The sequence below is a fragment of the Monomorium pharaonis genome, chromosome 5 (genome assembly GCF_013373865.1).
Source record: "Monomorium pharaonis isolate MP-MQ-018 chromosome 5, ASM1337386v2, whole genome shotgun sequence".
Classification (NCBI taxonomy): Eukaryota; Metazoa; Arthropoda; class Insecta; order Hymenoptera; family Formicidae; genus Monomorium; species Monomorium pharaonis.
This window is the reverse complement of record NC_050471.1, coordinates 11,779,233-11,904,250: the sequence shown is the minus strand read 5'-3', so window position 1 is coordinate 11,904,250 and position 125,018 is coordinate 11,779,233. Positions and strand designations below refer to the sequence as shown.

The following is a 125,018-nucleotide window of genomic DNA, read 5'->3' as shown; positions in this document are numbered from 1 at the left end:
ACCGCCTGTGACGTGTCGTTCGCGGAGGTTAGCTCCGGAGCGTTTGGTGGCCGCGAAACGCGAATTTCAAAGATTGGTCGAACTCACTGTGGCACGACCCTCAAAAAGCAATTGGTCCTTTCTTTTGCATTTGGTTTCGAAAAAAGGCGAGTGAAGACCATGTGGCGATTACCGCGCGTTAAACGCAGGGACCGGATTGGTACCCCGTGCGCCATATCGAAAATTTTACGCAAACATTGCAAGGATGTAAAGTTTTCTCAACGATAGATTTAGTGCGCGCGTACCACCAAATACCGGTCGCGGAGAAAGACATACCGAAGACCGCAATCACAACACCGTTCGGGATGTTTGAATTTCTTTTCATGTCGTTTGGTTTGCGTAACACCGCGCAAACATTTCAGCGATTTATCGACGAAGTGTTGCGCGGACTGAATTTTTGTTTTGCATATATCGATGATATTTTAGTTGCGTCGGCATCAGCAGAGGAGCACCGTGAAAATTTAAAGACTTTATTCGAGAGATTACGAAAATATGGAGTGGTCGTTAATCCAGCAAAGTGTACATTCGGTCAACCGGAAGTAAAATTCCTAGGTTATTCTGTTTTGGAAAAAAGGATCCGCTTTTTGCCGGAAAAAGTGAAGGCGATTAAAGAATTCCCGTTACCAAGGTCGACTAAGGAGTTGCGCAGGTACTTGGGTATAATCAATTTTTACAGGAGATTCCTGCCCAAGGCCGCAGAAATACAAGCTCCTTTGAACGAACTCCTCAGGGACAAAAAGAAAGGTAAAGATACGTTAATCTGGGACACACGAGCCCGGCTAGCGTTCACGAGATCCAAAGAAAGTATCGCGCAAGCAACATTGTTAGCACATCCAAGGACAAACGCGGAGCTCGCTGTTTTCGCAGACGCATCTGATCACAGTGTAGGAACCGCGCTGCAGCAACGAGGTCGAGACGGATGGGAACCACTGGCCTTCTTTTCGAAGAAATTGAGCCCGTCCGAAACAAAATACAGCGCATTCGATCGAGAGTTATTGGCAGTATACCTGGCGGTAAAATATTTTAAGCACATGTTGGAAGCGCGTACGTTTATAATTTACACAGACCACAGGCCATTAACGTTCGCATTTAAACAAAAAATCGAGAAGTGTTCGCCGCGACAGTTTAGATATTTAGATTTAATTAGTCAATATACAACGGACATTCGACATGTATCAGGAGCAGAAAACGTGGTAGCGGACGCGTTCTCGAAAATCGACGAAGTGCACGCGCCGATGGATTACGAGGAGTTAGCCAGGTCTCAGCAAACGGACGAGGAGTTGCAGATGTTCATGCAAAAGAATTCTGGATTAATACTAAAAAAAATCAAGATACCAGGAACAGGAGCGACGGTAGTGTGTGACACGTCGCCGCAGACACCACGACCTTTTCTTACAGAGTCGTTCCGCAAAAGAGCATTTCATGCTGTACATGATCTGGCACACCCAGCAGTGAGAGCGACGGTCAAAATCATGTCGCAAAGATATGTGTGACCGTCAATTAAAAAGGACTGTCGAGAGTGGACCCGTGCATGCATGCCTTGTCAACGATCCAAAATATCCCGCCACGTGTCGGCACCCCTCGGAAAATTTGGCACACCGTCAAGGAGATGCATGTGCATCTCGACATTATTGTAATGCCGGTATCGGAAGGCAAACGATACTGGGTGTTTACGATAATGGGTATCCGAGTAATTTTCTCTAGGACCGAAATATATGATAAGCACAACCATCTACTATCATCATGATTCGTGACAACTCAATGCTGTCCGGTATAGCCAAATCATCACGAGCAAGTTGCGAGTTGCGAGTGGTTGCGAGTTTCATGAGTTTGTAGCAGGTAACCTAAAAAGTACGACAATAATTTGATTATTACAATTAAAAATAATCTGTTTTTAATGTATGTTTTTAATGGTAAGATTATTAACTTCATTAAAATAGTAATTATATAACACAATCATGTATTTTTAAAGTATTGTCTAAAGTAATATTAAAGAGATTATTTTATTTACAAATATTTTATTTATTAATTTATCTATCAAGTTTCTATTATAACGTATATCTAACGCATATCTAACGTATATCTATTTACAGTATATCTTAATTTACTATGCACTTGTATTACAAATTAAAAAAATTTATTCTAAACATTATTATTAATTAGTTTCACATTAGAATATATCTTTATGTATAAATCATATATCTTTATGTATAAATATTATGCATGAAATATTCATGCATAATATTTATACATAAAGATATATGATTTTTTAAAATAATGATAACACCATGCAACTTATCATTAACAGTTGTTACAAGAAAGAAAAATATTTATACTTAAATTTTTATTTTACTTGTAATCTAAAAAATATTATTAATAATGATTTATTTAGTAATTTTACATAATTTATCTCATTTGTTTCAAAGTGTTAACACCATCCGTTTAATAAAAGATGACTTTTCTAATATATATGTTAGTTAATAAATAATAACATTTATTGAGAATCAATGTTTAATTAAAATATTATATTAGGTTTTGAAATAATACCGTTATGATAGAAACTTGATAGACAAAATAAATATTTGTAAATAAAATAAACTCTGATATTACTTTAGACAATACTTTAAAAATACATGATTGTGTTACATATAATTACTATTTTAAAGTTAATAATCTTATCATACATTAAAAACAGATTATTTTTAATTGTAATAATCAAATTATTTATGTCGTACTTTTTAGGTTACCTGCTACAAACTCACGGAACTCGCAACTTGCTCGTGATGATTTGGCTATACCGGACAGCATTGAGTTGTCACGAATCATGATGATAGTAGATGGTTGTGCTTATCATATATTTTGGTCCTAGAGAAAATTACTCGGATAGCCATTATCGTAAACACCCACTATAACAGAGATTCGCAGATGTGCCGTCTGGGGTAAAACCGGATATCGGATGACGTTTTCAATGGCGGTTTATTTTGATTGTAAATGCAAGAATACAATATATATTTTTTTTTATTTGTAGTTATTGATATTTAATAATCGTGAACAAAATAAATATTAAAACACAATATATTTAAAAAAAAGGTTTAGGCATATTTCATTAATTTTCCCATGTAAGGTTAAGTAATATAAATTGATTATTAAGAAATTATATACCCAGTGAACACAGTAATATAGCAGCAGTGTAACAGCAATGTAACCGAATATAACAGGTTACGTTACTCTGAAATTACACGTAACTTACATGTAAGTTACAATTTCCGACTCAGCAATATAACATGTTATAATTACATGTTATCTAACCGTTACACAACAGTTACAAAGAAAAATAAAATAAAATTAAAATTTCATTTTTTTGAAATTATTTTTATCAACAGCACATACTACATTTAGGATAAATTTTTATTAATTAATTAAATTTAAATATGTTATTTTTTATTTTATTCTTACTTGCCGCTGCTAGGTTTGAACCCGGGACCTTCCCAGACAGCACCAGATATCGTACGAATATTATACTCTCATACGTAATGTACTGTGATCATACCGAATATACGTAAACATTCATATAACGTCTCAGTAGAATGTCATTTTGATATATCCTCAAGATAAACTTAGAATATAGCGACTGAACTTCGCAACTCCTACTGAATATACTGAGATTATATCTAATATACTCAAAACATCCGTAAAATATCCTATGATATATCTCATGTATATCTATCACATATTTCCAAAATATCCGTGTAATATCGAAAGTGAATCATGTCAACGCTATCTATGATCTGTAACGTTACGCATTTTCGTCTGCCGTGTGATGCAGACACGTGGTGAAGTGTAGGGTGTGAACGTGCGAACACGAACTCACGGACAACGTGGTTTTCTCAGGAATTACGCCCAGATAACTCTGGTATGTACATAAGATATAATATAGTAACGTAAACTATAATAATATATATATATTGTATATATACATATATTATTTAGGTTATAACCTACAATTATCTGAGCATAATTTCCCAAAGCACCCCAGCGTATTCAACAGATATTACGCTTCATTTTTTGCGATAGCTTCCTGATGTGCGAAATGATTAATTCCTCTTCTTATTTCTTTTTGCTAATTCTGTATGTTTAATTCCTTGTTCCTTATTCCTCTCATTATGCATGAGCCCATATAATGTGAACATACTGTAGACATATTGTGAATATACTGAAGATATACTTTAGACATACGTATAACATTCTTAAGATATATTCGGTATATTCTCATAAACTGCCAGCGAAATTCTATGGGATAAGGCAACGCGGACATAGTACGTTATGAGTATATACTCGCCATATCACAGACGTATCTCTAATATTATACGAATATTGCAATATACTTTCGCAATATCCTATTATCGTTCTCATAATCTACATGTGCTGTCTGGGTTAAGATTACGAACCTTGTATTCTACCTGCTACGCCAATTTGACTCATCGATATGGGTACTTGTTATTGTCTACATGTACCTATATGTAAACTGACGCGACTATATTATTTTTTATAAAAGCAATTAAATTTTGCAAAACATATTAAAAATAAATAGCATTAATTTATTTACTTATTAATTTCATTGTTAAATTTATCTTTTTCCATAACCTTAATAATTTGATGGAAATTGCGATCTATTTAGCACTAATCTTTGAAGCGTTCAAATGATTAATTAGATGGTTAACTATATATAGATCATAATTCTAAGAAAAATTGAATAATATTATACGTTTATTATTCTGTTTTTGTTCAGCACATGATGAATTTAGATTTTGTATATTTTTTGTTTGCAGTAATTGTAGACAAACCGTTATTTTTGAAAACATTATTTTTATAATAATTTTTTTTATTATTAAATAGATCTGTCATTCAGGATATGTTATGTCTGATTTTTGAGTCAACTACGACGCATCGTTCCGTAATAACATTGATACAAACGTGTTATGTTACGATTATACAATTTTTGTTGAATAACTGTAACGCCAAAACGATGTATAACAGCTAGATCACTTGCGTATAACAAATATTACGTAACAGGTTATTTCCATGTCATATAGCACCTACATATCACAAGAATAACAATGTTAAATTACATGTAACTTCCATGTTATATTGCCGCTATAAAATGTGTTCACTGGGTATTATTATATATAAATACATATTATGTTTATATACACATTATGTATTATAAATATAATTTAAGCATTGTATTTAGACTCGTAGAAAAATATGTGCAACCTCAGGTTTTTCTCCGATTTTATATTCTATTTGGTAGACACGTAGACACTCTGTTGACACTTCTTTTGACAGGTGACAAGTTAGGTCGACTAGGCTTTCTCTGTCAGTTATATCTATCTTTCCCTCTCATACTTCCGGTTATACCCCAAGCCAATCAGAAATCGTTAACGCATCCGCGAATCTCTGACATAGGTCGGTATTCATAGTCGAATCTTATTTTAAGATCGTCTCAAGTAATGTCTTAAGATGCTAATACGGCTCTGTGATTGGTTGATGGCATCTTAAGACTGTACTTAAGATGATCTTAAATATAAGAATCGACTATGAATACCGGCCATAGTATCTCTACTTCATATATGTGTCTCGCTCCCATTATTTGCAAGCATCAGTTGTAGTGACGTCATGCTCCGTCTATTCATACTATGGCTGCATTTCGATATTCACTGTCAGTTATACTGAAATTCTACAGTGTATGTGACGTAAACTATAGATTTTCAGTACTGGCAGTGAATATCGAAACGCAGCCTATGGGTATTTTCCATTTAATGACACAAGTCGACACAAGTATCGTTCTATCTTTGTTACTCATTGAACATAAAAAAAGATAAAACGATGCTTGTGTCGACTTGTGTTACTAAATGGAAAGCACCCTAAGGGAGCGTTCCCACCGAGCGCGTCACGCGTCGCGTCGTCCTTTGCGTCCAATCAAAACGTCCCATTTTATTATAATAAAATATAATAGATGTTTTGATTGGATGCGAAGGACGACGCGACGCGTGACGCGCACAGTGGGAACGCTCCCTATGACCTAGTTTACACCGAGCACTTGGTACGCGTATCAAATAGTAAATGGCTTAGTTTACATCGTCAAAACCTTAGTACGCGTATTAAGTTTGGTGCGCACCAAAGCCTTAGTACGGGCGCGTTTACATCGAATGTACTAAGCATGTACTGTGAAAAATATAATACAAATTTAATTCATGTTGATGTCTCCTACTAAGACATTTTCACACCGGTTTTTAGATTTTAGCACTGAGGTTATGCTCAATTGCTAAATTCTCTCTAAAATGCGTTTTATGCGTTTACATCGACATTTGTATCACTTGGTACGCGTATCAGTTTAGTACGATACTCCTACTTGATACGCTCGTACCAAATTGATCCGGCAGCGTTTACATCGTGCGTACTAAATATTTAGTACGAATTTGATACGAATATGGTACCTGATACGCGTATCAAATGCTCGGTGTAAACTAGAGCTATGGCTACGGTCCACTTGACGCTACAAACGTTTCAAAGCATTCTTTGATTGGTTAATTCGTAAAAATCTTTGTTTCGATTGGTCAATCAAACGCTTCAAAGCATTTGTAGCGTCAAGTGGACCGCAGCCTATGCTGAACGCAGCCATTCTACTAGTTTAGCACTTGGTACGCGTATCAAGTAGTGAATTTAAGCTGATCAGCCAATGATTAAACACATTCACTAGTTATTTACTATTTGATATGCATACCAAGTGCTCGGTGTAAACTAGGGGTCTGTTCGCGTCACATGCCCCAACATGCTCCTATTCACCCCAACGCACGCCAATACGTTGATTCCGATGACGCCAACCTATTAGAATGCGTTGGAGTGAGTAGGAGCAGAGAGAACCTGAGAGCGGCCACCGCGGCTTTTTTCGTGCGACCAATATTTGACTAGCATCAGCGCCAAACGTGGATGTAAAGCCCGTTCTACATTAATTGCAGTCGCCAGTTGCAATTTGCAACACCCAATAAATGTCGAGCTTTAACTAGAAACTAAGCGCCTATTGGATGTCAAGTCGCAACTAGCTGCTTGCGATTAATGTAAAACAGACTTTACATCCACGTTTGGCGCTGATGCTAGTCAAATATCGGTCGCACGAAAAAGGCCGCGGTGGCCGTTCTCAGGTTCCTCTCTGGTAGGAGCATGTCGGAGCATGGCGACGCGAACAAACCACATATGTCATTGGCTTAGTTTACATCGTGCATTTGATACGCGTATCAGGTACCATATTCGTATCAAATTCGTACTAAATATTTAGTACGCACGATGTAAACGCTGCCGGATCAATTTGGTACGAGCGTATCAAGTAGGAGTATCGTACTAAACTGATACGCGTACCAAGTGATACAAATGTCGATGTAAACGCATAAAACGCATTTTAAAGAGAATTTGGCAATTGAGCATAACCTCAGTGCTAAAATCTAAAAACCGGTGTGAAAATGTCTTAGTAGGAGACATGAATATGAATTAAATTTGTATTATATTTTTCACAGTACATGCTTAGTACATTCGATGTAAACGCGCCCGTACTAAGGCTTTGGTGCGCACCAAACTTAATACGCGTACTAAGGTTTTGACGATGTAAACTAAGCCATTGGTCTAGTTTACATCGTGCATTTGATACGCGTATCAAGTAGTGAATTTAAGCTGATCAGCCAATGATTAAACACATTCACTAGTTATTTACTATTTGATACGCGTATCAAATGCACGATGTAAACTAGGCCATTGGTAATCAATTCTCCATATTAGTAATTTTGGAACGCGGTATAGCAACCAAGGTTGAATTTTGGAACGCAGCCCTGAACGCCATCAAACATCGATGCGTCAAACGGCTGACCAATTCCTTTTGAGAAGAGGTGCACGTTGAAGTTGTCAAGTGTGTTGAGTTTTATACGATATCCGTTTTAATCCTGCTTATTTGTAAAAATTACATAAAAGCAACAAATTCATCAAAATCCATGATCCACAAGAATTTATTCAATCCGATTATATTTTTATTAGCATTGAATTTTTGCGTATTACGTTGAATATTTGCGAATTTGCTGCGTTTATGTTTTATTCGTATTTCTCTTTGATAAAAATACGTTTTTCACAATTTAAAATTATAATTGAAACATAACTTTTAAATATAACTTTTAAAAAAATATTAGTAGTCGTGTACAGTGTCTTGTTAACGATATTTTACTAATGCCATCATAACCTTAATTTATATATATTATATATAGTATTTTATTATTTATAAACCGTTTTAAATAGTATATCTTTTGTTCGTCAAGGCTGTGGGCAGACTAAATACCTTACAAAAGAATCTCCTGTTTGTCATGTGTCTTAAAGTGTCGTAATGTTTATTATGTCAATTAGAATATATTGGATTATTTTCATTACTATTTTCTACTTCACAGAATGTTGATGCCAAAAAAAAATCGTGTGGCTATCTACGAGTACCTTTTTAAGGAGGGGGTTATGGTAGCAAAAAAAGATTATCACGCATCAAAACATCCAGAACTGGAAAATATTCCTAATCTTCAAGTAATTAAAGCTATGCAGGTAAATGTTTCTTGTTGCGCACATGAAATCCTTATATCTTACTATACTCTGGATTATTACCAACGTGTATATCAATGTTTAATTTCCTAGGATGTATATTTTTATTTTTATCCTTCCAGTCTTTGAAGTCTAGAGGGTATGTAAAGGAGCAATTTGCATGGAGACATTTCTATTGGTATCTTACAAACGATGGTATTGAATATTTACGTGGATACCTACACTTGCCCCCTGAAATTGTACCTTCCACCCTTAAAAAACAACCAAGATCCGAAACTACAAGACCAAGACCAGCTACAACTAGGAGCGAAGGGTCGAGACCAACAGAAGATCGCGCGGGATACAGACGAGGACCAGGTGGTCCCCCAGGTACTGGTGATAAGAAGGCTGATGTTGGTGCAGGTACCGGTGATCTTGAGTTCCGTGGTGGCTTTGGTCGTGGAAAAGCTCTTCAATAATTTTTATAATATAAAAATAAATGGGCTCTAAAATACAAAACTAATTTTTCATGTTTTATTTTGACACCTGTGTATACAATGTTGACATGTTTAAAATGAATTTGATTAATAATTTTTTTTATTGCTCATTGTGTATGTATGTGTGCACATATTACATGTGTGCGCATGATTTGTAAAACAAATTGGTTTTTTTTTTTCATTTATTTCTAATTTAAATCATTTTATGAAAGTTCTCAATGTATACTTTATGTGGAAGCAATTACAAAGAGTAGTATTACAATAAAATAAAGCAAGCTTTTTAATACTAACTCATTTTAATGAATGGAGTAAATCTATTTTGCCTAATTGGGATTTTCCAATCAAAATCATTGTAGATTGCAGTTTTATACCAAAAGATGTAAACACAATTTTCGTATGGTTATAAAGTATTAAGCTTTTACTTGAATCTGCATAAAGGTATAATTTTTGCAACTTTGTCTAAGACAAAGTTCTTTAATTTATATTAAAATATTACAAATATAAGATTATATGATAGATGCAGAAAAGTAATTGACCTTATCACATACATGCTTTAAAGATAAATATAAAAGATTTACCGATATAACCTTTAAATTTCACTCCTCACCCGAGGCAGAATCTAAAAACCTCCTCTTGTATTTGTATCTATATTCATGAGTTATATGGATAATAATTTTTAGTTACTATGACTATATTTACATTGGTAATATTACTTATACTAAATTAGATATTACATTAAAAATTATAGGTAGCAAATAAATTTACAATCATAAATTATAGCACAGATCAATTCTTTGAATTTAAATCTGAAAAGCAAATTTATATACTCTATTCTGTGTGTGTGTGTGTGTGTGTGTGTGTGTGTGTGTGTGTGTGTGTGTGTGTGTGTGTGTGTGTGCGCGTGCGTGCGTGCGTGTGTGTGCGCGCGCGCCCGTGTGTGTAGGTGGGTGATTTGTAATAATATAAAAGCAGCAATACAAAAAATATTTTTACATAGTTTTAGCCACTTCTCCCTTTCCTTTAACTTTTTCCTAGTTCTGGCTGCTATATTTTAGCTATCTCAGATTTGACAAGAATTATCACTTGAGAAATTTTGGTCTACTTGATATTCACTTGATAAGTTTTATATTTTATGCTTAAATTTTGATTTCATCATGTTATAGTTGGTATAAATCAATCGCGACATTTTCTACTTATTAACATCAACCAATCAATCAAATAATCATATTACATAATTTGCTGCAATTTTAATGTTAATGAAGTAAATGATAACTTTATGAACAGCTTATCAATATATATTCTTTAATGTATGTTGTGTAAGGAAGAAGTATGGAATCCTGTGAAAAAGTAACTATTTAAAATCATAGAAAAGGTGCAGCTAAAAACTATGAATAAGTATAAAAAAAATATGCTGCATAATTTCCGATTTGTTTTATTGTAACAAGTGTATTTTATTAATATATGAAATTTGCATTTTTCAAGTAAATTTCATTAACAAGCTATATTAAAAGCTATATCACATTATAAATTGGAAATTTAATTGGCTCCAGTCAATGATTGTGGCAATATTTTATAGTTTATGTAATGAATTTCATCAAATACATTGTATCACATGTTTGCTTATTTGGAATTCTGTGATTTGAAGACTATACACAAAAAGTATGTAAATATCCAGTAAAACATTACATCGTAGATAAAGTAAATTTTTTGTAATGTGAATCATGGCTAATCTTGATGCAGCTAGAAACTAAAGACTACTTTAGTACACTATAATTTTTTTCAAAACAGATTAAAAGCTACCTTTGTGTATTATACTGTAGCATGAGAGGAGAAGGAAGGGAGAAGAGGGAGGAAAAAAGAAAAAAAAAGTTAAAAACTCACTCGTATAAATGCACGCAAGTATGTATGCACATAAACGTAATAGAAAACAAACAAGAGGATAAATAATTCTCTGTTAACTCTCAGCGTTTGCGAGTTAAAGATAGTTGACAATCTTAGCCATTGTCACATCTTACTGTGTCGCAATTTGTGCTCCAGAGTAGACAATTGCCTATTCCACTATAGCAAATAAGGAAGACAGCAGCAAGGAACACGAGACTACAGATAGTGCAAGGCTTGCGCTCCAGGAAGAATCCGATGAGATAAAGTGCCATAAACATGACATGGGTTTGCAGCAGAGCTGGGTTCACAGGCTTCGGTATCAGCAGCACAGGGATTAGCCATTGTAGGCAGTACATTATCTCTCTGGCACTGACTTTATGTCGGATGGTTGTGGAATTGTCGCGACGTCTCACGCCTTTTTCACATCAGATGACTGTCTCGCCTACGATAAGACCTTCGAGGAGTAACAACAGTAACATTTAAAACAATAATAACGTCGAGGTACTCAATATCTACCGGCATAAAAATTATTTATTAACCTCATTTGAAAGCATCAATTCGACGTCATTCTTTAACGAGTGTGCAGCATTCTTCGTCAATTGACGTACGATCAGCCGCAATCAACCGATCACGGCCGATGCACCGCAATTTTGCACAATTTCGAGGCTACTTGACAAGCACGAATCAAACGCACACGTGACGTTGCGATCAGCTGTAATGATGAGAGAGATGATGAGCAAAGAAGGTTCTCGACCATAGATATATAAGGTTTGTTTTTTATTCCTGCACTGCTGTACTAGTGCAATAAGTTAGAATGAGAAAAAATATATTTGTCTTATTCTTGGCCTGTTCTTTTTAGCTGCACTATTACACTGGTGCAATAAGTTAAAGTAAGACAAGTATATTTTTTCTCATTCTAACTTATTGCACCAGTGCAACAGTACAGCTAGAAAGAACAGACCATCTATCTTATTGCACCAGTGCAGCAGTGCAGAAATAAAAAACAAACCTATAGATAGGCCGGAATTCATAGTCGAATCTTATTCAAGTTCCAGCTTAAGCACGATCTTGAGACGTCAATGCTGTTATTTCATTGGTTAAGTAAGTCTCAAGTCGGCTCGAAGCTAGACTTAAGACAATGCTTGAGCTTAAGATCGGTCTATGAATCCCGTCCATAGAGCCTTGGGTGCGTTCAGGAAAACGCTATTAGCGCTACCAGCATCAGTCCATGTTCATTACTCATTAAAAGTAGAACAATTAAGGTTAAACTGATGCTGCATGGTAGCCATAGAGATATATAATATAGAACGGGATTCATAGACCGATCTTAAGCTCAAGCATTGTCTTAAGTCTAGCTTCGAGCCGACTTGAGACTTACTTAACCAATGAAATAACAGCATTGACGTCTCAAGATCGTGCTTAAGGGCCACCGCACAAGCTTTTTCGTAACACGTTACGTTACGTTAAGTGCTCCATAAATCTAAGTTCGTACTTAAAATTAAACTTACATCAACGCACAAAGAAACTTTTAACGTAAGTTCTTAAGTTCTTACGTTAAGGACCACCGCACAAACTCTTCCATAACGCGTTACGTTACGTTAAGTACTCCATACGAACTTAAGTTGTACTTAAAATTTAACTTAAATCAACGCACAAAGAAATCCTTAACGTAAGAACTTAAGAACTTACGTTAAAAGTTTCTTTGTGCGTTGATGTAAGTTTAATTTTAAATACGAACTTAGATTTATGGAGCACTTAACGTAACGTAACGTGTTACGAAAAAGCTTGTGCGGTGGCCCTAAGGATTTCTTTGTGCGTTGATTTAAGTTAAATTTTAAGTACAACTTAAGTTCGTATGGAGTACTTAACGTAACGTAACGCGTTAGGGCCACCGCACAAACTTTTCCATAACGCGTTACGTTACGTTAAGTACTCCATACAAATCTAAGTTGTACTTAAAATTTAACTTAAATCAACGCACAAAGAAATCCTTAACGTAAGAACTTAAGAACTTACGTTAAGGATTTCTTTGTGCGTTGATTTAAATTAAATTTTAAGTACAACTTAGGTTCGTATGGAGTACTTAACGTAACGTAACGCGTTATGGAAGAGTTTGTGCGGTGGCCCTTATGGAAGAGTTTGTGCGGTGGCCCTTATGGAAGAGTTTGTGCGGTGGCCCTAAGCTGGAACTTGAATAAGATTCGACTATGAATTCCGGCCACAGAGTCAACCTTCTGTGAGCGGAACTGTCCGCATCTTCTATGGGATAGAACGATATGTAGTAAGGTGTTGTCTTCGTCACTCAGCTAGTCTGGTAGAGAGCGCTCCCCGCTCCCCGTACATCGAAGCGTGCGTGAGGTACAAACGACATCATAAGGTACGGGGAGCGGGGAGCGCGCCTCTGAATCTCCCACCAGACTAGCTGATTGACGAAGACAACACCTTACTACATATCATTCTATCCCATAGAATAGAGATACTATGGACGGGATTCATAGACCGATCTTAAGCTCAAGCATTGTCTTAAGTCTAGCTTCGAGCCGACTTGAGACTTACTTAACCAATGAAATAACAGCATTGACGTCTCAAGATCGTACTTAAGCTGGAACTTGAATAAGATTCGACTATGAATTCCGGCCTATAACAGATGGTTTGTTCGCGTTGCCATGCTCCGACATGCTCCTACTCACTCCAACGCATTCTAATAGGTTGGCGTCATCGGAATCAACGTATTGGAGTGCGTTGGGGTGAATAGGAGCATGTTGGGGCATGTGACGCGAACAGACCTAGAAATTCGCCAATGTGCCGTCTTGAAGTAAAACCGGATATCGGATATGACGTTTTCAATGGCGGTTTATTTTGATTGTAAATGCAAGAATACAATATATATTTTTTTTTATTTGTAGTTATTGATATTTAATAATCGTGAACAAAATAAATATTAAAACACAGTATATTTAAAAAAAAGGTTTAGGCATATTTCATTAATTTTCCCATGTAAAGTTAAGTAATATAAATTGATTATTAAGAAATTATATATTATTATACAGAGTGTTTGGTAAAGATTTATGCAATTTTTATAAGCAGGTAGAGCGCATTAATCTGAACAGAAAAGTCCTCATCGTTTTTCCATTTTGACAATAGTTAACGAGTTATACACTTGTACAATTTTCTGTATTAGCCCGGCCTACCGGCAAATGCAAGCGCGCCGAGCGCCCGGCCGCGACGGCCGCCCCTCCCTAGCGCTTGAATCTTGAGATTGCTAGGCGCGCGGGGGGAATTGTTACAACAAGCGGCAATGGCTACACACAAGCGACGCGTAAAGCTGGATTCTCCCTTTGAGTTACGATAGTTCCTTACTTTTTTAAGGAAAATAAAATTTTCTAACGACAAAAAGTATGTTTGTACGCGTACATACATGTGTACAAAAAAATATCAGTTCTAATGCTTAAAGAAGCAATTACTAAAGTTATTTTTTTAAATAAATAATGATTATTTTTAATAAAAAATATTTTTTTGATAATAGTCTTAAACGTTGTAAACTGTCATTATAAATTTTAAAGAAGCTATTATCATGTGTTCAAAAAAAAATTTATACTTCTTTAAACAACATTAGAAAATTTTATCGATTAAAATGGAAATAACAACCAAATAAAATGTTTGTTTCAACTTTATATTCTTAATTAAAAATTAAATAACGAGGATATTTATATTTTTAATAAAATTAATCCTTGTGATAGACTTATAATACACGGAAAAACTTGTGGAAAAAATTACTATGGTAAGTAGTAAACGCGTGCTAAGAAGGAATTATGAACATTTTTATTATGTTCTTCATCAAATTACGATAATATTTACACTTATATGATATAATTCTCTGAAATTTCTTCTTACAGTTTGTGGTTGCTATCATAAATAATAAATCATATATAATTTTACTATAAAATTTTCTCCGTGTAGATTTACGAATATATAAATTTATTAAATGTTTGAAAACTTATAAACAACATTTATTTAATTCAAGAAAATTTTAGTATGTAATTGTGTGTGTGTGTGTGTGTGTGTGTGTGTGTATGTGTGTGTACATACACAAAAATGTTAAACATTTTTTTTATGTAAAGTGAGGTGTTTATTATCAACAGAATATTTTTTTCAACCATTAAAGATAAGATAATTATTAAAAAAGAATAAAATTAAAAGTGAATAATTGATTTTCTTAAAACTAGAATCATATTTTTTTACGTGTGCGTGTATTGTATATTATAGTAATCAGCATGAATAATAACAGTGATATAAAATCACGAAATAAAGAATAATCATTTTCCTGTCACAAAGTGATTATTCTTTTCTCGCGTAAGTACACACACACACACACACACACACACACACACACACACACACACACACACACACACACACACACACACACACACACACACACATACACACACACATACACACACACACACACACACATTACATACTAAAATTTTCTTGAATTAAATAAATATTGTTTATAAGCTTTCGAACATTTAATAAATTCATATATTCGTAAATCTACACGGAGAAAATTTTATAGTAAAATTATGTATGATTTATTATTTATGGTAGTAACCACGAACTGTAAGAAGAAATTTCAGAGAATTATATCATATAAGTAGTGTAAATATTATCGTAATTTGATGAAGAACATAATAAAAATTTTCATAATTCCTCCTTAGCACGCGTTTACTACTTACCATAGTAATTTTTTCCACAAAGTTTTTTCCGTGCATTATAAGTCTATCACAAGGATTAATTTTATTAAAAATATAAATATCCTCGTTATTTAATTTTTAATTAAGAATATAAAGTTGAAACAAAAATTTTATTTGGTTGTTATTTCCATTTTAATCGATAAAATTTTCTAATGTTGTTTAAAGAAGTACAAATTTTTTTTTTAGCACATGATAATAGCTTCTCTAAAATTTATAATGACAGTTTACGACGTTTAAGACTATCATCAAAAAAATATTTTTTAATAAAAATAATCATAATTTATTAAAAAAAATAAATTTAGTAATTGCTTCTTTAAGCATTAGAACTGATATTTTTTTGTACACATGTATGTACATGTACAAACATACTTTTTGTCGTTAGAAAATTTTATTTTCATTAAAAAAAGTAAGGAACTATCGTAACTCAAAGAGAGAATCCAGCTTTACGCGTCGCTTGTGTGTAGCCATTGCCGCTTGTTGTAACAATTCCCCCCGCGCGCCTAGCAATCTCAAGATTCAAGCGCTAGGGAGGGGCGACCGTCGCGGCCGGGCGCTCGGCGCGCTTGCAGTTGCCGGTAGACCGGGCTAATACAGAAAATTTTACAAGTCTTATAACTCGTTAACTATTGCCAAAATGGAAAAACGATGAGGACTTTTCTGTTCAGCTTAATGCGCTCTACCTGCTTGTAAAAATTGCATAAATCTTTACCAAACACCCTGTATATAAATACATATTATGTTTATATACACATTATGTATTATAAATATAATTTAAGCATTGTATTTAGACTCGTAGAAAAACATGTGCAACCTCAGGTTTCTCTCTGATTTTATATTCTATTTTTGGTAGACACGTAGACGCTCTGTTTTCTTTTGACAGGTTAGGTCGGTTAGGCTTTCTCCAGGCCTGCTCGGTTACGGAGTGGGGGTATAGGCATACGTAGAAAAGGATAAACGTAGACGTTGAAAAGGGACGGACGATGTACCAGGTATTTTCTTCTCTCTCACACGCAGGCGTGTGTAAGAGAGAAGAAAATACCTGTTATATCGTACGTAAGCCTTACCCCCACCCCTGAAATTTGGGACAATCCTTGGTTTAGATATACTATGTCTATGGCTTTCTCTGTCAGTTATATCTATCTTTCTTTCTCATACTTTCGGTTATACCCCAAGCGACGGAAGCCAATCAGAAATCGTTAACGCATCGGCAAATCTCTTGGTTTGTTCGCGTTGCCATGCCCCGACATGATCCTACTCACTCCTAAAGACCTATAATCAAATGGTTTGTTCGCGTCGCCAGGCCCCGACAGTCTCCTACTCACTCCAACGCATTCTAATTAAAGACCTATAATCAAAGATGCGCCAATGGCCCCCCACCATGACTGCTATCCACCATCTTGTACCCATACGGAGACTGGATGGGGGCTGGGGTCGGGGGCTGGGGTCTGGGGCTGGGGTCTGGGGCTGGGTCTGGAGTAGTACAGATAGTAAACAATGCGAGCCTGCTCCAAGTTGTACGCAGCCATATAACAGATGCAAATTTAATTTTTCTTGTTCTTCCTGAGTGTATCGTCAAAATATAGTGACCCTCGAGAGTGCAGAGATTGAATTACCTTATAATTTCTGACACATATTCCTTTAATCTATACTGCTGAACACAGAGCACTCTCCTCTCTTCCTCGCCCAGTGTGGGTACGCAATGGCGGATGAACCATGTGACTTAAGTGACCAATCAAAATTGTGTTCGCCATTGGCGAATCTTTGATTATAGGTCTTTAATTCTAATAGGTTGGCGTCATCGGAATCAACGTATTGGAGTGCGTTGGAGTGAATAGGAGCATGTCGGAGCATGTGACGCGAACAGACCTTCTGTTAGGCCCGGGGTGTTTACGATAATGGCTATCCGAGTAATTTTCTCTAGGACCGAAATATATGATAAGCACAACCATCTACTATCATCATGATTCGTGACAACTCAATGCTGTCCGGTATAGCCAAATCATCACGAGCAAGTTGCGAGCAGTTGCGAGTTGCGAGTTCCATGAGTTTGTAGCAGGTAACCTAAAAAGTACGACATAATAATTTGATTATTACAATTAAAAATAATCTGTTTTTAATGTATGGTAAGATTATTAACTTCATTAAAATAGTAATTATATAACACAATCATGTATTTTTAAAGTATTGTCTAAAGTAATATTAAAAAGATTATTTTATTTACAAATATTTTATTTATTAATTTGTCTATCAAGTTTCTATTATAACGTATATCTAACGCATATCTAACGTATATCTGTTTACAGTATATCTTAATTTACTATGCACTTGTATTACAAATTAAAAAAATTTATTGTAAACATTATTATTAGTTTCACATTAGTGAAATATTCATGCATAATATTTATACATAAAGATATATGATTTTTTAAAATAATGATAACACCATGCAACTTATCATTAACAGTTGTTACAAGAAAGAAAAATATTTATACTTAAATTTTTATTTTACTTGTAATCTAAAAAATATTATTAATAATGATTTATTTAGTAATTTTACATAATTTATCTCATTTGTTTCAAAGTGTTAACACCATTCATTTAATAAAAGATGACTTCTAATATATATGTTAGTTAATAATAAATAATAACATTTATTGAGAATCAATGTTTAATTAAAATATTATATTAGGTTTTGAAATAATACCGTTATGATAGAAACTTGATAGACAAAATAAATATTTGTAAATAAAATAATCTCTGATATTACTTTAGACAATACTTTAAAAATACATGATTGTGTTACATATAATTACTATTTTAAAGTTAATAATCTTATCATACATTAAAAACAGATTATTTTTAATTGTAATAATCAAATTATTTATGTCGTACTTTTTAGGTTACCTGCTACAAACTCACGGAACTCGCAACTCGCAACTTGCTCGTGATGATTTGGCTATACCGGACAGCATTGAGTTGTCACGAATCATGATGATAGTAGATGGTTGTGCTTATCATATATTTCGGTCCTAGAGAAAATTACTCGGATAGCCATTATCGTAAACACCCCCGGTTTCACAACTCACGGTTAAATTAACTGGCCGATCATTCCATTGGAATTGACCAATCGTATTTGTTAATTTTGCTTAACGACAAATACGATTGGTCAATTTCAATGGAATAATCGGCCAGTTAATTTAACCGTGAGTTGTGGAACCGGGCCTTATAGTGGCTTAGTTTACATCGTACATTTGATACGCGTATCAGGTACCATATTCGTATCAAATTCGTACTAAATATTTAGTACGCACGATGTAAACGCTGCCGGATCAATTTGGTACGAGCGTATCAAGTAGGAGTATCGTACTAAACTGATACGCGTACCAAGTGATACAAATGTCGATGTAAACGCATAAAACGCATTTTAGAGAGAATGTAGCAATTGAGCATAACCTCAGTGCTAAAATCTAAAAACCGGTGTGAAAATGTCTTAGTGGCCTAGTTTACATCGTGCATTTGATACGCGTATCAAGTAGTGAATTTAAGCTGATCAGCCAATGATTAAACACATTCACTAGTTATTTACTATTTGATACGCGTATCAAATGCACGATGTAAACTAGGCCAGTAGGAGACATCAACATGAATTAAATTTGTATTATATTTTTCACAGTACATGCTTAGTACATTCGATGTAAACGCGCCCGTACTAAGGCTTTGGTGCGCACCAAACTTAATACGCGTACTAAGGTTTTGACGATGTAAACTAAGCCAGTGGTTGTTTACGATAATGGCTTAGTTTACATCGTCAAAACCTTAGTACGCGTATTAAGTTTGGTGCGCACCAAAGCCTTAGTACGGGCGCGTTTACATCGAATGTACTAAGCATGTACTGTGAAAAATATAATACAAATTTAATTCATGTTGATGTCTCCTACTAAGACATTTTCACACCGGTTTTTAGATTTTAGCACTGAGGTTATGCTCAATTGCTAAATTCTCTCTAAAATGCGTTTTATGCGTTTACATCGACATTTGTATCACTTGGTACGCGTATCAGTTTAGTACGATACTCCTACTTGATACGCTCGTACCAAATTGATCCAGCAGCGTTTACATCGTGCGTACTAAATATTTAGTACGAATTTGATACGAATATGGTACCTGATACGCGTATCAAATGCACGATGTAAACTAAGCCAATGGCTATCTGAGTAATTTTCTCTAGGACCGAAATATATGATAAGCACAACCATCTAATATCATCATGATTCGTGACAACTCAATGCTGTCCGGTATAGCCAAATCATCACGAGCAAGTTGCGAGTTGCGAGTTCCGTGAGTTTGTAGCAGGTAACCTAAAAAGTACGACATAAATAATTTGATTATTACAATTAAAAATAATCTGTTTTTAATGTATGGTAAGATTATTAACTTCATTAAAATAGTAATTATATAACACAATCATGTATTTTTAAAGTATTGTCTAAAGTAATATTAAAGAGATTATTTTATTTACAAATACTTTATTTATTAATTTGTCTATCAAGTTTTTATTATAACGTATATCTAACGCATATCTAACGTATATCTGTTTACAGTATGTCTTAATTTACTATGCACTTGTATTACAAATTAAAAAAATTTATTGTAAACATTATTATTAGTTTCACATTAGTGAAATATTCATGCATAATATTTATACATAAAGATATATGATTGTTTAAAATAATGATAACACCATGCAACTTATCATTAACAGTTGTTACAAGAAAGAAAAATATTTATACTTAAATTTTTATTTTACTTGTAATCTAAAAAATATTATTAATAATGATTTATTTAGTAATTTTACATAATTTATCTTATTTGTTTCAAAGTGTTAACACTATCCGTTTAATAAAAGATGACTTTTCTAATATATATGTTAGTTAATAATAAATAATAACATTTATTGAGAATCAATGTTTAATTAAAATATTATATTAGGTTTTGAAATAATACCGTTATGATAGAAACTTGATAGACAAAATAAATATTTGTAAATAAAATAATCTCTGATATTACTTTAGACAATACTTTAAAAATACATGATTGTGTTACATATAATTACTATTTTAAAGTTAATAATCTTATCATACATTAAAAACAGATTATTTTTAATTGTAATAATTAAATTATTTATGTCGTACTTTTTAGGTTACCTGCTACAAACTCACGGAACTCGCAACTCGCAACTTGCTCGTGATGATTTGGCTATACCGGACAGCATTGAGTTGTCACGAATCATGATGATAGTAGATGGTTGTGCTTATCATATATTTCGGTCCTAGAGAAAATTGCTCGGATAGCCATTATCGTAAACACCCAGGGTGCGTTCCGAAATCTACTGACAGTACTGACAGTACTGCTACTGAAGTTACTGGGTTTGAGCTGTTCCGAAACGCCAGTGAATACTGGCAACACTAAAAAACGGAATGCGTTTACAGTCAAACCAGCAACTGTTGATGCCATCATAAAAACCTAACTTTATACAATCTAATTATGGCAAATGTCAATGCAATTATAATTGCAGTGCAAGGTATTGTGAATGTTATTAATAGTGACAGTGACAGTTCATCAGACGATGAGGAAGAAATTCTAAATGTCTTAAACATGATTACTAAGCGTAGACCATTGGAATTAAGGCCACGCATAAAAAATTATATTGAAAATGTTATTGCTTTACTTTCGGATGAAGGATTCAAAGCACATTTTAGGTAGGAATTATAATAAAAAAATAGAATTTCTCTATTATTTCATTATTGAACAAAATACTGTGTGATATAATCATCGCGTGATTTTCAGAAACACTTCATAAATGTTATTGTCGCCATCAATAAGTTCATATCGAACAGTTTCCATTGTTACAATTAATTTTTTAACAATCTCGTCAATTTTAATTATACACATTAATGTACGGCGGACGGCGGCCATATGCTTTACTGAATTTGCACTACCTCCGGACAATGTGTAAAATTAGCCGGAAGTCAGTAATTCCCTAGGGTCTATTTTTGTAGAATAGATAGTAATTTACAGTTGCTGACAGCACGCTGAAAACGATTTCGGAACGAAAAAACAGTACTGTCAGTACTGGCAGTAGATTTCGGAACGCACTCCCAGTGGCCTAGTTTACATCGTGCATTTGATACGCGTATCAAGTAGTGAATTTAAGCTGATCAGCCAATGATTAAACACATTCACTAGTTATTTACTATTTGATACGCGTATCAAATGCACGATGTAAACTAGGCCAGTATTGCCTAGTCTACAATGAGTCGTTGGTCGTTGGTCGTAAGAAATTTAACCAATCACAGTTGATCTTAGAGAAGAATAACCGAACATAATTGGTTAAATTTCTTACGACCAACGACCAACGACTCATTGTAGACTGGGCATATCTCTACGCGTACCAAGTGCTCGGTGTAAACTAGAGCATTGGTCGGTGGTCTCCACCAATGGCGTGATGGCGGTTGCCATAGTTCTATGCACTACACTGACATCTCTTGAGAAAGAAAAGGCGATACTGATTCATTATTTTTCAAAGTTCATAAAGTATGTGAAGGAAGTGCACGTTGACAATTGGCTGATTACCGTGACAGAATTTTATTTTTCTTAAAAATATCGATTACTACCATAATCATCCAGCCATTAATATATGTGCTATTCCACCTGCTTTTGCTTTCTCAACCATCAATGTTATAAGTAGTTGTGTCTGTGCTATTATTTAACGTTGTATACACATTTTGTTGGATGCATTCGAAATTTTAACGGTCATTTGTAACGTTTTTCATTCGTATGTATTATTTATCTTTATAAATTTATTTTTGTAATAATTGTTTAATCTTCGAACTTCTTTCGATAATTTATTTAATGTTTTTCTATTTGTTTCCCCTTTTTTAGGTTAGACCATTTCCTTACAAATGGCGGATAAAGCTATGATGAAGGTATTGCTTTATATATTTATATATTTGGACCGATTTTTATTTATATTACGTATATTTGCGTATTCTTATAAGTTGTAACCTGTATTTATAGCAAATTGCGGAGCAAAAGCTTAAGGCTTTTTCCATTGGCACAATGGGTAAACGACCATTGAGTAAAAAGGAATTGGAAGAACAACGTAAAAAAGAGCAGGAACAAGCTGCAGCACAGGTAACTAATGCCATATATAACCATTCCTCTTTTTATTTGTCAGATATTTTATAGATTTTATAGATAATTACATATTACATACAGGCATTTGAAGAATTTGTAGCAACGTTTCAAGAAACACCTAGTAAAACAACTAGTAAGGTTTGGGTGAAGGCAGGGACATATGATGCGGGAAAAAGACGTAATTATAGAATTTATATACATTTAAAATGTTTTTTTATTATATAAATTATTAATTATATGCTTTTTATAGAAGAGGACACGAGAGAGAAAGGAAAACTCTATAAACCACAATCAAAAATCTCGGAACTAGTAGATAACAGATCATCGGCTGAACAAGCTCAAGAATATGCAAGATTACTTGGAACAAACGAACGAAAACTAGATAGACCTGGCAAGAAGAAAAAGGAAGGTGAAAAAAAGAAGAGCAATCTTGAATTATTCAAAGAAGAGTTAAAGATGATTCAAGAGGAACGTGAAGAGAGACATAAGTATAAGGGTGTAGTAAAAACTGTAATATCTGCGCAATCTGAGGATCCAATGTTGGCTGCTTTAAAATGTGTGGAAGGTATATATATATATATATATATATATATGTACACACGCATGCACACATACATACATTATGTAATATACATTGGTTGAATTGTTTCATAACTTAATATATACAATTATTTAATTAATATACAAAATTGGCTTTATAAAGAAATATCAGGCAGTTATATTTTTATCACAATATTAAATCTTTAGTATATTTATGACTTTAGTATACTCATAACTTTAGTAGGTAGTAAATCTTCATTTCCGGATCCGCGAAAGGCTAATCTGCATAACTTCATTGATGATCCCCGTCTCTTAGCCCTGATATACGAGGGTAACCATTATCCTTCCCATATCTTTTCCTCTTCACTTTTATCTGTTTTGCAGTTACAGAACATGTCCAAGGTTCTTTTTGTTTTACAGATGGTTCATTTGACAATGGTGATCCAAATACCACAAACTTGTATCTAGGAAATTTAAATCCAAAGGTAAACTATTATCCCATTGCAGTATCATAATTTGTATATAAACGTTATTACTTCTGCACAATTGTAATTTTGTTCCTTTTATCATTATAGATCACAGAACAGCAATTAATGGAGATATTCGGCAAATATGGCCCACTGGCTAGTATAAAAATAATGTGGCCGCGTAGTGACGAAGAAAAAGCTAGACAAAGAAATTGTGGCTTTGTTGCATTCATGAGTCGTAAGGATGGAGAGCGTGCATTGAAAAATCTCAATGGTAGGTTTATAACATGCTATTTATAAAAAATATAAATTATTCCACTATTTCTCATATATATATATACACACGCGCAAAAAAAAAATGAGACAAAAATTTTGACCAATTTTTAGGCAATTTTCAAAGTGATGCAACTTTGCGAAAAATCACCCAAATTACATGTACTTTTGTTTTTAAATTAAAGGGCAAAGACTCTACTTTAAGAATCCCTAGGCGAAAGTTTGATTTGTTAAGTGCGAACCCTTTGTATCGCATGAAAACCAAACATGTTTTTTTTAAATATATATATACTTGTGTGTGGGGGGTGGTGTGTGTGTGTGTGTGTGTGTGTGTGTGTGTGTGTGTGTGTGTGTGTGTGTGTGTGTGTGTGTGTGTGTGTGTGTGTGTGTGTGCATATTGCGCGCGCGCACACACAATCTATTTTCTCTCATCAATGTATGAATAAAATTATTTTTAATATATTATACATTTGTAAGATAAATAATTAGTTTATACAATAGAAATATTAAGTACATAACATTAAAATATGATGCTATAGGTCGTGACATAATGCAGTATGAGATGAAGTTAGGATGGGGGAAAAGTGTTCCAATCCCACCTTATCCTATCTACATTCCATCTGCTTTGATGGAAATCACGCAACCACCACCACCATCTGGTCTTCCATTTAATGCTCAGCCACACCGACGTGACAGACACAAGGTACATGAAATGAACTATTTGAAGAGCGCAATTAATAAATTGCTCAGTTATATATATAAAGATTGTTTAGAATCTAAACAATTTCATATTTTTGTTACTTAATATTATCCTTGCGAATAATATTTTAAGTATTTTTTAATTATTTGCATATTTTTTATACGTGTTGAGTATTATTATAGAATTATAAAAGGACATTATTTAATGTACACATGACTTATTGAATGAGACTTGATAAACTACTAGAGTTATTCAAAAAGTAATATTGTTTTTTATTAGAAATTGTTTATTCAACATAAATAAAATTTACACTCAACAAACATGTTTTAGTTACATATGTTATTTTTCTACCAATTTTCCATTTCTGGTTTTGCGCCTGAACGAGCTCAATATCCTTCTCAAATCTTTATGTTTATCATCTTCAAACTTTGTTCCATACGAAAAAAAAAGTTTGAAGGCAACGAAAGCGTTGTTAGGGTTAAAAAAGGCTATGGAAACAAAGATTTGGCATACATGTCCTCGTTTCATGATGATACAAAGCCTTAGAATTGAACAAAAAATTTATAGAAAAATAGCATATGTTGTTGAACATGTACTTTTACTGAAAGCAAATTTTATTTATATTGAATAAACAATTTTCAATAAAAAATGTGAGACTACCTTGTGAACAAACCTAATATTTATCAAGTTTATTTTTTATTTAATTATTGATTCAATGCTTTTAAGTTCAATTTTATTACATTTTATAGTACATTGTTGTATATATTTATTAAATTAATTTATAATTGAATAAAACAACAAATATATATATGTAAGATTCAAAAACATAATAACACATTTGTTTTTCCATGAGGTTGATAAAATAATTTTATGAAAATTTTGTTGTTAACTTAACATTAGAATGGTATAACTATTTTTGAAACATAATCTCAGATACTACGTATTCGCAACCTCCAGAGCGCGGATCTACAGGAAAAGGAAAACTTTGAAAAGGTAAAATTATTCCTCTATGAACCATTTAACATTTAGTTTGAATGAGATCTTTAATCTTATTTAATCAAATTAGTTTTTTATTTACGCACGCGCGTACACACACACACAACTTAATATATATATTTTTTAATTAAAATTGGTAAGTTTCTTATGCAAATATTTATCTAAAGATGTTACATTTACCTATTTATCTCAAAACTTTATTAAATGAAAAGAAAAAAAAACAAGTTTATATTTTATTTATAATATAGGATTATGAATAATCCTTGTTGATCATGTAAAATAACAATTCTAATTTTGTTTACAATTTGTTTGCTGTATTTATAATTTATGGTTTTATAATAAATTTGTGGTAATTTATTGGTGACTATTTTTGGAATTTGGGTTAACATTTGGATTGGAACGTCCTGTCATCTGTCATTGTTGTACTGTGATCTGGGCTATAAGATTTTGCAGAATGCTGTTGTCAAAGTGGTTATACCAACAGAAAGGTATTTGTTGATTTTAATATTATAACGACATATCTGTAAGTATATAACTAAAAAATGTAAGAAACAGAAGTATGAATATACTTCTATTGAATGAAATGTTTTGTGTCAATTGTAAGCATTGACACAAAATACAAATGCATACTTAATCGAATCATGCATTATAGGAATTTAGTCATGTTAATACATAGAATGGTGGAATTTGTAATTCGAGAAGGACCAATGTTTGAAGCCATGATTATGAACAGAGAATTGAATAATCCAATGTTCAGGTATATATTATATATATATATATATACATAAAAGAAATGAACTTTAAGAATCTGGATTAATATTAGCAAGATTTTAACAAGAAACTTGTGAAAAATTGATAACTTTTACTTTTTCAATTAAAAAAAAAAACATGTTTTTTTCATGCGATACCAAAGGTTCACACTTAACAAATCAAACTTCCGCCTAGGGATTCTCAAAGCAGAATCTTTGCTTTTTAATTTAAAAAAAGTACATGTAATTTGGATGATTTTTCGCAAAGTTGCATCACTTTGAAGATTGCCTAAAAATTCGGTCAAAAATTTTGTCTCTTTTTTTGCGCCAGTGTATAATGTGTAATATATTGTATTTTTATCTTCATATAACTAAACTAACAGAAACATTTTTAATTTTAGATTTTTATTTGAAAATTATTCTCCTGCACATACTTATTACCGCTGGAAACTATATTCCATTCTACAAGGAGATGTGCAGAAGGAATGGCGCACAGAAGATTTTCGAATGTTTAAAAGTGGAAGTGTATGGAGACCACCACCGATCAATCCCTGGACGCAAGGCATGCCAGACGAATTAATAGAAATGGAAGAAAAGCAAGAACCTAGAAGAGGTAGTCTCTCAAACAGGTAACTGCAAAGAATACTAAGAAATTGTAATAATGTATATAAAAATATAATTGAATTAAATTCTCTACATCAAATTTTACTACATTCTGTGAGAAATGTATTTGTTAATCTTTTGAAAAATGTTTTATGTTTTTATAGTCAGCGAGATCGTTTAGAAGATTTGTTGCGAAACATATCACCTGAAAGAATAAAAGTTGCAGAAGCAATGGTATTTTGTATAGAACATGCAGAAGCAGCAGAGGAAATTTGTGATTGTATTTCAGAATCATTGTCAATACTACAAACTCCTGTGAATAAAAAAATTGCAAGATTGTATTTGATATCTGATATATTACATAATTGTGGAGTCAAAGTGACCAATGCCACTATTTATAGAAAGGCGTAAGTGATTTTGGTAATTATTTACATTAGCGATTTCTCACTGATTTTGACGATCTTCAAATATTTTGTCAAGGTCATCATTCTGAACAACTTTTTCCTATACATGTTACCGCCGCTCAGCCTTAGTTTTTATGTTATATACAAAAAATTATCAACAAAAAAATTTAATAAATACGATACTTACGGGTAGCTCCGATAACCTTAACCATAATGTCGTCAAAGTCACCTTCCTGAGTGATCTTGAAAAGATTTTAATCGTCGCTCGTGATTTATTTGAAAGTTTACAACAAAAAAGTTTTATAAATCCGATACATAATATTGGTGTTTTAGATAAACAACCGGTAGCCTATCTCCGTGGCACAGAATAATGTATAAACAAACGATTGTAGCGACTTCTATCCCAGTCTGGTACAGCAGAGAATACGTGGGCGGGGGAGGGGCTCCGCCCCTACCCCTCCCCGTAATTTTTCTTAACCTAACCTAACCTAACCTAACCCAAACGTTTTTACGTCGCTATTTGGTTAATGCAAAAATTTTGGAAACAAATAGTGTGGAAAGTCGTAAACCTATGTGGTATTGTACAAGCGTGGATCGTTTACCTTACGTAAGGCACTGATATCATGTATCGTATTTATGAAACGTAAAGTAAACAACGTCCACACTTGTACAATACCACATTGGTTTACGACTTTCCACGCTGTTCGTTTCCAATGTTTTTGCATTAACCAAATAGCGACTTTAAAATGTTTGGATTAGATCAGGAAAAATTACGGAGAGGGAATGCAGGGGAAGGGTGAAGCCCCTCCTCCGCCCATGCGTTCTCTACATAACCCTTTGCGAATTTCCATGCTTTAAATTTTAAGAATAATATTTATTAAATTTTTTCATCAACTTTAATTGTTATTATTTCCCTTTACGGGGCAGAGCGACGCTTTTTTCTGCCAGATTCATTCATTTTGTGCGGTGAGGAATGAGCTCTTCTTAAGTATTACCAAAACATTCTAGTGCAAATTAAAAAAGTATGGTATTTATTAAACTTTTGTGTTAATAATTTTTTATGTATAACTCGAAAACTAAAGTCGAGCGGCGGTAACATGTATAGGGAAAAGTTCAGAATGATAACCTTGACAACATATTTGAAGATCATCAAAATCGGTAAGAAATCGTTAATGTAAATAATTACCGTGACTTTACGCACGCACGCATGCGTGCGTGCGTGTTTTTATATATCTTTATTTTTCTTAATTTTTCTCTTTATTTAAAAGAAAAGAAACTCACCAATAAGACATGCATGTAATGTTAATTTTATATTTATTTATCTTATAGATTTGAGACGCGTCTTTTGGATATTTTTAGCGAAGTTCACCAAGCATACAAGCAATTTGATAGTAGATTAAAGGCAGAAGGATTCAAAATTCGCGTTATGCGAATGTTTAGAGCATGGGAAGATTGGGCGGTGTATCCAAGAGATTTTCTGGTGAAATTGCAGAATACTTTCCTAGGACTTGTTTTGGTAAATTTTTAATTTACAGTAATAATATCCGTATATTAAACTTTGATATAATGTAATATTTTAATTTCTTTTTTAGATGGACGAACCTGAACCTGAGAATGATGAAGATATTGATGGTGCACCTTTGTCTGATGTTGATGGCGATGGTACTGAAGATTTGGATGGAGTGCCGCTTGATGGTGCAACTTTGTTGAAAGGTGCCATGAAACATGGCCTCACATCTCAAACAACTTCAAATTACGACGATATTGATGGAGTACCCAGTACATATGCGTTCCTGAAATAAATACACTGATATAGTTTTATATATTAATAACAATGTTACATACATACACATATATGTAAATATGTGCATGTATATGTATATATGTATTTGCCGTAGTGGATGAAGATATCGATGGCGTTCCAATGGACGATGACGATAGTGCGAACATGCAAAATAAGGACGATGAAAAAAAATCGACAATGCCAGCTGGATTCGTTCCTTCTCGATGGGAAACTGTCGATCCTGATCAGGTTTCAAAATGTTTCCTTCTCGGTAAATTAAATAATTGATATCTTCTCGTTATGTTTGCAACGCACAATTTTTTTATCAGGTCGAGGCACAGGCAATGACTACCAGTAAATGGGAAGAATTAGGTCAAAATGACGATTCCAATTCTCAAGATGCTAGTATGGATTCTAGGTAAAACTTATGTGACATTTGTTAATAATATTTCTCTAATTATACTAATTATATGATAAAATATATTTGCAAAATTTACTTTAACAATGATAGAGATTATAATGAAGAAAGACGAAATAGATTACGTGAGATTGAGGTAAAAATTATGCAGTATCAAGATGAATTAGAAAGTGGTAGAAGAACATTGAAGTCTGGTATGACAATACAAGCACAAGTAGAACATTATAGAAAGAAACTTATAAGAAAGGTAGAAATGCATTCTTTCATAATAAATTCGACATAATTATAATATCACATACACACATATGTAATGTAACAACTTTGTAGAGCGAGAGAGAAATGAAAGATGTAAAAAGTGAGGAACGAGATGATGAGAAACGAAGAGAGAAGAAACGAAGCCGAAGTACGACACCAGAATCTCCTAGTCACAGCTACAGAGATCGAAGGCGATCATCAAGTCCACCGGCAAAAATTACAAGATATAGGTAAAAATTTTGTCCAAGATTTTCATATACGTTTGTTTATCTATACATTTTCTTTATTATACAATATTCGATACATGCGTTACTTAATCGATATTATTCAACTATTTTATGATGCAATGTTTAATTAATACTTCTACATAGTAACTATATGTAACTTAAAAAATCATACTGTTAAATTTTGTTATTTATTAATATTACTTGTGGAATAATTGCACGTTGTCATTTATTTGTACTTATAATATTTTTAGATCACGCAGTAGATCACCACGTTGCAAGCGCAGATCAAGATCTCCGTATAAAAAGCGCGTACCAGTTACCCCGTCCCCTCCTCGTATTCGACGTACGCCATCACCTTCCTTTTCTTCAGGCAGAGGATCACGCAGATCGCCCACCAATGAACGTTGTGAAAGGAAAAGACGTAGATCACCCTCTTTATCGCCCCCGCCACCTCCACGTACTTCCTCTAAACATAGAGCTTGTAGTCCGCCTTCCCCTTCTCCACGTAAACATAGACATAAGCATAAATATTAAACTATAAATAACACGTCAATATTGCACGAATTATCTTTTCCGAAGGAAAACGTTATTTTTTAGACGTAATTTTTTAACTCTCACATTTATTGTATATCTTTGATGCGTCATATTCATTGATATGCATTGATATGAAACCGAAAATGTCAAAATTCTTATTTCGACAATCGATTCTTAATATAACTAGTTTGCCTATATTTCCAAAAAATGTAAGTTGAATTTCTTGAATATATATTTATCTTCAAGTAAAATTATTTTTACACTGTAAGATATATTTTCTGTTGAGTCATAGAACGGTTAAAATATCGCATCACGCGTTACATGCAGTTTTAAAAACGTGGCATAACGTATACAGGGTCATTCAGAACAACTTTAGGTCCGTAAAATGACGTATTCCTAATACAATTCTAAGACGATTTTTCCTTTACCAAAATTTGATTGGAAGCGTAGTTTTTGAGTTATAAGCGAAAATAGTTAGCGAATCACGCGTTGAGTACAGAAGGCAGGCAGGAGCGGCGCGCCACGAGTGTAACGCGGGCGCGGCTGACTATCCGCGTCAGCTGATGGGTGATTATCACGGCGTAAGTCGCTAACTATTTTATCTTATAACATAAAATTATGCTTAAAATAAAATTTTGGTAAAGAAATTGTTTTGGAATTATGTTAGGAATACGTGTTCCTTAAAATCACTGTAATGATCAAAAGTTGTTCCGGATCGCCGGCCGTCGGACGCTGCAACCAGCTGATTGCTACACGCGATATGTGTGTATGCCGTGTTGTGTAAAAGAGAGGGGGGGAGACGTTCATACACACGCACGCATACACACATTCTCTCTGTCTCTCTCTTTGAGTATGTATACATGGAGTAGGAATTGCTTTGTTTCATGTCGACCGAAAGTGTGTCCAAGATCTGTGCGAGAGAGAAAGGTATATCATGATATTGCTCTCTCTGCGCATGCGTCAATATCATTACCTGCACCGCAGTTTTAACACTTTTTGTGCACTTTTGTACTGTTCTGTACTTAATGTACGAATTGTATGTGTGTGAAAACATACACAATGCCAGCCATTGTAACTTATAGCATCCATAATACATTTGAGCATGCGCAGAGAGGGCAAGTATCATGATATATTTTTCTCTCTCGCACAGATCTTGGACTCACTTTCAGTGCTGGCATTCCTCCTCCATGTATATATACTTAAAGATCTCTCTTTCTCTTTTACATAAACATGGCTGCGCCCGCGTTACGCTCGTGGCGCGTCGCTCCTGCCTGCCTTTTGTACTCGACGCGTGATTCGCTATTTTGGCTTATAATTCAAAAACTACGCTTTTAATCAAATTTTGGTAAAAGAAAAATCGTCTTAGGGTGCAGTCCCATTAAGCACGGATCGGAATGACGGATTGGATTTCTCACTAGAATTGAGCAGTCCGATCCAGTTCCGTAAAAGTTTGCTCTACCGGTTCCATGTAGCAAAAACGGAACGAAATGTCACATCGGTCGCAGGTTAATATGCTTAATTCATTAATATTTCGTTATTTTGATGCGACTGAAGCGATAACATACATAATTTGTGCAATTATCTTGCCGATAACATTGATGTGAGTACTCTGAAATACTGAATTGTAAGAATGAAATATATTTTGTAACCAGATTCCGTTCTGTTTTTGCTACATGGGACGGGTAGAGAAATTTTTTACGGAACGGAACAAACATGCGTGGTTGAGTTGAGAGAAGAAATTGAAAGAAACGTAAACAATACTTTGTAATATTAGACAGGTTTAAATTTAACGTGGGACTGCGCACGTGCTCCTTGGACCCGAGTTTGTGATTTCAACTACGTATTTTTGGCAAAGTCGTATTGTCTGGACAATTCTATATTTATATCTAGACATTGCTGAATATCAGCTTGCTCGAGCTTGTATGAAAATATATTTTGAAACACATAACGATGGATAAAAAAACAATCTTATTAATTATGTTAAAAAAACTGCAAACGGCGAAGAATTTACCCACACAGCACACTTTATCCTGAGGATATCCCCAGGTTATCGAGATATCCTATTGGACATATTGCAATCCCATGGATGTCCTACGGTTATTGCGATATCCCTCGGATATCTGGTGGATATTGCGATATCCTGTGCTGTGTGGGTACCAACTTGGTATGCTGTATCGGTGTTCGAGAGAGTGCGAAAGCTGTATTCAACATAACAATATAACGATACGTATCGTATCGTATCGTATTTGTATCGTCATAACAATATAACGATACTAAACTGTCGTTAAGAGTTACAGAATAAGTCTACTAATGATGTTTTTCCAATACAATGGTGTTTTAAAGGGAGCGTCCCAGATGCGCACAGTAATAAACGGACACAGCAGGCTGAGTGAAACGGACACAGTAACAAACGGACACAGTGCGAAACGGACACAGTAACAAACGAACACAGACCAAATGCGCACACTGCATATGCGAATGGATCAAATGCAATCCATGTACATTGCAAGCAGAGTAAAGTCCACATAGATTAGCGACTTGGACGGGGTGGGTGCGGAAGGAGGGCCGAAGGCCCCCCTTACACCCCCCCGTGTGTGTATGTGTGTGTGTGCGTGCAAAGCATTCACTGTATCACATGGGTTTGCGACTTTCCGTGTGCGCATGTGCAGTGTGCGCATTTGGTCTGTGTCCGTTTGTTACTGTGTCCGTTTATTACTGTGTCCGTTTGGTCTGTGTCCGTTTGTTACTGTGTCCGTTTTAGTCAGCCTGCTGTGTCCGTTTATTACTGTGCGCATCTGGGACTCACTTGTTTTAAAACTTGTGCGGTCAAAAACACCTGTCTGATTCGTCCGGAATTGAGGAAATATACACGTTCCGATGGGACGGAACAGCGGGATCAAGAATTCACTAGAAGTCTCTAGCAGAATCCGTTCCGTCATTCCGATCCGTGATTAATGGGACTGCACCCATAGAATTGTGTCAGGAATACGTCATTTTACGGACCTAAAGTTGTTTTGAATGACCCTGTATATAAAATATTTAATCGATTATTGAAACTCATGTGCATGGTATATAATGATTTATCATTTTTTAAATACATTAAAGATGGAGAGAAAAATATATATGTATATTATAAAACAAAGATAGAAGAAGGTCTACTTTAACTTTATGCAAAAAACATTTGTCTATCAAATACTGAAAATATTTCAAAGTTGAATAAAATAATCTTACATGTATTAAAAAACCACTATTATTTTCATGTATTGTAAACGTTCCAAATAAATCATTTTATATAAAAAAAATTTTATTCATATTTGATAAATCTGTGTTTCAACTTTTTACAAGATAGGAAAATGTTGGGGAGGGAGTCCCGTTTGCCTACAATCCCGATTGCCTACAGTTTCATTTGCATACAAATTTAGCAGAGCTGCTCGATTGCCTACAGCTTCGTTTGCACACACGAAAATAATTAAGATACAAGAGTAGGATTGCATACATAACATTATTGCGGATATACACATTGCACACATAATCCCAGACAGCACAAGACATCCTAATATAGACGTTCATTTTGTGTCCATTTTACGTCTACACGTCCATGGACATAAAATGAACGTCCATCGTATGTCCGATTTCAGACATCCATCAATGGCCAATATTTGGACGGCCATAGGATATCCGGTCTTGGGTCCGTATTCATATTGTCGATTTTTAATTATTAAAACAGTCTTAATTACTATCTTAGTGCACACGATGATTTTCCGGATCCTTATACAATCCCAATAAACACAGAACATAGCAGCGACATTCCAGTGAACACGTTTTATAACAGCAATATAACATGGAAGTTACATGTAATGTAACATTGTTATTCTTGTGTATGTAGATACTATCCCAGATAGCACAACGAATTCAAAAAGAATTCTTTTTGAACACCTAAATTTTGAAATGAAATCTTTTTCTAACCCATTTCTGCACCAAAAGGATTCTTAAGAGTTCAAAAAAAGTTCTTTTGTATGTCACCAATTCTGAGTCCCTTTTGTAATGTATATAAAATTCTGTAGGGGGGAAACTAATTTATCTGGTTGCTAGCTGTAAATAATTCCTGAAATATTATAGAATGTTTTATTACATGAAACAAAATCGAAATTGTAACACAACGAAAAATATTGCTAACAAGTAGTTTGAAATAAAATTGATGAATTCTAATTAATATTCTGCGAGTTCATGCCAGGGCGGGAATCGAGGCGTCGGGAAGGAATCACGTATCTCCGGGAAAGGATGGGGAAAGGTTGCTTCGGTGTAGTGAACGCGTGGCGTCGTCCCTCGCTCTGCGACGTTTTTTAATGGCGATTCGGCAAACTGCAATGTCGGCTGTTGATCCGTTGTTATAATGGTGATGATCTAAATGTAATGAAAGGCCGAACTAGGGCTCTATTCTCGTTCAAAATTCTAAATAAGAGAGTCGAACTGGGACTCTACCATTATGTACAGAAAGAAAAAAGAGTCGAACAAGGACTCTATCACCTTGCGGCAAAGAGAAAAGCCAGAGGAAATGTAAGCGTGGTAGCACGCGCTTACCGTTGGTTAGAGCGAAAAGTGCGTGTGCGCTCTTCGCGTATCCGCGCCTTTCGGCAGGTCCCCGATTAAACCTTAGATGACAGGAAATCTGCCGTGACTCGTTCCCAGTCAGACTTAGCCACACAATTATCGCAGTGAAGTCAAAATGAAATCAGAATATCAAAATTGCAAGGATCGTAAAAACGAAGCGTCAGACAAGCACCAAGCCAACTTGAATTTTGCTCGCAAGACGATCGGCAGACGTCTCGCGCGCTCCGCGCCCGTCCGCGGCGTCGCACTCACGCTCCGACTCGTTTTTTTGAGTGAGGCCGATAATGCAGAGTTTTTTATACAAATTCATTTTATGTTCTATAAGAATTTGCATTAAATTTAAAATTATTTTTTAATAGTATTTTAATGAAACTTTATCGAGATACTTTTTTGCATTTATTATGATTTCTTTTATAGTGCAAAAAGAAATTGCTTTTTGGTGTAAAAAAAGGATAATAAAGGATTTTTTGAAATATAAGAAATGTTAATTTAAAAATATACTGCTACAAAAATAGAGAATTTGGTATATTATTGTTATTATAGATGAGAAATTCTCTTATTGTTACTATACATGTATAAATTATGTATAAAATTTTTCCATCTTTTATTGCAGTATATTATTGAATTAACATTTCCTAATTTTATATAGAAATAGTGTACTTTTTAACAATTTTTTTACAAATTTTTTATTAAACGCGTTATTATATGTTCATTATAATAAAAAAAATATTTATTTAGTTATATATCAAATTTACGATAAATAATATATATATAATAATATAACATATTTATATACTATTTATTTAGATAATAATATTATAATATTTTTGACAAATAACAAAGAAATATATATTTTTATGTTCTTTTTAATAAAATAAAAAAATGTGTTATAAAATTTTTTTGCTTTGTCAAAAAAAAAATAAAGACACTTATATTTTTTATACCTTTCTATGTATAATGTTACGGCTCTTTATAAGAATTTTAATATTGACTAAATTATATAAATTCATAATAAATTTGTATTATATGTGGTATTCTTTTTGAACTAATTTTGAATCAATTATGTGAATTCATAAGGAATTTGAATATTGAATTCTTTTTTAACTTATTTTGACTAAATTACGTGAATTCATAACAAATTTAAATATGGTACTCTTCTTGAACTCATTTCGAACAGATTACGTAAATTCTTAAAGAAATAAAAAAAAAGAATTCTTTTTAAACTTAAAAGGATCATCTGTGCTATCTGGGATATAACATGGAAATAACCTGTTATGTAACATTTGTTACACGCAAGTAATATAACTGTTATACATCGTTTTGGCGTTACAGTTATGCAACAAAAATTGTATAATCGTAACATAACACGCTCGTATCAATGTTATTACGGAACAATGCGTCGTAGTTGACTCAGAAATCAGACAACACTATAACATCCTGAATGAGAGAAAAAAATGCACAAAATCTAAATTCATCATGTATTAAACAAAAACAAGATAATAAATGTACTATTCAATTTTTTTTAGAATATATGATTTATATAGTTATACTAAAGTAAAATTACAAAAAAAAAAGTAATAAAATACAGTATTTGATGTCCGAAAAATTAAAGAAATGACTTCAAGATAGGTGATCGATATATCGACCACCGTGCCGCAAAGGGTTAATTACAAATATTGTAAATAGTAATATCCCAGCAAACACCAAATATAAATGCAATATAACGTGAGAGTAACATGTAATATAACAGACGTTACACTCTATTTATATTATAGTTACGAAACTTTACTACATATATGTGATGTAACAAAGTTATGAAGCTATAATATTACTTCGTTATTTGTATGTTACAATAACCGGACAGTGATGTAACCACAATGTTGCGTGGTTACACAACAATTGTTTTACTTATGTTATATAAATATTATAAAATTTGAATCTTGTGAGACTCTAACCTCAATCGCACAACGTACATCTCGTGCATTAGGCGCGCTAGTGGATGCTATAATGACGAAAGAGAGACGTTGTTTTCTTGCAACTTGACTTTAATCAGGTAATCCTTTATGTTTTTTAAGTCAACATTTATTAAAGATTATATAAAAAGGTGTAGAAAATGTTGCTGCATTTAATTAACATATATTAATTTTCTTATATATAATATACATCATAGATAACTTATTATAATCTTTCCTACATGTTTTGTAGGTTATGTTTAGTCAGCAACAACAATATAGATTTATAAGTTATAACCGCCTTTATATATTTTTTATTTTTGATATTACATGTTAATTCGATGCAACATGTATTGTGGAATTGACGGTACATTGATAATTATACAATTTAGATCCATCATACAATTTCGATAAAATTGTATACGCTGCTTATTCGATGCATTTTTGCACAAAATGAACAAAAAAGTATGGCAGATAAAAGTTCTACTCTATCTTGCAAAGCAATAAATTTATCGTTAAAGTTAAAACTAACAGATATGTATATTATCAAATCTATTATTGACAAAATGTATAGCGATATGTTTCTTGTTTTGATCTGCACAACTACATATTTTTATATTTAAATAATGTATTTCTTAAGTAAATTTAAAGATAATTTATTATTCGGGCTGCTAGTTTTACATACATTTCTGCAAAAGTCACATAGCATATGTGTAAATCATACAATATATAAAGGCAGTTATAAACTTATAAATATAATTTATAAAGACGTATCATATTAAAACTAATTTTATATTACAGGATTCTGCCAATTATTCTTACATCATTCGGACAACTGTTCTTCTTAAAATTTAAAAGAACGTAAAGAATAACTGAAGTTTATAAAAGTTGAAGAAATTTTCACAAGGATTAGAACAGGTAAGAATAAATTATAGCCATTATATGTTTTTAGAATAAAACCCAGCAAATTAGAGATAGGAATAATCAAATGTTCCTTCTCAAGTTCCACTTTTGTGCACATTTCCAGAATAATCATACGCACATTCACTGGTCATTCTTAAATTATTCTATAAATAAAAATATCTTATTTTGTCTTTCGTCTCATATATGCCTATTTTGTAGTCTTTCGTCTTATATATGCCTCAATTTACAAACAATTAAGTTAGAGAATCAAAAATATAAATAAAAATTCTGAATGTGATCATTGTGAATGTATGAAAAGAATTGTATTAATTAGAATAAATTATTTTGGGAACAACAGAGTATTTAAATACTTACTTTTTTAGTTTTTAATGTAACTAAGAGCTTTATCAGTATAATTCTGAGGCGTATATCTGGCTGACACAAAATGCATAACAGTTACTAAATGACTAAGACCTACAGATAATCTTTGACATTCATAAACATATTTCCTATATTACAGCCTGCGACCACATCATCGGCAGGTTAGTTGAGTGACATTAGTCTGTATACTTTGTTGTAATTGTTTCAGATCAGATTTCGCTTTTTATTTATTTCAGTAATCTAAAAAAGATGGTTGTACGATACCTTTAAGAGTCACATAGTTGCAATACAATATTAAAATAAAATTATAACATTTGTCATTATTCTGTTACCTAGCCTGCCATAAGATAATGACATACTTGAAGAACTAGAAGGTACACCTTTGGATAATCCTTTTGATATGAATTGCTCTGCCAATTCTTTATATAATGGTTCGCTAAGCTTAAACAGAGACAAACTTCGGTGAATTTTTTATCAATAGCATACACCAGCTTACAAGAAAGAGAATTTTGGTGTAACAGCCAACAATTTTTTAATAATGTATTAATAAAATTTCTTACTGCTTCTCTTTAAAATTCGAATAATAAATATGATAATAATGATAATCTCATCAAATTGCTTGTTCTTTATTAAATCTTTTGCGAAGGTTTTCTCGAAACAAGTTAGATTGTAATATAGATATTTTCTCACACAAAAAAATAAACTGTTCACTTCATCCTATAACTTTTTTGGTAAAATTATGTTATTTGATACCTTCAAGATCCACATATTCTGTTCGGCACACTGTAAATTCCAAGCTGTGAGGTTAATCTCTCTTTTATATCTTTCTTTCCTTACTCGTCTACTCTTTCTTCTACTTTACGCTCAAATAAAGTGTTTCTTCCTTTCTTGCTTTTAATATAACTAAAAATAAAACATAACACAAAGTATTAATCTTATCTCAGAATACTTACTCCATACAAAAAAATAAAAATTTTGTGAGACTTATCTGATTATACAACCCATTGTGTTAGACTAAACTTCAAATTAAGCACAGTCGTATTTTCCTTCACGATGTAAAATATGCAAATGATACATAAAACTAAAAACTGACTCGCTGCTAACCTCGCGCACGTCATCATGTTGCGGCGTTGCGTCGGTTGCGCGTGCACCAGCGTGCAAAATAGCGAGATGCGTACATGCGCATGACGGTTTATTCGTACCAATCCTCGAATATTCTAAATACGTATTTAATGTTCTATATATGAATTAGTGTATTGGTGAGCGTTATATAATATTATTTATTATTTTCTTTTTACAGAAAACTGAACTCAAATGGAAGCGCTTGCACTCATGTCACTATCATGTCCTGACAATTTCGGATTTTATAAAAGTATAGGAGACGTGATTGACGTTGAGATTGTGATTGACAGCTGGAGCAAAGCTATAATTTAGCTCAACATTACGTGAAGTTTATTTAATGTTTTTCTCTTATTTTCCCTCGTTTTTTATGTTTTTAAAAATTATTTTTAAAATATATTTACTAATAATCATAAAGTATAATATGTATACATTTGTTTAGATATAAGTTTATTTTGTTGATAAATATATGTGTTAAATATATTAAGAAGTTTATTGAAAAGACTATTTTTAATGTTATCTTTTTCCTTTATAATTATATCTATCCTTTATAATTTTAGAACTTACAATTTTCAGGAAGTCAAGTTCTTAAATTAATTTTACATAAAACAACGAAATTGCATTCAAAAGTATTTTTTGTTTTATGTAAACTTAATTTAAGTACTTAACCTCCTGGGAATTATGTGCTAAAATATATACATGTACATATATAACAACACTGTAATTATTTTTTATAACAGCAATATAATAGTTTATATTGCCATTACAAAACATCTCGGTTATAGTTATATAACAGTTCAGTTCTACGCTATATTTATGTTATGTAACTACATCACATGAGTAGGAAATTATAACTAACAGGAATGTTACATGTAACGTTCATGTAATATTACCTGTTACATTCCGTTTTATTGCAGCAATGTAATGGTTATATATTGGTGTTTGCTGGGTATACATATATATATATATAATTTACAATATTTCTTTTAAATTATATAATAAAAATAATAAAGATAAATTATATAAAAGTAAGATCCAAGTGTGGACATAAATCAGATATCCAGCATAGGACGTTCTGAATAGAAAAACATCCGTTTTAATTCCAATAATGGACATCCTATAAATGTCCATTTTATATCCATGGACATGCGGACCTGAATTTGACTTAAAATGGACATCCTTGGAACATCCAGTGCTATTTGGGTAAGGTCCCGGGTACAAAACCTACCAGCGGCAAGAAAGAATAAAATAAAATAATATAATTTAAATTTAATTAATTAATAAAAATTTGTCCTAAATTTAGTATGTACTGTTGATAAAAATAATTAAAAAAAAATAAAATTTTTATTTTATTTTTTTATCTCTAGTTGCAGTTTAAAGATATCCGATTTAAGAAATCTTTTAGATATCAGTTTTATAATATCTTTCTGTTCTCAAAAAACGGCGCATTGGTTAACATTCTGACATTATGTTATCTTTTAGAAGTCTCTTTATGTTATCACTTTCAGAAACAGGATATGCGTATCATGCGTGAAACGGAACGCATGTAACTGTTATGTGACGGTTAGATAACATATTATATAATATGTTATATTGCTGAGTCGGAAATTGTAACTTACATGTAAGTTACGTGTAACATCAGAGCAATGTAACCTGTTATATTCGGTTACATTACATTGCTACTATATTATTGTGTTCACTAGGATTGTAGCAATGTTATACATTGTAGCAATATTACAGCAATATTACAAAATTGCCGCAATGTTGCAGCAATGTTCTGTGTTTGCTGGGTTCGTTCGTGTTCGCCCTTACTTTTTATCATTTCTACAAATATATAGAAATTATTAAATGATTCGTATGTATTATAATATTTTTACATTTTTAGATGGTGTATGATTATATATTAAAAACAAATTGTATATAAATATATATAAATAATTATAGCCGACAATATTCCAAGAATATTCTAAGATATATATGTATATAAATATATATTTATATATGTAATATTTTCAAATTTTATCGGTGTCTATAATTTATATATAATTTTAATTATAATTATAATATTGATCTGTATTATTAATAAATAAATAAATGTACACATATATGTATAATATATATATGTATATATACATATATACATTATATTATACAGAGTGTCCTGTAAACCTTTCGTCAATGTTTACAAGCAGGTAAAGCGCATTAAACTGAACAGAAAAGTCCTTCACCGTTTTGCAATTTTTGCAATAGTTAATAAGTTGTTGATTACACAGGCACACAAAAAAGTGGTTGGTTTGGCAGATCAAACTAGTCAATTCTTATGTATTTTGACTCGCTGAATTTAAATTCAAGGTGAGAATTGCTGAGTTGGCTCATTTTTTCCTAAAAAAAAACTACATTTTTTGTGTATCTGTGTAATCAATAACTCATTAACTATTGCAAAAATTGCAAAACGGACTTTTCTGTTCAGTTTAATGTGCTCTTCTTGCTTGTAAACGTTAACGAAAGGTTTACAGGACATCCTGTATAATATATACATAAATCTCCTAATTACAATAATTAAAAATATTGATTTATTATATGTTGTATTTTGTTTCATGTAATAAATATATAATTTGATTCTGCATTTTAAATTTATTATTGTTCATAAACTTCTCCTTTATATTTTTTAAACATTTATTTTAGCAATAATTACGAATATTAGGACGCTAAAAAATATGTCCATTTGAAGTTTTTTAAGATCCATTTCAGGTCCTTTTGACGCTCATTTTTAGCGTCAAAAGACATCACGTGACTAAAAATGACGAATGGGTATCTTTATTTTTAGTCACGTGATGTCTTTTGACGAAAATGAGCGTCAAGCATCAGCGTGAAAAGACACCTTAATGCTTCGTGATGATCCATGACCCAATCAGCAAAACAATATTAAAAAAATGTTTTCAATAATATTTAAAAAACATTTTAAAAAACATTTCCAAAAACGTTAAAAATAATGAGATAAGTCCCTTTTTTAAATTAGAAAAACGTTTTTTTAAATGTTTGGACAAATATATTTTTAACATTTAATAAATATTTGTTTTAAAATTTAAGAAAATGTTTTTTTAACATTTGGTAAATGATTTTTTTAATATTTACTAAACATATTCACGACAAAAGCAAAAAATTAATTGCATTATTAAATTATTTTGATAAATTTAACGTAACCTCACCAATCTAATAAATTTCTACGATAATTTTATAAAGGGGAGAAGACTATACATGTTTCAGCCAAGCCACAGTACCTGTTAGAACCACCTGTTAGAACATGTTTAATTTCTGCGCCTGAAAAAACGGTCACTCATCCAAGTCCCAACCACTCCTGACGTTGCTTGACTTCGAAGATCGTACGCATTCTAATGCTTCGTGATGATCCATGAATACTTTATGTTAATGCATCCATATTTGTTATAGATTATTTCAACAAATGTTGTTAGAAAGATGAAACGTTCATGAATAGTTTCGCGTTCTCCTTCTACTATTCTAAGTCTATTATTAAATTGATTTAAAAATAAACATGCACATATTGTAATACAGCCTTTGTCTTATGGTCATAAATTGCAACGCTTGGTGCATACATTTAACTTTGGTACGTCTGTCACATTGCAATATAACTCTCATAGCTCTATTTTGCGCTATTTGGAGCCTACTTAACTGTGTATCTCCCATATCTATTAGTAGCGTCGCACAGTACTCAAAGTGAGGTGCTATAATTGTCTTGTATATCGTACATCTAGTGTAAGTCGAGATAAAGTTCCCTATTCTATTTAAAAAACTTATTTTCTTCCCTATTTTCTTTAGCATGTAATCACAGTGACCGCTGAATCTAAGTCTATCATCAATAATTATGCCCAAGTACTTTATTATTTCTACGCGCTCAATCTCATTTCCATCCAAACATCTCACAATAGCATTGCCTCTCAATTCTTTCCTCATACCTCTAACTAACATATATTTTGTTTTCTCCGCATTCATCTTCAGTTTATTAATATTCCTCCATTCCTCCACTACGTTAAATGCAATATTCAATTTTCTCTCTATCTCCGCACTACTCTCACCTGTTACATATATTAACGTATCGTCCGCAAACATTTTTATATTACACACATCCGAGCAAACGTTAACAATATCATTCATATATTATAAACAACAATGGGCCCAATACTGAACCCTGTGGCACTCCGTATTCCGTAGTCAGTATTTTAGACCATCTATCATTAAATTGAACTTGTTGCATTCTATCTTTTAAGTACGACCTAAACCATTCTAGAACTGTTCTTGTAATATCATACTGATATAATTTTTCTAATAATCTTCCTCTATCAATTGTCTCGAAAGCCCGTTTAAGATCTACAAAAATAACTCCTACTATTTGTCTCTCACTAATAATCAATTTCCATTCATCTATAACTGTTTGAATTGCTGTTTCACACGAATAATTTTTCCTAAAGCCCGACTGATGTTCCGTTATGATATTATTACTTTCTAGGTAGATCTCAATTTGCTTTTTAACTATTATCTCTAACACTTTTTCATATATTGGTAATATATTAATAGGCCTATAATCACTTGCCCTCTTAGGTTTTTCTACTTTTGGTATTGGAATTATCGTGGATGTTTTCCACTCTTTCAAAAAACAACCCTCACTCAATGACTTATTTATTATATCACAATATTCCTCTTCTATGACACAAAACACCGTTTTTAATATATCGCTAGTTATTCCTTTTTCTGTACCTTTCTTTTTTGGTAATTCCCTAATGATTTTTCCTACTTGTTCTGTCGTAATTGACTCAAATTTTTCTAACTCTCCCTTCTTTTCAATACAATAAATAGTTCTCTTATTTGTGCTCGTTGTATAATTCTTATCTATAGATTTTATTATGTCTTTAATACTTTGTATATAATATAAGTTAAATTTATCAGTTATATCACACTCTACATTATTGTCTAATATTTCAAAATCTATTTTTCCTACAACTTTCGCGCCTATTGGTCCTCCTCTAATAATTTCTTTTAATGATTTCCACATAGTTGTGGGATTGTTACTATTATGATCAATCACGTTTTCATAATATTCTTTTTTCTTTGTTCTAATTAAATTAACTACTGCATTTCTTTCTATTTTAAATTGTTGCCAGTTTTGTTCCGTGCTATCGTACAGTGCTTTTCTATAAGCCTCATCTCTTCTAGGGGAGCGTCCCAGATGCGCACAGTAATAAACGGACACAGCAGGCTGAGTGAAACGGACACAGTAACAAACGGACACAGACCAAACGGACACAGTAATAAACGGACACAGTAACAAACGGACACAGACCAAATGCGCACAGAGCGAAACGGACACAGTGCGAAACGGACACAGTAACAAACGGACACAGACCAAATGCGCACAGAGCGAAACGGACACAGTGCGAAACGGACACAGACCAAATGCGCACACTGCACATGCGCACACTGCACGTGCGCACGGACCAAATACAATTCATGTACATTGCAAGCAGAGTAAAGTCTACATAGGTTAGCAACTTGGACGGGGTGGGTGCGGGAGGGGGGCCGAAGGCCCCCCTTGCACCCCCCCCGTGTGTGTGTGTGTGTGTGTGTGTGTGCGTGCAAAGCATTCACTGCATCACATGGGTTTGCGACTTTCCTTGTATGCATTTGGTCCGTGCGCATGTGCAGTGTGCGCATTTAGTCTAGTAGAATTAGCTTCAAAAAGGGCCGTTTTGGGAAAAAATTGGTAACTCAAGTTTGACTGTGCGTAAAGCACAATTAATACGCGTAGATTAAGATAGGTATGTTTGCCACTCGCAAAAAGCTGGGGGTTATTACAAAATTTCGGGTTGAAGTGAGGAAAAAGTGGTTTATTGCTTGCGCCTCGTAAACTAAAAGCGGAATCGAAAAAAGTTTCAAATAAAAGTTGTAGGTATTAAGTAAAGCTACAATAATAAATTTGGTACATTAAGATCGGTCGATTATTTTGGTTGTAAAATAGAAAAAACCATGAAAAATGGCCATTTCTTAAATTGTTTATAACTTTTTTAAAAATTAACTCAAGCATTTGAAATTTTAGGAAAATATAGCTTTTATGACGATAAAAAAGTGTACCAAATTTCATCAAAAAATATTAACAACTTTTCGAGTACTGTCAACTGTTTATCCAAAACGCGCTCCACTAAAATTTAATTTCTACATTTTTGAGACCATGCACAAACCCGAACCAAAGTTTTTTCTCCTTTCAAAAAGTTACAGTATTATATACCGGTATCGCGAAATGTGTGCAATGCAATTAAGTGCCTCAAATAAACGTGTAAAAAATAAGCCTAATTAACAATAAAATAATTTTTAAAATATTAACGCTATCAAAATGAGGTAAAATGCATTTAAAAGGTGCGATTTTTCTTTAAATTAAAAAAAAAAGAACTTTGTCCTAGGTTGCTCAGAAGCCGAGATAATTTTTTTTCTTTGAAAAATCACTGTTGCTACAGTTATAAATATTAAGAGCTTAAATTTTGACAGCGTCTTATTAAATAGTTAAAGTAGCCTTTCCAAAAAGTTTGAAGCGATTCATGAAGATTAACTACTGTAAACGTGTTAACAAAAGCAGTATCACTCGAGAGTGGCGGCCGGCGGCATGCGCGCGCGCGCTCGTCGGCTGCTAGCGCGTACAAAATTGATCTGGCGCGTTCAAATTACTTCAATCGGCAATATCTCGGGAACTAAGCGTCCTAGGAAGACGATTTTTTTTTAAACTGGGCTATCTCGACGAGACAAGACTAATGAGCTAAACCATTTTCTTATATCTCCTAAAATAAACGTTCTAATTAATTTTTTTCTTTTTTTAATTAATTATTTCACGCGTTAAATACGTATAAATAATTTATATATCTATGCGGCGTATGCATATGCCCTATGTTATTATAATTTAATTTTTTTATTACTTTTATTGCAAGGAATGTGTATGTTTTTTATTTTTTTTGCATAATTTAGTACTAGATCTATAATTGTTTTACTATTTTCGGTAACTCTCGTTGGTTTATACCTACGGTTCCACATATTGCTTCATACTTAGACTTTGCATAGTCGTCAGTAGTTTATTTGTATAATAAGAGTCTGTCATACAATCTATATTAAAGTCTCCTAATATTATACACTCTTCTTTTATCGTTAATTCTTCTACTATCTCCTCTAAGAATCCTATAAACTCTCTATGTGACGCACTCGGTGAATGATATATTACCATTAACACTTCTTTAAACAATTTCTCTTTTACTTCTATTGCAACGCACCACACAATCCTTTCTAATTTTTTCAATACTACTATTTCATACTTGATATCGTCTCTTACATACAGAGCAACCCCCCCTGTATTTCTATTTTCCGCGTCGCATCTAACCACACTGTGTCCCGGTACACTTATTTCACTGTCTTCAATTTCCGCAATCAGTCTCGACTCCGACAACGCAATAACTGCCGGATTTAATTTCTTCATAATCTGATGCTGTATCTCGTCCTTATGTGCCATTAAACTTTGCGCGTTTGTATATATTATCTGATCCCCTTCTTTCTGTAATTGCTATTTTTTGGCTTCCCATCCACCTCTCCTCTTCTCCTCTTTGATAGCCCTTTTATATGTCGGGCATTCCGGATCCAGAGCATCATGATCGTCTTTTATTTTTAAATTATGTTTTTATTTTAAACATACAATTTACACATTTGTTCTGCTTCTCTCTACATTCACTTGCTTTATGCTTTTCTGTACATTTATGACACGTTTCATCCCTCGTACAGTTTTTTGCAATGTGGTAGAACCCTCAGCACTTGAAACATTTCTTTATGCTGAAGTGATTGAACACAGGACATTTTCTCCAGCCTATATTCAACTTTTCTTTTTTTAACATCAATTCATGTGTTACTTCATCTACTTCAATTATTAAAGATCTACCTTCTTTTCCTTTCCTTCTAGATTGACTATCATCCATATTTTTTCTTTTTGGGATTTTCTTAACTATGCTTATACGAGATTTACCAATACTATTCTGTTTCTTTATTGTATCTATTAGCTCATCGTCATCCAACTCTATTTCTTCCTCGCTAATATTAATAATTTTTATTTTCGGCTTCTTTTGTAGTGATTCTGTAACATTATAATTGTCACCTAGTTTAGACTGTACTACATCTTTTAATTTCTCTATTTCTTCTCCGGTCTCACATCCTAGAATTACTGTTCCTTCTCTTCCTTTTTGTACCTTTATTATCCCCATTGGCATATTCTTAATATCAACCTTTTCTTTTATTATTTTTTTTGTGGTTTCACTTTCTTGCTGAGTCTTTGGTTTGATGATTATGATGTTTTCCTTCTTTTTCTTCGTTGCCTCACTGTAGCTGCCGCGCACATTTTCCGCTGACGCCTGCATTCCTCCTCGTATTATTTTTCGTAGGTCTTCCATTTCTTGTTTAATAGCTTTTATTTCCTCTTGCACTGTTTCCTTAATCAGCATTTTTAGTTCTCGTTTGCATGCCATTTCATCTTTCATCTCTCTCATAGTTCTTACCAGCCAATCAATTTTCGTATCCATGCCCACGTTGACTCCTATCGCTCTGCTTCCGCCACTTCCTGTCGATCCTGTAGAACTTAGTCTTTCTCTTTCGCTTTTCGTCTGTATTGGTGTTTTTTTCACATCTATATCTTTTTCACTGTCTACTGTGAACTTCTCATATGGGCCAGGACAAGACACATATTCTCGATTTCTGTCATACACCTTATGTTTACTTGCACATCCTGGATGGAAAAAAAGTTTGACACATGACTTACATGTTACGACCTGACTTTTTATTTCCTTCTTACATGCGGCACATCTATATTCCGCATATTCATCGACCATATTAGTAGGTATCGGCTGATGCCGATCCTATCGATACGGGCGCCCATTCACGTACGTAACTTTAATCAATATACACGTCACTATAAATGTCTACCTGTCGCGACATGTATGACCCGCATGGAAAATACACTGATTTTCCACATAGATCCACGCACTTTCGCTAGAAAACATTGGTCCTATTTGGTCCTTACGCGTATTTTTACAGCCACCTTTTATAATTTTCTTTTACTTCTTAATCACTTTAAATTAACTGCATTTGCGGAGCGATCTTTGACACGTCCATCACGCAGCGAAGAGAGACCGGGAGAGACAGGGAGAGACCGAAAGAGACGGGGAGAGACTGGGAGAGACAGGGAGACGGGGAGAGACAGGGAGAGACGGGGAGAGACCGGGAGAGATGGAGAGAAACGGGGAGAAACCGGGAGAGACGGGGAGAGACCGGGAGAGACGAGTAGAGACGGGAAGAGATGGGGAGAGACCAGGAGAGACGGGGAGAGACCGGGAGAGGCGAAGAATGTTTCTATTGTGTTTAAATTAAGGTAATAAGAAAAATAAAGATGGCTTTTATTTTATTGAAAAAAAGGAACTTTAAAACAGTCTTTTGAATGGATTTCTAAATCCATGGCAGCTTTTAGAAAAAAAAGTTAGAAGTACGTTAATAAATGAATATTAGATTTATTAAAGATAGATAAATGCTTATTCAAAAATAAAATAAAAAGAGCAACAGTAAAGCAAGGCTCTTGAAAGTTAAACAACAAAAGCAAAGAAAATTTGAAAAAAACGTACCATAAGAATAGAGAACCACAGCAACGCGTAGCAGGGCATAGCTAGTTTTTAATAAAAAATTAATAATTTTTAAATATTAAATAAACGTTAAATAAACGTTTTATAAATATTTTTTTAATCATTATTTAAAATAAATAATTAATATAAAATAAATGTTTAATAAATATTAAATAAATATTATTTCCACAATAAACGCTAATAATGTAAAAATAATCAAAATAAATATTTAAAAAACATTTATAAAATATTGCTTACTGATTGGGAATAATGTGCATGTGCGCAATATTATCATTGCATAATGTCATGTATGCAATGTATACGAGCGTATTAAGGGTGTATCGGACATACAATCTTAGACAAAAGTGCATGAAATTTGAAATACTTAAATATCTATGCCTAACGCATAGTAAATTTAGATGTAAGAAATTTGAACAATAGTTGGAGTCTTATTTTTACTCTTACAAAGATTTGCGATTTTTTTCACTTATGAGTTTAAACTTTTGACAGTGAAAATGCACAATTATCTCAAGTTATATTTTATTTCTTTAAAACGGTGTAGTGAAGACAATTGAAACTTGGCAGATATTTTCATCTATTCATATCTTAAACGTACAAAAAAATTCAAAATATTGCTACTATTTTTTCTATATTTTTTTAGCTGTTTTATCCGTCAAGATCGTTTTTTTCCATAAGATAGAAAAGGATACCATGTAAAATCAGTGAAAATTAAAATAGTTATAACTCAGCAACCGTTTAGTGGATGGGTTTTCAATTTTTTACAGTATATTAGGGAAACTAAAAGAACAATTTCACAAATTTTTAGCAACTTTGTACCATTTTGAACTTCAGTCCGATACATCCTTACCCAATAAGCACACAATATTTTTTAAACGTTTTTTAAATATTTATTTTTAATTATTTTTACATTATTAGCGTTTATTGTACAAATAATATTTATTCAATATTTATTAAATATTTGTTTTATATTAATTATTTATTCCAAATAATAAATTAGAAAAAATATTTATAAAACGTTAATTTAACGTTGATTTAATATTCATAAATTATTAATTTTTCATTAAAAATAATGATTTAAGAAAATTATTTAAGTATATTTATTTAATATTTATATAATATTTATTTTATATTTAAAAAATTAATTTAAATCATATTTTTTAAAATATTTATTTAATATTGATTAATTATTTATAATAAATAAAATAATAAAGATTTATTGTTCCCTTGCGGGGTACAACGAACTCCCGCTTCGTTTACATCAAAATCTTACAACTAACTTATCTCTACTATAGCTCTACAGTTTAATCAACCTACATGCCTCCTATCTCCGCTTCCAAATCACACTCACTCCTTTGAGAGAGAGAGAGACCATTTATTCTTCCACTCTTCCATTCATCCGTGGACCTCCGTTTCCGCTGCACCAAATCTTCTACTTTTCTTTCATTCTCCCACTCATTTCCCGAAACTTTCTCACCTTCATCCACTCTCTCCCATTCATACTCATCGTCATCTTTCCTCTCCCTCCCCTTCCCCCTCGACTCTCCCCTCCCTTTTTCTTCCCTTAGGTTGTCTAACTTTTCCATCCACCATTCTCCCTTTCCTTTTTCTCCTAGAATGCTATCCACTACTTCTTGCCAGCTTTCCCCTACTCCCCAGTCTACACATTCTTCCCACATGTTCCCATGACTCCTCTCCCTATTCACACTACCTGCATCTCCTCCCTTCTTCTTCCTCCCAGTACCTCCCTCCTCTCATACTACCACCTAGCCTATATCTTGCCACCCTTTGCCATCTTTTCTCCTCCCAGCCTCTTTTTAAGTACTCTGGTATCCCCTCTCTCTTCACTTTTCCGTACCATTTGTTATATCTCGAGTCTCTAATCCTTAACCATCTTTCTCTCCTCTGCTTCTCTTTTTCTCTCTTTATCAACTCCTCAGCTCTTAATAACCCGTCTCCTCTTAGTCTCTCTACCTCCTCTATCCCCCACCCTCTCTCCTCAAAGAATTTTTGTCTCTCCTCCTCTCACCCTGATTTTCCTTTCCCTTCTCTCGCTCTTCTCTTAATTTCTTCCCAACACTTCCTAGCCAATTCTCCTCCACCTTCTTCTTCTAACTTCTTTTCGTATCCCCACGCTCTCAGTCCTGCCTTTCCTTCTAAATTATCCCTTTGTAATTCCTGTCCTATCATGTACTCCGGCACACTATTTTCTACCCCCAGCATCCACCTTAGATATCTCCACTGCAGCTTCTCTATTCCCTTTCTTAACTTCCACCCCCATATCTCTACTCCATAACTCATCACTGACCACACCAACCTATTAAATAGCCATATTCTTCTACTCCAATCCCTACCAAATTTTCTCTTCCCGATCCCCCATATCTGCCCTAATATTACCGCCCCTTTTCTCACTCTCTCCTCCACATGACCTTCCTGACTTCCGTTTGCTATTATAGTGTACCCCAGATATTTGTAGCTTTTTACCTCTTCTATTGTCTTCCCTTTCCATCTCCAACTGACTTTTTTCTTTCTCCCACCTCCTCTTTTGGATATCATCCGCGTATGCTAATGAGTATACCTTCATTCCCCCCCTAACTCTATTCCTCCCCAACCCCCTTTTTCTAATTCCTCATCCAAATCTGCCAATAGGACTGTGAATAGGCATAGGCTTAACGGACATCCCTGCCTCACTCCCTTCCCCGTCCAAAATTTTTTCCCCTCCTTTTCTCTTACCTTCACCCTACTCATCGTTTCTCTTAGAACCTCCCCACATCTCCAAACTAGATTCTCCCTTACCCCCCTTTTTCCATCGCCTCTACTAAAATTTCCCTATCTACCGAATCGAACGCTGCTCTCATATCTACAAAAAACAGAACTATTTTTCTCCCCTTCTCTCTATCTGCCTATTAAATAATTAAATTAAAGTATTAAATAATTTAACACGTAAATATTATCTATTGTCCCCTATCCTTTCCTAAATCCAGCCTGACTCGACGGTAAAATTTTCCTATTTTCTATCTCCCTTCTCAATCTTTCCGCTAATACTGCCGTATATACTTTGTACGCCGTTTGCGTCAATGTTACTCCCCTGTACTGTTCTACCATTAACCCCTCCCCCTTCTTTAATATCGGAATCACTACCCCCTCCCTCCACTCCCTTGGCCACTCCTCCCCCTTCCACGCCTTATTGCAGATCTTCCATAAACTATTTACTACTTCCCCCCCCCCATATTTCCATACCTCACCTGGGATCTCGTCCTCACCTGTTGCCTTCCCATCCTTCATCCTTCTCACAATTGCCTCCACTTCTTTCCTTCCTATTTCCTAATCCTCTCCGTCTACCTTTTCACCTATCCCCTCTATTCTTACTCTCTCTTCCTCTCCTTCTAACAGTTTCCTAAAATAGTCGTCCCATTCTTCTATTTCTATCCTATCATTAATCCTCTTTCTCTTTCTCTGTTCCCTATTAATTATTTTCCATACCTGCCCTTCTGTCCTCGCTCTTCCTACCTCTCTCTCCCATTCCTCCTTTTCCCTCTCTTTTTTCTCCTTACATAGTTTATTGTATTTTCCCCTTTCCTTTCTATATTTCTTTCCCTCTCCCCCTTCTCTTTTCCATTTCCTCAATTCCCTCCTAACTCTCTCCTTACCTTCCCTACACTCCTCATCCCACCATCTATTCTTCCCCCCTCCTTCTACCTTTCTTTCCATAACTCCTAGTGCTTCCTCTATTTTTACTTTCAACTCCTTCCACTCCTCTTCTAGCTTCCTATCTCCTATCTCTTCTTCTCCAAATTTCTTTACAAATTTCCTTCTCCCCTCTTCTGTCCACTGCACTTTTCCCGGGTTCCTTCTCGACCCCCCTTCCCTTTTTTCTTCCCTTCTTCCCACAAATGAAATTGAAACATCGAAACATAAAGAAAGTGGAGATTAAAACAATATATATTGCACTTATCAAAACAATATGACATATTAACAATACTCAAAAATAATAAAAAATGACATCTATTTTTTTATTTTTTTTACGAATAGAGCAAAAATAGATTTTTTCATAAATTATTTCACAGCTATTTTATATATGTAAAAATCAGTAAAAAACTGTAAAATTTTATGTTTAATTATAAAAATATAACTTAACTATACATGTTTCATCCTTCTGATAACATCTATTGAAATAATCTATAACAAATATGTATGCATAAACATGTAGTATTTATCAGGTTTGTTTCTTATTCCTGCACTGCTGCACTGGTGCAATAAGTTCTCTAGTAACAAAATACATTGGCAGTATATTGGCCATTATTGGCTAATATTGGTTAAATATTGGTTATATTGGGAATGCATTAGCCAATGTTTTCTCAATGTTTCCCAATGTAACACCAATATTGGTTATAAAATATTGGCTCCAAATTAAAATGAAATTAGTGTCCAATATGAAAAATCGATTGGTTCAATATTGGTCCAATGCTGAACCAATATTGAACCAATATTTCTTTTTAGACAAATTGGCTAAATAAAATGAAGCGTCAACTTTACAATATTGGACCAATATTGGGAATATTGTTTTTATATTACTTTGCAATATTGCGCCAATGTTTTTTGCTACTAAGGTTAGAATAAGACAAATATATGTTTTTCTCATTCTAACTTATTACACCTGTGCAGCAGTGCAGGAATAAAAAACAAACCTATGGATCATCACGAAGTGTTAGGTTGGATACGATCTTCGAAGTCAAGCAACGTCGACAGTGGTTAACAGTTGGATGGGTGACCGTTTTTTCGGGCGTATAAATTAAACATGTTCTAACAGATACGACTGTAACTTAGCTGAAACATGTATAGTCTACTCCTCTAAATTATCGTAGAAATTAAGCGATGCTAGACTGGTAAGTTGAATGTATGAAAATTATTAAATAATGCAACCAATTTTTTGCTCTTAAAACCTTAAGCAAATGTTTAGTAAATATTTTTAAAAAATTTGTTTAAACGTTAAATAAATGTTTATTAAATAATAAAAGAATTTTTTTTAAATGTAAAATAGACATTTTTTTTATGAGAAAAAGGGGACTTATCCTATTATTTAAATGTTTTTTAAAATGTTTTAAAAACTATTTCTCAAACATAAAAAAAATATTTTTCAAACATCATTGTGCTCATTGGGTAATATCATGTGTGCAATGTGCATATGCGCAATAATGTCATGTGTGCAATCCTACTCTTATACCTTAATTATATAGTTTCGTATGTGCAAACGAAGCTATAGGCAATCGGGAATGTAGGCAATCGAGCAGCTCTGCTAAATTTTTGTGCAAACTGTAGGCAATCGGGATTGTAGGCAAACAAAGCCCACTCGAAAATGTTAATATTACTATGCGTCATTATTTCAATTTATTTTATCATATTTGTTTCTAAATAAAAATTTTGTGACATATCTTATAAAGTGTATGTATTCTCTGTTTCTTTAATCAATTTAATATAAACATGTACATTTGTCATATTTGTAAAAATCTAATCTCTTATAAAAATTATTTGTGTGTGCACTTAAGCTTTAACAAAGTTAAGACACATCAAATTAATATACGTGGGTTCCACCTAAGTAAAAATAATTTAAAGATAAATTCAGGATGAAAAAAGGAAGAAAGAAAGTTAAGATTATAATTCTTCTATGTACATGATATTGATTATCATATCTAATATTTTAAAATTGATAAATACATCGCATATTTATATTACAAATACAATACAATACATAATACAATTTATTGAGAGTCGAAGTTCAACTTAAAGAAAAAACATGTTCTTAAAGTTATTTTGCAACAATGCATATTGATTTTCTAATTATAATATTTTTCGACTTGAGATTTTGTAGAATTGATTTCTTCATACGTGATGACATCATCTATATTTGATATATTCTTACTATAATCATAAACTTTTTCTCCACTTGTAGAGTGTCTACTGTCCACTTGCTTAGTCTCCCTTCCTGTCCGTGGAGTAGATCTTGCCTGAGGTCCCACATGTGAGTCCTTTAACTCTTTAATACCTGGTTATAAAAATTTATAAAATAATTTTACAAAAATAATAATGTGTATATTTAAGGTTTTGTGTGTGTGTGTGTGTGTGTGTGTGTGTGTGTGTACACTGGCGCAAAATAACACAAGAGACAAGAATTTTGACCGAATTTTTAGGCAATCTTCAAAGTGATGCAACTTTGCGAAAAATCATCCAAATTACATAAACTTTTTTTTTTAATTAAAGGACAAAGCCTATACTTTAAGAATTCCTAGGTAAAAGTTTAATTTGTTAAGCATGACCCTTTTGTATCACAATAAAAACCAAACATGTTTTTTTTATTAAAAAAAGTAAATTTGTTATTATTTTTCACAAGTTTCTCGTTAAAATCTTGTTAATATTAATTCGGATTCTTAAAGTTCATTCTTTTCTAAGCAATTTAAAAAAAAAGAACATGTCGATACGATGTTTTTTGTTGATTATACGCGAGTTTGCACTGCATTTTAAAGTATTTTAGCGAATAAATATAATATTCTTTGGATACCATGAAACGGTATCAATATAATATTGCACATTGATTTCATTGGTGTTTAACTCATCAATCATACTGCTGTTATCAGAGTGATCTAATGTGCCCTACGTGGACGATCGGATTTTACACATGTGGCTCTGAAATTTATCGGTGGAAATTTGCACTTGCTAATCTGAATATAACGGATAGCTGACGCGCCAATTTTATTAAAGTCAACAGAAGGTTCGTCATTTTAGCAGCTCAGATTAGCCTGCTCAGATCACACATAAATATACACATACTCATACATAAAGAATAATTCGGATTTCATTTAAAAAATCGATCCTTTTCATATGATGTGTAAAATTAGATCATCAACCTCCACGTGGTGCACATTGGGTCACTCTGATGACAGCAGTATGATTGAGTTAAACAATAAAATTAATGTGCAATATCATATTTATATCGTTTCATCCAAAGAATACTGTACTTATTCGCTAAAATGCAGTGCAAACTTCAAACTCGTGTATAATCAACAAAAAATATCGTATCGACATGTTTTTTTTTAAATTACTTAGAAAAGAATGAACTTTAAGAATCCAGATTAATATTAGCAAGATTTTAACAAGAAACTTGTAAAAAATTATAACAAACTTTTACTTTTTTTAATAAAAAAAAAACATTTATGCTTGGTTTTTATGCAATACAAAAGAGTCATACTTAACAAATGAAACTTTCGCCTAGGGATTCTTAAAGTAAAGTCTTTGCCTTTTAATTAAAAAAAAAAGTTCATGTAATTTCGATAATTTTTCGCAAAGTTGCATCACTTTGAAGATTGCCTAAAAATTTGGTAAAAATTTTTGTCTTGTTTTTTTGCGCCAGTATACATACATATATATTTATATGTATATACAGGGCGTCGTGTAAACTTTCCGTCAACGTTTACAAGCAGGTAGAACGCATTAAACTGAACAGAAAAGTCTTTTACCGTTTTGCAATTTTCGCAATAGTTAATGAGTTATTGATTACACAGGTACACAAAAAAGTGGTATTTTTTTTAAATTAAGAAAAAATAAACCAATTCAGCAATTCTGTCCTTGGATATGAATTCAGCGAGTCAAAATACATAAGGATTGATTAGTCCGGACCAACCACTTTTTTGTGTGCCTGTAATCAACAACTTATTAACTATTGCGAAAATTGCAAAACGGTAAAGGACTTTTCTGTTCAGTTTAATGCGCTCTACCTGCTTGTAAACGTTGACGGAAGGTTTACACGACACCCTATATATATATATATATATATATATATATATATATATATACGAAAAACGTTATTAGGCAGTATACGCTCTAGCATAGGGTGCAAAATTTAGAGAGTGCTATGCAGCGATGCCAGTTCAGATGCTCACGCCAGGACCGCTATTCCGTAATCACTTAGCAACAACTATCGATGTCATTAAGTGTCGTTGCGCATATTTTTTCATATATCAAAATACGTGCGCGAAGACACTTAACAACATCGATAGTTGTCGATAAGTGATTACGGAATAGCACCTCAGCAGGGCTGCACGAACGGTGGAAGATCTGTTGTTTCTCTCTTTTTCTGGGTGCTGAAAGCAGGAATTTTTTAGTTTTTTGTCTTTGTATTGGGATGCACGATCGATTTCCAGCGTAGGGGCTAACAAGGGAAGTTATTGAACCCAAAATTTCAGAAAATTCTGAAAAATTATATGGAAGTAGAGCAGTTCGTTCCTAATAGGGAACTATTTTTCATTTCTGCTAACTTTTATTTTGAAGGGGTGAAACACCTCTTCGAAAAAATCGATTTTTTTCTTTTTATGTAAATATCTTTAAAACTATAAAAGATAGAAAAAAATTTTTTAAACAAAAGTCGAACGGTTTTAAGAGTACTTCAAAGTTATAAACAAAAAATTTTTATTTGCTTTTGTTTAACAAAATACCCCCTCTCTTTCCTCCATTTTTTTAATTTTTAAATTTTTGTTAACACTAAATTAAAAGTTTTTTTTTCCGAATTCAACCATATATGATTAATTTATGTTTCAATAAACCATTTTCAAGAAATAATTATAAACGTTTCGGCATATATGCTCTCCATATTTATATGCGTAAGTAATAATCGTTGAAACATTAAAATATAAAAAAATGTTTTTAAGTAAAATTTTTGTAATTTTTATATGTTATTCATGTCTGTAAATATATATATATATACACACTACTAGAAAAAAAATAGGGAACACTTTTTGTATATCGAAAATTTAGGCTATTTTCAAACTGCTGCAACTCAGCGAAAAATCATCGTAGAAACAAAATCCAAAAAGCGTTTTAAAGCTTGAAACTTCTTTTGAATGCTTTTTGGCGATTTTAGTTATCTTTTTTTTACCAACGTGGCACAATATATGTCTCCGGATAATCAATGGGTCGTACCCCATCGATGGGTCCGTAGTTTTCCATTTTCCACTCCGTCCTTTCCTCATTGCCAGTTGGTAGTTTCATCTTTTAAAACAATTAAATTAAAATTTGTTAACAATAATTTTAATTTTAAAAGAAAATACCTTTTCTGGTTCCTTGATAAGGGGATCTGGCGTTCTTTCTCTCGCACTCGCGTTATTTTTTTATTAGAAATAATTTTTGTTTATCCGTTAGAAACTATTAGACACGTATAAATCGGATCCACTTTATATATAAATCGGAAAGTTCGATAAGATTATTGGCGCAACATGTGATTTTGCGTCATTTAACATCAAAATAGAATTCATCATGTAATATCTTATTTATTTATTACACGAAAAATGAGATAAGATTAATGTTATATAAGTGATAAATTAAACTACTTTGCAAAAAAATAAAATAATTCATATAAATATGCTCAAGAAAATATTATTTTCAGTTTTACTTACGGCGGCAATCAATAATTTTAGAAAAGAGTTTGTGATTCATATAATATCCTACTTCATATAATTCTCTTAAAAATGACACCGTTAAATGTAGCAAACATAATAAACATGTTAGCAACTACGTTTCAAATTGCAAGTATAACACAGACACCTATAACGTCGTTTGAAATTGAAGTGCATAATAAAATTCGTGATATTCTACAAAAATGTCGACGTACAATCGGTATCATTATTTGAACATAATTATGTACTTGATTTTGAAGATTTATCAGAACCGCATGAAGCACAAGTTGTAGAACCTATTACGCCTGCAGAAAAAGAAGATAGTTTTGAACCTGAAGAATGCATTGTTGATGATGAAGGTGGAAAGGTCGACTTTAATTATAAGAGAAAAGCTGTGGAGTTTTGGAAAGCCGGAAAGAAAGCAAATCGAACTTTAACTACTGTACAAAACCGTTTTCGCAAGGTTAAATCCATACATCAACTATACAGGTGAGAAGCGAGTATAAAGAAAAGTGGAACAAATGCAGATAAAGTTGCATTTATTACGGAATACGTACTGCAAAAATTCAACGAAGCTCGTGAAAGAAGATCTATCCCACTAAACACCAAGTTACATGTAACGTGCCTGTTAGTTGTAATTTCCCACTCAACAATGTAATTGTAATATAACAAGTGTGTTATATTACAATTATATTATTGAGTGGGAAATTACAACTAACAGGCACGTTACATGTAACTTTGTGTTTGCTGGGATTGTTCATGACATGAATTTAAGATCATGGGCCTTGGAAGCAAAAAGCCAAATAGATCTACTTGAATTTAAGGCAAGTAAATATTGGATTTGGAAATTTAAGCATGTGCATGGAATTGTTTCCCGCAAAATAACAACATTCAGAACGCAATTTATGCTTGAAAATATTAATAATCTACAACAGTGCTTGAGCCTAGTTGCCCTTTTCGAGCCGATTCCCGAACGCGCCGCCTCCTATGCCCCCACTACCGCGCGCGTCCTTGACGGCCGAGCCGCCGATCTCGCCCGTACGCTTTGTCTCAGGAGCAGCTCTGTATAAGAAATGGTGCCCTGCACCACAAAATTCATTAAAATTACTCTAAGTAAATAATTTTTGTTTTTATAAACAAAAAAGTACTAACTTTTTTATTTCTAATTTATTTTATATAGTATAACAATATGTAAAAACATAATATATAAATTAGAATTTTGATAATAGTTTAATTTTTACATCACCCGTGAGGTATTATTATTGATGCTTTTTTTTAAGTGGTTTTCTCAGTAGGCCTAATCTACTAAAAGATGAAATATAATATATAGCTTGGCATTCTTCTAATTTTCCTGTCGTTTTTATATATCTTACAATATATAAAATTTTGTTTTCCTGCCAAGCTGTATATTATATTTCATCTTTTAGTGAATTAGGCCTACTGGGGAAACCACTTAAAAAAAAACGCATCAATAATAGTATCTCACGGGTGATGTGGAAAACTATTGTCAAAATTCTAATTTACATATTATGTTTTTACATATTGTTATACTACATAAAATAAATTAATAATAAAAAAGTTAGTACTTTTGTTTATAAAAACAAAAATTATTTACTTAAAGTAATTTTAATGAATTTTGTGGTGCAGGGCACTATTTTTTATACAGAGCTGCTCCTGAGACAAAGCGTACGGGCGAGATCGGCGGCTCGGCCGTCAAGGCCGCGCGCGGTAGTGGGGGCATAGGAGGCGGCGCGTTCGGAAATCGGCTCGAAAAGGGCAAGTAGGCTCAAGCACTGATCTACAAGATGTCGCAGAATCGTTTGTTTCAAACGTAAGATCTAACATCCCAGCCATCGGAGTTGAAGAAATTTAATGCAGATGAAAGTGGTTTCAACCTTGAAATACATTCTGGACGAACATTAACGCAATTAGATGCAAAAATAGTTAAAGCAACGGTTCAATCGATATCTTCTACGACACATAGTTACACTATAATGCCGATTATTTCGGCAAGCGGACGAGTTCTTTCACCACTCTACATGGTTTTAAAGGAATTCACAGGAACATTTGGTCCAAGAGTGCAAGAAACTCTTTTTCGTCCAATTAATATTTACATCCAAGCTTCAACATCAGGAAAACTTACATCTGAACATTTCAAAACTTGGTTCAGCGACGTGTATTTACCGAATACTAGTCGTAAAAGCATGCTACTACTTGATTCATGGACGGGACACTGCCCGAGTCAGCTACAGCAGTTGATTCCACAAGACAAAGAGGTACAACTTTTAACCATTCCAAAAAAGACGACGGGCTTTATTCAGCCTTTAGATGTGTTTGGATTCCGGATTTGGAAAAATTTTGTGCGAACATTTTCAGATAATATAATTCTTCAAGAGAGAGATGTCAATTTGCACTCCCGTAACGAAATAATTAAATTGCAATCATTAACCCATAATCAGTTTTCTTCGCCTAGATTCAAAAATCTTTTCCAATATGCTTGGTTAAAAAACGGATATGTAGAAATACATTCTGACGAATTTCAAAATCCTGTAGAGTTCTCTTACTTACAAAATGAAAAACATATACCCAAATGTAGTATTTATGGAATGGCCGCTTTTATGCGCTGTGCGTGGTGCGGCGAATATTTTTGTTTTAAACATTTTTATGAAGAATATCATTATTGTACAAATTATAATCCGTAATTTACAAAATAGTTAAACATATCCGCATTATGTAAATCAAAAAGTTAGACAAGGTTATCAGTGCATTATGTAGTTTTACATCATTTAACATTAAAGTAGTTTTAATATCTTGTTTATTGATTTGCAAAATTATTCACTAAAATAAATGTATGAATGTTATTATTACAAAATAATAAATAATGTTTATTGTTATTACAATTTATACGTGTCACTAATTAGTATTAATTTGTTTTAATTTTTATATATTTGTAAGTACATACTGATCGGTTTAAAAGCTATCTGAAATGTATATTAATAATAATATAAATAATTTAAATATTGCTTTGCAAAACTATTTTAATAATTAAAACTGCTAACAATTTTTAAAAAATTACTTTAGATACAATTTTTTCGATTCTTACTTATTGATGGTTATTCCGTAAAAACAAAGTCTATAATTTTTACAGAGTAATTTTTCTTAAATTGTAGTATCGTTGTCGTTTTTGTAAAGAATTGAGTGCTTACACGAATAGCATACAAATTGTCTATATATGGATAGCGTATATGCGGAAACGTTTATAATTATTTCTCGAAAATGGTTTATTGAAACATAAATTAATCATATATGGTTAAATTCGGAAAAAAAACTTTTAATTTAGTGTAAACAAAAATTTCAAAATTTAAAAAATGGAGGGAAGAGAGTGGGTATTTTGTTAAACAAAAGCAAATAAAATTTTTTTTTGTTTATAACTTTAAAGTACTCTTAAAACCGTTCGACTTTTGTTTAAAAATTTTTTTTCTATCTTTTATAGTTTCGAAGATATTTACATGAAAAGGAAAAAACCAATTTTTTTCGAAGGGGTGTTTCACCCCTTCAAAGTGAAAGTTAGTAGAAATGAAAAATAGTTCCCTATTAGGAACGAACTGCTCTACTTGCATATAATTTTTCAGAATTTTCAGAATTTTCGGGTTCGATAACTTCCCTTGTAAGTCAGTTGTAATGGCCCCGTATATATATATATATATATATATATATATACAGGGTGTTACAAAAGCATCGGATTTGCTTAGCACCATGCGATAGAGAATGAAAATCTAAGAAGAAATGTCTAATACTATTTTTCGATGTGGTAAATAGTTTCGCCTTAATTCATCATTGTAATAAGTCAATAAGCGCGAAGGTACAAGAGAAAGTCAGTGACGGAGAATGTGTGAAGTTGACTCCTTGTTATTAAAAATTAAAAAATGCTTCTAATGCTAATAATTATCGATAAATATTAACACTCAAAGCTGTAAGCTGCGGAATAAAAAATTTCTTTAGTTGAAGATACAAATTCGAAAATTTTCTAAGTCCCGTCAAAATCGAAATATTTCTCGGTAACCAACAGTTCTATTGAAAATTTTGGTAGCCTTCTAAAGAATTTTATCGATAATTATTAACATTAGAAGCACTTTTACATTTTTAATAACAAGGAGTCAACTTCACGCATTCTCCGTCACTGACTTTCTCTTGTACCTCCGCGTTTATTGACTTATTACAATGATGAATTAAGGCGAAACTATTTACCGCATCGAAAAATAGTATTAGACATTTTTTCTTAGATTTTCATTCTCTATCGCATGGTGTTAAGCAAATCCAATGCTTTTGTAACACCCTGTATATAATTCATATATATACATATGTAGGTGTTTAAAATTTTTAATAGTTTTATATACTTTAAATTACTTTTTGTAGATTCAATTAAGAATTACATTGATTATAACAAAAATCCTCCATGCTCATTTTAATTAATTTTCACACGTGAAACTTAAATTATTTATAACTAGGAAGTAATAATATTTAAAAAACAAAATATTTTATAACCTTATAATATATACGAATTTCTATTATATAATTAACAAAAGATAACATTAATAATTAACAAAAATTATATTCATTACAAGAATTAGAAAAAATATCAAAATTAATAATTTATTATTTACGCTTCCATTTTGGTATCTTATTATATTCCTCTTTTTCCTCTTCCCCTCCCTCCTCTTCCTCTTCCCCTCCCACGGCTTCTTCTGCCTCTTCAACTTCACTATCTTGTGAGATAGGTGGGGTAGGTAACTTTCCATATTTTGCATCAAGCTTAGCTATTAATTCTGAATCATCAATGTTTTCGATTTCTTCATCTTGTTCATCTTCTTGTTCATCTTCATCTTTCTCCTGTCCTCCATCATACTTTTCTAATCCAGGAATACATTTGCCTTCTGATATTTGTAATTCATAATCTTCATCCTCCTCCTCCTCTTCTTCTTCTTCTTCTTCTTCCTCTTCCTCTTCTTCTTCTTCTTCCTCTTCTTCTTCCTCTTCCTCTTCAGATGATATCTTAGATCGGCTTTGTCTAATATTGATATCTGCATTTAAAATATAAATAAATCTGTTATATAATTTATATAAGATATGCAAACATATTATATAAGATATGTACAACAAGATATGCAAAAAATATTATGAGCATAAGCATAAAACATATTGAGCATAAACATATATGAGGAAAGACAATATGATAGTATTACTTTTGTACCTTCTTTAATTGTGTTTTCAGGTGACCACTTTTCTTTTTCTTTTGCTGGCTCATCTTGTAGAATTAGTTTCGTTAAGTCAGTTAAAGAAATATTTTCTTCTTGCAACTTATTATATTTAGCTCTTAAGTCTTCATAATGTTTTACTTGTTCTTGTAAAGGTGTTTTGTTTTCAATCTTCTCAATAGACTTAATTACTTGCTTAAGGAGAGGAGGTGAAATTATTGTATCACGTCTTGGTAAAGGTATGTTGGTTATATCATGAGGTGAACGAAAAGTACCAATATCAACTAAAAAAATTGAATTTGTATCATTCAATATTGTATCTTATAAACACATACAAGGAAAATATAACCATTATTGTTCTTAAATTTGTTTTTTAAACATATAAAATGTCTTAATTGAATTATAAATTTGTCAACATAAGAATTACTTACCTGCAAAAATTTAATTTAATCTTTCCAATTATAATAATGCTATAATCATATTAACATGATTTACATCTATATAGGGTGTCCCCAAACATGTAGGTTAACGCTCGTAAAGGGGTAGAAGGGATCGAGATGAATAAAAAAGTCATTTTGCGATATTTGTAAAAATTATTAAGTCTTTAAATGTTAAACTCATACTAATAAGAGCGCGCAGAGAGACAGCTTAGACGGCCCGAACCTGCCTTTCTGCGCGCTTTCATTAATATGAGTTTAACATTTAATGACTCCATAATTTTTGCAAATATCGCAAAATGGTGCAAGACTTTTTTTATTCATCTCGATCCCTTCTACCTCTTTACGAGCGTTGACTCACATGTTTCGGGACACCCTATATACATAAATAATTTTTTATGTATACTCTATAACTATAAGAAATGTGTTGACATAAAATAGTATATGAAAAATTTACCATTATTCCATCGTCTAACGAGAACAAAATGCGCAGCAACAATAAGTGCAACACCGACTCCAAACTTCACAGCCACTGCAATCACCATATGTTATTTCTGATTATTATAACTTCCCTTTTACTTATAAGAAAGTATCGTAATTATAAAGCAAAAATATATCTTAATATTTTATTCATACATATTATGATACTGATTGTATTATCTCTTATACATATTATTAAAAATTAAACAAAATAAAAGAGCATGGAGGACCATATATATATATATATATATATATATATATATATATATATATATACACACACACATATATATATATACTGGCGCAAAAAAAATGAGATAAAAGTTTTGACCGAATTTTTAGGCAATCTTCAAAGTGATGCAACTTTGCGAAAAATCATCCAAATTACATGTACTTAAATTAAAGGGCAAAGACTCTACTTTGAGAATTCCTAGGCGAAAGTTTGATTGTTAAGTGTGAACCTTTTGTATCGCATAAAAACCAAACATGGTTTTTTTAATTAAAAAAAGTAAGTTTGTTATCATTTTCCACAAGTTTTTCGTAAAAATCTGGTTAATATTCTTAAGAATCCAGATTCTTAAAGTTTATTCTTTTCTAAGCAATTTTAAAAAATACATATCGATACGATGTTTTTTGTTGATTGCACACGAGTTTGTAATTTGCACTGCATTTTAGAATATTTTAGCGAATAAATACGGTATTTTTTGAATATCATAAATTTTACGTATCAATATGATATTGCACATTGATTTTATTCGTGTTTAATTCAATCATATCGCCGTCATCAAGATGACCCGATGCACGTAGAGAATGATGGTCGAATTTTGCACATCATCTGACTCTGAAATTCATCAGTGCAAATTTCCATTGACACATTTTATTGTTTAACTCAATCATACCGCCGTCATCAGAGTGACCCAATGTGCACCACGTAGAGGTTAACGATCTAATTTTACACATCATATGAAAAGGACCGATTTTTTAAATAAAATTCGAATTATTTTTTTATCTATGAGTATGTGTATATTTATGTGTCTGAGCAAGCTGTTAAAATGCCGAACCTTCTGTTGATTTCAGTAAAATTGGCGCGTCAGCTAATAAGTGCAAATTTCCGATAAATTTCAAAGCCACATGTGCAAAATCCGATCGTCCACATAGGGTACATTGGATCACTCTGATGACAGTATGATTGTTAAACACCAATAAAATCAATGTGCAATATTATATTGATACCGTTTCATGGTATCCACAGAATATTGTATTTATTCGCTAAAATACTCTAAAATGCAGTGCAAACTCGTGTATAATCAACAAAAAACATTGTATCGACATGTTTTGTTTTTAATTGCTTAGAAAAGAATGCTCTTTAAGAATCTGTACTAATATTAACAAGATTTTAACAAGAAACTTGTGAAAAATGATAACAAACTTTTACTTTTTTTAATAAAAAAAAAACATGTTTGATTTTTATGCAATACAAAAGATTTGCACTTAAATCAAACTTTCGCCTAGAAATTTTCAAAGTAGAGTCTTTGCCCTTTAATTTAAAAAAAGTACAAGTAATTTGGATGATTTTTCGCAAAGTTGCATCACTTTGAAGATTGCCTAAAAATTCGATCAAAATTTTTGTCTCGTTTTTTTTTTTGAGCCAGTGTAAATATATATATATATATATATATATATATATATATGTGTGTGTGTGTGTGTGTGTGTGTGTGTGTGTAATTATATAAAAATATCATTAATATATTATTTGTTACAGACTATTAGTTACTACTTACTACTAGTAGGTTCTTCTTCAACTTCTTCTTCTTCGGGTTCACTATCGACATTATTTAAATTTTCTTCTTCAGCCCCTTCACTATCTATCTGATAAAAAGACATTAATAATAAAAAATATTGTTAATATAAATAAAATAATTAATGTCAAAAGATAACCTTGATGGAAATATATTACTAAAATTTTTACTGAAAATCTCTCTTAATTGACCCCTTTTCACTAAGATTCAGTAAGATTCGTTAAATTTAATTGAAATAAATTAAAATTAATTAAGGTTTCTTTAAGATTCATTAAAATTCATATAATTTATTTTTTTGTTTGTTAAATAACAATAAAGTAAATTTAATGAATTTTATAAAATTTTAATGAATTAAATAAGTTTTAATAAATTTTAATAAATTTTATAAATAAGTTTTAATGAATTTTAATGAATTTAATGAATTTTAATGGGTTTAATAAAATTTTAATGAATTAAATGAGTTTTAATAAATTTTAATGAATTTTAATGAATTTAATAAATTCCAATGAAATGGGTCAATTGAAAGAGATTTTCAATAAAATATTTCTATCAGGGAATCTCAGAGAAATACTAGTTACAAATAGAATGATATAAAAATAATAGAATTAATAATGCATACCTCTTCTAGAGGTTCAGCACTATTATTGTCGATCTCATTAACGCCAGGTATACCTCGAAATTCCTCAGATACATCATTATTTTCTTGTGCAGAATTGTCAGCTGTTTCTACACTAAATTCAAATTCCATATCAAAATAATCTATCATATTATTTTTCTCTACATCTTCGTCCTCATTTGCCTCGTCAACTTCTTCCAATGCATGAAATTCTTGTTGCGTATCATCAATATCATTTTCTTCTTCATCGATTTGTTCGGCAATATTTTTATCTTTCTTTTGTCCGCTTCTGTTTTGATCTTCTAAAAATATCATTTAAATAAAAAAAGTACATTTTCAAAATATTTTATTAACAATCGCAATTCACATACCATCTGTTGTTTCTTCGTCTTCGACTTCTGTATTGTTCTCTTCCGCTTCCTCTTTTTCTTCTTCTTGATCTTCCTCTTCTTCTTGTTGTTCTTCCACTTCGATTATCTCTCCCTCTTCCTCTTCTTCCTCTTCCTTCTCTATCTCTTCTTCCTTCTCTTCCTGCTCCTCCTCTTCTTCCTCCAACTTCTCCTCTCCTTCCTCCTCCTCGTCCTCCTTCTCTTTCTCCTCTTCTTTCTCGTTTTCGTCCTTTTCTTTCTCCTTTTCTTCTGTTTCTCCTTCTTGGTCTATTTCTTCCGTACTTTGTTCTATATTTTCATCAACCTTTTTCTCAACTTTTATCGATTTTTCTTTGTTATAGTACTCTTGTTCTTCCTTCTGTTCTTCCTCCTCTTCTTCCTCTACTTCTTCGCTCACTTGCAATTTTTTTTTCGAGTCGTAGGGTACATCGCCATGATTGAACGGTGAATCATCTATCCAGCCTTCAAATATATTTGCCCAGCGTAACGATGTTAGCGTTGTATCGACTTAAAAAATATATAATGTATCATAAGACATGCTTTTAACATTAATCTTTTTTAAAGTTTAGATAGATTATTGTGTCGAAGGATTTTATTCTTTTATTTACCATTCGCAGTTCCTCTATGTTCAAAGATTATTATACCAATTAATCCTGTAAGAACAGCCAATAAAGCAAAAAATATGATTCGTGCACACCAATGTCCGCCTATGCTGCTCTCTTTATAAATATGAATGGTGACATTTTCGACAGAAGTATCAGTCGAGCTAATCAAAGTGGGTGGTGGAGTGCCAGTATCTTCATCATCTAAATATAATAAAGAACTTTTTGAACTATTAATAATATTTTTTCTACACGAGGAAATCAAGCTACGAAGAGATAAAGATAAAAAATATTTTGAAATTTATTAAGAGAAGAAAGGTAAAAAAAATTAAGAAAGGAAGGAATGACGGAAGAAAGGAGAAAGAAAGGAGAAAGACAACAGATATCGATTGTATACAACATGAGATGTATAAAAGATATGCAATAATAGATGTATAAAAAGTGGAGCAGATTTCTGAAATAGTTAAAACAAGAAATGCTTTTGGACTGGATAATACAGTTTAATCTATTTTTGAAAGTTAAAAGAAAGTTGGCTCGGGTGTTATTAGTAAAATCTACATTTTCTAATTCGAATGGCTTTGCCAAATTTTTTTTTGTTTGAACAAGATCTTACATCTAACGAAAATTTGTATATCGATAAACAGTCTAATCCCATATGTCATCTAATGACAAAATGCTAGTTATTGTCATCGCTCAAATATGCTTAGATCAAATATGCATTTGTTTAAATTTAAGGCAGGGGTTCATCATACGAAATAATTATATAACTGTGTCGTAAAATCGCGTGTTTCTTTAAATAGAAGATAAAATTGAAATTATATGATAATAAAGTGTGACCGTCGCCATAAATATATCGGTTATGACAACAAGTCACACATTCAAGAAATGAAGGTAAAATAAAAATTGAAAGAATTAAAAATATACGTCTCGTGCGCATGGCTTGATGGGCGACTGGCTGTCAGTAGTTGTATCAGTGACTGCCAGAGGCTGGCAAGCCACGATGTGCGGATATTTTTGGAACTTGACAGGAGGATCGTAAGAATAAAACTGCACATTATATGTCCTCCTCGTAATATCGAGCCGAAGCGAGGTCGTCCCATCACGGCGCATCGCGCCGTTTCGTTCCAACGACCGCGAATACTGATTACATGTTGGTATCATCAATTACCAAAACGATGTTTTCAACGATAGAAAGAGTTACATCAATAATAACAATAATATGAGATAAAAATAATGGAAACCAACAACAATGTACGACGCTAAAAATATCGTAACCGTATGTTACGAAAGTGCGCGGTGTCAATCGCGTAAGCGTCCGCTCCCATTCTCTTACCTTTTTTACGTCGTTTTTCTTTCCGTTTCCTCGGTTGCACATCCCCGGACATTCTTTAACAAACAAACTTTTCCTCGAATATTGCTAATCGCAAAGAATTTGAATTTTCAAATGTCGAACGACAACCGCAGCACTCTCTATAAAAATTTGATTCGCGGATGGTATATATCGATGCGATCGACGCTGCCGAGCACGAATATCACTAGAGTAACTAGCGTCAGCGCCAGAGAGAGAAGCCGGAGAAGCCTGTCTGAAAGCGGCCACGGCCGCAATTTTATTTTTGGAGCGCCTCTATGTTCATAAAATGTGGACATTCAACTAAGTTTACTAAGTAAACAATGTCTATAACTTTTGTAGATAATGTCTACAATTATGTGATTCTTTTCCGTGCTAAATAAAAATGAGAGATTCATCTCAGGTAGCAAAGTAACGTCCACTGGACGTCAATAATTCATCATTTGAGGTCGTAAACGTCATGTTACCAAATTAAAACATAATAGTAACGTCATTTTTTGACCTATAAATTACGTCAGTCATTTATACATCCTACAACCCAGCAAACCAACACATAACTGATACATAACTGAAGGAGCGCATAGAAAGAACAGTGTTATGTAACATCGTTATATGGATACAAAAAAAACAAAATTGTAATTCTTATTTGTCATATATATAATTCATAACAGTTATTAAAAACGTAATCTTGTAAAATCGTGAAAAATTTTTTGTTTATAAAATTTTTTGCCTCTTTAAATAATATTCCCAGCAAACACAGTAATATTACATATACATCTCATGTACATAATTAAAAGTATCATGAGATAACGCGTTATGTAGCAAGTAACATACATGTACGTATAAAGCTTTCAGTATGAGTTTAATTATATTGCTATGGTTATGTGCTTCGAAAATACTGCTGATACTAAAAAATCTATAAGTTAAATATAAATAAATAAACATAAATTAATAATAAATAAACATTACTTATTACGTATTTAAAATGTACATGTAATCAGTATCGACAGATTTGAGGATTCGTCACCGAGCCGCAGGTATGGAGGAGAAGAAGAATAAAAAGCAAGAATCATATATGAGCGCTCATTGAGTCTGCAACATCGTTTTTGCCTTTAGATCTTCTTCCTCTCCACAGCGACGGTTCGGTACCGAATCATCAAATCTGGCAACATTGCATGTAATTCGAAGTCTACACATCTTCCCTACGTAAAACGTCGGATTAAAAAAAATTAAATAATATTGACATTTTGTCAAAAAGCAGAATTCAGAAGAATTCAGAAGATATTTAAAAGATATTTGAATGCTTCTTATTGCGATTAAATGCAAAGAATTCAGAAGATATTTAAAAAATATTTAATTGAATATCTTCTGAACATCTTCTAAATTTTTCGCATTCAATCGCAATAAAAAGCATTCATAAATGCGAATCTTTGCATTAAAAAAGATTCGCTTCTTCTTCTAATTGTTATCGGATTTAGAGGCATACAAGATTTTTCATGATTCTATTCTCAATATCGCACTGATACGTATTAGCCACAATCCAATCTGAGATTTTTACAAAGCAGAATTTACGATAAAATCTTGTAAATGCAAAACACTATTTTTGAATAAGATATTTTATATATATTTATAAGGGTTATATATATTTGAAGCAGGGTTATATATATTTGAAACATATATATTACATCGTTATATTAGCACATTTACATATCACAAATATAATATTTAAAGCATTCTATTACATATCTTAAGTAGATCAGAGATATAATTTTGTTGCTGACATTCTGTAGTACATGTAACGTACATGTATGTTACACGCTACATAACACGTTACCTCGTGACACTTAATATTATGTATATGAGATATATATGTTACATTACTGTGTTTGGTGGGAACGTATTTTCGACGTCATATTCGTGACTATAATAACGTCGTACGACAATAAAAATTATACCCGATAAAAAATTTTTTATGTAAAAGTTCATGTAAAAATTTATAGAATTATATATCAAAAATGTCCATGCAAAATTTTATATTGGTATATTTTTATGTAATTTTAAATAATTTTATATAATTCTATAGATTTATACGTGGTTTAACATGAAAAATTTTTTATCGGGAAAAAATTAATCATATGTGATCATATGTAATTAAATATAATTATGTATAATTATATATAATTGTAAATAAGTAATTTTTTCCCGGTAAAAAATTTTTCATATGAGAGCATGTATAAATTTATAGAATTATATCTAAATTATATAAAAGTATGTAAAATTATATAAAAATATACAATATAAAATTTTGCATGGACATTTTCGATACTTCTATGGATTTTTATATACTTTTACATGAAAAATTTTTTATCGGGTAGTTTATTATTTTTGCAATTATAAACTAAATAAATAATTATCATTAATGTTAAGTTTATAGTTAACTTTGAAATTGATATATAATAATCAAACAATAACCGATTAACATAAAAATTATTCAAAAAGTTTATGTTGTAGGTATTATTACAGAGAATTATAATTAACGTCAGTAATTAGTTACTAATAAAACCTTATTAATACGTCGTAAAATGATCAATTAACTGACATTATTAATTAGTCAAGAATATGACGTCGGAAATACGTTGTAAAATGGATAAATGACTGACGTAATTACCAGGTATGTAAACATGAAACCGGAATTTTTGTATAGAAAATACACGTTTATTGTATAAAAATGATAAAAAATATTTTATTCGAAGTGTTGCCCATCGTTAGCTATACATTTTTCCCATCTCTCTGACAATTTGTGGATGCCACGCCAAAAAAACTGTTCCTCTTTTGAGGCAAACCAGTCATCGAGCCATTTTCGTACATTTTTGTAAGATGTGAAGCACTGCTCAGCAAGTGCGTGTCCCATCGATGCAAATAAGTAATAATCGGATGGAGCCAAGTCTGGTGAGTAAGCCGCATGCGAAAGTACTTTCCAACTAAACGCCTTAATCGTTTCCTTGACCGGTTTTGCTGTGTGTGATAGTACATTATCATGAAGCAAAATCACTTTGTGTTGCCTTTTTTGATATTCTGATCGTTTTTCGCGCAAAGCTTGATTCAAATCAATCATTTGTTGTCGGTAGCGTTCAGTATTAACGGTTTCGCCAGGTTTTAACAGCTCATAATAGATTGCACCCTTCTTATCTCACCAAACAGAGCATTCTGTCCATAGCGATTTGGCCTTGCAGTCGATGTCGATGGTTTACCTGGAGTTACCCCCCAAGTAGCAAGATGACGTCAAATATTTTTTTAATGCCCAGGAAAAAATGGAAGAGATCTGAATGGATCTTATCAGATCTGATCACTCAGATCTGGTTTGATCAAAATATTGGCCCTATCTGATCAGATCCAATCAGCCATGAGTATATGTGATCCAATCTTAGCGGACATGGTTACCTTTACGAAAAATGTGATCTAATCATATATAACTCTATATAACTATATAAGTTTGTATGTAATATAAATAATATAAAATTTAAAATTTTATTTTTATATTTCCTCCATTCTCGGAAGCTCTCTCCGAGTTGCGGAGGTCCACGAATTCTCTTTGAATAACTTAACAAAAATAATATACACTACAATTTCCTGCTAGTGCTAAATAACTGAATAGTCTTCTTTTATAGGCTTTTTGGAGTAAATTTTCTCATGGGAAAGAGAAGCGCCCTCGCCTACTAGCGATCTTGCGAACTATTTGCTGAGGCATCATATTGTGATCTGATCATATATAACTCTATATGACTATTTAAGTTTGTATGATTCTATATTTTCAGTTAAATTATATAGTACTTTCTTAATCGAATTATAATGTAATTCCAAATATGATATCAAATTAACAATTATTGTCAAATTGGTAGGAACTTATATGTGTGTGCTTGTGTGTTAATTTCTCAAAAATTGAAACAACTATTTTTAATATAAAAAAATCAATTTTTGTCCAAAAATCATTTAAGCTCCTTCTTCATAGAAGTTTCTATATTTGATATAATGTCCAACATTAGGTGTAAAATTTAATAATGATAAAAACAAAATTGTTATAAGTTCTAACTAATAAGATATGCTCAGATCCGGTAAGATTTGACGCACAATGTCCACTCAGTCTTAGGAGACTTTACTTAATCTAATAGTATCAGATTAGATCCGACAAGATCTGATTCGACCAGCTGCTCAACTTCGTAGGCCAAAAATGATCAGATCTAGTGAGATAAACTCATCTGGCTGGATCTGATCAGACCTCGCGAGATCTGGCGCGCAATGTCCGCTTATACTTCAAGAGATCGGATAATGTTCGATTAGATCGGAAGAGATCCGATTGGATTTGCGATTTTATATCAAGCTAAAGCAATGGTCAGATCTGGTAAGATCGAAGTATATAGTTTAACATGTCTGATTGGATCTGATCAGATCTGACGAGGATCAGATCTGGCTGTGCAGACCTGACGAGATAAAATTGTATCCAATCAAATCTGAGTCTACTCTTGAATTTCAAATCTGGTTGTATCTCATTTTATCAAAGCAGACAGTCAGATCTCCATTTTTTCCCGGGTGGCACCATCTTGACGTTGCAAAGTCAGTAAACCGTCTTTAAGATCATATTTGACGTCAGTTTACTACTTGAACCATGATCTTTTACGCTTAGGATTCTCAAAATATATCCACTTTTCAACGCCAGTCACAATTCAGTGGAGAAATGACTTGCTTATGTACATAGAGCAGCATTTCGCAAGTGGTTTTCCTGCTGTCTTTCATTCAGTTCTTGTGAAACCCATTTGACTCAAACGTATGGAGACGCCTTCTCGTGTCACATTTAATTGATCCACGAGTTGTTGTTGCATTTGAGCGTCATCCTCATCTAATAATGCTTGCAATTCGCTGTCTTCAAACTTTTTCGGTGGTCTTCCACGTTCTTCGTTTCTCACGTCAAAATCGCCACTTTTGAATTTTTTAAACCACTTAAAGCACTGTGATTTACCAAGAGCATGTTCACCGTAAGCTTCCACAAGCATTCGATGCGATTCTGCAGCAGTTTTCTTCAAATGGTAACAGAAAATCAATGCTGTCCGCAAATTGTAGTTCCCAGGCACAAAATTCGACATGTTCAGCTATTAAAAACTATGCTGTTGTATGAAACTTGTATTCCCAGATAGCAACCCATATAGACAAAAAGATGTCTTAGATTTCTAAAAGACATCTTGCGATTTCTTGCGATATCTCGCATTTTTTACGAAAAGATATCTTTTCGCGATCTAAAAGATGTCTTATGCAACAGTTTGAGATATCTTTTAGATATCTGGCGATGTCTAAAAGACATCTTAAAGAAATCTAAAAGATATCTTAAAGATATCTAAAAGATGTCTTTTAGAAATCTAAAAAATCTATATGAGACATCTTAAAGATGTCTTTTATACGTCTTGAAGACCTTTTCTAGAATTCTTTTTTGACATTTATAAAGGTTTATACATTTATGCGGAGGCTTAGAGAGCTTTCTCCGAGAAGAGGTGCAAAGACCCGTGGAATTCTCTCCATCAGGATACAAAAAATTTATTACGTAGGCTCTAAGAGGGTTGAGAGCTTACTACGATTGTTATCATAAGTTAATTCATCACCGTAAGTGATCTTCTTATATAGCTCTCAGAATGTAAATTTCATCACGAGAAAGGCAGCATCGCGTCGTCGCCTATAGCGGCGATTCCGCAAACTACATCACGACTGCGGATGCTGCACACGTGTGCACATTGTATTGTGGCGGATGTTTCACCGCTACATGAACTAACTAAATTATGATTTAAAACGTTTTTTTTTAAACGTTGAGTAATAAATATATAAAAACGTTTATAGATATCTTAAAGCAATTCTAGAATTGGTCTACAAGGTATATGTATAAAAGACGTACATCTTTAACCTCTAGAAGATCGACCCATTTTTGGCCAACTTTTTTAATTTTAATACTAAAACATTTTTGTCCTTGTCAGTGAAATAAACTACGAAGAAGATAACATCACTCTAACGCCTAATATTATTAGGCTTTTAATTTGAAAAAAGTGATTTTTGTTTGTTGTATTTGAACTTTATATTACTATTTATGGTTAAAATGATTGTTTAGCGTCATTTGCAATAAAAATGTTGAAAAATATGTATATAAAAATATGATTATGTTGCACTTTATAAAGTATGAGACAGTATATAAAGTGTTATTAAAGTAACATATCAAATTATTTCGAAATAAATGCATATATTTATGTTAAAAGAAGTAATTTTAGCTAAATGAATATATAGTGTTTTCGGTAAATTTAATTATAAGCCTAATATATAAGGCTTTTGGCCAGGAAGAGGTTAAGATATATTGTATAGATCTTTCATTTAGATATCTTTGACATGTCTAATTCGAAAATTTTTAAGACATCTTTTAAGATGTCTTTTAGATGTCTTTTAGATATCTTTTAGAAATTCTATGAAGATATATTTGACAAAATCTTTTTAGATATCTTTTAGATATCTTTTAGAAATGTCTTGAATAAGATGTCTTTTCAATTTCTACAAGATATCAATGTTTACTGGGCACATAATATTTATAATAAATATTTATTAATATTTATTTTTTCAAAATATTATATAAATATTTTATACATATTTTATATACACAAAGAAAAAAATCTTTATTCAACATATTATTAAAATATAGACTAAATATTTTATATAATATTTATGGTAAATAAAAGATAATGATTTGTATAAGTAATATTTTGTAAATATTTATAAATATTTTTATAATATTTATGATAAATCTTTATGATTTGTCAAATCTAAGACCACAAAAATATTTATAAAATATTTGGATAAATATTTATAAAATATTTAAATAAATATTATAAATATTTATAAATATTTTATAAATATTGCTGTCTGTGGTATAATTTAGCTTTATCAAAAGAACAGAGCAAAAACATATTTTTATAAGTTATTCCACATGTTATTTCGCATATGTAAAAATCAGGAAAAAACTGTAAATTTATATTTATTTATAAAAATATTAGTTAATTACAAGTTTCATGTTTCTCGCATCTATTGAACTGATCTATAACAAATATGTATTCATGAGCATTAAGTGTTCATGGATCATCATAAAGTGCTAGGTAGCGTCGTACGATCTTCGAAGTCAAGCAACATCAACGGCGGTTCAGAATTGGATGGGTGACCGCGGAAGTTAGGCAATCCCAAATGTGACTATGGTGTGGGGGGTCACGATGCTTGTTGAGAAACAGCGTAAATTTTTTTTTTTACATTATAATTATGTTATTTCGATATTTTCATAATGCAAGTACTGCATATATAGGACATGTACCCAAAATATTTTCTAAAACGTCAAAATAATGGCTTTTACTACTTGGGATAGTCATAAAATGACGTTAAAATATCGTCTTTATTAGATGTAATCTAAAAACCTATGTTTTGTCATAAAAATAACAATAAAATAACGTCAAATGTACGATACTAGCTCTTGAAAATGACGTCAATAATATGAAAATAATGACGTATTTTTGACGTCAATATATGTCGTTAAGATGAGACAAATGTACGTCAATTTTACGACATTTAGACGTCATTTTATCTCGACATTATGACGTCTGGTTCGTCATAAAATGACCAAAAAATGCCGTCAATTAAACGATACCTTGCTACCTGGATTGTTGTGAGTTAAAAATTTTTATCAGATGTCAAAACAAGAAAATGGCGCCAATGACGCGGTTTGACGGTTACTTGTTGTTAAAAAATAAGTGCGTTAAAGTACATAATATGAACAACACATTCCATACTTTAATTTTTTTATGATGAGTTCCCACATAGCACGGAATATTACAGTAATATCACAGAAATATTGTTCTCCCATTACAATATGACAGTGAAATATAGTATAAATATTGCAGAAATATTACAGAAATATTACTACAATATTAAAATGTCCGCCGAAATGGATCACAGTAATATAATGGTGATATATCACGAATGTATTATTGTAATATTTACGTAGTATTTTTGTAATATTGCGAAATTTAGGTATTCTGAGCTCACATTTATCGCTAAATGTACTTTTAAATCAGCCTAATGTAAGATGACATCTTATTAACTAATTGGCACATTTAGACGTACATTTAGAGATAAATGTGAGTTCAGAATACGGACTTTAGTGTTCTGGATACTCATTCGACATTTATAAAAAAAAAGATTTCAAAGACGAGAAATTTACACTAAAAATTCTACACCATTTTCAAATAAAAACATCTAGATAAAAAATATTTTTACTAGATAGTTTTAACACATTTATAAAATATTTTGACAACTGTTTCATTGAGTAAATAAACAGCAAAGAAATGAATGTATAGTATTAGAATCTAGTCATATTCGTTTACAACTATTAATTCGTTAATTGTCAAGGAAAATTTTAGTTTTTACAGTATTTTACAAGTGTTGAAACTGTCAAAGTGTTTTTTCATCCAAATATCTTTTATTTAAAAATAGCATAGATAAATTTACAGTGTAATTTTTTCGCTTCTGAAGTCATATTTCCAAACTATGTTTAATTTTGTATTTATAGTTAATTTATAATATAACGTGTAAACGTACTGATTAATAACATTTTAACATTAGGTTGAGTTTAAAAATAGCTAGAATAAGCTAGAATAAACTAAGCCGTAAGAAATTAATCAATCACAATCAATTATTTTTGTCATTTTTGTCTGCGATTTATCAATTTCTTACGGCTTAAAGCATACTAACACTTATTATAAACCCTCACTTAATTTAATATGCGTGATATCAATTTTAACGTATTGCTACTTAAAATGTAATATCGTTATAATATAACCTAATATTTTCATATTATTTATAAACATATAATATGTCAATAATATTTCTGTAATATTTTACTGCAATATGTAATATTGTTGATATATTGCAATTTTTCTGTGATATTGCTGTAATATTCCGTGTTATGTGGATTATGGCTGATTATGAGTAACCGGTATATAAAATTGTGCTAAAGAATTTACTAATTAAGCTCATAATATTAGGAATTTGTATATAATTTTGATTATTTATACATGTAATTAATTTTCATGTATTTCACTCACGTATAAAAAAACGAAGCTAACAAGCCCTTCAAATAATAATGTATATTTAATTTCGACGTTTATAACAAATAATCTAGAGAAAAAAAATAATGCTTAGATTAAAATGCTACAGATTAAAATGCTATAGATTAAAATGCTGTCAAAAGAGTACGAATCGATAAAAAATATTAAAAATTGTATCCTGGCAACTTCAAAATATGCACAACATAAGGACGTAATTTATTTCATAAAATTTTAAAGTTGACTTTTGGCCACTTTTTCCGGTCTCCTGGCCCATTGTGCAATATGATGAATATCCGTATCGATTTGAAATTGAGCATCGCTGATGATGTGTTCGATATCAATCGAGGCGAGAAACAAAATAAAAATAAAGGGCTAATGATGGCGAAAATTAAATGCAGATGTGATTTGTGTCCAAGAAATTTGGACAGAAAAACAAAATATTTATGTAACTCGTGTGAACGTTATATGTGCGACCAACACCGCGTAGGTATGTGCCTTGACCGTGTCGGAATAGATTAAACATTTTTATAATTATATTTTATTTCTTTAAGTATTTTGTATTACTAATAATACTATTAAACAATTTTAAAAAATGTTTGTCACAATAATAATAATGTATATGTGTCATTTTTAGATATTAAATTTTTTCCCAAAATTTCCTCCTTCATATGCCAAAATAAATACCTTTTCTTTAGCGTTGGATTCTAAACTAATTTTTTTTTATAATGTAGTATTTTAAGAATATGACCCTAAAAATTGTTTTGATATCATAAATATTACGTGAAATATGATTTTTTAAGTAAAAAAAGATATTTTTCGCGTGCTTCCCAGGTAGCAAGCCCACGTCATTTTGACGTCCCAAAATGGTCATATCTGGTCATATGTCGTCAAAATGACCATTTTTTTACATGACCTAAAATTGACGTCATGATGACGTCATTTCGAAGTCATATTTCAGTCATGATCTGACGATTATTTTCCCAGACAGCACGCATCCAAAATCGGGACATAAAGACGTCATTAGGACGTATTTTAGACACGGTCTAAAGCGGTGTCTATACAATGAGATTTAAAACGTAAGGCATAAGCATATTATATAAGCATATTATATTCAACTTTAAGAGAACTTTTTTAAGAAAACATTTAGATATCTTGAAAATGATGTCAAAATGGCCAAATTAACCATTTGAACGCTTCAAAGTATATTAGTGCTAAATAGATCGCAATTTCCATCAAATTATTAAGGTTATGGAAAAAGTTAAATTTAACAATGAAATTAATAAGTAAATAAGTTAATGCTATTTATTTTTAATGTTTTGCAAAATTTAATTGCTTTTATAAAAAATAATATAATTGCGACAGTTTATAACATATAGGTATATGTAGCCTATCGGCTACAATAACAAGTACCCATATCGATGATTCAAACTGGCGTAGCAGATAGAGTACAAGGTTTGTAATCCTAAGGTCCCGGGTTCAAAACCTACCAGCGGCAAGTAAGAATAAAATAAAATAATATAATTTAAATTTAATTAATTAATAAAAAATTGCCTCAAATTTAGTACGTACTGTACTAATTTTAATTTTATTTTTATATCTCTAGTTGCATTTTAAAGATATCCGATTTAAGAAATCTTTTAGATATTAGTTTCATGATAACTTTCTGTTCTCAAAAAAACGACGCATTGGTTAACATTCTGACATTATATGTTATCTTTTAGAAGTCTCTTTATGTTATTATTTTCAAAAACAGGATATTTTTTAGAGATCTTTTTGACAACATATTGTTCACGTCATTCTATGACGTCAAAATACGGTACATTTCATGACGTCAGGAATTTGTGACATTTGACCGTCATTTTAACGTCATAAGGGCGTCATTTCGTGACGTCAAGAATAGTCAGTAAATGACCATTTTGGGACGTCAAAATGACGTGAGCTTGCTACCTAGGAAGTACCCATATCGATGATTCAAACTGGCGTAGCAGATAGAGTACAAGGTTCGTAATCCTAAGGTCCCGGGTTCAAAATCTACCAGCGGCAAGTAAGAATAAAATAAAATAATATAATTTAAATTTAATTAATTAATAAAAATTTGTCCCAAATTTAGTACGTACTGTTGATAAGAATAATTTTAAAAAATGAAATTTTTATTTTATTTTTTTATCTCTAGTTGCAGTGTAAAGATATCCGATTTAAGAAATCTTTTAGATATTAGTTTCATGATATCTTTCTGTTCTCAAAAAACGACGCATTGGTTAACATTCTGACATTATGTTATCTTTTAGAAGTCTCTTTATGTTATCATTTTCAGAAACAGGATATCTTTTAGAGATCTTTTTGACAACATATTGTTCACGTCATTCTATGACGTCAAAATAGTCAGTAAATGACCATTTTGGGACGTCAAAATGACGTGAGCTTGCTACCTGGGATAGAACAATCACTTTTACATTATTTTTGAAAAGTTACTGTAATATATTTATTTAAACTGTATTGAATATTAATTTTATCTATTTTCACTATTTTAATATTTTAAAATGTTGCTGCATCATTGCTAAAGTAATATTGTAAAATAATGTCTTTGCAATATCTCTGAAACATTACATCGCAATATGCAATGTGGCAACGTTGCAGCAATGTTGCTGCAAGCTTTTGTGCTGTATGGAAAATATGTATGCATTATAAAGTATTCATGGATCATCACGAAGCATTAAAATGTGTACGATCTTCGAAGTGAAGCAACGTCGGGAGTGATTGACACTTGGATGAGTGACCGTTTTTTCAGGCGCAGAAATTAAACATGTTCTAACAGGTACTGTGGCTTGGCTAAAATATGTATAATCTTCTCCTCTTTAGAAAATTATCGTAGAAATTTATTAGATTGCCCAGCTAGCAAAATGACGCAAACTTTGCGCGAAATTTGCCGCAAACTCGAGCAAACCTTTGCAACAAAATTACGACAAGGTGTGTCCGCATTAAGCTTAGCTTTTGTTGGCAAGTCTTGTTGTAAATAGTATGACGCATATTTTATGCAAATAACAGGGTAAAATTTGCTAGTAAAGCATAATAACAAATTTGCAGCAAGAACAAGGCAAACCTTGCTGTACACAAATGATAGCAAATTTGTGGCAAGAACAGGACAAATATTGTCGAAATTTAGATCAACAAAAATGATTATTAGACTGAAATATTAGACTGATTAGTCCAATATCAAATGTGAATGGTGCAATCATACTTGGTTCTCTGTTCTCGATGAGCCCTTTTTATTAATCCAGTAGGTAAATCTTTTTCACGAGAAATGCGCCATCTCGAGATAGATTGTAAAGTCAGAAATAAAGTTTAAAACCCGATAATGCAACCCTGTTATTTGCATAAAATGTGCGTCATACTATTTGCGACAAGCCTTGCCAACAAAAACTAAGCTGTTTACGGACACACCTTGTCGCAATTTTGTTGCGTAAGTATGCTCGGCAAGTTTTATTTTGTTCTTGCTACTAATTTGCCGTTATTATGTGCTTAAGAAGATTTCCTATTTCTGCCATAAATTTATTGTCATGTCGTGTAGCAAGGTTTGCTCTGTTATTTGCTTAAATTTTGCATTTTATCGTGTCGGAACTAATCTTGTAATTTCTATACGTAATATTTATGTACAAGTCTTTCTCTGTTATTTGCAGCATCGTGTGATGAAAACTTTTGCCGTAAATTTGCTCGAAACTTTTAGAAAACAAAGCAACAGACAATTACTTGTCATAAAATTGTTGTCAAAATTGAAACAATCCTTGCTGTAAAGCTTTCACGATATGTGATTTTAACAGGCCTGGCTAGCTGGGTTGGTGAGGTTACGTTGAATTTATCAAAATTATTTAATAATGCAATTAATTTTTTGTTTTTGTTGTAAATATGTTTAGTAAATATTTAAAAAATTATTTACCAAATGTCAAAAAAACATTTTCTTAAATTTTAAAACAAATATTTATTAAATGTTAAAAAAATATTTGTCCAAACATTTAAAAAAACGTTTTTCTAATTTAAAAAAAGGAACTTATCTTATTATTTTTAACGTTTTTAGAAATGTTTTTTAAATATTATTGAAAACATTTTTTAAGTATTGTTTTGCTGATTGGGGAGTCATATATTGACAAATGTACGTCAGTTTTACGACATCTTGCTACTGGGATTACTTTGTGCATGCGCATACATTACATAGATAGTTTGAATCATTTATAAAATAGTATAATTTTTATTAATTATTATTTATATCCGTATCCATGTAAAGAAAGTCTTACATTTTTCTCATATTTAAATATTTCTAGAAAAAGTTCCTTACTTCTTATATCTGTTATGGTCAAAGCTCATAGTGCGGGCATTCTTAGGATTGACTAGTCAATGCACGGAATAACCAAGCGTTTTGGTCAAAGTCCGATATAGTTTCGTATTTCGGCCTTTGACCGATGTTTTTAGTCTATTTTAGGAGTGACTAAGATGGCTGGTCAAAGTTAGAAACTGAAAAAATCACTTCGAACTTTAACTAGTCAATCCTAGGTATGGCTTAATTCAGACTTTAAAAAATAAAGCCAAGATTTTTTAATATTTTTGTTGTTAACATAAAGTAGGTTTTACTTTACCCTTGTAATTGTATAATTTGAAATATAAAGTAGACAAACCTTTGGTCACTTTGACCCATGTTAGTCACTCCTAGGATGCATCTCGTTTTGGATGGAAAGTCGCAAACCCATGTGGTGCAGAAATTGCTTCGCGCGCGCGCACGGTGAAGTGCAAAGGAGACCTTCGGCCCCCCTTCCGCACCCACCCCGTCCAAGTCGCTAACCCATATACATTGTATTGGAAATCTGCAAACACATATGAACTTTACTTTGTTTGCAATGTACAACATGAGTTAGCAACTTCAGCGGGGTGGGTGTGAGAGGGAGGCCAAAAGCCTCCCCTTGCATCCCTCGTGTGTGTGTGTGTGTGTGTGTGTGTGTGTGTGTGTGTGTGTATGTGTGCGCGTGCGAAGCATTCTCTACATCACATGGGTTTGAGCCTTTTCACGTAACTGCTGCTTGCTGGACGCGTAATAACTTGCAACGCATTCGTGCCGAATCGCTCACGGATAACAGACAGATTAGAACACGCGCAAGGCGCATAGCGGACGTTATTGTAATCATACCTAGGATTGATTGGTCAATGCGCGGAACAATCAAGCGTTTTGGTCAAAGGTAATTTTTTCCGAATTAAATTAATTAATTTAATTTGGTCCAAAGTAATTTTTTCAGTTTCTAACTTTGATCAGCCATATTAGTCACTCCTAAGATGGACTAAAAACACATCAGTCAAAAGCCGAAATACAACACTATTTCGGACTTTGACCAAAACGCTTGGTTATTCCGAGCATTGACCAGTCAATCCTAGGAACACCCGCGCAACGGGGTTTGACCATAACATATCCATACAAAAAACTAAACTTGTCTAATCATTACAAAGTATTTGAATATATTAATCAGGAGAAATTGTTATATGACTCTAAACAAATACATGGAGATGAATATGCTATAAATACAAAATATAAAAGACACATTAATTATTGTACATCATGGACATGTTTTATTTATTGCAGGAAAAACTTATGTACAGTATTAAAATACACAATATTATACTACAGAGCATTATCCAATTTTCTCTCATTTCAATAATTAAATAATACATTTTACACACACACACGCACGCACGCACGCACGCACACACACACACCCATCCATACACGCGCACGCACGCACACACGCATGCACGCACATACACACGCACACACACAAATATACATATATATTATATATACCAACCGGAAGCCATCCCGTAATAGAAAGATAGACGGGATCGAGATGAACATAAAATATTGTCTTGTTCAATATTGTCTTGGGTTAGGTCCACCAATAATCGAGATATTAACATATAAAATCGGCAAATAATTTAATTTTTACCGTAATTGTGAACAGTAATTTAATGAAAGCTTATCATACATTTACGATAAATTTTTTCTTCCGTGTTATGGCTCGAGCGGATTGAGCTCTTCTCTCGGTGCGCTCTCATTCGCATAATTTGAAAAATTAATACCTCGATTATTGGTGGACCTAACCCAAGACAATATTGGACTTTAATGTTCATCTCGATCCCTTCTATCTTTCTATTACGGGATGGCTTCCGGTTACATTTCACCCTGTATATATATAGGTATATACGGGGAAAAAAGGATTAGATCTGCCGAGATATGACCATATCTGGCCAGTAAGCCTATTCTGTAACTCGTTAAGAGGTGTCGGTATCGTTATACCGTCGTTGCGCAGCTTTTTTACCATATAAAATATCTGCGCAACAACTGTATAACGATACCGATACCTCTTAACAAGTTACAGAATAGGCCGTCAGATCTGCAAATTGTCTACATTCAATCCATACAGGATACGGAAAGAAACAGACAAATTAACGGTCACAGGTAATCCTTCTGCATATATCTGAATCAAATATATGAGACCTACAGTTTTTAATGCCAAACGGTTTTCTGTTGCTAATAATATTATGGTCATATCTCGGCAGATCTAATCTTTTTTTCCCGGGTATATATAATAATCTGTGTATTAAGAGAAATTATTCTCGAGTCCTTGACATATTTTAAGGCACAGTCTATCCTAAAATTTTCTACAAGATAACAACAGTTAATGGGTGAACACAACAAGGGAAGTATATATAAAATATTACTCAATTAATATAAAATTAATATAAATAATACCGTTCGTAAGTAGAATTACCACATATACTGCATGAAATTTGTCGAGAACGTACTAGAGATAAATTTATTAGAAGTGCAATGCAGTTTTCTCATACTAAGATGAATTAAAGCTAAAATAATTTGATCTTCCAAATCGCATATAACAACTTGTTATGGAATTTTGTTTTTGGCGTTAAGCTTTTGCGTCAAAAATTCCACAACAGGGCTTTCTAATTACAAACGATAATGTAAACGCTCGTATAAACTTCTTGATTATTTTTTATTACTTAATATGTAAAAAAGTTATGTTAAATTCGTAAATTGAAAATGCAATACACAATTAATATTGTCGGAAAACAAGAGAATACAAGATTAAATCCTTCTTCAATGAAAATTTGGTACAACTATAACAATTATATTAACACAATTGACTTTAATGATTTTAACTATCAATACGTACAATGAGTTAGCGTAACCGGATAAATTTTCGATATTTCAACCGATTGCGGCATTTCAACCGATCTACTTTTAATTTTTGCAAAATATCTCTTGTAGTAAAACTTTTTTTGGCTTTTTCACTGGAATATTCTTTTTCTTCAAACTATCGATTTAAAAATTAGTTTAAAATTGATGCATTTAAACCAGAGATATACACAAAGACGCCAGATTAGAAAAACCAGAGTATAATCGCATAAATCGCATAAATCGAGATTTTTACGTGTGTTAAAAGTTAATAATCAATTATATAAACAAGGTCATATTTCCTTTCAAATACAACAAAATACTTGAGACATTAACTCTGAATGAATCGACTCGGCTGCACTTTACTCTGAGGATGATGCTTGTATTTCTCTATACCGTATATAATATAAAAAGAAGGAAGATTTTATATAGCAGTAAAGTATATTAACGTCATGTAAAATTATAATGTAAAATTCGTTAATTTGCGCCTAACACTTAATCGTTTATATGTATAAGATTACCTTTACATTTCCTCTGCATTGAAGAATGAGAATATGTACGTACAAACACGCACGCACGCACACACACACGGCCTTGCATGGATATGTTAAGTTTTCAAACTAGGTTCGCAGTATCTTAATCGCGCTCAATATTTAAATAACCTATTTTATAAACAATTTGATTTATCTATAGATTCATTAAAATTATCTTAAACCTAACATATGAATAAAAATATTAAATGGAGATCTATTTCCTACATGTAAAAATGAAATTTCTGCAGACTGTACATATCTAATATTTATAACTGCACATAATATTTCCATCATAAATGAACAATAACTATACACTTTTTAATCATCTTAATATTCTTGTTATTGTATGTTTGTATCATATTTGTTGTCTACTAGAATGGAGGGATTATAGTCATAATATTAACAGTTATAAAATGGCTTGTAAAATTATTTGTTTGACGTACCAAATTCACATCAAACGTATAATTTTCAGTACAATTTCACAACTCTTTTTATGTATAAATCTGTTATAAATCAAAATAGGATAATGATGATGATGATGATGATGAGATATTATGTGTGTATATACCCAGTGAACACGTTTTATAGCAACAATATAACATAAAAGTTACATGTAATGTAACATTGTTATTCTTGTGATATGTAGGTGCTATATAACATGGAAATAACCTGTTATGTAACATTTGTTATATGCAAGTAATATAACTGTTATACATCGTTTTGGCGTTAGTTATGTAATAAAAATTGCATAATCGTAACATAACACGCTCGTATCAATATTATTACGGAACGATGCGTCGTAGTTGACTCAGAAATCAGACAACACTATAACATCCTGAACGAGAGATCCATTTGATATTAAAAAAAATTATCATAAATATGTTTTCAAAAATAACGGTTTGTCTACAATTATTGTGCACAAAAAAATGCACAAAATCTAAATTTATCATGTACTGAACAAAAACAGGATAATAAATGTACTATTCAATTTTTCTTAGAATATATGATCTATATAGTTAACTATCTAATTAACCATTTAAACGCTTCAAAATATTAGTGCTAAATAGATCGCAATTTCCATCAAATTATTAAAGTTATGGAAAAAGATAAATTTAACAATGAAATTAATAAGTAAATAAATTAATGCTACTTATTTTTAATGTTTTGCAAAATTTAATTGCTTTTATAAAAAATAATATAATTGCGTCAGTTTATAACATATAGATATATGTAGACAATAACAAGTACCCATATCGATGAGTCAAATTGGCGTAGCAGATAGAGTACAAGGTTCGTCATTCTAAGGTCCCGGGTTCAAAACCAACGAGCGGCAAGTAAGAATAAAATAAAATAATATAATTTAAATTTAATTAATTAATAAAAATTTGTCCTAAGTTTAGTATGTACTGTTGATAAAAATAATTTTAAAAAATGAATTTTTTATTTTATTTTTCTCTAGTTGCAGTTTAAAGATATCCGATTTAAGAAATCTTTTAGATATCAGTTTCATGATATCTTTGTTCTCAAAAAACGGTGCATTGGTTAACATTCTGACATCATTATGTTATCTTTTAGAAGTCTCTTTATGTTATCATTTTCAGAAACAGGATATGCGTATCATGCGTAAAACGGAACGCATGTAACTGTTATGTGACGGTTAGATAACATGTTATATAACATGTTATATTGCTGAGTCGGAAATTGTAACTTACATGTAAGTTACATGTAACATCAGAGCAATGTAATCTATTATATTCGGTTAAATTGCTGTTACATTGCTACTATATTACTGTTCACTGGGTATATATATATTATTGTGTATATGCGGTATACACATACTATCTCTTACATATCTTGTCACACACACACACACACACACACACACACACACACACACACACACACACACACACACACACACACACACACACACACACACACACACACACACACACACACACACACACAGACAGCGCGCGCGCGAGACGCTCTCTCACTCTTTCTCCTCCTCTTCCTTTAAATTTATTTGAATAATTAGAATTTATTGCAACAGAAACTATATATTTTGTCAATATTTTTTAGAATTATTTTGAAAAAATTAATTGTAAAAAGCTAATCTTTTTAAATATAAATTTAAGTATGTATCTTGTTTTTTTCATTAATTGCTTTATCTCTATCAAAAAGTATCTAATTTAGAAAATTAATCAAAAATTTAATAAAAAATCTAAAAAAATAATTAATCTTAATTTGATAGAAATGTTACACAAGTATTATACAAGTTTTGAATATTCCATATTAATCTTTTTTTTCAAAAATTAGAGTAAATATTATAAGTGCTTTAGTAAATAGCAATATCGTCATACATAGTTATACAATTAAATAATCTTTCAATAAACGTCGAATATGTCCTAAAAAATAAAAAAAACTTTAAATTAATTTTAAATTATGTATCTTATATAAGAAAAAGTGAAGCTTAGATAAATTATTACGAAAAATGATTATATATTCTATCACAGAAGAAATTGATCAAATATTCATTCAACGTGTAATCAATTATAATAGTATCGTATAATACACGAGCAATATATAAAGATATTATATTATAAAATATTATAAAATGATATTTAGTAATACTCGCGTCTGCATCCGCACGCGCGCGCGCGCGCACGCACGCACGCACGCACGCACGCACCCACGCGCGCGCGCGCGCGCGCACGCACGCGCGCGCGCACACACACACACACACACACACACACACACACACACACACACACACACACACACACACACACACACACACCATACGCGCGCGCAAAAAAACTTGAGATTGCAAGATTCTTTTATATTTATTACGTATTTCTTCTCTATTAAAAATTAACAGATCTAACATTTTTCTACATATTCAACATTTTCATTTTTATATAAAAGTTTATACATTAAAATAATCAATGAAATATAAGAGTTTCAAATGATAAAAGGTAAAAAATTTACTTTTAGGCTTGTAAAGAATAAATTTAATAAATTTAGTGCCTAGCTAAATCGTACAAGCAGATGCTTACATCTTTTCCTATATATGGCTCAATTAAATTCGTACAAATGACGCTACAAAAAAATAAATGTTTGTTTAAAAATTTTAAAACTTTTCACCAAATAGTCAAGTAATCAATTCTATTTGTAACATTGATGTAGGCATTTCTATATTCTTATTTTGTGGTGTATGCATATAATTATAATTAATGCAAAAATAATTGAGTTCAAAATTAATGGAATTATATGTGAATCAAAGATAGCAATAATTGTGTTCAATCAAAATAATTTTTCTAGTCTACAATAGTAATTATTACATAACATTACATAACTAATATTGAGAGTTTTATATCGGCAAATACTCGACTTTTCAATAAATGAGATTACAAGTTGTGCAATAACGCAGCCAATGTCATGTTTATATGCACATCTCCATGTATTGAAAAATAAGGTGAGAAAATAAATAAATAATAAATAATTGTAGAGAGGTTTCTGTGACGATTCAAGATGTTACATTCTCTGCATGGTAAAAAAATTAAAAAGATATGTTAAATTACATTCTATTATAATTTTGTCGTATTTATCCAATGCCCAAAAGATAAATTAAAAACAATTTGTCGTAAGACAGGCATACACATAACAGAAAAAAACTGCCTCCAAAAGCAGAGTCATTAATTTATATATAAATGAAAAGATTATATATAATTTGTAAATAATCCTATGTACACAAACACAATATACATATTAGCAGTAAGAAAAGTAACCACAAAAATATAACGTTCTTCTAACAAAACAACTAATGTAAATCTTTGTGCTTTTTTGTCTCACAATTTTCTTTTTTTTCACAATATTTCTATCAATTTATATTTGTACATTGGAGATAAATTAATGATTGCCACACTCACTCATCGAATTACAAGATATGTCAGGGACATCGTCCTGTAATCGTTTTGTCAATGTACATTCGTTTAACATTCTTGTGTTGTCATAGTTACCCAATTTTCGCGACAATGTACCTGATAAATTAATACTATCTGCCGTTAGTAGACTAGTGCTATCTAACTTTTTATGATTTTCCATATTTTCGTTAACATTTTTCTCCGATTTATCAGATCTTAATGTATTGTTTAAACTATGATCGAATTTTCTGAGATCATTTTGGATACTTCGGATAGTATCACTATTGTTTTCGTATCCCCGCAATAAACTGTTTTCGTTTTCATACCTACGATTAATGGAGTCGGAATCAAGACATTTTCTGAATGTTTCGTCGTATCTTTGACTCTCGACGATTTTTCTAGATAATCCCGTGTCGTAATGTTCCGTCTCTATGGAACGTTGATTTAAACCGTCATCGTATATTCGCTTTGTTAACTGATTATCGAATCCTGCTCTACTAGCTAAGTGGAGGTAGTTGTCATCACCAATGGGAGCCTGCCTACAAGAGTAAAATACGCAAATATTATTTTAAAATGTATGTACATTAAATGAATCGCACAAGTTAAAGATACGTCTGTATAACACATACTTGCTGCCGTATTTGGTGTCACGTGCCAGTCTTCTAAAATAGGCTCTATGTTCACGCTGTAACGCGTATGCAGCTTCTCTAAGTGTGTTTAAAGTCTTGAAACATGAAGGTACATCTTCTATAGGCGACCCACCGTCCGGAATAACGCATATATCGCTAGCGCCATAAACTGCCTGACATTCACATGCATTCATCAATGTCTCGAGACGTGGCATATTTGTAAAGATTAATGAATGTATTCTTTGTAAATCGCGATCTGGATCTAAGACCATTCGCAGTCCAGCCTCTATACCTGGTGATACTTGACTGCATCCTGGTGCAACTTCAGCAACTGCCCGACAACTATATATTGTAGAAACATAAATGAGAAAAATGAAAAAATTAATATATATGCAAACATTTCTTGATATCTATCATATTACTTACCAAAGCCAATGGCCATTGATGTATGCACTTGGATGATATTTTTCCAACCGGTTACTGTTTGTTTGACATATTTTTGTAAGAATGTCAATCCATTCCTTTTCTTCTACACAATTACTAGCTTGAACATATAATGCCCTTTGTGGTTGAATTATTTGAAACATGTTTTTCATCTTGAAAGAATCTTCGTGAAGTCTTTCCACTGCTAAAATTTCTTGTAATGGTATCTTACACAAAGGTTCTTTACCTGTATACATACATAATTTTATAACATTTCTATTTATCTCATATATTTTCTTTAAGCAAAAGATATATTAGTAAAAGATTATTCACCTTTGGTTTTAGAGTATGTCAAATCATGTGTGGTAAGTCTAAAATATCTCTGCTTAAAATTCTTGCGACCAAATCGTTTTCTGCCTTGTGCTCGTTTAATCATTACTCTATTTTAAAAAATTATACAATTAAAATACTCTCTTAGGAAGATTATATATCAATAAACAAACATAAATGTTGTACAGTAGTAACCAACCTCTTGTTACAATCAGCAGTATGCACAAAGAGAAAGTATATTCTATTAGAAATATACAAAAAGTTTTAAGAATTTATTTGTGTAATCTTTAATATTATTATATTTGTACTTTTTAAGTAATAAAATCTGATTTACAGGAAACTCATTATATTTTACATTTCTTCCTCCCCCTCTCTCTCTTTTCCTTCTCACTTTTTACGTAAACACACATACGTCAACTTTTTGATCAAAACAAGATAAAAAAACGAGAGATACAATGGACATCTGTATATTAATAAACATACCCTTCCTTGAGTACCACTGGTTGTTCTTGCGATACCGTTGGACGTTGCTTTGTGCCGCTACTATTACTACTGGTCGATATCAACTCTAAAAATTGCTTGACCGCTTGTATATGTCTTTCCGTATAAAATTCTCTACAAAATGAAATTGTATGTGTATAATATGTATAAGATGTATAAAGAAAAAAGTTCGCTCGTTGCGTTTAATAAGTATTAAATCTCTAAATTTTTCATACTTTTTTAAAATAAATATTTATTGAAGCTTTACCTGTACACGCATTCCATATATTCTTCTTTGCATACGCTGCCTGCGCCACCTCTGCAAGACACTAAATTTCCAAGACTTTGAATCGTTTTAGATATTAATGTTAAAGTTCTATTGGTCTGTGAATCCTATAATAACATTATACAAGATTTATATTACAATATTTAAAATTAAATAATAACCATTATTTTAAACTGCTTTATAAGACATTCTTCATATAATGCATAATTTCTTCAGTTATTTACAATTTGTTCAGTAGTGATATCAAATAATCTTGGACCCAATATTGCAGGAGCGAAAAATCGTAAAAAAATAAATCCACTTATCACGGAGTATCTCACTTCCTTGTTTTTTGGGAAGTGAGTCGCAGCGAGTTCTCTCAAACACCAAAACATTTCACACATTAAAGGCGGACATCGTACTCCTGATGTAGTTATAGCTATAAATACTCTTTCAACATATTCCTGTAAAAAAAACAAATGTTATTAATATGTCTTGTTATATTGAAAAGATAATAAATGTTTTTATCTAAATTATTATCTAAATATTTATATAATTTAATACCTTTAAATTGGACAAGTTTGTTTCTGTTGTATTGCCATCCTTTACTCGAGTTGGATCTATTTCACATGGCTTTTTTTCAAGAAAAACTTGTTCCATTGCTGGTCTAAGAGTACTATGCAAATAATGAAGACCTGATAATCTCATGCCTTCATCCATCATTTTGCTCACTAATGTATTACCGCGAAAAATCGTCGTTGGGTCACTTAAATAAAATTTTCACAATTACCGTTACAACATGTAATTACAGATATCAATTAATTACTAATCGAACAGTTGATACTTGATATTGTAACGCGCGCGGCCACGGAAATGAAAAGACACAACTATTTATTTAAATAAATTTATCCCGTTACCTAGCTCCAGACCAGTGCTTCCAGTCTCGAATCTTTTACAGCAGCGAGCCGACAATCAACTATCTGCTGTCTCCTTTCCTTGAAGGAAACAGCTCGAGAGAAAAGGAGACAGCAGATAGTCGAGCCATGACGGCCGCTGCCGATCGATATCGCCGATCTGACAACTGACTCGCAGACAAAGAGTATACTGGGCAGCGCGCGTAACAATATGATCTATATCTATTAACGAGTCGGCAAGAAATAGAAAATTAGTTTTTAATTTAAAGAATTTCTGCCAAGTAGTTTAAAAGTAGTTAATTAGGCAAAGCATTATCAGTGCATGGTCCCTTATTTCCTTCCCCCCCAAAAATTAATAGTTATTTAAAATCAAGGTGCATATTATATCAAGAGATATTTTATAACGTTTGTCGATTATGTAGATTAAATTCCTAATTTTGACTTACTTCATATTATTTTGTAATTTTTATTGTGTAAAGAAATAATTTTTAATGTTTAATAAAATTTTACAAAAATTTGTCATTATTATTTGAACCAGAGACTCACACGTCACAAATCACGTTATGGATACTACTCATATAGCCACAGTAGATAACTGACAAAAGTTGTGAAATATTTCTTGATATAATATACGACTAAATGTTAGATAGCTTTTTTTTTCTTTTTTTTAAGAAAATAAAAGACTATGCACTCATAATGCTTTGCTAAAAAATAAAATATTTAGTTGGCTTACGTTAATTTAGAAATTTCGTGACTAGCAAGTGCTCGCATTACAGACACTAATTGTCCATAATGCACCAATACTCGAACTAATGGTTGTGCAGCTTCCATTTTACTAGCTACAATTTCACCCAATATATAAACAGCCGATGATGTTATCGGCTGAACATTGACGCTTTGTAACAATAGACTCTTGAGTCTATCATACATTTCAGATGGGAAGACATGATCAGCTATGTAATAAATCTTCAAACGTAAAGATCCCAAACCTGGTAACGTACCAGGTGGAGTTGAATTGCTTGAAATTTTACTTGGACGATGTTTTGCTGCTCTAGGTTGTAAAAAATACCTATACAGTAATAAAAAATCAAATAATAAAATTTATTCATAAGTACAAATCCACAATTAAAAATAAAATGAGCAATGTATAGTAATCATATACCATGCAGTTGTTGTACTAGTGGGTTGTTTTTGTAATCCTTTTAATGTAACTCGGATTTCACCAAGAAACACCGATTGTTCTCCCATACCAGGAGATGCATGCCATAAACCAACAACTACTTCTCCAACTTCAGCTCCTTCAATAGAATAATGAGAGACATCTTTGTCTCTGGTTTCGGTTAACTCTGGCTACAATATAAAGTGACCAATTTCATACTCTGTGTAAGCTAACAAAATCAACTGATAATATAATTATTTAGACATTTAATAAATTGTCTTACCTCAAATACAAATGTTTCATTAAAATAAGGAGATGCTGTTTTCTTTTTAACTTTTGTGCGTTTTGATATTTGTTTACCATTACTATAGATGACTGTAACAGTTGCAAAGGGATCACAGCTACCATTTTTAATGGTTAATTCACTACACTCTATTATTCTGGAAATATATATTGTCAAATATTACTCAAAGAGAATTTTTACATTCTAGTATATATATATATATATATATATATATATATATATATATATATATATAGTGTGTGTATATATACAAGGCTGCGTTCGGAAAACGTCACTCCAGTGCTCTCGGATATCATTCTATCTTTGTTTCACATAGAACGAACAACAAGGATAGAATGATACCTGAGAGCACTCAGGTGATGTTTCCGAACGCAGCCCATATATATTGTACACACACACACACACACACGCACGCACGCACGCACGCACGCACGCACGCACGCACGCACGCACGCACGCACGCACGCACGCACGCACGCACGCACGCACGCACGCACGCACGCACGCACGCACGCACGCACGCACGCACGCACGCACGCACGCACGCACGCACGCACGCACGCACGCACGCACGCACGCACGCACGCACGCACGCACGCACGCACGCACGCACGCACGCACGCACGCACGCACACACATACATAAATCAACCAATAATCCAACGAGACCAAAGTAGTTGCTAATTCGTAATATACTACAAATACTGTTTGGTCATTGCTCTCACCTTACTGTAAGTTTAGGCTGAGCGTGTTCGACTTGAGATTGCAAAGCAAGTTCTAAGTGAGCCTTGCCTTGAACTTCAGAATCAGCATCAACTGGTTTCAGAGGAAACCAATGTTCCTTATTATGATATGTAGCTAAATCTTCCCTCTTTATTGCTACCTTTCCCAAAATTTTATCCTGCTTTAAATGTCTATCTCTATCGTATACATAAATGCCGAAGTACCGAAATTTTCTAGGTACTTCAAATTGAAACTCTTCTCCAAAAAATGGGCTATAATAAATGGCACAAAGTTTATAATTTATTTTCATAAATTATTTTCATTTATAGATTATATGACAAAGTAAAAGAAAGTTTATAGATTGAACAAACTTACTTGAGAGTTCTTTCCATGGTTGTCGTTCTGAATATTTCCTCCTGATCCAACGATAGAGTGCAATAAACATCTCGTGTACCAGGAGATCCATGACTTCGACTTTGAAGGTTCTTTACCTCTCCTGTAGAAAGCATTTTCATAATTATGTTAATATTTGTTTAAAAAAAAATAATTCTAAGACATTAATTTGAGATTTAAATTACTTTAGTCAGCAAAATGTTAGCAAATTATCAGCAGACTGGCAACAGATTTCATTAGAAAATGTTAGCAGACTGACCTCATCTAAAGTCACATTCTGTTTACATTGTGTTGACATTCTATACCATCATATTATGACAACAGAAATTAAGCAGACCCTGACAAGACCTGACATAAGATTGGCAATGAAAAGCGCATGAGCATGACCTACACAATACAATCTGATGGCAGACAGTTTTAATTATGACACTATTGCTATCTCTTATAGCCAGGCCTAAAGAAACAGATTACATACAGAGTCAGCTATAAATTTTTGATGCCAAAAAGGCAACAGATTTAACACAGTTTACGTAATATCTAACAATGTCGATTGCTATTAGAAATCTAATAGAATCTATTGACATTCTATATCAGCAGATTGGCAACACAAATTTATAACAGACTCTGTACATATTCTGTTTCTTCACGTTATGAGAAATGTTTTAATCGCTGCTCAAATAATTTTTCAATGATTAGGAGATCAATAAAAAAAGATTATTATGTTTGAGTACACTGTCTTACAACTGTGTCTTTATAGCTTCTCTCAAGCAGAAGAAAAATATAAGTTGTAAGAAGTACAAAAATATAGTGCTTCTATATTATTTACATTATAACACATACATATAATAAAACAAAGAATGTTATAAAATAACTTGAACATGATTATTAAATCATTCATTTCCATTAATTATTATTACCCACAACACACTGCACTTTTAATTATTTCATTCACTTAGGTATGTATTCTCATCATTATTCATTGATGATTTTTCGATTTGTCTCAATAAAACATTGTAAACTCTTAACAAAATTCTGATTTTATTTTAGTTTTCAACCCCCATTGTAAACATTGTAAACTTTTCTCTTTAACATCAATGTTTCATTATTAATTAAATAATTAATCATATGTGTAACTAAAAGAATATTGGATTGTAATTTTGGAAAACGCTTAATAAAATTAACAAGTTTAGAAAAAATACATTAGGCTGATTCTTCATACGCTAAACGATCCCAGCAAACACAGAACATAGCAGCAACATTGCGGCAATGTTATAACATTGTAGCAACATCACAGCAATATTACAACATTGCCGCAATGTTGCTGCAATGTTCTGTGTTTGCTGGGGATGATTCGATTTTGATGAACGCACATTGGGTATTTCATCAAAGGCATCAAGGAGAGATGTAATATTCGATTTAAGACTGGTCATCGAAATTTTTGAATCGTGATTTTCTTGCCACACAATCATGTGGTACTCACATATACACGTACACATACAACACGCGCACGCGCGCGCTACACACATACACTACACACATTCACACGCGCGCTCGCGTAGGACGACGCGTGGGAGGTGAGAATGTACGCGTTGATCACCAAGAAATTTGGCGTGAAAATCGGAAATTGCCTTTAATCGATTCGCCGGATTGGCTCAATCCACGTGATCGCTCGACAACCAAAGCTCGGTAGCGTTGGAACCTCTGTTCTGCTCTGCTCGGAAAGACAACGGAAGGTGGATACGGCCGAAAGCCGAATTAGATGACATCTCAAATGCGCGGCGCAAGAAAAATAGCTCGCGATCCCGATTCACATTCCGGAGTTATCGCTGCGACGACAAACGTGCGTCAAGTACCACGCTCGCGAGTTACTCGCAGTGCACCACGCATATCCTCCTACCGATTTTGATCCTTAGCCTCTCTTCAACGCGGACTAGGCGCGTCTCCTCGGCCATGTTACCTCCATGACACTACTGAGTGACTACACGAACGAAACGCAAGCGGTTCGTTCATTCTGTGAATGGATCTAAACCAGGGCTGTAACCAGACTTCCCAGAGCCCTCCTACTCCACCTGCCGCTCCTCCTCCTCCTCCTACTTCTTCGTTACGTTGCATCTAATTGATCCATCCGTGACTCTGTAGTCTCCCCTTCGCTCCCGTTATCATGCGATGTCATTACGGCCATTACTTCCTTCTTACGTCCGTTCTTACTCCGTTCAAGCTCGCGCTTTACAAAACATGGAAATAATCACAACACAAGATGGCTCGTGAGCCCGCGAGTTATCGCCTTTACGGCGTACGCGTTATGATACTGTTTCTTGACACAAAACTCGTTCACGAGTATCGAGTTAGAAGTACGCCGCTTATAATTTTATTGTATCATCTTTCAAGAACACTTAATTGTGTATACACAAGGTTTGTGGAAACGTAGTATATAGCTGCCGGGGAAAAATATTCATATGAAAATAGATCAAATTATATCAGAGCAGATCTAATTTTACAAACCGGTTGATAAAATTAAATCTGCTCTGATATAATTTGGTCTACAATTTGATTCTTGGTATAAATAAGAATTTTTTTCGGGTGTGTATGTACATACTACATCGTGCTGCACCAGGAAAATTGATATTTGCCGGATCAATTTTTTTACTATATGAATGAAATTGATAATCTGGAACTATAAATGTTAGATAAAATCGCTTATCTTGGAGCGGAAAGATATTGACAGTACTGATGTTACGATCGATTATTCTTATTCATGTCAATGCAAAGATAATTAAGTTGTTCTATCCCAGCAAACACAGAACATAGCAGCAACATTGCGGCAATGTTATAACATTATAGCAACATCACAGCAATATTACAACATTGCCGCAATGTTGCTGCAATGTTCTGTGTTTGCTGAGATATAATTTTTTTCATTAATAAAAATGTGTATGTGTGTGTGTGTGTGTGTGTTGTGTGTGTGTGTATGTGTGTGTGTGTCAATGAAAAAATCTCGATATTTCAACCGAAACAAATCGTCTGTACAAGTGATGAGACGCACTACGCACTATTATTTTCTTTTTTTTGTAAAATAATGCGAAATTACTGTGTAGCGCGAACGTAAGCAATACAAGTTAGCGATTAACAATTTTCGATTAATAGTTAATCGCTAATCGTAATTAACAAATGATGTAGGATTATACACGAGCTATTACATGTTTATAATTCATAAAATAAGACGTTTAATCTTTTGATCAGAATCAAAACAAACATACTCGTATAACATTCTATTTTGTTTCAAAAAAATTATTCTTCTTTATATTTCTTTTTTACATATACAGTTGAAATTGCGTAATTTTACCATGTAAATTAATACATATTTGTATAACACGCGCGCGCGCGCAAAAAAATATTCACATGTGATCACAAGCTTAAACTATAACTTTCAAAAACTCTCAAGCAGAATAACAAATATTAACATTAATATGAATTATGACTAATTGAAAAGTGACTTAATCATTTTGACGTCATGATGATTTATTATTTTACTTTGGCTATTACAACTGTTCTTAAAAAAATTTAGTCCCTTAAATTTTATTTACAAAAAAATATTTAGTTCTCTCTCTCTCTCTCTCTTTCTCTGTCTCTCTCTGGTTTCCTCCTTCCTTCTCTTCTCTTTCTTCTTTTTCCTCCTTCGTTGTTTCTTTCTCATTATTTTTTTATTTGTTGTTTGTATTATATCGCTAAATAAATGTTGTACATAAACAACAGAGAAGTATGTGCAATATTTTTCAATAGTCTGATTAATTTTTTTTCATTAATTTTTTGTACAAGAAATTTACGAACGATTCATCAATAAATCTTTCGCATGCCCCATGGTACGATAGCTACTTATTACGAGGTTGGTATGTACCGAATGACCAATACAGAAAGGCGCGCGTACATACAAGCATATATAAGAGCGTAGGATTAAATCTATTATGCTCGCCACGATTCGTCTCTCTTTTTCTCTCTTTTGAATATGTGCGCTTATGGTTAATGCTTATATTCCTTCTTCATTTTTGATGTGTCAAGTGTATATCGCTCATGCTTAAAGTGTTAAGTACAGCGTTATATGCTCACGCGCGCGTTAGGAATAGCATTGGTTCACATCACTTAACCATATGCGTGTATAAGTAGTGAGCCACTTCCCGATAGCGCAATGGCCCGTTCCCTCTCCCTTCTCTCTCTCTCTCTCTCTCTCTCTCTCTCTCTCTCTCTCTCTCTCTCTCTTTCTCTCTTTCTCTCTCTCTCTCTCTCTCTCTCTCTCTCTTCCTCCCCCTTTCTTTTACATCATCGTTTCTATGATTCTCCATTTAATGTCACACTTCTTTTTATTTTTTATACAAAATTTCACAACGATATATTAACTCTAGATAGCACAGAGATTCAAAATTTCAATTTTATGTCACCAATTATGAATTCTTTTTGAGATGCAAAAAGAATTATTTTTATAAAAAAATATTCAAAAAGAATTCATAATTGGTGACATAATTAATACATACAATTGAGAGTTCTTTTTGAACTCTCTGTGCTGTTTAGGAAATTATATGCCGTCAAATTTGAAAAAGTAGTGGATCGATAGAATTTAATTAAAGAAAAAAAGAAGATGCATATCGCTTGCAAACTAGCAACTAACAAGAATTTTGTTAGCTCTAATTTTCTTTTGTTGCCGCGGTGCGAATGAGCGCAAGGTTACACATCGTATGATTGCCTTCTTACGATTGTATAAAGCATGTTGAAGAGAGCATATATTGAAACCATATTCATTTCAACTGGAATGAAAATCTCCGATGAATGAACGATTATAATGCGCCATGCATCATAATTTAAACACATGCAAAAATATACAATAAACTAATTTTTTTTTCTTTGGTATGATGGCCAAGTTTTCCGCTTGGCGATACGTTCTCTAATCTAGATTTTAATTATAAAGATTTATGAGCGCAGAGAGCAATCTCGACGTAACTAGTTTCATATACTTTTGCGAGACTTTCACGGAAGATTTTCCCATACAACGCGTGTTTTTCTGTGACGCGCTATGCGACACGCTATGCCTTTTAATGAAAAGGTTAGGTAAGAAAGAATTACGGCTTTTCGTTCGTTTCTCTTTTCCATACATCTTATTTCCACGCAACATATTCTTTACAAATAAAATTAGAATTACGCTCATTTTACCATAAGAAAACCGTTTAAAATTTGTTTTTTTTTTTTACCTTATATCTAGTAAGTCTTATCTAATATCTTATCGATGATATACTTTTTTGTAATAAATTTATTTAAAATGCACTATCAAATTGATGCTTCTGATCAAAACTATTGAATCTTTGTAAATATTAAGTATAAAACGTTATCCTCAACTTTCTGCTTATCATCGGAAGTGGGCTTCTCGAGTAAATCCTTTGAACACACCATCACTTACATTTGAATGATAACGCAACGTCCTTCACATAATATTTCCGTTCTAGCGACGGGATATTACGTGATATCACTATACACGAGCAATAAAAGCTAACCTGACAAGCATGCATCACGCGCAAATGTTTGAAAATACGAACAAAAGGAGAAATCGACTCGGCTTAAATTTCCGCTGTCAGATTCTAAGATTAATTAAATGTAGAATAAAGACGTAAAAAGCACGTTCTACGGTACATATATACGATATAACAATACGTATTAACATTCGATGAAAAAGGCAAGAGGAAAGCCGTTGAACTAAAAATTTGGAAAAAAAAGTGGTAAGTGATGTAGGTCTGTTATTTATCGATCAATTATTGTTTGATCAATTATCGATCGAAAAAGGGCACAAATGTAGAAGGAGAGGGAAGAAAGGAAGAAAAATGTATTAGGATTTAGCAACGATATGCGCATAAATGCGGCAATCGATACGACGGCGACATGCAGCAAATCGACGGGTGACCGAGAAAATGGTTTAGATGTGATGTAAAGACAATCACACAGTCGATCGTTGGCGACCGGTGGACTCCGCTCGACGACATTGCTCGACGCCGCGCCTCAATCGAGCGAACGCGTGAATGAAACGGGTGGAGCACTTACGAGGAAAAAAATATGAATGAAGTCATAGTAGTAACAGTCGCGTACGGTTTACGTTTGGCGCGCATGCGTCCTCAAGTTGTAATGCATGTAGCACGTGTATCGTTTCGTGTCATTCAGCGTGACAACAACGTAAAAGTATGCAAGGGGACGGACGATCGGCCTGATTGGCCTCATCGGCCAAGGTGAGATCGATCATTTTCATCTACCAAAGATCGCATGTGCTATTTTATTCCGGTCATTAACGTTACTTTTTTTCCCCTCACACGAATTTATAAAATCTTTGCAGAATAAAGACAAAATGCATTCGGAAAGAAAAAACAGTGTCTCTATGACAATTGATAACAATCGATAATATGGGTAGGCTGATGATGGATTGCATTTCAAAATAAATGTTCGATCTACACAACCATGCAATTGCCACGCGCATAGAAAATGTATCCTGAAGAAAGATGAATCTTTTGTTTATAATTCTGTTTTAAAAGTACCACGCTTTTTTAATTGATTCGACGAATCTAGATGATACTCCAAAAGCATGGAGCAAAGAGTTTTTATATCCTGAGATGTTTGTGTAAGTTGTACAGCGTGTTGGAACTCGGAGAGGAAAACCGCCACCGCCGTTTCTCCCCCCCCCCTTGCTCACTCTCTCTTTCTCTCTCTCGAGGTCTGTTTATATCAAAATCACATTTCACAAAGTCAATGGCGTCCTATGGAAACTCAAATCCATGAACAGCTTGGCTGCCCTGCTTCGTGTCCTCTCTCATCTTTTCCAGACAGCACAGTGGCGTTTTAAAAACGTACTAAAAACGCATACACTGGACGTTATGAACGTATTTAAAACATCCGAATTAGAGCTGTGGATATTTTAAAGACATTTTAAAAACGTCCAGTGTTACCGCCTTGGACGTTCAAGAAACGTCCATTTTAAAGAAATGTCCATTCAAAAAAAAAACAGACCAATATTGGACCTGTTTTGAACATTAAAAGAACTTTTTAAAATAGGCATAGATAAAATATTATTCAATTTTAATGCAAATCAGTTAACTTGTTAGTAAAATTTATTCGACGGTATTTATATATAGCTCAATCTTTATTTAAGAGATTTTTAGATCCAATTCAACCAATGAAAAAATTGCACATTATTTTATTAAATTGAAAGAAATCTTAAAATAATAAATATAAGATTGAACTATATATGTATATATATATATATATATATATATATATATATATATGATCCAACAAGTTTTACTAACAAATTAACTCAAACTTGTATTAAAATTGAATAATATTTTATCTAAGATCACAAGATCTTAAATAATCAGACTATTGCCCAGCGTTTATATATGTATACAGGGTGTCCCAAAGCACGTGGACCATTACTCGTAAAAAGGTAAAAGGAATCGAGATGAACATAAAAGTCCAATATTGTCTTGGGTTAGGTCTTGGGTTAAGTCTCGGGTTAGGTCCACCAATAATCAAGGTGAATAGAAAATTAATACAAATATATATATATATATACAGGGTGTCCCAATGCACGTGGACCATTACTCGTAAAAAGGTAAGGAATCGAGATGAACATAAAAGTCCAATATTGTCTTGGGTTAGGTCTTGGGTTAAGTTTCGGGTTAGGTCCACCAATAATCAAGGTATTAATTTTTCAAATTATGCGAATGAGAGCGCGCCGAGAAAAGAGCTCGATCCACTTGAGCCATAACACAGAAAAAAATCTATTATGAATGTTTGATAAGCTTTTATTATTTACTGTTCACAATTACGATAGAAATTAATTAGATTATTTGAGAATTCCATACGTTAATACCTCAATTATTTGCAGACCTAACCCAAGACAATATTGGACTTTTATGTTCATTCCCTTTTATCTTTTTACAAGTAATGGTCCATGTGCGTTGGGACACCCTGTATATCTATATAAATAAAAATGTAAAATGTTTGTTCCTCATCTAAGATCTCCGTAAGTTTTTCACCGATTGCTTTGAAATTTTGACACAACGTTGCATTCGTAACCGGGAGTGTTTTTATGGGGTCTGATTTTGGAAATACCATGTGTTTTAAAAATGATGGCCATAATTTAATTTTAAACAATATTTTTTAAATGATATTTTTTTGTAATTTTGACACAACGTTGTATTCGTATACGCGAATTTTCTTATGGGGTCAGTTTTCGAATATACCGGTTGTTTTAAAAATTATTACTTTAATTTTAGTTTTAAAAAGTAGTTTTTCACTGATATTTTTGAAATTTTGACACAACGGTCCCACCAAACATCAAGTTACATGTAACATACCTGTTAGTTGTAATTTCCCACTCAACAATGTAATTGTAATATAACACGTGTGTTATATTGCAATTATATTATTGAGTGGGAAATTACAACTAACAAGCACGTTACATGTAACTTTGTGTTTGCTGGGGGTGTATTCAATTTTGTTAGAATTACTTGATAAAATGAACATTAGATTAATTACTGGTCGTTTCATAATTGCAGGCCTTTATTTTGAGAACTTTAATTTGTATCTGTGTCACTAAATTTTAGAAGAATGGTAAAAAATAATAAAAAATTTGAGAAAGATGTTTATATTAAAGGACAAATACAGGATATTAAAAAAGGTAAAATCGAACAATACTTACGAATTAATTATAGATATGATATTTATTATTTTATTGCAAATAAAATAGAACAATTTAGAGAGAAGGGATTATTTTATCAGTGAGAAAGAAATAAAATAGAACAATTTAAAAAGAAGGGAATATTAGATCAGCGAGAAAGATCACGCAAAGATTTTTCAAAAGGTAAATTATAACTATTTTGGATCTGTTAAATCAAGGTTATTGTCTATTCAAATCCCTAAAAAAAATGTTTCTTAAAAGAAAAGATAAATATAGTTTAATAATATTAAAAAAAGTTATAATGAATATTAAAAATAATTTTATTTATTTATAGAATTCGATGATGAATTCGATGATATATTAATTCAAATATAAATGAAATTTGAGAATCAAGAAAAGGAAAAAAAGATAGTAGAGCGAAAGTGTAAAATAATTAAAGAAGAGTCAAAATCTCGGCAATCATCTAAACGAAAAGATTACGATAAAAAAAACACGAAAATCTAAGAAAATAAAATAATTTAAAATGTTTTATAAAAATTTTAAAGAAATCTAAAATAATTTATTTTTTTTTTTAATTTGAAAAATGGATTGAAATATTGATAGAGATAGTTTAAGTAAATGAGAGAGTGAGAGAGAGAAAGAGAGAGAGAGAGAGAGAGAGAGAGAGAGAGAGAGAGAGAGAGAGAGAGAAAATAATTTCGAGTGATAGAGAGAAATTAATTATTAAGAGAGTGTGAGTGTGTGTATGTATGTATTTGATTTAGTGAATATTTCGAGAGTGAATACGAAAATGTTTATAAAATGTCGATGATTTCAAAATAAATCAATTTAGATGACAGCCATAGATGATTCACAAAAAAAAGATTAAATGTTAAAAAGAGAAACGAGTCAGGCATAAATTGATTTAAAATTAATAAAAAGGAAGACGAGGAATTTAGAAGGGATCTAGCGCGTGCAAACACATATATATAAATAAACATATTTTAAAATTTTCTTCGACGTTACTGATTCACTCGCCCCGGAATACCACGAGTGACTTTACTTAGCCTGGGGGTCGATAGACTTAACCAATCCTTCTCAGGTATCTACCTCTTCCTTCACTTCAAAAAAATGCTAATGCCTTTGAAGAAGAAAAACTATAGAAAGAAACATTATATTTAGGTAGGTGCCCTTATTAAATTTAGATAATGTTTAATTTTAAAAAATTAATCCCTTACATGGCGAAAGGTCCACGGGAAGTTACCTCCCCCTTGTCTGAAGATGAAAAAAAAAAGGAAATAATCAGCGGAATAGGAGCTCGGGGACAAGAGAAAATAAAAGAAAAAAAGGGTAAACGGAGATTGATTCGTTTTTGTCAGAAGAAGAAACAAGAAGTCCTCAAGGCAAAAAAAAGGAAAAGCATGGGAAAGCGAAGTAATAGGATTGAGCATAATAAAGGACAAGTTGTCGAGAGAAAAAAAGTTAGATTGTAAAAGTGGAATTGGATAAATAATAAAGTAGCTTGATTAAAAGTTAAAAAAGAAGTTTACTATTTCTTCAGCGTGCGCGCGTAAAAAAAAATATAAAATGTGTGCTTATTCAAAAATAAAAAAAAGAGCAAAAGTAAAGCAAGGCCGTCGAAAGTAAAACAACAAAAGCAAAGAAAATTTAAAAAAACGTAAGCTAAGAAAAAAGAGCCACAGCAACGCGTGGCAGGGCATAGCTAGTATATTTATATAAATAAAAATATAAATGTTTGTTCCTCATCTAAGATCTCCGTAAGTTTTTCACCGATTGCTTTGAAATTTTGACACAACGTTGCATTCGTAACTAGGAGTGTTCTTATGGGGTCTGATTTTGGAAATACCGTGTGTTTCAAAAATGACGGCCATAATTTAATTTTAAACAATATTTTTTAAATAACTTTTTTGTAATTTTGACACAACATTGTATTGAATTTAGTTAGAAGTACGTGAATAAATGAATATTAGATTTATTACTGGTCGTTTCATAAATGCAGGCCTTTAATTTGAGAATGTTTCTTTTAGCCTGTATATTACGGGAGAGGTTCAATGGCGCACAGTACAATTAGACACGTTGCAATTGCCCACCGTGCTATTAGACACAAAACATTGCACACCGTTCGATTGGACACCGTTCGATTGGACACAGTTCGATTGGATACAGTTTGATTGCGCACCGTTCGATTGCGTCCTGTTCAATTGCGCACCGTTCAATGGCACACCTTCCAATTGCACACCGTTCAGTTGCACACCATTCAATTGCACACATGTCAATTGTGCACATGTCAATTGCACACAGTTCAATCAAACGCATATTAAATATTCATATATTATGGCTGCGTTTGCAATGTGTACATAGGTTAGCGACTTGAACAGGGTGGGTGCGGGAGAGAGGTCGAAGGCCCCCCGTGCACCCCACCGTGTGTGTGTGTGTGTGTGTGTGTGTGTGTGTGTGTGTGTGTGTGTGTGTGTGTGTGTGTGTGTGTGTGTGTGTGTGTGTGTAAAAAGCATTCACTGCACTACATGGGTTTGCGACTTAAATGGTGTGCGATTGACATATGCGCAATTGACATGTGCGCAATTGACATGTGTGCAATTGAACAGTGTGCCATTGAACGGTGTGCCATTAAACGATGTGCAACTGAACGGTATGCAATTGAACGGTGCGCAATTGAACGGTGTGCAATCGAACTGTGTCCAATCAAACTGTGTCCAATCGAACGGTGTCCAATCAAACGGTGTCCAATTGAACAATGTCCAATCAAACGGTGTCCAATCAAACTGTGTCCAAACAAACTGTGCGCAATTGAACGGTGCGCAATTGAACGGTGCGCAATTGAACGGTGTGCAATGTTTTGTATCTACCCAGTGAACACATTTTATAGCGGCAATATAACATGGAAGTTACATGTAATTTAACATTGTTATTCTTGTGATATGTAGGTGCTATATGACATGGAAATAACCTGTTACGTAATATTTGTTATACGCAAGTGATCTAGCTGTTATACATCGTTTTGGCGTTACAGTTATTCAAAAAAAATTGTATAATTATAACATAACACGTTCGTATCAATGTTATTACGGAACGATGCGTCATAGTTGACTCAGAAATCAGACATTATAACATCCTGAATAACAGATCTATTTGATAATAAAAAAAATTATTATAAAGATAATGTTTTCAAAAATAACGGTTTGTCTACAATTACGGCACACAAAAAATGCACAAAATCGAAATTCATTATGTGCTGAACAAAAACAGAATAATAAATGTATACTATTCAATTTTTCTTAGAATTATAATCTATATAGTTAACCATCTAATTAATCATTTGAACGCTTCAAAGATTAGTGCTAAATAGATCGCAATTTTCATCAAATTATTAAGGTTATGGAAAAAGATAAATTTAACAATAAAATTAATAAGTAAATAAATTAATGCTATTTATTTTTAATATGTTTTGCAAAATTTAATTGCTTTTATAAAAAATAATATAGTTGCGTCAATTATAACATATAGGTATATGTAGACAATAACAAGTATCGATGAGTCAAATTGGCGTAGCAGGTAGAGTACAAGGTTCGTCATCCTAGGGGTTCCCAAGGTCCCGGGTTCAAACCTAGCAGCAGTAAGAATAAAAAAAAAATAACATAATTTAAATTTAATTTATTAATAAAAATTTATTCTAAATGTAGTATGTGCTGTTGATAAAAATAATTTTTAAAAAATAAAATTTTTATTTTATTTTATTTTTCTTTGTAACTGTTGTGTAACGGTTAAATAACATGTAATTGTAACATGTTATATTACTGAGTCGGAAATTGTAACTTACATGTAAGTTACGTGTAATTTCAGAGTAACGTAACCTGTTATATTTGGTTACATTGCTGTTACACTGCTGCTATATTACTGTGTTCACTGGCTAATAGCACGGTGGGCAATTGCAACGTGTCTAATTGTACTGCGCGCAAATGAAGGTCTCTTGTATATTATAATTTAGAATCAATGGCAGGATTTGAAATTTTGACACAATGTTGCATTCGAAAACGAGAGTGTTCTTTGGGTTTGATTTTGGATATACCGGGTGTTTAAAAAATGATGGCCATAATTTAAGTGTAAAAAATAGTTTTTCACTGATATTTTTGAAATTTTGACACAACGTTGTATTAAATTTAGTTAGAAGTACGTAAATAAATGAATATTAGAGTTATTACTGGTCGTTTCATAAATGTAGGCCTTTAATTTGAGAAGAATGGATAGGTGGATAGGTGAATAGGTGGATAGATGGATCCATCTATCAACCTATGCACCTATACACCTATCGATCTATCCACCTATTTACCTACCCACCTATCCACCTATCCACTTACCCAACTAACCATCTATCCACCTATCCACCTATCTACTTATCCACCTATCCACCTATCCACCTATCCTCTAACCTACCTATCCACTAGCCTATCCACCTATTCACTAACCCACCTATCCACCTATCAACTTATCCACCTATCCGTCTATCCACCTATCCACTTATTCATCCTTTTTACACAAATATATTATGTGAACACAAATAAATAGATGGATAGGTGGATAGATGAATAGGTGGATCCATCTATCCATCTATCCAGTTATCCACCTATCCACTTATCCATTTATCCACTTATCCATTTTCTTTACACAAATATATTATGCTTTATAATAGTAACAAATTAAATTTGTTCATTATTATAGCATTACTGCAACGACAAATTCATCTTCTACTATTTTATCTTGCGTTACTTTGTTATTACAAAGACAAGTAAAATAAGACATTCTAAAACATTTCGCTTTGACATTTTCTAATAATAATATACTATAATAATATACTATAATATATTATAATTATATATACAATAATATACTATAATTATGAGCAGATTTAGAACATTTGTAAATATTTATTGAGGATGAAGTGATGCAAATATTATAAAACCTGCTACTTGCAAAAATTTTTTAACGTACTACACAATTTTTACATATCTAAGCACTTGATAAGGACCGAAATTAACGGTCAAAACGTTGTGCGCTATTTGTTGAATAGATTTGAGGCCAGTCAGGTCAAACGTAATAATTAGAGATACTATAACAGAGATTCGCCAATGCGTTAACGATTTCTGATTGGCTCCCGTCGCTTGGGGTATAACCGGAAGTATGAGAGAGAAAGATAAATATAACTGACAGAGAAAGCCTAGCCGATCTAACCTGTCACCTGTCACCTGTCAAAAGAAAACAGAGTAAACCGCCATCGAAAACGTCATATCCGATATCCGGTTTTACCCCAAGACGGCACATTGGCGAATCTCTGTTATAGTATCTCTAGTAATAATTACATTCTTTTTTCTTTCGTAATCACTGGCGAATAAATAATCATTTTATTATTTAAATATCTGATATAATCTATATAAATATCTATATATCTATTGTGACGTGACAGCCGCAGGCTGCTGTCCGTCACAAGGGCCTCATTGGCCCCTACCACTGATCTCATTAAAGTGGATATGGCATAGGACGAAATAAGTGTGACCAATTGAAGGTTGTAGTCTCTGTACACAATATGGCGGTGTATACGAATACGAACACAGTTTACTGTGACGATGATACGAAATTCCACGTGTAATTAATTATCTATAGACGTAGATGTGTAGCAGTTTTATCCAAAATATTACTTTTTTTATAATAAAAATAGTAAAATAGTAAAATAGTGAGATTCCAAAATTAAAAAATGTGTTTATTGTGGAAAAGGAAGTGAAAATAAACAACAAACGTTTCATAGGTGAGTAAGGTTAAGTCTGAAAAGTTTAATAATAATATGTTTAATATATAATGTATCTGGATTCAAATATGTACCTCATAAGTACATAAGTATTTGTTGAATACACATTTTTATTATGTTACTTTAAATTACAAATTTAAGTTTTAAGTGATACGTTTGTTTTGAATTCATATATTTTATGTTATAAAATATACTTCCCAGGTAGCAAGGTGACGTTAATACGACGTCAATAATTCGTCATTTAAGGTCGCAGACGTCATGTTACCAAATTAAGACGTAATAGTAACGTCATTTTTTGACCGATTAATTACGTCAGTCATTTATCCATCCTACAACGTATTTCCGACGTCATATTCTTGACTAATTAATAACGTCAGTTAATTGATCATTTTACGACGTATTAATAAGATTTTATTAGTGACTAATTACTGACGTTAACTATAATTCTTTGTAATAATTGACGATTTAACCTCAAATGACAAATTATTGAGGTCTAGTGGACGACACTTTGCTACCTATAACTATTAATCATTATTTAAAGATTGGTTAATAAACAACATTATTAAAATTAATATAATATTTTATATAATTAATACTATCAATATTTTAGAATCATCCCAAGCAGCACATAATATTTATGATAAATATTTATTAATATTTATTAATATTTATTTTTTCAAAATATTATAAAAATATTTTACACATATTTTATATATACGAAGAAAAAAATCTTTATTCAACATATTAAAATATAGATTAAATATTTTATATAATATTTATGGTAAATAAAAGATAAAGATTTGTATAAGTAATATTTTGTAAATATATTTATAAATATTTCATAAATATTTTTATAATATTTATGATAAATCTTTATGATTTGTCAAATCTAAGACCACAAAAATATTTATAAAATATTTGGATAAATATTTATAAAATATTTAAATAAATATTATAAATATTTTATCAATATTTTATAAATATTGCGTTTTGTCTGAGGTATAATTTAGCTTTATCAAAAGAACAAAACAAAAACATATTTCTATAAGTTATTCCACATATTATTTTGCATATGTAAAAATCAGGAAAAAAACTGTAAATTTATATTTATTTATAAAAATATTAGTTAACTACAAGTTTCATGTTTCTCGCATCTATTGAACTGATCTATAACAAATATGTATTCATGATCATCAAGTGTTCATGGATCATCACAAAGGGCTAGGTAGCGTACGATCTTCGAAGTCAAGCAACGTCGACGGCGGTTCAGAGTTGGATGGGTAACCACGGAAGTTAGGCAATTCCAAATGTGACTATGGTGTAGTGGGTCGTGATGCTTGTTGAGAAATAACGTAGATTTTTTTTACATTATAATTATGTTATTTCGATATTTTCATAATGCAAGTACTGCATATATAGGACATGTACCCGAAATATTTTCTAAAACGTCAAAATAATGGCTTTTACTACCTGGGATAGTCATAAAAATGACGTTAAAATGTCGTCTTTATTAAATGTAATCTAAAAACCTATGTTTTGTCATAAAAATAACAATAAAATACCGTCAAATGTACGATACTAGCTTCTTGAAAATGACGTCAATAATATGAAAATAATGACGTATTTTTGACGTCAATATATGACGTCGTTAAGATGAGACAAATGTACGTCAGTTTTACGACATTTAGACGTCATTTTATCTTGACATTATGACGTCTGGTTCGTCATAAAATGACCAAAAAATGCCGTCAATTAGACGTCACCTTGCTACCTGGGTTATAATGTAACATTATTGTCATTATGTTTAAATAGCACAGCATGTGACTTGCAAAGTTTAATAAAGCACGCAAAATAACATTTTTCTATTACTACTTTTCTATTACTTTTTCTAAAAAACGCGATAAAAAAATTATCTTATTTTCTATTTGCTTCTATGCTGTGCATGTATATAGTGCATGTATATACATTTTATTATGTACATTATAATATTTATACTTAAATATTAAATAAATCTATGCTAATCTATGTCTAATAGTTACTTTTTTTACAAGCTTCAAGTATGGATTACTACAACACAATTAAGGACACGAGGACAAAATAAGCTATAACAATACCCTTTAAATTTATTTATAAGTTTAGTAGTAGTAGTATTATTTATTAGTAAAATTATTTAACAAGATGGTCATAAATAAAAATTTACGATTTTTAGACACCTGCAAAATTTTATTTTTTAATCTTTTATTTATCCTCTTATTTAATAAAATATTTATATATTTTGACTCAATTTATACATAAAAATGTTATATATTACCAAATATTTTTTTAAATATTACAAAATATTTGTTATAAAGTCACTTACAAATGTCACTTACAATTATAAAAAAATACATAATATTAAATGTTATATGTATGATATAAAACAATATTATAAAAATTTAAATAAACACATTCCAGATTAATATTTTAGAACATTTCAAATTACTAAACATATACATTTTAATATATTTTGTAAATTAATTAATTTTTTAATTCATTTTTACTGGTTACATTATAATCATATTTTATATTTTTACAATATATCTTATTTAACACATATATTTTGTGTTAGTCATTCAAATTTTCCGCCAAAAGCGTGTACGCTGACTACAACTTTAATGGCTTCCGGTATTCTATTGGTCACACTTTTTTACCTCAGATTATTAGGGTATGCCATATCCACTTTAATGAGATCAGTGGCTCCTACGCGTTAACATTACGCAGGTCCTGCGTCCTCCGGCTCGGGAGCGGACGCAAAAAAGTGTTTTTGTGTATGTGACGTCCCGTGTGTTGTCCGCGTACTAATCGTTAAGATTTTTGCAAGTGCTGCATCGCGAGTGCGGCCGAAATCGTTGGCCACAGCAATCAATCTTTTAGTTTTTTGGCGTCTTGTCGCGATGGAGAACATTCCCGGAGATCATATTCTAAATCCAGTATCAACTTCTGAAGGAGTTGATACTGGATTTGATTCATCCATCTTGAATCGTCGTAACAGATTGCGTATATAAGCCGACTGATGTATCCGAGTCTTCTTTACTTCAATATCACGATCAATTTCAATCCCGAGATAACATTTGGCTTCAAAGTCAATAGTTTTGAATTTTTCCTTTAATTTCTCAAGCAGTTCAAATACTTTACTTTCGGATTGTCCAGCTATCAATCCGTCATCCACGTATAAAGCAAGTAGCAGAGAGCCATTGGGATTTGAATAGATGCATGGATCATACCTGGTTGATTTCATTCCAAACATTTTTAGTGCGTCGTCCAATTTTTGATACCATTGTCGTGGTGCCTGTTTTAATCCATAAAGACTTTTGCGTGACACACACGACCGCTGCCATCATCGAAGTCTTCGGGTTGAACCATAAATATCGTTTCGTTGAGATCACCATGCAAAAAGGCAGCTTTGATATCGAATTGTCGTATAACGAAATTCTTTGCTGTTGTGACAGACACTAATATTCGAATAGACTCGAAGCGTGCAACTGGAGCAAAAGTTTCCGCGTAGTCCATTCCGGGCTTCTGTGAACATCCCTTGATGACCAAGCGTGCCTTATATCTGTCTAACGTACCGTCAGACTTCAGCTTCTTGCGAAAGATCCATTTATTTTTTATTGCTTTTCTATGTTCTGGAAGATCAGTCAATTCCCAGGTATTATTTTCTTCAAGTGACGTGATCTCTTCTTTCATTGCTATCTCCCACTGTTTAGCATCGGATGATTGCTTCGCTTCTTTTAAGGTTTCTGGTATTTCTTCAGCGAGTAGGGCTGTTGCGATCATAGTAGACTGTGGTACTTTGCTTCTTGTTCGACTAGCAACCGAATCATCTATTGATTGATGTACTTGTACACCTTTTTGAACTCCCACTGATTTGTGGCTATTGTTATTTTGTTTCTCGGAATGTGATGTTCCACTTTCTTCAACGCATTCCGACTCAGTCTTTATGTCCACTGACTCTGTATCTTCAGTCCCGATAGGTTGCGGTAATTGTATTGATTGCTTAGGTAATGATTCAGCGATAATCACGTCTCTTGATACAATTACGTGTTTCGTACCGCGTTCCCACAAACGAAATCCTTTTTGACTAGGAGCATATCCCACGAGCACTATCTCTTTGCTTTTGTTGTCAAGTTTCTTTTGTTGAGTTTTATCAATGTGCATGTATGCGCGACTTCCAAAGATGCGTAGATACGAAACGTCCGTTTTTTTGCCTGACCAAATTTCGAGTGGAGTCTTTCCGTTTAATCGAACAAGCGGAATTCGATTACAAATGTGCGCTGCTGTTCGCACTGCTTCACTCCACAGACTTCTAGGTAAATTTGCCGCTGCCAACATACTTCTAGCCATTTCCATAATGGTTCGATTTTGTCGCTCCACACGACCATTTTGTTCTGGGCAGTATGGTGTTGAGTATTCGTGAATAATATTATTTCGACGACATACATTCTGCATTGCTTCCGATAGAAATTCTTTTGCGTTATCAGACCGGATTCGACGTACCTCATGTCCACTGGATTTCGTAAGTGCTATTACTTCCTCCAATTTTTGAGTTATTTCTGACTTGTTACGTATTGGAAATACTATAACTATTCCGCTGCAATCGTCTACAAAAAGTGTCATTAATTTTGAGCCATCCAATGCTTCAATTGACATGGGACCGCATATGTCAAAATGAAATAACTCGCCTGATAACTTTGCTCTATTTGTTGAATCTTTGAAAGACTTACGTGCCATTTTTCCTAGTACACAGCCTTCACAAATTTGTTGACTTTCGTGGTCATTTGCCTCGAGAGTAGTTACCTTAATTCCTGTAACGGCGTCGCCGGATATCAGCTCACGTATTGTCTTGAAATTAGTATGCCCAAGTCTCTCGTGCCATGTCCTGACAGATGCTTCATTGCTTGCAACATTTGCCTCGAAACATGGAACCGCCTTCATTTTGATGCGATATAAACCGCTTCCAGGTCGATATCCCTTTACAACCATGCGTCCGTTTTTCCTTAATGTCATGCTATATTTATTAAATGTAGCGACTGCACCACGATCTGTTGATGAACCTATGCCAAATAAATTTTTACCCAAGTCTGGTACGTATAAAACGTCTGCAAGCGTTTGTTGTTTGGTGTAACCAGATAAAAATTTGCATCAATCATGCCACGACCCTTAGCATAAATGACTTCTTCGTTGCCTACTGTGATTGGAAATAAATTGTCATTAATTGCAACAAAATTTCGGAACAATTCACGTCGTGGTGACATATGATGTGATGCCCCGGTGTCGGCAAACCATACATCAGAAACATCGTTGGTTTCATTCGCTTTTACCATTAATAAATCATTGTTGACCTTTAGAGAAGCCTCTTCAGCTGCCACCTCGGACTTTGGTTTCTTGCATTCTGATTTGCGATGACCATGCTTACCACAATTGTAACATATGCCATTAAATTTCTTTGATTTTTGTTTAGCCCTTAAATGCATCATGTTGCCATTTGGCAACATGCCATATCTAGGTGGGTAGCGTTGAGCGTATGTACGAAAACGACTAAGCACACATTGTAGTCGATTGCCTACATACCGCTCGAGTGTTTTCCGTCACGCTGTGCGTCAAAATAGCGCGCCAATTTTTGTTGCTGCGCTGAGCAATAGCTGGTGCGCCCAGATGTAAAAACGCTCGTGAAGTGAGGTTATCACTCAATGTTTTTGAGGTATTTACAGTGATCCGTTGCGAATAAAATTGCTATTGACCTCAGTCAAGGTATGTATTCTTCAATAGAATAGTTGGAATTGCAAAAGTACTGAATATATTGCATATATGTACATATTACGGTTTGTTGCCATTTGGCTACATTGTGTGTTGAGTTTGAAATCTGAAGTAATTTACATTATATATTTCTCTCTTGGTGTACGTATTATTCTTACACGAAAATGATCAAAGTTTGTATTTTTTTTTTAAGATGGACAATCATTTGTATTCAGAGAAGGATTTGGAGGAGTATTGGTCCAATTTTACGGGCTTAGACAGTGAAGATGAAGATGATAATTTCGATGAGGATAGCTTAGAAGACCCTGCTTTCGATCCTAACACGGTACAAAAAGATTCTGAATCTGAAGATGCTTCTGATGACGAAACAACAGCGACATCTCTTCCTGGTACAGCGTCTACAAATGATTCAACGCAGACACCGTCTTGTTCCCACACTTCATCTGCAGCAACAATCAAGAATATTATCTGGAAGAATAAAAATTTGCATCTAAATGAGGATCAATTACAGTTCCATGGCAATTCAGAAATAGCTGAGAATGATATACTGAGTTTGGAAACCCCATATCAGTTCTTCTGTTATTTTTTTTCTGAAGATATGATATCGAATATTGTGGAACAAACAAACTTGTACACTATACAGAAACATCCAGATAGGCCAGTTACATTCAGTGCTGCTGACATAAAACAATATATAGGAACACTATTGTACATGTCACTTGTTCACATGCCAAATATACGGTCTTATTGGAGTGGCGAGCTTGGGTTCACTCCGATAAATAGCACAATGTCAGTGAACAAATTTGAGAAAATACGTCATTTCATCCATTTCAATGACAATGCATCATTTGTAGCAAGGGGCCAGCCGGGTCATGATAGATTGCATAAAATAAGACCAATTGTCGACCACTTGAATAAGAAATTCAAAAGTATTCCTTTAGAAAAGCAGCTTTCTATCGATGAACAGATGTGTTCTACAAAAGTAAGGCACTATATGAAGCAGTATATGCCGATGAAACCGCATAAATGGGGGTTCAAACTCTTCGTGTTAGCTGGTGTTACTGGATTTGCATATAACTTTGAAATCTATTCTGGTCAAGAAAATTCGATAGCTCGACCTCAAGCTGAACCCGATCTAGGTGCAATGTCGAACATAGTTTTACGTTTATCACGTATCATCCCCAGAAATCAAAATTATCGTTTGTACCATGACAATTATTACTCCGCTCTTCCGCTTATGATTTATCTGGCTAAGGAGGGTATTTTCTCATTAGGTACAATACGAAGAAATAGAATACCAAATTGTAAGCTGCCAACTGAAGCAACTTTGAAAAAAAAAGGATCGCGGCACTAGTCACGAGTATGTGACAACTATAGATGGTGTAGATGTATCCAACCTCGTTTGGAAAGATAACAAGTGTGTGACACTCATCTCCTCATTTGCAGGGACATACTCAGAAACAGTTGTAAAGAGATACGATAGAAAACAGAAAAAAGTTATTGACGTGAATTGTCCGAATGTGATACACGAATATAATCGTTACATGGGGGGTGTAGATCTTCTAGACAGCCTTATGGGGCGATACAAAATTACACTAAAAAGTAGAAAATGGTACATGAGAATCTTCTACCATATGATTGACATGACAATGGTGAATGCCTGGTTGATATATAAACGTGTGCTACAACAAAAAGGTGTTATAGAATCCAAAATTATGGAGCAGGCAAAATTTCGCGCAGAAGTGGCACACTGTTTATGTAAAATAAATACCTCACAAACTAAACGAGGCAGACCCAGTTCGATTGAGTCAGCTATCCGACTGAAGAAAAAGAAAGGACCCGCACAACATATACCACCACAAGACGTACGAAAGGATCAATATGGACATTGGCCCATACCTGTAGACGATAAAATGCGATGCAAATACCCTGCTTGTAAAGGGTTCACACGTACAAAATGTGAGAAATGCGGTGTTGGCCTATGTTTGAACAAAAACAATAACTGTTTCAAAAATTTTCATACACAATAATGAGTTACCTATTTTTTTATATGTTGTTAATTTCATGATGTTGCCATTCGGCAACAAACCCTTTTTTTTGTGGAAAAAAATAAAAAAACAATAACATGGAATTTTTTTCTTATTTTTCCCTTATTGTGCTCCTTTTATTGTATCATATTGAGCTGAAAATTCATTAAAAAAAAAAATCATGCATTTAAGGGTTAGTATTATTTTTCTTTGATTTTACTTTTGAATTATCATCAGAACTCTTTTTGTGAAGTAAAGCCGCCGGTGTTTTATCTTCGAATGACATCTTTTGCGTGAATGACACTTCAAGAGCCTCTTCTTTGAGTAGACGTGGTAACAGATTTGCCATTGTTTGCTGATTTTCTGGCATTGAGTCCCAGGCGGAGATAACATGACGATAATTAGACGGTAGACTATGTAATACCTTTGTAACGATTGCGACCTCCTCTTGCTTGTGGCCAAGATCCTCCAGTTTTCTGGCCATTTCCTCGATTTTTGCTATGTGTTGACCTATTGTCATGCCTTCTTCCATTCGATAATTGAAGAACTTTTGTAGCAGCAAGTGAATGGTCGTCTTATCACGTAATTCATATAGGGATGAGAGCCGTGTCCACATTTCGTGTGCCGTTTGTAGATTCATGATCTGACGTATAACATTTGCTTCAAGGGCACTTCCGATGATCAATCGAGCTTTTCTGTCGAGCTTATTCCACGCAGCTATTTCCTCTGCTTTATCTGGGCATTTCGCAGTGCCATCAACAACATCCAGAAGATCATGCACTGCTAAATACGACTCGATCTGAAATCGCCACACCGCGAAATCTTCACCGTTGAATTTCGGTAATACTAATTTCTCCATTTTTCATTTCAAATAAATTATAACACGAGACGAAATATCTTCTTGATTATTTCGTAGTGCGAACACAACCTCAAAAAAGGTACGTGTACTTGCTTCGAACGAACCTTGAGAGGAACACGCAGTGTGAGCTCAATTTCTGACTAGTTCTGGGCCCATAACCTGTTTGGATACAATATGTTTATTCAAAAGTATTACACTCTTAATAATAATAATAATGAAAGAAAAAAAAACCAGTTTGTCTCAAAGTAAAGAAAGGTTGTGTGTATGTGTAACAAGGACTCTCTTAAGTAAGTGTTGTTGGTAACAGTGACCGCTCGAACAGCGCCTTCTCCAAGATGTCGCCATCCAGATTAAAAAGAAAGTTCCTAGATAAGAGTCACGAGCGCCCTTATATCCTTGACATATATAAATTTGTATATAATTTAAATTGAAAAAATTCCAATATAACTTTGAATAATATGATATGGATTATAAATTAATATTTTGATATAATTACAGTGGAACCCCGCGTCAGCGTACTCCGCGTTAGCGGAAACTATCCCCTTCATATGCACTCAGCCCACATGAGTAGCGTGTGTGGGGATAGCAATGCAGTCACGTAGTATGTAAGCAGTTACGACGTATTCTTAAAGATTTGTGCAAGATTTTAATCTGTAATTAATTCATTTAAGACTAAGAAATGGCTAATATTTTTTTAAATTTAAGAATTTATTATTTTGTCCACATGCCCGAGAAAAAATGGTCCGTACATGATCGTATATGATTATACGTAAGCATATAAAATCATACATAAAACAATATATAATTTTGTATATTAATATATGATCGTATATAATCATGAATAGTTGAGTATATAATCGCATATGATCATATTCATTCATGTATGGATTTTTGTATGGAACCATACATGAATATATAAAGGCTGTTATATGACCATCCATGATCATGTATGATTCTATATTGCAGCCGAACTCACATTTGTACGATCTTGCGTGATCGTACATGATCGTGTACATTCATGTATAGATTTGTATGGAACCATACATGAATATATATAATTTCTTTTTGATTCAGAGAAATGATGGATTGTGAAATATAAAACGATTAGATTCTCGTGTTTTTTTTTTAAATAAATCACTGAAAATCTATCGTAATTAGTAAGTATTTCGGATAAGTATTTCGCGCATTTTAGTACGACACCTCTCTCTCTCTCTCTCTCTCTGAAAAAATTTCAAGAAATGATATCATTTTCCATCGTTCTCTCATTTCCTGTTAGTTAAGTATGTTTCATTGTTGCAGTATGAAAAAATATCTATGAAGACATCGTGTAAGAGAAAAAGATAACGATGAGAGAACTCGATGTGGCAAATATTATAATACACGTATAAAAAAACTCAATTTGAGAATCAATCGTGAATTTTAGGATAATTTTTTATCAATGTTTTCGTTATCAAAGATTTAACAGTACGATACAATTCGATAAGAAACAAAGTTAGAATTGTATGATACTGTAAATAAGATATTTAAGAAAAAGAAAGAATCTATCGTGAATGTACCAAAAATTTTAATTAATTTACTATATTCATAATTATGTCATTTGTCATGAATGTGTGTAACGACGCGAGTCTTGGCGCGGTGCGGTGGGACGCGAGAGCGGCCATTGATGCGAGTCTAGACTGTAAGATTGTTCTCTATCCACTATAGGAATGTGGAACTAGGATATAGGCGGGTTTAATAAACTTCTCGAGTTACTATCTCTAAAGGTAGGTATATTCAATGTTCTTTTGTACAGTTACTCGCAACCATGTCCGAGGCTCACAACCGAGTGCCTGGAGCGCGCGCCTACATCCGCGCCGGAGCCTGGTCCCGCTCCCTCTTCTACTCATCCGGTTGACGGCTCGCATCCGGTACACTCGCACCCCCTATGCTTCTACCGTCACGTCACCTTATGTCGACGTGCACGCCGCTCCAGTGCAGCCAACTTCTATATGGGGTCTCGAAGCCTAGTAATACTGATCGTCATTTTACAGTTCGGCCATTCTACTTTTCAGCTACGTCCCGAAGCTGCAACTGTAATTATATTTATTTACTCCACTTATTCAATAGAAGGTAAATTAGTCCATTTCTTTAATTTATCCGACGATAATATGGTATTCAACGGTCTCGTAGAGTGATTGAATCCAGGTACATCTTTGATTACATATCTATTATAACCAAGTTCTTTGTCAACAATAAATGGTCCCTTATGGCCTAGTTTACATCGTGCATTTGATACGCGTATCAAATAGTAAATAACTAGTGAATGTGTTTAATCATTGGCTGATCAGCTTAAATTCACTACTTGATACGCGTATCAAATGCACGATGTAAACTAGGCCAATAACTAGGTTTCAATTTACCGCTTTGTCCGGGTTTAACGCGCGTATCTCTAATCACAACGAAGTCTCCCTTTTTATAAATAGTCGGTTTACGAGATCTTTGGTCAACGTATTGTTTATTATACTGTTGTAACAACGCGGTTGCTTCGATCGCTTTTACCCTTTTTTCTTCTCGACTTATTACTAATTCAGAATCACCGTCTGTTAAAGCTTTTGTAAGCCGTGACAGGCTTGCATCGACGTGGTTTCTCTGGTCGAAACCGAACATTAATTGCGCGGGAGTTGATTTTATCACAGAGTGGTATGTATTATTAATAACGTATTGTACTTTGGCAAGTTGAGCCTTCCAACCGTCGGGGGAATCTATCAGCTTGGATAACGAGGTTTTCAAAAACCGATTAACACGTTCAACCAGGCCGTTAGCCCAAGGAGATGCGACTGCTACTTTGCGGTGATTTATGTTTAATTGTTTCATACGAGCAGCAAACTCCTCTGAAGTGAAGCTAGTACCTCTATCCGAGACAATTTCAAGCGGGTTGCCAAATGTGTTAAAAATAATATCGAGCTGGCTGATAGTCTCCCTCGAGCAGGTTGTCCTTACCGGGAACAGCCACGTGAATCGCGATAACGCTTCTATAACTACAAGAATGTGTTTATATCCGTCTACGATCGTTTGTAGCGGACCGAAATGATCTATATGTAGAGTGTCCATGATTGCCTTAGCGACTAATATATGCACATTCTTTTCCAATCTATTAACCGAACTATTCGCAATTATACAAGTGATACAATTATTAATATAATCTTGTACTTTTTTTCGTAGGGCGGAAAACCAATAACTCTGCTGAATCCCTTGAAGTGTCTTCTCATAGCCACAATGTGCCATGTCATCATGGTATGTACGAATCACGCTAACCGTCATCGCTTCTGGTACGAGAAATCTTAACTGATTATCAACTATTCTGTATACTAATCCATCGACTAGTGTATAATTTTCCATTGGAGCTTTTTCTAAAGTTTGACTTATTTCTAGGATTCTGGGGTCAGCAAGCTGCTTGTACATTAAGATTGATTCGAGCGGTAATGCATCAACTACAGCTACGCTACGACTCAGCGCATCAACGTGAGCCATTGACTTGCCAGGTCTGTGTACAATCTTGAAATCATAATTCTGTAATGTGAGAGTCCACCGAGCTATTCGAGGATTTATGTTTGCCTTATTGACCGCATGTACTATCGCGTTACAGTCAGTTATTATAGTGAACTTTATGCCATATAAGTACAAATGAAAACGTTCCACCGAGCGTACGATAGCCAACATTTCGAGTTCGTAGCTGTGGTATCTCATTTCAGCTTGGTTTGTTGCACGACTGAAATAAGCAACAGGAGCCCATGTTTTACTCTGTCGTCTTTGCAATAATATTGCACCGAGGCCGAGAGAGCTTGCGTCGGTGTGTAGCTCTGTCTCTGCTACCGGGTCATATAATTGAAGCACTGGTGATGAAATAAGTTCATCCTTAAGCGCGTTGAATGCTTGATAACATGTTTTATCGAATTTAAATGCAACTCCTTTCCGTAACAAGTTATGCAACGGTCTTGCCTTAAGGGCGTAATTCTTGATAAATTTCCGAAAATAATTAGTCAAGCCGAGAAAACGTTGCACTTCGTGAACCGATTCTGGTATTTTAAAATTATGTACTGCTTCCGTATGTCGCGGGCTTAGCGTTAAGCCGTCACTTGATATGATATAGCCGAGGACATTTACTTAAGTTTAATTCGAATCTATATTTTCTCAGGGTAATCAGAACTTCCCTGAGGGTCTCCAGATTTTGCTCAACAGTCTCTGACGGGATTAGAACATCATCAATGTATACCATAGCTCGATCGTCTCGAATAAACACATTGAGTATCTGCATGAGTCTCTTTTGGAACTCCGCGGGAGATTCGCAGAAACCAAATGGCAAATATTTGTATTCGAATTGACCATCCGGGGTCGCAAATGCAAAATACTTGGTGTGTTCCGGGGATACTCTAATCTGATGAAAGCTATCCTTTAAATCGAGCAACGTGAAAACTTTCTTATTATTGAGCCTTGTTAGGAAATCCTCGATTAGCGGGAATGGATATTTTTGCTTATTTACGCGGCTATTCAATGGTCGAAGATCCACGCACAATCTCATTTTTCCATTTTTCTTCCTTACAGGGACTACCCGAGAACAGTACGGCGAGGTGCTTTGTTGGATGATACCCCGCTGCAGGAGGTTATCCGTTATTGCCCTAAGCTCTAGTCTCTCCGCATAGGCGAAGCGTCGTGGCGCAAACGCGAAAATCGAGGGATCACGTATGTTCACGCTGACTGTATAGTCATCGGGTTCGGGAATGATCTCAGCGAGCTGTGTTTCCGCGATCACTTGTTCTAGCCGTGACTTCGTGTTTTCGTCGAAATCAATAATAGTATTTTTGACCGTATCAAGTACGGATCCTTGTTGTGTGTCCTCGTCCACATACAACGGAAGGAATGCAAACAAGCTAACTCGCTCTCCTTGCTCAGATAACAACGGTCTGTATATCAACGTGAGATTTTCGTTTTGAAGAAAGTCGCGACCCAAAATAATATCGCCGTTGAACAAGTTATCGCGCATAACGTACAGCTCAATTTCAAAACGATCGCTGGGTAATAAATCGATTGTTACATTTGTTTTGACAATTCCGAGTAATTCTAACGGTTTTCTACTTAGATTTGTTAGCATACGTTCTACTAGCTTTAATTCTTTAACGTTTAAACTAATATATTTCGTGAACGCCGTATTATTAATAAACGAGACGGGGCTTCCTGTATCTACTAGAGCGGATAACTCACAGTCTTTTCCTTCTATGGCGCGTATCTTCACGAACGGGCCGGTGATCTCCAGACGATTTCCCTTCGCCGCAACGATGTCTCTTACTGCTGCTACCGACTCCGATACCGATGAC

General features: G+C 32.8%; 6 protein-coding genes and 1 long non-coding RNA gene across 24 annotated transcripts; 5 read left to right on the top strand and 2 right to left on the bottom strand.

Annotated features, from left to right (window-relative positions):
• Positions 1 to 7,869: 7,869 nt before the first annotated feature.
• On the top strand, positions 7,870 to 9,166 carry LOC105840182 (40S ribosomal protein S10). Of its 2 annotated transcripts, XM_036287748.1 has the most exons (3): positions 7,870 to 7,996; positions 8,523 to 8,667; positions 8,787 to 9,122. In XM_036287748.1, the coding sequence occupies exons 2-3, from the start codon at positions 8,524 to 8,526 to the stop codon at positions 9,120 to 9,122; spliced, it is 480 nt and encodes a 159-aa protein (XP_036143641.1). In that variant the 5' UTR covers positions 7,870 to 7,996; position 8,523. The 2 variants fall into 2 exon arrangements, with proteins under 2 accessions (XP_036143641.1, XP_028046204.1); XM_028190403.1 differs by lacking the exon at positions 7,870 to 7,996 and having other exon boundaries at positions 8,524 to 8,667; positions 8,787 to 9,166.
• A 363-nt stretch (positions 9,167 to 9,529) lies between these two features.
• Positions 9,530 to 11,851, bottom strand: LOC105840183 (bladder cancer-associated protein). Of its 3 annotated transcripts, none has more exons than XM_012687052.3 (2): positions 11,538 to 11,851; positions 9,530 to 11,463 (listed from the first exon to the last, which is right to left on the bottom strand). In XM_012687052.3, exon 2 carries the CDS (start codon positions 11,375 to 11,377, stop codon positions 11,135 to 11,137), a length of 243 nt encoding a protein of 80 aa, XP_012542506.1. In that variant the 5' UTR covers positions 11,378 to 11,463; positions 11,538 to 11,851; the 3' UTR covers positions 9,530 to 11,134. The 3 variants fall into 3 exon arrangements, with proteins under 3 accessions (XP_012542506.1, XP_012542505.1, XP_012542504.1); XM_012687051.3 differs by having other exon boundaries at positions 11,561 to 11,850; XM_012687050.3 differs by having other exon boundaries at positions 9,530 to 11,475; positions 11,561 to 11,848.
• A 10,448-nt stretch (positions 11,852 to 22,299) lies between these two features.
• Positions 22,300 to 32,887, top strand: LOC105839559 (U2 snRNP-associated SURP motif-containing protein). Of its 3 annotated transcripts, none has more exons than XM_036286980.1 (20): positions 22,300 to 22,372; positions 22,721 to 22,764; positions 22,856 to 22,972; positions 23,057 to 23,153; positions 23,226 to 23,540; positions 23,936 to 24,000; positions 24,091 to 24,256; positions 24,795 to 24,958; positions 25,889 to 25,948; positions 26,396 to 26,439; positions 26,604 to 26,708; positions 27,102 to 27,329; positions 27,468 to 27,710; positions 29,037 to 29,223; positions 29,300 to 29,486; positions 29,606 to 29,739; positions 29,820 to 29,908; positions 30,002 to 30,155; positions 30,236 to 30,393; positions 30,642 to 30,924. In XM_036286980.1, exons 2-20 carry the CDS (start codon positions 22,741 to 22,743, stop codon positions 30,922 to 30,924), a joined length of 2,820 nt encoding a protein of 939 aa, XP_036142873.1. In that variant the 5' UTR covers positions 22,300 to 22,372; positions 22,721 to 22,740. The 3 variants fall into 3 exon arrangements, with proteins under 3 accessions (XP_036142873.1, XP_036142874.1, XP_012541415.1); XM_036286981.1 differs by lacking the exon at positions 22,300 to 22,372 and adding an exon at positions 22,379 to 22,613 and having other exon boundaries at positions 25,913 to 25,948; positions 30,642 to 32,887; XM_012685961.3 differs by lacking the exon at positions 22,300 to 22,372 and adding an exon at positions 22,379 to 22,613 and having other exon boundaries at positions 30,642 to 32,887.
• A 4,326-nt stretch (positions 32,888 to 37,213) lies between these two features.
• On the top strand, positions 37,214 to 41,147 carry LOC118645693. Of its 4 annotated transcripts, XR_004963378.1 has the most exons (5): positions 37,214 to 37,588; positions 38,289 to 38,405; positions 38,911 to 38,932; positions 39,108 to 39,145; positions 40,072 to 41,147. It is a non-coding gene; the product is annotated as an uncharacterized LOC118645693 (long non-coding RNA). The 4 variants fall into 4 exon arrangements; XR_004963376.1 differs by lacking the exon at positions 39,108 to 39,145 and having other exon boundaries at positions 37,217 to 37,588; XR_004963377.1 differs by lacking the exons at positions 38,911 to 38,932; positions 39,108 to 39,145 and having other exon boundaries at positions 37,218 to 37,588.
• A 14,123-nt stretch (positions 41,148 to 55,270) lies between these two features.
• LOC105836897 (GTPase-activating protein) lies at positions 55,271 to 98,513 on the bottom strand. Of its 9 annotated transcripts, none has more exons than XM_036287081.1 (17): positions 98,358 to 98,513; positions 96,443 to 96,563; positions 96,070 to 96,339; positions 95,325 to 95,481; positions 95,045 to 95,232; positions 94,616 to 94,951; positions 93,533 to 93,734; positions 93,214 to 93,432; positions 92,972 to 93,096; positions 92,707 to 92,838; positions 92,423 to 92,464; positions 92,227 to 92,333; positions 91,897 to 92,140; positions 91,471 to 91,812; positions 91,168 to 91,380; positions 83,822 to 84,007; positions 55,515 to 55,655 (listed from the first exon to the last, which is right to left on the bottom strand). In XM_036287081.1, the coding sequence occupies exons 1-17, from the start codon at positions 98,410 to 98,412 to the stop codon at positions 55,649 to 55,651; spliced, it is 2,946 nt and encodes a 981-aa protein (XP_036142974.1). In that variant the 5' UTR covers positions 98,413 to 98,513; the 3' UTR covers positions 55,515 to 55,648. The 9 variants fall into 9 exon arrangements, with proteins under 9 accessions (XP_036142978.1, XP_036142979.1, XP_036142977.1 ...); XM_036287082.1 differs by lacking the exon at positions 55,515 to 55,655 and adding an exon at positions 68,705 to 68,837; XM_036287083.1 differs by lacking the exons at positions 55,515 to 55,655; positions 83,822 to 84,007 and adding an exon at positions 68,713 to 68,837.
• LOC118645635 lies at positions 60,764 to 62,263 on the top strand. Its single transcript, XM_036287087.1, has one exon. The coding sequence runs from the start codon at positions 61,050 to 61,052 to the stop codon at positions 61,755 to 61,757; it is 708 nt and encodes a 235-aa protein (XP_036142980.1). The 5' UTR covers positions 60,764 to 61,049; the 3' UTR covers positions 61,758 to 62,263.
• A 134-nt stretch (positions 98,514 to 98,647) lies between the features above and the next one.
• Positions 98,648 to 121,872, top strand: LOC118645636. 2 transcript variants are annotated; one of them, XM_036287089.1, is made up of 2 exons: positions 98,648 to 98,872; positions 121,460 to 121,872. In XM_036287089.1, exons 1-2 carry the CDS (start codon positions 98,718 to 98,720, stop codon positions 121,839 to 121,841), a joined length of 537 nt encoding a protein of 178 aa, XP_036142982.1. In that variant the 5' UTR covers positions 98,648 to 98,717; the 3' UTR covers positions 121,842 to 121,872. The 2 variants fall into 2 exon arrangements, with proteins under 2 accessions (XP_036142982.1, XP_036142981.1); XM_036287088.1 differs by lacking the exon at positions 98,648 to 98,872 and adding an exon at positions 100,074 to 102,720.
• The last annotated feature ends 3,146 nt before the right edge of the window (positions 121,873 to 125,018 follow it).

Bases quoted from the DNA above. Each gene is read 5' to 3' on its own strand.
- LOC105840183 (XM_012687052.3), bottom strand. From the start codon at position 11,377: ATGTACTGCCTACAATGGCTAATCCCTGTGCTGCTGATACCGAAGCCT.
- LOC105836897 (XM_012681249.3), bottom strand. From the start codon at position 98,412: ATGGCCGAGGAGACGCGCCTAGTCCGCGTTGAAGAGAGGCTAAGGATC. The intron at 95,482-96,069 runs GTGAGAGCAATG...ATATATTTCCAG, and splicing joins CAGCCTAAACTTACAGTAAG to AATAATAGAGTGTAGTGAAT. The intron at 93,097-93,213 runs GTAAATAACTGA...ATGTTATTATAG, and splicing joins ATATCACTACTGAACAAATT to GATTCACAGACCAATAGAAC.
- LOC118645636 (XM_036287088.1), top strand. From the start codon at position 102,551: ATGAATGAAGTCATAGTAGTAACAGTCGCGTACGGTTTACGTTTGGCG. The intron at 102,721-121,459 runs GTGAGATCGATC...TCTTTTGTACAG, and splicing joins GATTGGCCTCATCGGCCAAG to TTACTCGCAACCATGTCCGA.
- LOC105840182 (XM_028190403.1), top strand. From the start codon at position 8,524: ATGTTGATGCCAAAAAAAAATCGTGTGGCTATCTACGAGTACCTTTTT. The intron at 8,668-8,786 runs GTAAATGTTTCT...TTATCCTTCCAG, and splicing joins AAGTAATTAAAGCTATGCAG to TCTTTGAAGTCTAGAGGGTA.
- LOC105839559 (XM_012685961.3), top strand. From the start codon at position 22,741: ATGGCGGATAAAGCTATGATGAAG. The intron at 22,973-23,056 runs GTAACTAATGCC...TATTACATACAG, and splicing joins AGGAACAAGCTGCAGCACAG to GCATTTGAAGAATTTGTAGC. The intron at 27,330-27,467 runs GTAACTGCAAAG...ATGTTTTTATAG, and splicing joins AGAGGTAGTCTCTCAAACAG to TCAGCGAGATCGTTTAGAAG.
- LOC118645635 (XM_036287087.1), top strand. From the start codon at position 61,050: ATGCCGATTATTTCGGCAAGCGGACGAGTTCTTTCACCACTCTACATG.